The sequence below is a fragment of the Panthera tigris genome, chromosome X (assembly GCF_018350195.1).
Source record: "Panthera tigris isolate Pti1 chromosome X, P.tigris_Pti1_mat1.1, whole genome shotgun sequence".
Classification (NCBI taxonomy): Eukaryota; Metazoa; Chordata; class Mammalia; order Carnivora; family Felidae; genus Panthera; species Panthera tigris.
Window position 1 is genome coordinate 114,534,389 of NC_056677.1, and position 121,896 is coordinate 114,656,284.

A 121,896-nucleotide genomic window follows, 5' to 3' on the forward strand; every position below is an offset into this window, starting at 1 on the left:
GAGAGAGTGACACATTGCAAGTGGGAGAGGGGCAGAGAGAGGGGGGAGACAGAGAGAATCCCAAGCAGGCTCCACACCATCAGCACAGAGCCCAATGTGGGGCTCGAACTCATGAACCGTGAGACCACGACCCGAGCCGAAATCAAGAGTCAGACACTTAACCGACTGAGCCACCCAGGAGCCCTAGAAAAAAAAAAAGTCAGTTTTTCTTTATTTAAGTAATCTCTACACCCAACATGGGGCTTGAACTCACGATTCCGAGATCAAGAGTCACATGCTCTTCTGACTGAGCCAGCCAGGCGCCCCTGAATGAAGAAACTTTTTGAACACAACATTTTATCCTAGTTCTAGTCAGATCTCTCCATCTCTGTCTCTCAGGGAATTATGAAGCAAGGCTCAAGGTAAACATCTATTTTTCCCAATTTTCTTAGCATCGTTTATTAAACAGTCCCCAATTTCCCCACATGCCATGCTACATCCAATAACACAGCAAATTCCATATGTGTAATACTTTGTTTCTGGTTTCTCTTCTCTGTTCTATTGTATCTGGCTACCATGAGGCTAATTCTCACTGTTTTATTTATTACCGCATTATGACGAACCTGAAGGTCAACATTTAACTCAAAATACCTCTGGTATCTTTCGGGTGTCGCTAATAAAGGAGAGGAAAGGAGGGTTCAACATATAATTGATACTATACTAAACTGAAAAAAATACACGACTAAATTTAAGGTTGAATATTTTTAATGTGGAATTAACACAAGTACATTTACATTGTAAGTACATTTACAATGTAATTAAGTTTTGAAGACTTAAAGGGAAATTGCTGCTATGTTTTATAGTAACACACATTTATAGCCCAATAAAATTAATACAGTGCATTTCCATGTACAAATACATATACAAATGTAGCATTCGTTGTACAGTGATTAAGACATTAAAAGACTATAACTGTATGTTTGAAACTACAGAACTCAGTATCGTCTTAAAGGATTAAAATTGCTAGTTTAATACCATAAAAATGAAGACGTTTTGTGCAGAGGGGCATCATCAATCAAAAATTTTATCTCCTAGCTGTGTCTTCTAACCACAGGGTCAGCACTCAAGAGAAACGTACTTTAGTCTCATTTTGTTGTTGTTATTGTCGTAGAAGCATTAAGCAAAACATCACATTTATGGACATTTTCATGAGCGAGTTATAAATCAATCATCATAAATTCGGCAAATTGGACATTCGAAGACTTATAATTTGCAGGTACCTTTGAATAAAATACAATCGGTTTGTCATACAAACTGTTACATCAAATGATACCACTGGCATTAACTATGATCTTAACATGACACATAAACCTACTTAAAAGATACATTTATGTCTAATATAGTTATCGTGGTGTTTATCATAAAACCATAATCAAAAACCATGCGCCTAATGTGCCAACTTGACAGGAAAACTCACAGCCCGTGATTCAAAAGGCAGCAATTTCAAACCATTGTCTTCAGTGGTCCATAAAAGAAAATACTCCAAGCATAAATTCAACACCGCATGCAAAAGCTGGCCCTGGGCTTTAAAGCAAGTGGTCACGCTTTTTACATATTTAGAAGAAAGACATCTCTACACGGATCACCAAAAAAAACAAAAACAAAAACAAAACAAAACAAAACAAAAACCCTAGGAAGAGACACAATATAACTTAAGAACACCTTTACCAGAACTGCTTTTTCTACAAAACGCAAAAGCAAGTGAAGACACTGGAAACGTAGAGCTTTGTAACAGGAACACCTCTTGTGCAAATAGGAGTCTTTCACTTAAAGCTGTGACACGTGTATCCAAGTTTCAATGCGTAAAATGTAAACTTCAACACATCCTAACTACAGGATTTTTGGCTTTGGATCTTTCCAGAGCCGTAAGACAGCTCTGTCAACCCTAATACCAGTCAAAGTGCAAAAGAGGTCCTTCAGAACACATCCCTTTGGTACGTTAGAGTCCCACAGATAACAGAAGTAAATAATGAAATAAAACCATCAGCCCACAAAGGGGTTTACACTCTCTGGTTATCTCTCTTCTCTCTTTGGAATTTCGTTTTGTTTTGTTACTGAAAGGTTACCCCGAACATTACAGGGAAAGCGTTTTGCCTGGAAATGTTCCGAGTGACTGATCTCTGGGTTTTAGATGGAGTCCGAATGCTTGTCGTGGAAAACCCTACTTGGAAGTGAAGTAACCTGCACTTGTCACCTGAGGGGGGGGGGTGGGGCGGAAGGTGTGAAGATGGTTCTTGCAAGAATGAGACAAACTGCGAATGACGAAGTCCTTCTCAGTCCTGAGGAAATTCTGTGAATGTCACGGGCAGCACAGATCATCCTGACTCTTGTGCTACGTATCTGTAACGCTTTTAAGAAATATAATCTAGTTCACACCTCCAAAGGAAATCTTACTTCGAAAAGTCTATTCATTCTCCTTTCATTCAAGGGGAACTTAGTTTCCTTGTGTTACTCAGAGCAGCGGCTACAAAATAATGAAGAATGATCAACGTGAGGATTCAAAAGGTGCATCCTAAATCCAAAGGTGACGTCTCTTGCTTATTTTACTACGAAAGGTGTTATTCTGGTACAAGATTATTTCTTGAAGCCATCTAGTTTATGAATGGCATAACTTTACTGGCAGCAAAATAAAAAGAATTCACATCTCCTACAACTGGATTTCATAAATATTATATGAGCTATGCTTGTGTGCATGTAGATAACAGGAAACATGTTAAGCACGTAAGTATCAAAGAGATGTTCACCCTGTATTTGCCAGATTCCAAATAAGATAGCCTCGTATCTATCTTTAAACCTAAGTGCTGCCGACAGTTGCCTGTGTGGTCAACTGTAATTTCCTAACCCACTAACTGGCACAGATTCAATTTTTGTAGGCCACAATACACTATTTTGCTCCATGCAGTGTAATGAGGGTAGATCTCAATCCAGACCACTTGATATTATAGCATTCAACAAAAATCTACCAATGAGTATCAATGTGTCAAAGGACTTAAGTCATAAATGCACGTGATGGGAAAGGCACGCATGCTCTCAAAAGGTCTGAAGTCAGAACTTTCTAGAGAATAGGGACCAAGGGGACCTAGAGCCTTGATCCAGTAGCATACCGCGTTGAGAGCAGTAAATGCTTTAAGTGCTGGTGATCTATCAATACATTACATTTCTACCCTCCCAATGGCATGAAACAAAGAAAAGGCTATTGGAAAACTATACTTACGGTAGACAATTAAAAGAACTAGAAAAGATAATGCGGTTTTTGCCAACTAAAGTGTACACGTTAACAAACATAGAGTAAGCCCTTTGCCGTCTGGAAAACAAGCACTGGCCCAAAGCCAGTGTAAGCTGTTCGGCCACGTGCTTTCCAGAGGGTAGTGACACACACTGAATCTACGGTGATTGGTTACAGTAATGGAATCACTTCAAATTAAAGCTAATCGAATATGTAATTTTACATGTCCCACAGTTCAGTTAGCTGAAATGTAATGTAATTAACTTTGTCCCGAATTAAGTATGAGGACAATCTGGCTCTACATTTAAAATGATGATACAAGTGATGGAAAACCTACCAAGTCTTCCTGTATTATATATATGGAAGCTAGATGAACATACTTGGTGTTTTCAGTTTTGAATCTTGGAGACCGGAGCACAAGAAACGCCATTATTTTCCAATACACACATGGCTTTATTGGTTTTTGAACTGCTTCATAAAACATGATTTATATATGTTACTTTCAACAGCTTCTCTAGCATGTACTTTCAGGGGCTCCTGTATTTCTTCTCTCATGAATCATTTATTTTATTGTTTTGAGAGGTGGGGAGAGGGAGAGAGAATCCTAAGCAGGCTCGATCTCATGAACTGGGAGATCGTGACCTGAGCCGAAATCAAGAGTCGGACGCTTAACCGACTGAGCGACCCAGGCGCCCCTGTCGTCAATCATTTAAATAAGCATAAAGCAGTTAGCAGAAAGCTGGCCATGTTGATTTTCAAACTTTTCAATGTAGCAGATGGAATCAGTGAAATCTGGGGGGGACATGTGATTCGGTACAACTATCTGGCTTCTGAAAGTGTTGGCTTTTAGTATCTTAGATTTTATCTAACAGATACAAATTTTTAAAGTTGTATGTGCAACTTTCAATTCAGCATGTGCAAGGTTTCTGTTTGATACTCTTCGTTTATAGTTAGTGCTTCTTCTGCCTCGTATAATGCAAGAAAGAAAGAAACTGTTAACTACTTGCAGTTATGAAGATATTGTCCTGTGCTTTCAGATTTCAGAAGCTTTTACTCTGGGTTTTATGTTCAGGTCTATGATCCAACTCAAACCGCTTTTTGTATACGGTATGAGATGTACGGATGAAGGTTCATTTCTTCTCCGATACGGATACCCAGTTGCTCAAGCACCACTTGTTAAAACAACCTGCCTTTCCCCATCCGGCTGGCTCGGTACCTTGATTGAACATTTTTCGATTATGTGCATGTGGATCCATGTTAGAAATCTCTGTATCTTTCTACACTTACATCAATACCACATCGCATTTGTTACTATAACCTTATAGTAAGTCCTGAAATCAGATATGTAAGTCCTCCAGATTTTTGAGATTCTTTTGTTCTGGATTTTTTGCCTTTCCATATGCATTTTTTTTTTATTTGAAAGAGAGAGAACATGAGTGGGGGAGAGAGGCGGGGGGGAGGGAGAGGGAGAGAAAATGAATCTTAACCAGTCTCCACGCTCAGTGTGGAGCCTGATGCAGGGCTCGATCTTCGACCATGACATCATGACCTGAGACAAAATCAAGAATCAGACGCTTAACTGACCGAGCCACCCAGGCACCCATCCATATGCATTTTAGAATAAACCTGCATTTTTTTAATACTCAGATTTTGAGTGCGTGAACTCTATAGGTCAATTGGGTGACGATGGATTTTTTTAAAGTTTATTTTGACAGAGTGAGAAAGCAAAAGTAGAATAGGGACAGAGAGAAAGAGAGGGAGAGAGAGAGGGAGAGGGAGAGAGGGAGGGAGGGAGGGAGGGAGGGAGGGAGGGAGGGAGGGAGAGAGGGAGGGAGAGAGGGAGAGAGGGAGGGAGAGACAAAGGGAGGGAGAGGGAGAGGGAGAGGGAGAGGGAGAGGGAGAGGGAGAGGGAGAGGGAGAGGGAGAGGGAGAGGGAGAGGGAGAGGGAGAGGGAGAGAATCCCAAGTAGGCTCTGCACTGTCAGAACCCCAATGAGGGCTTGAACTCATGAACTGTGAGATGGTGACCTGAGCCAAAACTAAGAGTTGGACACTTAACTGATTGAGCCATGCAGGTGCCCCAGGGGACAACGGATTTCTTAACAACACTGTGATTTCCAATCCTTAAACATGGTATCTCTCCCTCCCCCTTATTAAGTTCTCTTATATATATCTCAGCAGTGATTCGTGGTTGTCAGTATAGAAGGCTTAGACATCTGTTGTTAGATTTATCCCTATTTATTTTACATTTTATATGACTAATGTAAATGGTATTGTTTTTTGAAATCAGTTTTTTCAATTCTCTGTGGCTAGGATCGAGAATTACAGTTTATTTTGTATAATGATTTTGTACACTATGGCCTTATAAAATGTTATTACTTCTACTAGGGTCTTTTTGTGTAGAGGTTCCTTATGGTTTTGTACAAATACGTGATCTGCTCGGCATGACGGTGCTGCCTCTTCCCTTCATTTTGTTCTCTCTTTATCTTGAGTTATGAAAATGGCTATAATAGAAATGGTGAGAGTGAATATCCTTGGCTTGTTCCCAATCTCAGGGCGAAGGCTTCCAATATTTCACCATTAAGTGTGATGTTAGTTGTGGTTCTTCATGAGTGTACATGATCAGATTGAGGAAATTCCCTTTATTCGTCTGGTGAGAGTTTTTATCACGGATGAATATGGACTCTTGTCAGCTATTTAAAGGATGACATAATTTCCCCCTCTGTTACGTTCACATGGTGAATTGCGGTGATTTTTAAGTTTGTAACACAAGTATCTGAACATCCAATTTGAAATAGTTCCAATTTCTCTCGTGCTTTCTTTTTTGTCCCACGTGTTCTTTGGAGGTGCGTTGCTTACCACCCAGAGATCCACGGACATCCATTTCTAATGCTTTTTAAGACTTTATATGATTACAGTCTTTTGAAATTTACTGGGACTTATTTTAATGACCCAGCATATGATCTATCTTGGTGAATGTTCCATGTACACTTAAAAATAATGGTGTATTCTACAGTCGTTGGGTGCAGGTTTTAAATAAATGTCAACTAGTTCAGATATGTCAGACTCTTCTGATTACTAATTATGTAAATCATTCAATAATTATCTAAATAATTCAACAACCAGTGAGGAAAAACTCTAAAAGGTGACCCAGATTTAGGGTACCTAAAAAAGCAAACAAGAAGTGACCTTTATTTATTTAATCTCTATACCCAACCTCTATACCATTTAATCTCTATACCATCTAATCTCTATACCCAACGTGGGGCTTGAACTCACGACCTTGAGCTCAAGAGTCGCATGCTCTTCTAATTGAGCCAATACAGAATTCCAATACAAGTCCAAACCTAGGAATTCAAAGGAAATATGTGCATATGATAAGAATGTTCACAAAAAGTCTGTGTTTTCGTGGGGTTTTTTTGGTGATACCTTTCGATAGATAGCTCAGTATTACTTAGGGGGAAAATGTAAAAGAATACTGGTTTATTTTCAAATACAGAAGTTTTATGTATTAAGTGTAGGGTTAATAGAAGGGAATATTAGGTCAGCACTCATTACTTTATGCTACCTTCATATATGACGTCTTGGACACAGACACGAGTGTGTGTGTGTATGTGGCTGAAAGCTAATGTAAGGAAACAACGTACTCAGAACTGACTAAAACACACTGGTAAAGCGTTCTTGGACAGTATAAGGCTGGTACTTTAAAAGCACATCATCAGTATTTAGTTCTGAAGGATCTCTTACAAGACACCTTGGTATCTGAGACTCTCTTCCATACCAGTCAACCTCGCAGGGAAAAGTGTAACATGTTTTAAAAATCTTTCTTTGTTATTTTAAAGCTACGAAAGGAAAAAAAAATAAAATAAAATCCTAGCCAACATAATATGCTTGCAGCTCTATTTCTAAGTGCAGAGAAGTTCTTGCCTATGTCGATTGCATCCTTGGTGGAGCTTTAAAACTGTTAGCCTTTAAACAAACAGTATACAGTCTGTTCATATTATACCTGTAACTTTGGCATTCCGAAACCCATAGTCACCAATTAAAATCTGCGAAGTATTCCCGGGAATCAGACCTTCTTTTCTTCTGTTTAGATTTTTCACCAACCTGAATGATAAATGAATTAGTAGCCAACAGTGGTAATATACGGTAACGACAACAACAAAAAACACATGTAATCCAATGACCTTCATGACACTGTCCTTGAGTCCTTTGAGTGACCTACAAGGGACTTAGGTTACTAGCAAAAATGCTGATTACTTTAATGATCCGTCATTACTTTTCACCCTGGCCTGTACTCGTCCACCTTTAGAGTCAAAGTACACACTCCATGTAGCCTTTCAGCTAACGTCATGGGCACAGTGAAGACAACAATCATTTCACAGCAAAGTTCCAAAAGATTTATGGAGTTTCGTTCACTCAGTCCTCTCCCAAACAAGATTTCCTTCCTGCTTTGGACTCTCTATAATTACACAGTATATTCGGCAGAACCATCTTGGCAATCGGTGCTAAGTGAAGTCAAATGCATTAGAGTAGAATGGTAGGACTAAAAAGTCAATATGTGAATTGACAAAGAGAAGGTGACTGTGTCGTAAAGTAGCAAAGCATGGTTCCTGGCACACACTGGTAGGCATTCATTAAAAATGAGATGAGTCAATGAGTGACTTCAACGACCAAATGTAGTGGGATCTGTAGCCATTACAAAGCCAGGTCTCTCAGTTGAAATGTCTGAGCCAAGGGTAAACCACAAAAGAGCATGCAGACTCATAGCATTTCATTCTTTCAGAGCATGTTTCACTCACCAAAGGTTAACATTCCTTTCAGTGAGCTATAGAGGCATAGCTGAAGCAATGAAAATGAGATACTGATAAGAAATGTGATATTTCTGCTTCTTGGGACTGTATAACAAAGATACAAGTAAAGCGGAACATTTGATTAGATATGCATGTGCCCCCGGCAAAGGTCATCGTAAGCACGGAGAACCCACTCACCATTGACCTTCGGCATCTTCATGGAGAAACCGAAAGACATCTCCATTTCTGATCAGGAGGTCTTCTGGGCCCCTCTTCCTGCCATCTGCTAGGGCTTTGTAATTGCCTGGAGACTATAAGGTTGTTTTGAAAGATCACATTACAAACTTGACTGTAAAACGGCCTGGGTAACTGCATGCTCTATGACATAAAGAATTCACCCTTCAGTGGGAATAGTGGTGGCTACAGCAGCCCAGCGGGGATGAGCAAACACGGAACCGTTTGTGATGGGGGAAGAAAAAGCGGAACATGGGCTTACGGAGCCTGAAGAATTCATTTTTGTTTGCAAAAAAGAGAAGTAGAGCACGAACTACACAGAAGATAACAGAGCACGATGACTTTAACTTCTACGAATTATAAGCACAAACCCACGGGGCACCTGGGTGGCTCCGTTGGTTAGGCGTCTGACTCTTGATTTCGGCTCAGGTCGCGATGTCACGGTTTCGTGAGCTCAGGCCCCGCATCGGGCTCTGGGCTGTGAGCCCAGAGCCTGCTTGGGATTCTCTCTGTTCCTCTTTCTCTGCCCCTCCCCCCGCCTCTCTCTCAAAATAAATAAACTTTAAAAAAAAAAAAAAGCATAAACCCAGAAAAAAACCCAGTGTGAAACTAATTTTTCAATACGGTTACTTGTAAACTGCTCCCATGGAAAATTTATCTAGACACACACAAAAGGCAGCAGCCCTAAGCAAAGACTAACACCCTCAAAAGGATTTCTGGGATTTGTATCATTTTGCACAGGTAAAAGTAATGAACACAGACATTCTGGGTCCAATAAAAGCACATTAAACCATACTGCTGTGCTTTACTTGGCCTTAATCTTTTGACAGCTATCATGTGAGCTTGATTCATTAAGAAGCTAAATAAATTATCCAAGGCCCACTGACTGCACTTTGCTACAACGTAGAGAGAGACGAAATAATTTTCAAGTCCAGAAGTATTCTTTTTTGAAAGATTTTATTTTTAAGTAATCTCGGGGTGCCCGGGTGGCTCAGGTGGTTAAGCGCCCGACTCTCGATTTCAGCTCAGGTCATGATCTCGTGGTTCGTGGCATCGAGCCTCACGTCAGCGCAGAGCCTGCTTGGGGTTCTGTCTCTCCTCTCTCTCTCTGCTCCTCCCTCGGCTCGTGCTTGCTCTCTCAAAATAAATACATAAATAAATAAACTTACAAAGAAAAAAAAGAATTTATTTTCAAGTAATCTCTACACCCAGTGCGGAGCTTGAACTCACAACCCCAAGATCAAGAGTCGCGTGCTCCACCGTCGGAGCGTACCAGGCGCCCCAAGTCCAAAGGTGCCCTGAGATGAGGCATTTTCCAGCACAGCAGCTCACCCATCGAAGACGGGCATTTAAAACGAGTACCGTAACTAAAAATCTTTTAAATGAAAGAGTTACGTGGTATCGATTCTTTGCACATGCCAAGGAATTAACCTGAAAACAATATCCACATCACTCGGGCCAAACATCTTTTGAGCAGTACTTTTCATCAGCCTAACAGAGCGGCTCATTGCAACCCATTTTACTTTTTGCTCTCTCGTACGTTCTCCTTAGCAGCGCAACTCAGGGAATAACGGCGAGGAGACAGAGCTCACAGGGTCTTCTCCATCCCCATCCCGTGATGAAAGTCACGCTGCCTACACGCTTCGTTTTCTGCCGCCGTGGCTGGGAAAACGCTTACTCAGCACCTTGATAGCTCCCGACGAGCCCTTCACAGAGCATCTGCAGAAAACATCTAAACCCGAACTGGCTTCCTCTGAATTTTTGCTCACGTCTGAACTCTCTCTCCCGTCCTCAGATAGTATTTAATTAAGAAAACTCCCGTCCAAATATGTATTACGGCCACTGTTTCATTCAGAGAAAGACTACTGTTACTTTTTTTTGAAGGTTTGATTTATTTTTGAGAGAGAGTGAGGAAACACAGGGGAGACAGAGAAGGAGACAGAGGATCTGAAGCGGGCTCTGCACTGACAGGAGAGAGCCCGATGCGGGGCCCGGACCCACGAACGAGATCATGAGCTGGGCTGAAGTCAGATGCCTAGTCAACTGGGCCACCCAGACGCCCCTAATTCTGTTACCTTCTTAAAGAAAGCATTCCAGGGTCGGCGCTACGCAGCTCTGTGACTATCCACACCACTAACCCCCTTAGCCCAACACGAGAACGGCCCAACTGCGTTTGCTGCTCTGAAGGGCACCGAGGAGAGGTCCGCTCCACAGGAGTGTTCCCACCCTCCAAGCTGCTGACCTCGGAAAACTGTAGACAGAACCCTAAACAGTCCTAACTGCCCCTCTCCTAATAATCGGCTCGGATCCTAACCACAGCACACACTATTTCTTCCAGAAGTTACTTTTACTCTAAAACAAACTTTCAGTCTTATGGGGTGCTCCCTTGCTCCGTCAGGCCGATGTGGCACCACTGACACATGTTTTGGCCACCCACAAAAATGTGCTCCCCAGATGTTATCAAAGAGTTTCATACGCGTAAAGTTTATTCCCTAGGTTTTCCAATCTGGAATCGAAACTGATCGTTAAAGTAGACGTGACTCTCTCCTGTGCTCTCTGATTTTATCTCCGCCGCTGCGATTGAAGACAGGGGTGAAGTTCAACGAGAGAGAAAACTGGTCCATGCACAGAGACGCGGAATTGACAGACCACATGTCCCATCTGACATCTTGCTGGCGCTCAGCAAGAGCGCCACAGGGAGCTCAAACCCATTCTACCAGCAGAGAGGAGTGCTTACTACTGAATGTTCATGGTAAGACTGGTTTCAAATCTTTTGGCTACGAAATATACCTAACGGCCTCGAGGATCCGGACGGAAGACTGCCCCCACGTGCCTCACTATTGCATCAGTAAAACTGCCCCAACCGTTTTTCTTTATTTATTTACTTGCATATGTCATTACTGACCATTAGGGGCCTTTCTTCTTCTTCATTGTCATCGTAAGAAGAATAGAAATAGTTGCTTGACCACTCCTCAGGGTCTTCAGAAATTTCTGCACGTGATGACATCTGGGTCCAAACTAGAAGAAAAACATGGGGGGGGGGGGTGCAGTTCCTTAATGGTGCTGGTCTAACACAGGGAGTGAAGTAAAACTAAGGCTATAACCGTCAATGGCCCAGAACAGTATCCTTATATAATAACACCTCCAATTAGATTGTACTAGTTTAGAATTTCTGATATTTCAGAAAGGGCCTGGAATGTCACATACTTCTGTTACTTCCTAGGATGGTTGCAAGTTGGAGTTGATGGGAGAATTATTAAAACTAATAAGTTAAATAACATTCCGGAGAATATTGACCCTTTCAATATAGAGAATATTATAGAGAAGAGAATATAATCCCTTCCAAAGTTGTTTTCTATGGAATTGCTACTGGTCCTACTCAAACAGCACTTACAACATCCTACCTAATAATATTATTACCTTTGACCTGTCTTACTTCCTTATTAGGCAAAGACCGTGGGTCGTACATTGTATATCCGTAAGAGTCCTGCGTGTAAGAGGTGCTTAATTCATAAAATATATCAGGGGCTCCTGGGTGGTGCAGTTGGTTAAGTGTCTGACTTCGGCTCAGGTCATGATCTCACGGTTCGTGAGTTCGAGCCCCGCGTCAGGCTCTGTGCTGACAGCTCGGAGCCCGGAGCGTGCTTCCGATTCTGCGTCTCCCTCTCTCTCTGCCCCTCCCCTACTTGTGCTCTCTCTCTCTGTCTCCCTTTCTCTCAAAAATAAATACACATTAGAAAAAATTAAAAAAAAAAAAAAAGAAGAAGAAGAACCACATAGAGAACGTGTTAAATCACACATGGCTGGGTCTCACTCCCAGAGTTTCTGACTAAGAAGGTCTGGGGCAGACCCAGAGAGTCTGTCTTCCTTAAAAGTTCCCACGTGATGCTGATGCTACTGGTCCAGGCACAGCTCTGACACCCAAGCTGCAGGGCCCGCCAGCATTATCTTGCACGCGGAAAACAAAAGGACCTTATGAAAATGGGTTAATTTTGCTTTCTCTATACTAAGGTAGCGGACAGGAAGATTTTCCGAATTAACAACGGGAGGAAACACTGTGCACAGCCATGAGTCTTACCTTCCTACGGCCACTATGCATACCTGTGTTCGCTTCGGCCTGAACCAGTGGGACGGTCTCCCGGACGTCCACCACAGTGCTGCTGTGTTCTGATTCAGTCTCCTCGGCACCCATAAAGGATCCGTGTTGCCTTCTGAGACAGTAAGTGTGTAAAAACAAGTGAGCTTTTATATGCTTTAAGAGTAACAAGAAATTAAACATGGAATTTTCCCACTGATCTCGTGCGTTAGGAACATGCTTTAAGAATCATTCAAACCCAGCTGACTGCCCCCTGAATTTCAGCCCGTGGAATGATAGTAATATCAGAAAAGCTGATCCAAGCCAGCAGGATCTCTCTTTAACACAGAAGGAAAAAGGTACTCCCTTCAGGGCCCACGACAGGTATATTGTTTAAAATTCTTATCATGTGCTGTATTATATGATTGAAATTTGCTGAGAGGTAGATCTTTTGTTTTAAATAATTTTTTTAAAGTTTATGTATTTATTTTGAGAGAGAGAGAGAGAGATTGATTGAGAATCCCCAGCAGGCTCCATGCCGCCAGCACAGAGCCTGACGACACGGGGCTCGAACTCAAGAACCGTGAGATCGTGACCTGAGCCGAAATCAAGAGCAAGATGCTTAACCGACTGAGCCACCCAGGCGCCCCTGCTAAGAGGTGGACTTTAATGCTCTCATGACACACACAAAAGGATGGTTGGGATTAATATTTCACAACGTGTATGTATATCAAGCCAAGTTTTAAATATATATCGTTTTTAATTGTCGACTATAATTCAATACAGTTGGGAAAATGTAAACAAAAAAGTCCCATAAAAGGAGGACTTTATTGGCTCTTGTAACTGAAAGTCTAAGGATTAACACTGGACACATACGGATCCAGGAGCTTAAATAATGTCATCAGGAATCTTTCTATTTCAGCATGGCTCTTCCTCTGTGCAGCAGTGACTGCCGGTCCTTCGTTACTCTTACAACTCTCTTTCTCCAATCAGATTGAAGGTGACCAAAACTATTTTGAACAGAAAGCCACGAGTGCAGCCATTGTTTGCCAACACGCTACTCCCTCCAGGATATACTGAGGACAAAGCATCTGTAATCATGTTTAAAAATTAGCCCAGGGGCGTCTGCGTGCCTCCGTCAGTTAAGCATCTCACTCTTAATCTCGGCTCGGGTCGTGATCTCATGATCGTGGGATCAAGCCCTGCGTCGGCCTCTGTGCCGGATGTGGAACCAGCTTGAGAGTCTCCCTCTCTTCCTCTTCGTCTTCCCCTCCTGTGCTCGTGTGCGCACACACATTCTCTCAATAAACAAACAGGTAGATAGATAGATGAACATCCTCTCAATAAAGAGGTAGATAGATAGATGGAAAGAAAGAATAAAATAAAATAAAAATTAGCCCAAACTCTGGGGTGCCTGGGTGGCTCAGTCGGGTAAGCGTCTGACTTAGGCTCAGGTCATGATCTCACAGTTGGTGAGTTCGAACCCCACGTCGGGCTCTGTGCTGATAGCTCAGAGCCTGGAGCCTGCTTCGGATTCTGTGTGTGTGTCTCTCTCTCTCTCTGCTCCTCCCCTACTCATGCTTTCAATCTCTCTCTCCTTCAAAAATAAAGAAACATTTAAAAAAATTAGCCCAAACTCTCATATTATTTTTAACATCCAGAGAAACAATAGGATAATATTAAGGATCATTAGGCTCCACGTATAAGGATAGAGCTGAGAAGATGATGTATTTATGGAATTTGATGAGTTACTCCTAAAAGAGAGGGTAGTTTTTCTCAGAGATACTTTATAATAACATTGTCTCGTGGACATACAGAAAACAGAAGACTGCAGGAGTGATAATTTCTTAAAGAATAATCACTTACGCATCAATCTGCTGAGTAGGAAGCTGATCCTGTTGTGTTAACTGATTGTGTTGCTTTCGTTTTTTAACTGTGAAAGAAAACAAAGCTTATGGGAGCACCATTCACAAGCCGCACTTCTTCCATGAATCATGCACACGCATGCACGTACGTGTACACACACACACACACACACACACACACACACACACACACACCATTCCCATTAGAATTAACCTTCACAGACCGGAAATGACCAGGGGGAAAGGCCGGTCTGGATGTGAAATATGGAAAAGGACTGAACTACGTAGTATTTTATCAAGAAATTCAAGTTTATAACTGTAACCATCACCATGTGAACATTGCTTGAGGTCCCTGGCAGAGTTCACTCATGGGAAGGACTTAGAGTTAACACGGTTAGTTTGCTGTGTTACTTCTCAAGCAGTGGAGTTCACTTGCCAGTGTAAAGTTCATTCACCAAGAGAGTTCAAACAACCCCTTGAACCTTGGTCTTCTACTAATTAGTTTAACAAACCCTTTCACTATAAATAGTATAAAGTAAATATCAGCCCCATTCCCGGTACAAATTATCCCAAAACAGGAGTCAATGAGCTGTTACTGTACTTCTTGTTCTGAAGAATGCAAGCTTGAAATTACCTGTCATAAGTTCCTGTTGCTTCAACAAAATACTTCTTATTTCTTTCAACCATGTCATTTTCACATCGACATTCGGAGCCTAAAGATTTTCAAAAGGGAGGAGGAGAGGACAGGTTTCCTTTGAAAAAGAACGCTTCACAACAAAACAAATGTAACTAAGTATATCACACATGATCTACATCCCAAACCACCAAATTCAAACTCTACTATCTGATTCTTAAAACTTCTAAGAAGCAAGTAGGTAGCCATCAGATGAGATGAAATCGTCAAAACCCTTTTGAAACTGCCCTTAAAAAATAATGCTCAGGTAAAAAAACAATAATGCTCAGAGAAAAAGCACAATACAATCTAAATTATTTTTCCTTTGTAGGAGGGTCCTTTTAAAAATATAAACATTGACGGGAACCCTCTTGCCCTATTGGTGGGAATGCAAACTGGTGCAGCCGCTCTGGAAAACAGTGTGGAGGTTCCTCAAAAAATTAAAAACAGAACTACCCTAGGACCCAGCAATAGCACTGCTAAGAATTTACCCAAGGGATCCAGGAGTGCTGATGCAGAGGGGCACTTGGACCCCAATGTTTATAGCAGCACTTTCAACAACGGCCAAATAATGGAAAGAGCCTAAATGTCCATCAACCGATGAATAGGTAAAAAAGTTGTGGTTTATATATACAATGGAATACTACGTGGCAATGAGAAAGAATGAAATAATGGCCTTTTGTCGCAACGTGGATGGGACTGGAGAGTGTGATGCTAAGTGAAATAAGTCATACAGAGAAGGACAGATACCATATGCTTTCGCTCTTATGTGGATCCTGAGAAACTGAACAGAAGACCGTGGGGGAGGGAAAGGGGAAAAATAGTTTCAAACAGAGAGGGAGGGAGGCAAACCATAAGAGACTCTTAAATACAGAGAACAAACTAAGGGTAGATGGGGGGGTGGGGGAGGTGGGAAATTGGTAATGGGCATTGAAGAGGGCACTTGTTGGGATGAGCACTGGGTTTGTATGGAAGCGATGAATCATGGGAATCTACCCCCAAAACCAAGAGTGCCCTGTACACACTGTATGTTAGCCCATTTGACAATAAATTATATTTATTAAATAAATAAAATTATATTTATACATACGTGTATATGTATATGTATGTATATGTATATATACACGTATATATAAACATTTTTATGTTTAATTTTGGTAAAAATGAAACAAGTTCTCCTGATTCTGAAAAGACAATCTACTGTAATCTTGATAACTTACAAGTTTGTAAAAGGACAGCAAGAAGTCTTATATGTAAATCAAACTCAGAAAATGTATTTTTATGAATTCTTATCACCTAATATAGAACTAAAACGAAGAAAAACCACTGAGCAATTTCAACAAATAACAGCACATTCACAGGTCACAAGTCATATACAAATACTTATCACGATGACAACATCCTCTTGAAATGTTCTCATTCGTCTCCCCTTCCCTGAAACAGGTTGGACCTTATAGTGCATCACGCCAGGGCTTTAAGCGTATGTTTATTTTTTTCATCATGATAAGGGTACTCTGAAGCAAATTTTTGAGAGACAGTGACCAAATCTGAACTGTCATATCACTGTATCTCACAAATGAGAATACCAAGCCCAAGAAAAACTCATACCCATTCGAAATCTGTAACTCTAGATGCTTGACGGGGACAGAGAAGCCCTGCCAAGTTCTTGGTTATCAGCTCCGGTTGATAAGTATCCTTGTAGTTGTAAAACCTCAAAGCCCTAGAGGGCCACCCGGGTGGTTCAGTCGGCTAAGCGTCCAACTCTTGACCTTGGCTCAGGTCACAGTGCCACAGTTTGTGAGCTCGAGCCCCACGTCGGGCATCTGCACTGATGGCAAGGAGCCTGCTTGGGATTCTGTCTCTCCTTCTCTCTGCCCCTCCCTTGCTTGTGCTCTCTCTCTCTCACAATAAATAAACAAACTTAAAAAAATTCATTTAAAAACTCAAAGCCCGAGAAAGCACCATAGACCCATCTCAAGTTAAAGAAAACATGTGCTACTGAAAAAATGCTTGGTTACACCACAAAAAAATATGAAATAATATTTAAGCGACCTAAGTGAGAGGAATGAGAACTTTTATAATGGAACCAAAATTATTTTTGTTCGTTGCAGGTTATGGCTTCTAGAATAATTCTTAAAGGACCAACCTGGACAATATAAACTTCTTCCTTGCCAGCATACCAGATTTCAAACTTGCGGTTATCTCCTTTTACATATTCAGTGATGCCAACTTCATCCATCTAGAATATGTTAGTCAAAATTGTCATGAGGGTTTTATTTGGAATATGAAATTACATTAAAACTACACTCGTCATACTCTAAATGAAACAGAATTTCTCACTTGGCAAAATACACATTTTATATTCAAGAATATGAAATGATAAATACAACCACAGACCTGAGTATTTAAGTGTTTTCACTGAGCCATGCGCTTACAGTCTAGATTACATACTCCATTCCAGTGCTGGAAACAAATGTTACAAATCTGAACCTCCAACTAGTCCCCATAAGATCGAATCCCATTACAATTAACTGCACACTATGAAAACAAATTATTGTGTCAAACGCAGAACTAAAAGTAATTAAACATCAATAAAAAAGCTCATCCCAAAGTAATTTAAATGGTTACTTTTAATAATCCTTTGTCAGATAAATTCATCTGACAGATTATTACTTATCTCTATGGAAGCCTTATAAGTGATAAACAACCAATTTATGGGGTGGGGGAAAACCAGCTAGGTACACAAGGGTCCCCTCTATTCCACCAACCTCTCAGCCTCTCTGGAAAACAAATTATCTGTCATAGCAGAGTGAGATCTTCCCGTAGCCAGTGAAATTGTTTTTTTAATGTTTATATACTTAGTTTTGAGAGAGCGAGAGAGAGAGCACGAGCAGGGTAGGGGCAGAGAGAGAGAGACAGAGGATCCCAAGCAGGCTCCATATGGTCAGTGCAGAGACACGGGGCTCGAACTCATGAATCGTGAGATCATGATCTGATCGAAATCAATTAACCAAGAGAGCCACCCAGTCGCCCCAACCAGTGAAGTTTTTGTATGCAATATCCCTTCATTACCACAATTTTTTCTTCCCTGTATGATTGTGCAAAGCACAAACTTTTCAATTTTCTTTCATCCTGTGCTAATAGCTTGGTTAATTCTATTTTGTGCCATTTCACTCCCTCACACACACATTCTCTTTTAGTTCTCTTCTGCCTTCTGTTTTTGTTCAATTCCCGTCTAATTATCTAAAGGAATATCTCATTCTTTGTTCCATTTATAAGTACCCCAAACAGCGCTGATTAGAGTTGCTAAGCATTAAAAGCACCCCTAGTGAGATCACCATATCAAGGGAAAGAAAAGGGGGGCACCTGGGTGGCTTAGTTGGTTAAGCATCCGACTTCAGCTCAGGTCATGATCTCATGGTTTATGAGTGAATTCGAGCCCCATTCTCTCTCTCCCTCTCTCTCTGCCTCTCCCTTGTTTGTGCATGTGCACTCTCTCTCTCTCTCTCTTTCTCAAAATAAACATACACTGAAAAAAGGGAAAGAAAGGGGATTATGCTTAGAAATGAGATGCATACATACAAGAGTCTCTGATGTCTACCCTGAATGTGGTCCCATGTTACTTCCAGGGTCTCCAAAAATACTTTTTAAGGTTCTTTTTTTAAAGTTTATTTATTTATTTTGAGAGAAAGAAAGAGAATCTCAAGCAGGCTCCATGCCGTCAGTGCTGAGCCTGGTGCGGGTCTTGATCTCACAAACCATGAGATCATGATCTGAGCGGAAATCAAGAGTTGGGATGCTTAACCAACTGAGCCACCCAGGCGCCCCTTCTTTTGAGAGAGAGAGACAGAGAGAGACAGAGAGCGAGCGAGCATGTGCACAAGCAGAGGTGAGGGGCAGAGGGAGAGATACTTAAGCACTGAGTGTGGAGCCGGATGCAGCTCGATCTCACAACCCTGGGATCATGACCTGAGCCGTAATCAAGAGTTGGATGCCACCCAGGCACCCCTCCAAAAATATCTTCATATTCCGACTCAACCGCCCCAACTAAACGTACTTTGGCTGAAACATCAGGATTTAAGATAAATAATAACCTCATGTTCAATCCCTATTTAAATTGATTGCATTTCAACACATACTTTTAATCGCTCAAGATGGATCACACCTGGGCTTTGGAGTCTGAGAGGCCCGGGTTGGAATTTCATCTCGTATTATTAAGAGCTATGTGTTCTGATGGAAGTTGCTTAACCTTTCTGAATGGCAGTTTCCTCAACTCTAAAACGGAAAGAATACCTTCTTCACAGGGTAGATTAAAGGATTAAATAGCATGCATTAAATGCTTAGATCATATAATGAGCTTTTTAAAGTATGAGTTTGCTTTGTAAACTTTCCCTTGTTTGAATTACAGTAGTTTTGTTATTTTTCACTTCATACCTATAGCATATGTAGCATTATAGATTAAAGGAGCTTTTTTTGATTTGCCCTGGTAATCTAACCATGATGTCGAGCAGACAATCTTGTTCTGAGTTCCAAACAATTCACTTACAAATGATCTACTGGAATGCAAAGGTTTTACTGAAAGGTTGTCAGATGTTATTAAATGTTACGATACCATGAAGTGTTTACTATACTGTGAAATTTACTCAGTTTTAGAATCTAGAGGCAGTTAAAGGTCTAACTATATGCATACAGTTATATAGTACTCTATAGTACATATTATATATAATAACAAGCCTGATTCTATAGTTACATCCGAATTGTGGTCTCTGCTGTATCTATTATGTTTGCATTCATATTCCTGGTAGCTATGAACATAAATCCTTTATTATAAAGCATTTTATCTGAAGACATCTCAGTATGTCAAGTAGCGAGGGCTCCAACTTGTAACCTAATTTTTTGTCATCAAGGTAACGTAAAGATGTCAAATCTTTACATTGTTAAAAGTCATCCAGTGGGTCAAGAACTCGGCAATGATCACCAACAACTACCAAGCTGAAGACATTTATATTTATGGAATAGAATGTATTTACTTCTTGGGTTAGTATAATTTAAAATATTGAGGGCCATCTGGGTGGCTCAGTTAGTTAACCATCCGATTCTTGATATCGGCTCAGGTTGCGATCTCACGGTAGCAGGATCGAGCCCCGCGTGGGGCTCTGCAGTGAGCCTGGAGCGTGCTCGGGATTCTCTCTCTCCATCTCTTTCTGTCCCTGACTCACTCGCGCTCTGTCTCTCAAAATTAAATAAGACAGACATTTGTTTTTAAAAAAATTATTTTATTTTTTAATGTTTATTGACTTTTGAGAGAGAGAGAGTGTGTGTGTGCGCACAAGCAGAGGAGGGGCAGAGAGAGGAGGACAGATAATCCAAATCGGGCTCTGTGCTGACAGCAGACAGCCCGACGTGGGGCTCGAACTCACAAACCGTGAGATCACGCCCTGAGCTGAAGTCGGACACTGAACTGACTGAACCACCCAGGTACCTCAATAAAATAAACATTAAAAAAAATTGATCTTGAATCACATTAACAAAAAATGTAGCTAAAATGTAAGTGCTATGAGGCAGGTACAAGAAAGATACTGGGTATAAAACGGTAACATGGCTGTATCTTTTTTTTTTTTTTAATGTTTATTTATTTTTGAGACAGAGAGAGACAGAGCATGAATGGGGGAGGGTCAGAGAGAGAGGGAGACACAGAATCCGAAGCAGGCTCCAGGCTCCGAGCCGTCAGCACAGAGCCCGATGCGGGGCTCGAACCCACGAACCGTGAGATCGTGACCCGAGCCGAAGTCGGACGCCCAACCGACTGAGCCGCCCAGGCGCCCCAACATGGCTGTATCTTAAAAACAGTTTCTGAGACCAAAAAGGAGAAGAAAGAAAAAAGAGAATTATAGCGGATTACAATTTATGCAAATTAAACTGGATGCACACAGAACATCAACACACATTTAACAAAAACACGCAAACTGAAGGATATACGTCAAATAAATGAGAATGGTTGCTACAGGGGTAGAGAGGAAATTAAGTGTGGAGAATAGGGAACGAAGGAAGGAATGAAAGAATGAACGAACCAAAAAACAAGGCCTTCCAGCATGGTGCGGTGATTAACAGCATGGACTCTGGAACCATCTACCTGGGTTTGAACCCGTGCTGCGCGGCTTACTAGCTATGTGCCCTTAACCAAATCAGTCGCCTCTCTGGAACTTGGCTTTCCCACCTTCAAAATGGGGCTCATCATAGTTCCTACTTCATCTAAAGTTGCCATCTGGGTTCAGTGAGTTAACAGTGCCATTTATAAACACTTAGATCAGCTTCTGGCAAATAGTAAGCACTCCATGCAGGGTTATTAAATTAAAAAAAAAAATTAGGTGACGATAATAAATGCAGGGACTGAGGAATCTGGAGAACTCGAACCTCTCCGTCTGGCTGTGACCTGAGGGCCCTTCCTTTGTACAGAAGCGGCCGGCTTAAAATATAGCATGCGATCGTTAGGCCACGGGATTCTAGCTTGATAGGATGAACTCAAGACAACGGTCCGTGAACCCCAATCGTTACGTCACACACCGACTAGTACTGCTAGCGATGATTTAATCCCAGAATCTCACAATAGGAAAGCAAGAAGAAGTAAACAGAGTGAGGCTTAGGAAACAGCCAAACTCGGGGCGCCTGGGTGGCTCAATCAGTTAAGAGTCTGGCTTTGCTTCAGGTCACGATCTCAGTTCGTAGGTTTGAGCCCCACGCCGGGCTCTGTGCTGACAGTGCGGAGCCTGCTTGCGACTCTCTCTCTCTCTCCCTGCCCCTCCCCGATTTGTGCTTTCTCTCTCTCTCTCTCCAAATAAATAAACAGACATTAAAAGAAAGAAAGAAAGAAAGAAAGAAAGAAAGAAAGAAAGAAAGAAAGAAAGAAAGAAAGAAAAAGGAACTAGCCCAATTTCCATCTTTGTCTGTCAGTGCGATCACCATTTTCCTGGTACTCCTGGCCTAAATCTTTGCAGGCAGCACTGAATAATCTTTTTTATTAAAAATATTAGACATTATCGGGAAACCAAAGAAAAAGGAGACTGATTTTTTTTTTCCCTTCAAATGGCAGGTATTATTTCTTTCCTGTATCTATCTAGTAAGTCACCAAGCCCGGCGGTCTCCTTCCACTGAAATGTTTCTTGCATCTAGCCGACCCTGTTTCCATGGTAACCATTATAGTTTGAATTCTCATGACTTGGTTCCCGCATACCAGTCCCTCCTCACTCTAATGTACTTCAGAAACATTCTGTTGCCCACCACAGTGACAAATTCAAGTTAAAAAAAAAAAAAAATCGATACAAATCAGAAATACAACATTAGGTACTGGCTAGGTCACTCTACAAATAAAAAGCTAACCAAATGCATTTGGGTCCAACACGCCTATGGAGATAAAGTCTCATCCCCAGAAATAGGCACAGAGACAGCAAGAGATCTAAACCCCGGCTGAGGTCAACCATAAAATCTTGGTGCTCGATCGATGTTTGTTGGAGACATAAAAGAACAACGGAGATCTGGGGGACGTGGAGGCGGGCTGCTGATGTCAAAAGGGCAACTCGGTGCATTTGCTGTAAAAGCAGCCGGAGTTAAGGAAACTTGTGGCGCTGCTGAGGGTTCAGAGCAAAGCAGGGGAAACTCGACAGTAGGAAGAGGCCCGAATCGGGTCGTAACTCTGGGTAGGAACTTTGTTACCAACAGCCTGGGACTGTCGGCCTTGTGGGGAGAATCAAAAGCAGGGCCTGCTTATCTGGGAGACTCCAGACACAAAACACCTCGGGACACATCGCTTATCCTCTGTCCCTGCTGCTGAAAACGTCGTCAATTTTCAAATGGCTGACAACGAGGAAAGAACATGCTCATAAAAAATGACTCAAGTCAGGGTGGTTGGGGAGGCGAGGCAATAGTTTTCTCCATGTTATATTGCCTCTACAATTTTTTTGAGATTTTATTTTTAAGTAATCTCTACACCCAACGTGGGGCTCGAACGTACAACCCCGAGGTCAAGAGTCACATGCTCCACCGTCTGAGCCAGCCAGGCGCCCCTGCTTGTACAATTTAAAACTTGAGGGGCGCCTGGGTGGCTCAGTTACGTGACCGACTAAGACGGTGCTGACAGCTCAGAGCCTGGAGCCTGCTTCAAATTCTGTGTCCCTCTCTCTCTCTCTTGCCCCTCCTCCGCTCATGCTCGCTTGCTCTCTCTCTCTCTCTCTCTGCCTCAAAAATAAATAAACATTAGAAACAAAAAAAAAAAAGACCTCTACTGAAGATTTTGAGGGTTGGGGGAGGACAAAACGGGCAAAGGGAGTTCAAGGGTACAAGTTGCTAGTCAGAAAATAAGTAAGTCCCGGAGATGTCACGTACAGCCTGGTGACTGTGGTTAATAATACTCTACTGCACACGTGAAAGTTGCTAAGACAGAAGATGTTAAAAGTTCTTACCGTAAGAAAAAACTTACAACGGTGTGGTAATGGATGTTACCTAGGCTTATCGCGATCATTTTGCAACACACACAAATATCACATCATTGTGTTTTACACCCGAAGCCGATATAACGTTATACGTCAATAATGCCTCAATAGAAAGATTTCATTTGAAAAAAGGGGATGTGAGGGACACCTGGGGTAGCTCACTTGGTCGAGCGTCTGACTCTTGATCTTGGCTCGGGTCATGATCCCAGGGTTGCGGGATCGAGCCCCATGTTGGGCTCCACGCTGAGCGTGGGAACCTGCTTGAGATTCTCTCTCCCTCTCCCTGTCTCTGTCTCTCTGTTCCCCTCCCCTGCTCGCATTCACGCTCAAATAAAAAACAATAAATCAATCAATAAATAAGTAGATAAATAAATAAAGGGATATGCATGTATAAAACCCACTCATTTCACTTGAAAAGGTGCACAAGCTTTTTTACATATGAAATAATATTACGTTACACAATTTAAATTGTCTTACTTTCAAACAGTGCTTAAAGCTGTACGATGGGTATCTGTCAGACCCTTCTCCGCTTTCAACGCGCCTCTTACAAAAGACAATGGCTTTTTCATACAAGAACAGATGCCGCTGCATTGGTTTGAATCTAGCAAAATCCTTCATTTTTGTAGCACCTTTCTTGTGTCCAGTCCAAACACTGAATGCTCCCTGCATTACCATCTTGCCCAGTTCATTTAAGTTTCCCTGTGAAGGAAAATCAACACTCATCAGTACAAGGTGGAGCTACATTCGGGCCTCTGACATCAACGTTGTACTGTGTAGCTTGAGCTACTAAATTCCTGCAACACAATTTGCACGGTCTTTAAAATGTCATTCATCACAACTTTACGTGAAAACACGCCATGTGTCACACGGGGACATAATTAGGGCGGGGACAAGAGACAGAAGAAAGCTCCTTTTCCCTGGCTTCCTGTCTCCATGTGGATGTATTCGGGGTAGGCCCACCCCCCACCCCACCCCCCGCCCATCTTCTCCTCAATCCTGATTGGCGATTGACATCTACCGGTCCAGGGATCCCCACTAGGCAGAGCTAAGTCTAAAGACTTGATTTTTTTTCTTCCGTATCTATCTGGGACTATGCGAGCAGCAGTTCCGGGGCAATACATCTCCTTAGAAGACCGAAACATTCCTTCAAACAAGATCTCCCATTCTTCGGCTCTTTTTTATTACTCAGTTGGTTCCGGGTGGCGACGAAGAAAGAGATCTTAACTTGCTTACCCACAAAACTGCGACAATCGTTACAATTTACTTACAATATAGCCATTTATTGCGATCTGATGCATGGAGTCATTAACTGACTTCAGTAAATCCAGCATCGTGTCCAGAGCCTCCTTTAATTGTTCAATCCCTTGGCAGCCGTTGCTATATTTCAGCAGCTCCTGTGATTAGAAGTCAAAAATTAATATTGGGCAGATATTAATAGCGGGAGAAAATGAATACATTTCTGGCTAACATGCTTTCAAGGAGGAGTCCACAGATAATGTCATTTTGTGAGTAATACCTTTCATTTGCTATCCGTCCCATGAGTACTATATTTGAAAAACCGTGTCAAAATTTGGGAAGAAATGGAATAGTGACTAAACGGCATCGAGTAAAGGGCACTCACTGCTCTTGAAGCTGCAGAAAAACAGCTATTAGGACCCACTAGAGATTTATGTTTAAAGTAATCACACTTTTCTGGCCTTCGACATACAACAATTTGTCTTATTCATTTTGCCTAGACCACAGAACACCGTGAAAACATACTGTCAAATAAGCTCGGTGCTTACACTTAACATTTTTGTAACCTGAATTTCAACGTGACACGAGGGGTGAGCCTCCTCCAATTTTCATCAAGAAGGCTCCTACGAAATACTGTCTCAAACTCTACGAGATGTGTGTTTAGTTCTTCTCAACCATAGTAAAAAGATTGGGGCGCCTGGGTGGCTCAGTCAGTTAAGCGTCCGACTTGGGCTCAGGTCATGATCTCACGGTCCGTGAGTTCGAGCCCCGCGTCGGGCTCTGTGCCGACAGCTCAGAGCCTGGAGCCTGCTTCGGATTCTGTCTCCCTCTCTCTCTCTGCCTCTCCCCTGCTCGCTTGCTCTTGTGGTCGCTCGCGCTCTGTCTCGAAAATAAACATTAGGGGCACCTGGATGGCTCAGTCAGTTAAGTATCCAACCCTTGATCTCGGCTTGGGTCATGATCTCAGAGTTCATGGGTTTAAGCCCCGCATGGGGCTCTGGGCTGACAGTTCAGAGCCTGGAGCCTGCTTCACATTTTTTGTCTCCCTCTCTCTCTGCCCCTCCCCCGCTCATGCTCTGTCTGTCTCTTTCTCTCTCTCTCTCAAATCAATAAACATTAAAAAAACTGTTTTTAAATAGTAAAAGTTCGGCATTACACATACATCAACGTAACTGGTATGGATAATTAACTCGCTACAAAGACTCCAGACAGCCTCAGATTACATCTATGCGCCGGGCACTTTAAGGGCCACAGTGAACCCAGGCCCTGAGCCTACCTATTCCTGGTGCTTCCTAGTCACCTGCTTCCTTTTTAATGGCTTTGATACATTTGACCCACAGAAGGAAGGAAGGAAGGAAGGAAGGAAGGAAGGAAGGAAGGAAGGAAGGAAGGAAGGAAAGAAAAAGAAAGAAAGAAAGAAAGAAAGAAAGAAAGAAAGAAAGAAAGAAAGAAAGAAAGAAAGGCTTTATGTAATTACCTTTAACAGTAACTGATACTTAGTGATTCGTTGCACGGGTTTGAGCAAATAGGAATCCAGACCAAGCCTGTGTTTTAATTTTCTTTGACATTCCTGTCATTAAAATATAATTATCAATGAATTTAAGACATGCACCCATGAAAATACCAAGCATTCACTGATTAGACCCAATGCATGCAGGTTTCTTACATCTCAAGGGAAATTTACCAGGAAAACCACTGTTACATATGGTGTGGAAATTATAAGCAGCGGTATACGTAAAAAAACCACTGTAAATGTTGCCTTAAGGATTTGAGAGGTATAAAATGCCAAGATTTCAAATACTAATAAGTTTTTACCTAAAATTTGCATTGATGTGGAATGCCTAACAGATGAGAAAGCAATGAATGACCATAGATGAACATGATTAAACATGAAACATGACTAAAAAACGTACGTAAGAAAATTTTTAAAGGGCTCAGCTGCACAGGTCAAGGCCAAGAAAAGAAACAGGTTGTGCTGAATATAAATCAAACTGGGTATGAGGAGAGGTTTTTTGAACACCACAAGAAAAATGGAGACCTCATCAACTGGTGCTATATTTCATCTGATTATTGGCTCACTGCCACTATAAATATGAGGGTCATGCCTTTGGGTCCTGGGAACATTGTAGGGTCCCTAACTAGGGCGAGATGGGGCTGATTTGGATGAAATGTACATGCAAGCAGTACAGAACACAGAGAGAGTAGGAGAGGCTATATATGTGTAAGATCTGGGACCTGCCTCTGAATATAGATAAAAACCAACATACAATCTAATTCACACAGTTAGCGGCTTATGGTTAAAGATGATGGACCAATACATCCATTTAGCTCCCCTTACTCATGAAACCCAACTGAAATGATTAAAAAGTAATTTTTACAAGGCAAAACCCAAAGTTACAAAGATGGGAGAGGAAAAACACATCAACCAAATACGGAAACTGAACGCCAAAGTGATAACGTTAGACAACTGTGCACGCTAGAGAAACGTGACTCTCAAGTTGGCAGAGTTTTCGGAAAAGCCAAGGAACAAGTCAGTTTATGTTATAGAACACCTTCTCCCTGCTTCCACAAAGACTCCAGAATTACAGACATCAAGGACCTCTGAAAGGGGGGAAAGGAAGGTCAGGTTTCAAAAAATGTGGTTGTTAAAAGTCTGCTTAAGAAGTAAGTAGAGGGGCACCCGGGTGGCTCAGTCGGTTAAGCGTCCGCCGCCTGATTTCTGCTCGGGTCATGATCTCACAGTTCGTGGGTTTGAGCCCTGCTTCAGGCTGTGCACTGACAGTGCGGCTCCTGCTGGGGATTCTCTCTTTACCCGTCCCCTGCTTGCTCGTATTCTCTCAAAAATCAATAAACTTAAAAAAAAAAAAAAAAGTACATCGAGATACTGGGGTGCTTTAGTGACTCAGTCAGCTAAGCGTCCAAGCCTTGATTTGGGGCTCAGGTCATGATCCCAGATTCATGGGATCAAGCCTGGCATTGGGCTCTAGGCCAAGCATGGAGTCTCCTTAAGATTCTCTCTCACCTTCTACCCCTCCCCCTGCTCGCACATGCTCTAAAAAAAAAAAAAAAAAAGCAAATAAATAAATAAATAAATCTATACCTTTAAAAAAAAAAAGTAGACACTAACACACATTGGTGCGAGAGTGCAGTGATCAGGACATCACACACTGCTGGCCGCGATGGAAAATGGTGCAGCAACTTGGGAAAACAATCCAACAGTTCTTCAAAAAGCTAGAGAGAGTTACCAAATGACCCAGAAATTTCATACCCAGGTACATGGCCAAGAGAAATGAAAACATATGTCCACAGAAAAACTTGTACATAAGAGGTGGAAAAGAACCAAATTACCATCAACTGATGAATGGGTACATTGAATGTGGAATACCCATATAGTGGAAAGAAGAACTCCTATCTGCTACCACATGGATGAACTCTGAAAACATCATGCCAAGTGAAATCAGCAAAACACAAAAGATCACATATTTTATGATTCCATTTATATGAAATGTTTAGAACAGGCAAATCTAGAAAGACAGAAAGTAGCTTACCGATCACAGAAGGCTGTTGGATGGGGCGGGGGGGGGGGGGGGCGGGGAACGGGAAGTAATTACTAAAAAGGTATGGGTGGGTTTTTTTTGTTTTTTTTGTTTTTGGAGTCATGAAATTGTTCTTAAACTGATTGCAGTGATGGTTGCCCAACATTGTGGACATAGTAAGACTACTTAATTACACATTTGAAAAGGCTGAATTTTATGGAATTTTAATTACACCTCAATGAAGTGGTTACCCCCAAAATTAAATGAGCAGAAAAGTTAAAAAAAAAAAAAAAGGAGAGAAGGCTCAGAGAACCATGCCACCTTGCACAACTAGGTGGATGCCTGTCCCATCGCATAGCAGGAGAATGGATGTTTACCTGAAAAAAGTAAAATGGAAGGCCTATGAACTAGGGAATATCTGATCCAGTTGAAGACAGAGTACCATATTGAAAGCAAAGAGATTACTTGAATATTTATGTACCAAATTAAATACTCTCAGCGTTTTCACCTAAGTTGGCTACCAGAATACTGGCAACCAGGTCCTTATTCACCAGGTAGTAGACTTAGGAATCTAACCAGCCTGAGAAAGATACAGGTGTGGGGATCCCCTCAAGGAAACACCTTGACACAAATCACTCAATAGTGAGGACCATGGTCAATAAATCCACATATGTGCAGGAAAATTCCAGCGAGCTTTGTATTCTAGTGCTTACTCTCAAGGTAAGTGGCCAAACAAGTGTCACCAGACATTTGTGGGAAGTATCGAATATGAGAGACAGGAACAAAATGAAGAAAAAGAAAAAACAAAAGCAATCTGAAGACAGCAGAAATTATGCAAGGAGAAGAAAACTAGTTTTAAAAGGAAAATCTATTCTTATTACCCTCATAAAGATAAGTGAAGATACTGAATTCATGAAATGAAAACAGGGTTCTATTGAAAGGAACATTGAGGGAACAAAAAAGGGTAGAGGCTCTACAAAATTAAAAATATAATGGCAGACACAAAACTCTCAATAAAAGGACTGAAAGACAAATCCCAAAAAATAGAGCAAGACAGCCAGAAAATAAAAAGAAAAGATCAGAGAATTAGAGGAATGGTCGAGAATGTCCAACATCTGTACAACAAAAATTCCAGAAAGACAGAATGGAAAAATTGTGCAGAGAAAATCAAAGAAAAAAATCCAAGTAAATTTGGACAAGAGGTTCCAAATTCAAAGGGATCGCCACAAGACTAACATAACAGATGAAAATAGTGCCAATGTCATGGCACTATTTGTGAAATTTCAGAACTCTAAATACAATATGTTCCCATAAGCTTTCAGAGAGAAGACAAAAATAGGTTACACACGAAGGATGGAAAATCAAAATGGGGGGGCACCTGATATCTCAGTCGGTTAAGCATCTGACTCTTGATTTCAGTTCAGGTCATGATATCATAGTCATGAGATTGAGCTCTGCATGGGGCAAGGAGCCCACTTAAGATTCTCTCTCTCCCTCTCCCTCTGCTGCTAGCCCACTTGTGCTCACTTGTGTGTGTGCATGCTCTCTCTCTCTCTCTCAAGAAAATAAATAAATAAAAATAGCATCAGATTTCTTAACAGCAACACTGGAAGCCAGAAAACAGTGTAGCAAATACCTTTAAAATTCTGAGGAAAATTATTTTTTACTTACTGGGTATAGACTTCTATACCCAGCCAAGCTAGCAATTAAGTGTTAGGGTAGATACACTCAAGACATTTGTAGACATACAAGTTCTCAAAACTTTTACCTCCCAGTAGACATACAAGTTCTCAAAACTTTTACCTCCCAGGCACACTTTCTCAGTAAAACTGCTGGAGGATATGTTCTACAAAACAAGTGAGTGAAACAAGGAAAAAATATGGCACCTAGGAAACAGGAGAGCCTACGCAAGAGACCATGAACAGAATCCCAAAAGTTATATTCTACAAGATCCCAGGTTGACAGCTGTGCAACAGGTCTAGTGAGCCTTGATGAGCAGATCAAACAAGTCCAGGAGAGATTAATTCAAAATGAAATTCAGAGAAAAAAGAATATGTTTAAATGTACTAAGAAGAAATTTATGTAACTCTCTTAACTCGGAGAGTCTATGGGTAGGTAGAATAGGGAAAAGTATCTAAAAAACTAAGGAAGTAAAAAAGACAATTGCAGGGGTAAAAAAGGGATGGAAATGCAACCATCTTATACCGGAGGATTCGTCTGAACATAGGAATTACCTAGTCTTACTAATTTACCACTGTATCGATATAACTAAACTTATAACCATATTGGATGTTTTGGAGGAAAAGAAGTATGTGTATGTATCTGGTGGTGAGGCAGGGGCAGTGAAAGAGGGCTAAAGTAGCGATATAAATGTTATTCGGAAACATGGAAGTAAATATCAAAGGAAGCAGCTGAAAGAACCGAGAGTGGTTGCCTCTGGGAAGCAGCATACAGATTTGTGCGCGTGTGCGCACGCGTGTGCACATACACATTGTGTGGCAGGGTCAAATTGTTCTTTGATCTATCTGTATTATATACAACTCACAGTAGGAATGGATTCATAAATAAGAACTATCCCAGTGTCTTCCGGAAAGAGTATATCCAATACCTGAATAATTACTATACCTGGAAAAAGGCGCATTCTGAATACTTCTTCCAAATTGCCTCTGATCTGGGTTTATTCTGACAGTATTTTGCATACATCTGAAAATCATCTTTCTGTGATAAAAAGCACATTCAAACGTATTATCAATCTGTGAACATGTACTGTTCTTATCAAGAAAGGCTGAGCTAGAATGAGTAGAGCCAAGCATTACACGTGGCCTAAAGGGCCTGCCACACTGGCAGTAAGTCAGGATCCCTCTCTGGAATCCAAGAAAAACATGCCCACCAGACTGGGCAGAGGAACACATAATTATCTCGGGAATTTCACCACCTCCACTTACCAAGTTGGAGAGCTAGGGAAAAGCCTTCTCCGACTGAACTATACAAATAGATGAATTTGTTCACAGCTGTAAGCCAAGAGGGTACCAAGGAACACGCCGTCTCCATGCCACCAGCCTCTCAGTTCCCTAGTGAATGAACTTGTGGCTAACTTCCAAGTCCCTTGGCTTGTCACTGGGATATCATCATTGCACCATGACCCCGCTGGGTGTGTGACCATGCTGTTCTCTCCCCCTGGAATCGTCTTTCCTGGACCCCCATCTAATGGGCTACCTCCTAGTCACTCTCTAACTCCCACCTCATGAGTCATCTCTTCTGGAAAGCCATCCTTCATACCTCCAATCTATGTCAGATGCCCCTCTTCTTGGCTCTTACAGGATCTTTCGTATATTCCCGATACAGCACAACTCACACTGTATACAATGATTTTCCCCCTGTTCTTCTCTGTGAATATAGTCTTGGTCAAATATAAAATCTCCAACGAGCAGCACAGACATTAAGTACTATATGAGCCCGAAGGAAAAAGACTGGTGTTGCTTAGGGAAGTCAGGGAAGAATCTGGCTACCACTTAAATATGTTTAAAGTCCAAATATATTGAGAAAGGTAAGGACAAACAGTTTTTTCTTAACCATATCATATTCTGAGTCCATTAACGCTTTCTGGGATAAGACAGCTCTTTGGAAGCTTTCAACGATCACCATTATCAAATTGACTCTCAAATCAAGATGGAACTGATTTTTCAGGAAGAGGAGGAAGTAGATAAGTAGATAAGCAGAGAATATTCTAAGGAAGATTCTAATGGAGGAGAGTATGATTACAAAGCTTGGGAAGTCCATTGTGCTAAGTATTCTCTTGGGATGTGGAGAAATGAGCCTCCCTGAATGATCTCATAGAATAAAAAGAACAGACAGCCCTCTGTTTTGCAAAGTCCCCATGACAGATGCCCTGCCCTGGTGTCTGAAAGCCAGACTACGTTTGATTCTAAGACTTTACGTGCATTAGAGGGGAATACCAAGGCATCTCTTAGGCTAAAAATTAACCAATCCAAGAATGGTTGAGCTAAGATGATTCCTACTCTCACATCTTCATAGCCAGGCTGGTCCCTGGACTCCTGGGATCACCCAGAGGTCAGTGGGCACAAGCTGAGCCATTGAAGCGTCTGATTCCATCAGTCTCTGTAACAAAACTGGGTTTACCATTAAATACTTGCTGGAGTGATGGGTCTCCTCCCAAAACATAAAGACATAAAAAACAATACCTATACAAATCCGGTCTCTATACAACGAGCTGCTATTTTAGTGGCCCACATTTATATATTTTTAAATAATAATTAACAAACCCTTTCGAGGAAACAAGGTCCCACTCTCTCTGGAGCGTCAACGCAATTTTCCAGACTGCTCAAGAAAATGCTGTGAAAATGTCAGAGAAAAAAAAAACAAACCACGATATAATTTTACATCAAATACAGTAAATTAGTCAACAGCCCTTTAAATAATACGATGCAAAAGAAACATTCAATTCGGCAATTACATACTCGTTATGGAATTCATAGATCTCTGCCATATTTCCAAAGAGGACATCCTTTTTATTTCTCAGGAGAGGTGGCATAAGATCAAACATCTCAGGATTATCCATCTCCGCTCTGTAGCCCTACCCAAAATAAATACATTTGTTCATTTAAAACACGTTCACGTTAACACTCGGTTGGGCCACCAAAGGGTATAGCTACAGCAGGAATGTGTACGGCAGGACTCCTGGGTGAAAGCTGTTTGTAATTCCAACAATCAAATCTTCCAGTACCCGAAGTTACCCATTTACAAAAAACTGTTGTTCTCAGAAAGCCAGACAAGGAAATCATCGTTGCCCGCTCAGCGCGTAGAACAAAGTGACTCTCTTGGCCTTCAGGGTAGCTGATGGTATAGGAAACAAACTAGAAATCAAGCAGGAAAAACTGTATTACAGGTCATTAACCTCTCCTTAAGCTGCCAGTAAGTGTGTGGGTTTTTAGACCAAATTAATATTATGACATGTGTATCAAATGAATGGTTTTCTTTTACCTTTAACTCTTTCCAGCACCATTTCTACACAGCACAATTCTCACTACTGAGGGAGAACCCGAATACGCACATTTAACGCATGGGCAGCCTCAAACAATGGGAGAAACACCTACTGCTGGCATGTGACAAGGAAGGAAAGGGACAGAGAAGACCGTCCTCAGTACTTCCTAATGAACGTAGCAGGGAGAGCACTGGGGCGAAGGTGCGAAAATAGAATTTGAGTCACTTACCAACAAAACAGTAAACAGCTCGTGAACATAGACCCTCTCTGTCTGTATCAGCTCATTTAGGACGTGGCTAAAGCGAAAAGACAATATTTATCAGTTATTTTGTTGCCTTGGAATTATAATCTTTCAATCGTTATCATCATAAATTGTCTAAGGTAAAAATTGTTAACACCTAGGAACTACCAATGGTTTTGGCTTTATCATCAAAATATGGAGTGAATCATACAGTCTCTAGAATAAATATCGCCCACAAGACGCTTTAAAATATATTGAAAACAGGGGCGGGCACCCGGGTGGCTCAGTTGGTTAAGCTTCCAACTTCAGCTCAAGTAATGATCTCATAGTTCGGGAGTTCGAGCCCCGCATCGGGCTCGGTGCTGACCGTTCGGAGCCTGGAGCCTGGAGCCTGCTTCGGATAGTCTCCGTCTGTCTCTGCCCGTCCGTCCATCTCTCTCTCTCTCTCTCTCTCTCTCTCTCTCTCCCCCCCGCCCAAATAAATAAACATTAAAAAAATTAAAAAATAAAAATAAAATATATTTAAAACAAAGGAAAGGGGACTCAGGACTTATTTTTCAAAATGAAAAAAAAAGCCCACTTTATTTCTATCTCACTAAGCTTAAGAGTCAATTTATTAAAAACTCAAAAATCTATTCCTAAAACTTTGGTTTATTTTGTTGTGGGGGGTAGGGAAAAAGACAGTTTCTCTTTCTCCCTCTCCAAAAACATAATGATATTAACATTTAATGCCCGATTTTCCCCTTTCCCAGTAATGTTCTGAAATTTTCCAAGACCTGAAATGGATTTATTTTACTGGTTTTCCTAAATGTAGATCATATTTAAACCTTAGTAATTTTGATCTCTTTAAAATAAAATACATTCTTCTTCCAATGTGATTTCTAATTGACACGTTTTTCTTTTAAGAGAGGGAGAGGGAGAGAGACAGACAGACAGAGAATCCTAAGCAGGCTCTACGCTCAGCAAGGAGTCCAACACAGGGCTTGACCCCAAAACCCTGGGATCATGACCTGAGCCGAAATTAAGAGCCGGACGCTCAACTGACTGAGCCACTCAGGCAACTCAATACCATATTTAAAATCCATTTCCTGGGGCCCCTGGGCGGCTCAGTTGGTTGAGCGTCCAACTTCAGCTCAGGTCATGACCTCCTGGTCCGGGAGTTCGAGCCCCGCGTCGGGCTCTGTACAGACAGCTCAGAGCCCGGAGCCTGCTTCAGAATCTGTGTCTCCCTCTCTCACTGCTCCTCCTCCGCTCATGCTTCGTCTCTCTCTCTCACTTTCTCTCTCAAAAATAACTAAACATTAACAAAATAAAAAATAAATAATAAATAAAATTCATTTCCTCACTCTCCAATACAGGTAACACATTTAACTTCTACCTTTGCCTTTCTTTTATTTTTACATTTATAAGCATTAACATTATTTATCTGAATATGTATCGCCACACAACTCTAGGATATAAAATGTTAAAGGTGAATCTTCTTCTTTTGTTTTAATTTTTTTAACGTTTATTTATTTTTGGGAGAGAGAGAGAGAGAGAGAGAGAGAGACAGAGCACAAGGTGGGGAGGGGCACAGAGAGGGCGAGACACGGAATCAGAAGCAGGCTCCAGGCTCTAAGCTGTCCGCACAGAGCCCGATGCGGGGCTCGAACTCACAAACCGCGAGATCGTGATCTGAGCCAAAGTCGGATGCTCCAACCCACTGAGCCGCCCAGGCACCCCCCCGAAAGGTGAATATTCTTATGTCTAAAATAGTAACGTTATAAAAGTGAGCACGCTATTTTTAACATCTCTAAAATAACACTGTATGTCTAAATAATCCTTGTAGTTTTTGAAACAGCGACTGTCCCATTCCCTGTCATCTCTTTTACAATAGAGGAGATGAAGAATCTAGAAAACTCTGGCTAATTTTCAAGTCACACAAACAGAGCACATTCGCCTTGACCACTGAATCAGAGATTCCTACTGGTAGATGTGTATAGAAGTGTATGTCAATAAAGAAACGATACTTCTGTAAAATATCCAAGCTATTGTCATTGTCCAGACTGGAGGATTGACCAGAATTTCTCTGCTCCCGACAATCATGCACCACTTCGATCTGAAATGATGAAAATGAGACTTAAATTAGCATCTATGTACGTATAGTTCCTCTTGAAGGAAATCTAGTTCAAACTAAGTTTTCTCTAGGTCCTAACTGTGTACATAACTTGAAAAATAACACTAGGATTTTTTTTTTCAGATTTAAAATGCTAATTAGAGTTTATTGTACACATTAAATAACGTTTTATTTGGCACTTTGGGGAAGTGAGGTTAATGTATAAAACGTTGAATTTCCAGATAACTCGTTTATCTACTGAAGAAAAAACCCAGCTTTTTAACCTTAATGATTTTTAATGGAAGCCTTTCTAGGAAATATGACATGAATCCTGGAGTCCTTTAAACACAACATCATTGACTCTCTTTCCAATGATCCAGTGGTATCATCAGGAACATGAATGATGTGATAAAATCCAAGGGTTAACACTCTGGGGCTAATAACACGTGGGTAACTATTCTTTCTTAAAATGGCCGTAACTTGTTTATTTCTGCCTCTGCTCTCTGCCACATGTCAGCTTTTGCTACAGGTGATTTCTCTGATCCTAAACCACGATCTTATTTCGAAGATTCTACAGTCCTCGAAGAATATCCGATGGAAAAAAAGACAGTCTCTTTAACAAATGGTGCTGGGAGAACTGGACAGCAACATGCAGAAGAATGAGACTAGACCACTGTCTTCCACCATTCACAAAAATAAACTCAAAATGGACGAAGGACCTGAATGGGAGACAGGAAACCATCAAAACCCTAGAGGAGAAAGCAGGAAAAAACCTCTCTGACCTCAGCCGCAGCAATTTCTTACTTGACACATCTCCAAAGGCAAGGGAATGAAAAGCAAAAATGAACTATTGGGACCTCATCAAGATCAAAAGCTTCTGCACTGCAAAGGAAACAATCAACAAAACTAAAAGGCAACCGACGGAATGGGAAAAGATATTTGCAAATGACATATCAGATAAAGGGCTAGTATCCAAAATCTATCAAGAGCTCACCAAACTCCACACCCGAAAAACAAATAATCCAGTGAAGAGATGGGCAGAAGACATGAATAGACACTTCTCTAAAGAAGACATCCCGATGGCCAACAGGCACATGAAAAGATGCTCTACGTCGTTCCTCATCAGGGAAATACAAATCAAAACCACACTGAGATACCACCTCACGCCAGTCAGAGTGGCTAAAATGAACACATCAGGAGACTCTAGATGCTGGCGAGGATGTGGAGAAACGGGAACCCTCTTGCCCTGTTGGTGGGAGTGCAAACTGGGGCAGCCACTCTGGAAAACAGTGTGGAGGCTCCTCAAAAAATTAAAAACAGATCTACCCTACGACCCAGCAATAGCACTGCTAGGAATTTACACAAGGGATCCAGGAGTGCTGATGCAGAGGGGCACTTGTACCCCAATGTTTATAGCAGCACTTTCAACAATAGCCAAATTAGGGAAAGAGCCTAAATGTCCATCACCTGATGAATGGATAAAGAAATTGTGGTTTATATACACAATGGAATACTACGTGGCAATGAGAAAGAATGAAATCTGGCTTTTGTAGCAACGTGGATGGGACTGGAGAGTGTTATGCTGAGTGAAATAAGTCCTACAGAGAAAGACAGATACCATATGTTTTCACTCTTATGTGGATCCTGAGAAACCTAACAGGAGACCATGGGCGAGGGGAAGGAAAAAAAAAAAAAACATTAGAGAGGGAGGGAGGCAAACTACAGAAACTGAGAATAAACTGAGGGTTGATGGGGGCTGGGAGGAAGGGGAAAGTGGGTGATGGGCATGGAGGAGGGCGCCTGTGGGGATGAGCACTGGGTGTTGTATGGAGACCGATTTGACAATAAGCTTCTTATTAAAAAAATCAATAAAAGTAATGTTAGTTTCAAATTAAAAAAAAAAAGACTCTACAGTCCTTGGACTGGCCCAGTGAGTCAACTACAGGAGCTCTGGGATGGCTATTTGTTCTTCAGAAGCATTAGAAGCATCTTCCAGGGATGCTGGCTGTACGGGACTTTTGAGCTTGCAAAAATCTCTGAACTCCACGTACACGTAGCACTAGAACCCAAAAATGAAGTACAAGATCTAGCGGCTAAAAAGCATTTCCACAAAATATGACAAATCCATGTGGAAAGGAACAAACATGTATCGACTACTTCCTATATATTCCTATCTATTGTGCATATATTGTATCCATTCCCCGCCCCCAGCAATTTACCAAGCTACGGCACACTTATCCTCATTTTACATGCGGGAAAACTGAGCCTCAGAGCTATAGCAACAGGGCCAAGGTCACATACCTGGTAAGCGATGAAAGAGTCAAGCCTGTGATGTGTCATCATTATGCTCCCTCTTCAAGACTATGGTTTGATTTACTCTATCTGAATGTATTAACTGTTACCATTTTCATACACTGAGACTGAAAATACCACGTACGTCACTCATCAGATAGGTAAGCATCATTTACTCCGAACAGGTTTCTGTTCCAAGGCTGGAAAGTTTTGAAACGTAACTTTATACCTTTAAATGCCTAAGGATTGTGCAAAATGGCTAGAATTGGAAGAAGGTGTGCCTTCTGGAACTGGGTCCACCAGCTAGAAATCTCACGAAGAAAATGTACAGAGCCACAGCCTCCTATTTATTCCCTGAGACATGCAAATAAAAAGATCCACATAGAGGAATGTTAAGGTGTCATGAGAGGAACGTGGAACCGTAAGACACGTAAGATGATGGAATTTGGCATTCGGTCCGTTTTCTTTCTTGAAAACACAAGCCGTGACCGCGCATCGTGATAACCAGGCATGGTATATCAGTATAGGCCATTCTCTAGCCTAATAATGGTATTGGACACTTAGAACACTACCGTATGCCACGCATTACTGGAAATACTTCCCAAATATTATCTCATTTTTACACTAACTCTATGATGAGGGTGTTCTATCATCCCCATTTTATAGATAAGGAAACGGGAGTACGAGAGAATTTACCCGAGGTCACACAGCCGGTGATTGTCGGAGTTGGGATGAAAACCCAGGTAGTCTCTACAATTGCTCAATAATCCGTATCACTGCTATACTGCCTCTCGGAGATAGATGTTCTTGTCCTTACTGACCATCAAGAAGACACAAGGAAAATGTAGGGCCCTACAGTTATGACGAGGCTACTCTCTGCAGGTACCAGAATATCATGGGTAACTGAGAAGGAATCTTGTCTCTATCAAGAAATGAACAGATGTGTGTTTTTTGAGCCCCGAGTATGGACCATTAGAACCTGTCCTCTGTCCGTGTTCCATACTTATAGGAATGTAATCAATTATGAAAGAAATCTTTTGTAGAAAGGTGCAATACTTATTTAAGTTTATTGAAGTGGTGTGGGGGAAAGAAAAGCTGGGACTTATAGATGCTTTACAGAAACTAGTTCTGAACTTGAGCCAAGACTTAAGAAACCGCTCACACATCTGGGGAGATGTCAGTACCGCAATTAGACACAATGCATCAGTAGCAGCTTTTTCTTTCAGATTAAAGAGGCTTTTGAGCACACAATATTGGTTTAGTGGATTAAAAATATGGTTTAAGCCTCCACACCGATTCTGCAACTACAGCAATAAAGCCAATGTTGAATTAATTAATGATATTTACTTTTAAGTTGCTCTGATTTTGTCTCCAACTCTTCTTCCCTGGTAGAAAAATATGAAAGAAGAATTTCAGACCAGAATGAAAATCAACACTTTTAATTAAAATACACGAATGTTTATTCAGCAATTAGAGACACGGGACTATTCCAACTTATTTATACGAGTACTTTTAAATCACGCTACACGAAACAGGTGACTGGTCAGATTTATCTGTAGGATTTCGACTTCTTATTCAGCATCATCTTGCTATGTGCTCACCCATTCTCTGACTCATCAAGCATTCCCCTGATTGCCAAGTGACCACGAAGAGTTAGTAACATTTATTTGGCACTTACTGCATATGCCAGGTACTGTTCTAAGCCCTACACGGCCATTTTGTTCTTTAATCCTCCAATCGACCCTACCCGAAAGGGATGATTTCTATCCCCACTTTGTAGATAAGTATGGTTAGTGTCTTGTCCAGGAAGCAGAGGTGGTATTCAAATGTGCATAGTCCGCCGTCAGAATATCCGTTTCTAACAGCTACATAAAACAACAATTCCGAAGCACGGTAAGATGCTAAAACAACACAACTTTGTCAAAATCCGAGCTTTAATCTTTCTGCTCTTCCTGTTTAATCTCTCCTCTGTCCTCTTTTTAAACACGTTGAAAGGAAAGTCATCTGTATTTTTTTTTAAGTTCATTTCTTCGTTTTTAGTAATCTCGACACCCACCGTGGGGCTCAAACTTACGAGCAGAGATCAAGGGTCGTATGCTCTTCTAACTGAGCCAGCCAGGCTCCCCCCTCCTTTTCTTTCTGTTCTGTTTATGATGGGTAAGCCCCTATATTATTTAAAGCAAGGAGTCCAAACGTCCCTACAGAGCCCAGGGCATGGTTCAAGTGCAAGACTAGGTTGTTATTTGCAGCTAAAAAGGCTGCCACCCACTCAGGCTTCATGGATCTCTTCTCTCTATGGAATATACTTTTTGTCCTTTCCTCCTCGGCAGAAACCACTGCAAGGCAACCTCGGGGAAAGGCCGCGCTGTTTTGTTCTCCAAATTTTATACTTCGCTTTCATTATTTAAAAATATATTTTAGGGGCGTCTGGCTGGCTCAGCTAGTAGAGCATGTGACTTGTGATCTCATGGTTGTGTGTTCAAGCCCCATGTTGAGCAGGGAGCCTACTTAAAATATATACAGACGTAGAATGACTGTGCTGTATGCCTGAAACTAAAGTAACATTGTGTGTCAACTATACTCAAATAAAAAAAATTTTTTTAAATATGTATTTTTTATATACAAGTTTTACATTTATAACATCAGCTATATCAATATATAAGTTAGACGTAGTGGCACTTACCACATAAAATCAATTTCTCCATGAACACTGATGTCTACCATTTAAAAGACACCTGATCCACAGAGATCCGAACTTATTTATAAAGGTAACTTAGGGAGCCTCTCTAATTAGCTTTACTAATTGATTCCTTGCAACTGCACTAAGAGATGAAAAAGGAATAGACACAAAACTCATGAGGAATGCATCTTTTTTTCTGAAAAGCAAGGTAGACAAGTTCATTCTCGCAACAACGTAAACGTACGGTAATACCTTGGCTCGCGAGCATGATTCGTTCCAGAAACATGCTTGTCACCCAAAGCATTCATCTCTCAGAGCGAATGTCAAGAACCACTGGCTCAGCTGTCACGCCGAGGTCGGCGTCACGTACTCCTCGTAACGGAGGACATCGCTCGTGCATGAAGGTAAAATTTACGGGAAATGTTTGCTCGTCCGGCAGAACACTCGCGGACTAAGTCACTCGCGATCCGAGGTTTTACTGTATCCCTAAAATTATGGAGCACCTAGGGTACGTGCTAGGTTCTGTGTTTGGTGCTGGGGATGCAAAGGTGAACTGAGCACGGTCCCTGTCCTTACAGAGTTTACAGGCTGACAAGAGAGACAGAAAAGAGGCAATTACACAAAAGCTGTGAAGACCCAAAGTGGGGGGTTGTTAGCCCACAGCATGAACACCTAAGCGAACTGGGCGCGGGGTGGGGGGGTGGGGGGGTAAGAGAGGCAGGAAAGAAAAGCTTACCTGAAGAGAATGGACTAGAGACAGGAAATCTGCTAGAAGAAGAGGAGCTAGCAAAGGGGAAAGGGAGAGGGAAGGGACTAGCATCCCAGAGAGAGAAGAGTATTGTAAAATCCAACAGGCAAGACAGGTAGGGGCATCTGGGGAGGCAGGGAGACAGCTGCGGTTGTCAAGGCAACAGATGTTAGCTGGGATTAAGGACGCGGCAGTGAGGGCTAACAGTGGGGTTGGAAAGAAGGTTTGCATGTGGAATCTGACTTGCCTACAGGAAATTCAAGGAGGCAAATTGTAAATGCCACGTCCGAAGCATATGAGAAAGGTGTAGACTAGAGCTACAGGTTTTGCAGCTCAAACCACATGTCCCCCCTCACAGTGTTCTTCGCTAACTTGTACCCCTTGTAGTAAATCGTTAATTCAACAAACACTCATCGCATCCTCCTAGGTGCCAGCACTGCGCTAGGTATGGGATCCTGTCTGACGCAAATTAATAAAAATAAACAAAATCAACCCCCCCAAAAAAACCAGTTTGACGCACTGTATGAAAAACGAACACAATTTGATTGGACCAAATCTTGTATGTTTGGCGTAGCAATGCCTGCAATGTAAATAATGCTTTGATTTCATTTCGAAACCATGATAAACAATGGGTAAAATCACTTATCCATCCATATCATTTATTCGGTAAGCTGCCTTCTTCCTCATAAATACATGAGGCGGTCTTAAGCTGAAGCCGATCTAAGCTGCTCCCAACAGATAGCTGTACTGCGGATGACACCCGAGTCGCTAAAATGAAAGAAACCTTGATTTAACATGGCCGATTGGTTTCCCTGGTTTCTTTTTACGAGCGGTCATTCGATGAAATGGGAGTTTAGAGGCATCGTCTACTTTTCATACAGTCGTTTTCCCAGGTAAGTTGAACGCTAAGAGAATAATGGATGCGTGTTATGAAAAACGGGAGAAAGTTAATTGCAGGCAACATTCAAGAATAAATTGCTGCTGACTTTAGACGTCAAACTGGTTTTTCACGTGTGCACAAACTCAGAAAATGGACCGAAGTAATAAAGATGGGTACCTTTTGAAAAAAGTTTACATGCTTGAAAGAAAGAGTATCCAACTCCCACTGCAGGACAAAAAAAAAAAAAAAAAAGTGTAATGGCATTAAATGAGAATATCAGAAAGAAAAAATAAATAAAACAGAATGGAACAGATTGTCTCGTTGCAACCCTTTGAAGGCAGCAGGCGTTATTGTTCCCATTTTACATACAAGGAAACCGAGGCTGAAGAACGTTCAGTGAACGGCCCGAGGTCACACAGCCAGGAAACAGAGCCAGAAGTCTAACTGAGGTCTGTCTTCTGCTAAGGAATATCAACGTATTCTATTTTTATTCTCCTAGCGGTAGATGCTTATGCCCTTATTGGTTTTTGGGGGGGGTTTTTTGTTTTGTTCTGTTTTTTTGCCCAGTATCTTCTTAGTCGACATTATTCATTTGTGAGTATATTTTTATATTTAATAACCATTAGCTACACAGCTTTCATCGTCTTAGCTTAGTTACATGCCTACATCACCTCTTTCTCAGATGGTCCATGCTGGGACTGCCCTGGGTTTTTATACTCCTTCAAGCTTTCTCTGCATTTCAAAGCATTTCGTACATATATTAATGAAATCTGTGATCCTCTCAGATTAGACAGACCGAATTTAGTCCCATGTTCACCCATTCAACTAACTTAGGGCCCCAAAGGCCAAATTATTCTCCCCAGAGGTCGCGCAAGGGCAGCTTTGGGCAATCGAATCATCTCACTTCCAGATTAGTTCAACACCACCGTCACGATAATTATTTTATCCCACAGAATGCAGAAAGGAAACGGATATTACATGGTTAAAACTCGTCTACAAATATTACAACAAGAGAATGGACTCTAACAGTTCGTTTCTAGCAGAATCATTCTATTTATCTGCACTTACAAAAGGCAATCCACTCTGTTATCTGAGCCATTCACTTACTAGAAGCGAATAAGAACCAAGTAATAGTTTATCCATTTAAGTAGTAACTATGTGTGAGCGCGTGCACACGCTTGCGTGTGTAGACCAGATCCATATCCTTTCCTCCACCTGCTCAAGAAAGGGGTGAGTTTGATGCTGGTAAAATGTTCATGCTCATTGCAAGGTTGGACTATACAGTCCACATTTTCATCAGTCCCTACTACGCTGCATTCCTATGCTTTACTGTCGTATGATCCTCTCAGCCGTGACTCCTGCCCTGTGCATCAGAGTTTAAACGTGACCAAAGATGCTGACATAAAATCTCCATCCATCAGGACTGAAGAACGAACTCAGTGTTTACATCAAGAGTAACAAACGACAGCAGGAAAGGAAGAGATTTAAAACGTGAATGCAAGATACTTTACCATGTTTCGGTGACAAAAAGGGTACTCCGGATCTGATCAAACTGTCAGAAGCAGGTACCACAAACTGGATTGGCTTCACACGCTTGTCCGTCAGGTTCCTGAACCCAGCTTGTTGGTTCTCAAATATACTCCGAATGTTTTCAAGCTTGAGTTGCACTGTCTGCATTTGCACCTACAGGTCGCGTAAGAATTCTATGAAGTATTTTCTGGACTGGGCTCATTACAAATCTTATTACATTTCTCAGACTCAGTCAAAAAATTAATTTAGAGTTTAAAATGTAACTAGAAAAAATGAGGAAAGTAACAGAAAACAGATGAATGCAATGTCTTTACACGGTTATAAAACCCGAAGCTCTCAACCAAAACAACTTGAAAAAGAAATTTACTGGGGCTCCTGGGTGGCTCAGTCGGTTGAACACCCGACTCTTGATCTCAGCTCAGGTCATGATCTCATGGTTCGTGAGTTCGAGCTTGGGATTCTCTCTCTCTGTTTCTCTCTCTGCCCCTCTCCCGCTCTCTCTCTCAAAGTAAGTAAACAGACTTTAATTTTTTTTTTTTAACGTTTATTTATTTTTCAGACAGAGGGAGACAGAGCATGAACGGGGGAGGGGCAGAGACAGAGGGAGACACAGAATCGGAAGCAGGCTCCAGGCTCTGAGCCATCAGCCCAGAGCCCGACGCGGGGCTCGAACTCATGGACCGCGAGATCGTGACCTGAGCCGAAGTCGGACGCTTAACCGACTGAGCGACCCAGGCGCCCCATAAGTAAACAAACTTTAAAAAATTATTTAAAAAAAAGTATAATAAAACAAAGAAATTTCTCAAGCAGTCATGAAATCGGTCACTGCATAAAGTGCTTTACCCTTCATGGCTGGAACAAAGCAACGGCTGGAAAAGAAGGCATGTTTAAGCACAAGAAAGCCACCAAGGTAAGCACTGTCTTAGAAGTTTGTTATGTTGTAGCCCGCGGGACATTCTATAGCTCTCTGTGTTGTAAAAAGCTCCTCCTTGACTCTCCTCGATGATCTGAGGCAGTTAGTTTCGCTTGGTGGCTTCCAGAAAAATCACTTGGTTATTGCTATAGGCACATTTCTGATTTTCTGGGGCACCCCCTAAGATGTGCAGCTAAGCACGGTTTTAGATAAAGTTCCAATTAAGAGTCAACTACGCAGGGGCGCCTGGGTGGTGGCTCAGTCAGTTAAGCGTCCGACTCTTGATCTCAGCTCAGGTCATGATCTCACAGCTCGTGAGATTGAGTCCTACGCTGGGCTCTGCGCTGACGGCACGGAGCCTGCTTGGGATTTCTCTCCCTTTTTCTCTGCCCCTCTCCTGCTCGTGCTCACTGGCTGTCTCTCAAAAGTAAACAGTTAAGCTTTAAGAAGTTAAAAAAATTTTCTTTTAATTAAAAAAAGATAAAAAAAAAGGGGGGTCGACTATACAGTTTGGCCACAAATAGCATCACAAAAGCTCTGAGCTACAGTGTGGTGAGAGGGCTTCACGACATCTCCAACAGGGGGGCACCGAGCTAATCCACAGGTCTCTGCCTCATTAATACCAACATCTGTTGGCACCCCCTCCCCAAGAAGCTGAGTAGGAGAGCCAGATCTGTGTCCACAGAGCACCGGTGGTGGTCCCGGCAGCAGAAAGACAAGACATTTGCCGTAGAATGCTCTCAACACGGACCCAGTGTTCCCCTAGGACAGCATTGGCCCCATCTCCAAGGATGCACAAAACAATGGCACGTGAGAGCTCCTCACTCCTCATCACACAGCCAAGCATAAGCCTTTGGATTCTTTCCTTTTTTTTTTTAAGTTTGTTTGTTTATTTATTTAAAGTAATCTCTGCGCCCAACATGGGGCTCAAACTCGTGACCCCAAGATCAAGAGTCACACGCTCTTCTGACCGAGCCAGCCAGGCTCCCCCAGCCTTTGGATTCTTTGATGCTTACCCGTGGGACTAATATCACCCCTCCTCCTTCAGAGAGCCGAGTAACTACAATTTGAATAAAGTTAGCTTTATTCAAATGAAGTTCAAGTGAACTTGACTGGAATCATAGTTTTTAAAAAATGCGTTTATTTGGCGAAAAAAAAAAATCACGACAGCCTCCTACCTTAAGCTCGGGTGATAAAATTACATCAAATTCATACTGTAGGGTATCAGGATCGTAATTGATAAAGGGCAGAGCCATTTCAAGAAAATTTTCAATGTCTTGGAGGGCTTTCTGAGCATCTTCTTTAGACTGAAACTTCTCTACTTCCTGGTTAGCTAGAAGGCATTCTCCTTCATCACAGCACTGACGAGCCTGGCGAGCAAATCACACACGCACGCACACACACAAAACCATGAATGAATAAACAGAAATATGTTCGCCTTTTAGGAGTGTTTAGCAGCCTCTGTGAATCAGAGCTGCTTCCAGAGCTGTTAAAAAATAAAGATACCTGGGTGCAGCCCCCAGAAATTCTGATTCAGTAGCTCTGGGCCCTAAGCCAGGCGTTCATAGCTCTGCAGAGCTCCACAGGTATTTCTGATGCACGCATAGCCAAGGCTGAGAAGCACGGTATTTTCTTTCACAACAAGGAATTCATTCTGCAGCGAGAGTCTGACCATTCTCTCAGCGCTAACACGTCAGCTGCGTGCTATTTTCCCCAAATCAGTAAGTGAAATATGAAACACCTCGCAAAATACATAGTGTCCTATAAATGTGTAGTGACCTGCCAAGGACAAGGATGAAAGTTTCCTTGCCAAAGAAGGAGGGGGGACAGGTTAAACTGTTCACGCTCAGATGCGATGTCTGTAAATGATATCCCTCGTTTACATTCCGCTTCCGAGGCCAGATCTTCCTTTCGCTGCCTCTTTCTGAAAGGGGTCAGACCCACAAGCCAGGGAGGAGTATTTTCCAGTCCCTGTTTAATTTCTTATTGCGGTAACTATGAAATGTGGAAGGAGTTTCTGGCGTTAGCAAACTGCCTCTAGGGCTGTGAAAAAGTGTTCCGACTGCAAATTATCACCAGAGGAGAGGATGCAGAGATGTACCCAAAATAGAAAGGAAGCCATCGCGACCGTGATCTCAATGTTCACACCAGAACCCGCAATGCTTACGATACTAGACCTGCCAGGAATACTGCAGAGGTACATGGATTAAGCAAACATCATCAAATTCAATCCTTCCACCTCTTGCACATTCAACTCCGAGGCTATACCAGACCCTCACCCTAGAACGCAAAAGCAAAAACAAACGGTCTTCTTATTAAGAAATGTATCAGGTCTCACGACACTACCTGCTGCAGGAGTTTATGCATTTTGAAGATCCTGCTGAGCTGTATCCGTTTGGCTTTAATCTCATTAACCAAAATATCAGAAAGGTAACGGAGTTCATTGCACCTCTGGCAGATCAAATCAAGTGCATAATGGTGATTTGAAGCAAGTCTGTGTCCGTGTAATATCACAAAGCGGGCCTTTGCTAACAGATCCTAATTTTAAGAAAGAAGAAAATAAACACCGTATGATCGCTGTTCAAATAGAGGAGGGGGCAAAAAGAAAGCAACTGAGAAGCAAATTGGCTTAAGCAGGGCGGACGGAGTGCCAAAAATATGATTGCATGTCATACTTCTGCAGGCTGTCAGAAAGCTCGGGGTTACAAGTAATTAGCTACGGCAGTGACGTCATCAGAAGCCCACGTGTTTCTGGTCACAGAAACAGAAAATGAACCAGCCTGCTCAGAGTGTGGACGAGATTTGCTTCTCCCGGTATGTACAGATTTAGAACAGAACTGCACATATCAGATGAGGGACACACCAGCCAAACGAAAGCGAACGGATTTCATGCCGTCTCAGCTCTGGAAATCTCGTTAGAGTCAGCACCTGCCCGCCTCCTTGACATCCTGAAGTGAACACCACAGGGCTCTCAAGTCCAAAGGGATCTTGGCGGCCTTGCCTCCACTCTACCAACTACTGGCATCCCGCCCCCCCGCACCCTGGTCCCCCACTTGCTCCCGACCTAGCAACTGAAAAAGCAGGAGGTCAGGAAATATTTGGCGAGGTAAAATAAGGAGAACTGAAGCCCGGAACGATGAAGTGACTGGCCTACCTAGCTGGGGGGAAACACAGGATTATAACAGGGAGTTATTTTTTTAACGGGTACGGCTTCAGTTTTGCAAGATAAAAAAAGTTCTGGCAATCTGTGGCACCACAATGTGACTACACTTAACACTACCGAACCGTGTACTTAAAAATGGTTAAGATGGGGGCGGGGGCGCCCAGGCGGCTCAGTTGGTTAACTGTCCGGCTCTCGGTTTGGGCTCAGGTCATGCTCTCGCAGTTCATGGGTTCGAGCCCCGCGTGGGGCTCTGCGCTGGCAGCTCAGAGCCTGGAGCCTGCTTCGGATTCTGTGTCTCCCTCTCTCTCTCCCCCTCCCCGACTTGTGTTCTCTCTCTCTCTCTCTCTCTCTCTCTCAAAAATAAATAAACATTTAAAAAAAACTAAAAAAACACAAAAAACAAAAACCAGTGGCCTTGCTCTCTCATACAAGACAGAAGAGCAAAGCTAGTTTGTTAACTGTTAAAGCCATGAGTCCAAGCTTTAAGACCAGCAAAGTGATCATCGTTTTGAGTACTTATTCTACAACCACATTTCCCGGGTATTGTGCTAAGTGTTTTATCTACAACATCGAAAACAGTCCTCCCCTAATCATTCCGCAAAGTAGGCCACTTTAGCCCCAATTTATAGATGAAGACGTTGAGGCTTAGAACATTTAATCACTTTGCCCAGGGTCATGCAGCTAGTAAGACGAAGCAGATTTATCTGTCTGAATCCATATTTGGTTCAACTGCAGATACCACATGATGGGTATTTAAGAAATTATGCTCTTGTACATTTCTATTGTTTCCAAGTAGCATTCCTGAGAGACATTTTGCTGGCTTCTTCAGAATGCTTTATGCTTCTGTTCCTATCGGTGGGCCTGAAACCGCTCACACGGTGACCTCAGAGACTGCCCGTTGCAACTACATGACGCATCGGCAGGGTCACCTCTGGCCCACGTTGATTGGAAAAGAATACAGACCAGTGTTATTAAACCCATTACGCAGACTGTTACCAGGAAAAGTGAACCGGGAGGGCTCATGCTCCTGAACCCTCACAATGAACTATTACAATAGCGACCGTCTGAGATGTCCTCTTACCTGAGAATTTTCATCTAAGTTTTCCAACTTTTTAATTTTTTGTTTTACTTGACCTAGGTTCCCGGTGACGTCTGCCAGCTCTGCTTGTTGGTTTAACAGAAGTTCGACTTCACTCACGAGCTGCAAATAGGAAAAAACCAAGGCTTTAAGCATACAAATTATTAAGCATTTTTCCTTTGATCATTTTCATAGGCAGTGCTAGTAAATAAGAACAGCGATATGGAAAAATCGCACATGTGGCAAACACTTCTGTCATTTTATTCCCAGGAATCGATATAATCTATTAACACCCAACCTACTAGATATCAGTGGATACTCATGATCTGTAAATATCTCTATGTACTTGCATATATACTCCCTAGCGCTATGGTGAGTGGTCCCAGGAAAGAAGGTTCCCCCAGTAGTAATTAGCAGCATACTTGGAACCCAGATCTTGGTCTTTCCTATCATATCCCAGAAAAAGAAACCAAGGCTCCTCAGGAAAATGGCTGGTTCCACGGCTAAAGCAGAGGAGGTACAAGATAGGCTTGGAACATCTCTTTATGCCAGAAAGTAAAGCAGTGATAACCCGAAAAAAGTCTGGATGTGTCACAAGGGCACAGTAGCCAGTCAGAAACACCAAAATAGTTAAGAACAGTAAAGAATCACAAACCATGAAGAACTTCTGATGAGCAGGAAGATATTTGCATGACCTTAAATTTTCTCCCCACACGTTTCCTACTAGTTACAAGTGGGGGAAAGTCATTAGTGGAGAAACTCCACGGAAGCCTGACTGGGTAATCGAAATGCACATCAACGATGAGGGGCAGGTGGACTTCATTAACTCCCTCGGCTGGGGAGGAGAGAAAGATCGGGAAGGGCCAAGAACAATACCCTCGGCAGAACACATCGCTCATAGAGTATTCCTGCTGGTCATACAATGGTTAATCTAATCATAAGAAAATGTCAGACAGGGGTGCCTGGGTGGTTCAGTGGGTTAAGCGTCCGACTTCAGCTCAGGTCACGATCTCACAGTTCGTGGGATCGAGCCCCATGTCGGGCTTCTGTGCTGTGAGTGAAAAGCCTGCCTGGGATTCTCTAGCTCTCTCTCTGCTCCTACACACAGCCCCCTCTCTCAATAAATAAATGAACTTTAAAAAAAAAGAGAGAGAATGTCAGACAAATGGAAAATGAGGAACATTTTATATTAAAAAGCACTGTGTTCTTCCGAAATGTCAGTGTCATAAGAGACAAAGAAAGGCTATGGAAATGTTTGTTCTAGATTAAAGGTGACTAGACAGGACAACTTATCCAACACCCAACCCTCTAAGACTGACTCCTGTACTGGAGGGGGGGAAATGATATACATGGCATTATTGAGCCAATTGATAAAACTGGAATACCAATGGTAGGTGATATAAAAGGAATGCGTTATTGTTAAATGTCCTAAATTCGATAACTGTCCTGTGATTATGCAAGAGAATATTCCTATCCTGTAGATTCAAAAATATCTCAAGTTTGAGAATATTCAAATTTTCTGTACATCTGAATTTACGAATAAGACCTTTTTTAAGTGAAGTTCCTAAATACACAGAACCTATCGACAAATCACCATGAGATACAGATCACGTCAGTGAGGTTACGATCCGAGGAAAAGAACAATACCGATTAGAGGCAACAAGGATTTGAAGGAACAGAATGTAACTCCAGGTCAAGAATGCAGTATGGATGCAAACTAACACCGGAGTGGAGGGACAACGGGGCACATTCAGGAAGAGTGTTGTTCTTACATGGATTCGGTTGGGGAGGAGGGAAAGATCTGGAAGGACCAAGAGCAACTTGGCCTATTCTTTCTTTAAGGAAGATTTCACAGAGAGCATGGCATTCCAAAATCTGTTTGAGTCACAGGAGGGAAAGGTCTGGCAATCCCGAGCCCTGTGTCCAGAATGCGGCACCCAAACCCAATTCTGCTCACACAGATGAAATACCAAGTCAGTAAGAAAGTCATGGCTAGAAAACAAGCCAGCCACATGTGAGAGAGAAAAGAGGTGAGTTTTCTTCGGATCTCCTGGAAAAGTACTATGAAAGAGACTATGTCTCTTGACCAAGTGTGATGTATTTTCCAGAAGCATCCAACTAGAATGTACTTTTAGCCTTTCAAATAATGCTTGACCAAGTGTGATGTATTTTCCAGAAGCATCCAACTAGAATGTACTTCTAGCCTTTCAAATAATGCATAATTGAACACGATTTCGCTTCACCCATCAGGCTTTTCATAGAAATAAATTACTGGATCAGAAAAAAAATGTTTTGGGGTGCCTGGGTGGAAGAGTCGGTTAAGCATCTGACTTCGGCTCAGGTCATGATCTCACGGTTCGTGGGTTCGAGCCCCACGTCGGGCTCTGAGAGCCCTCTCCCTTTCTCTCTGCCCCTCCCCCACCCATTCATTTTCTCTCTCTCTCTCTCTCTCTCTCCCTCTCTCAAAAATAAATAAACATTAAAAAAAAAAGAACAATGTTTTTGTTAGGTCGTATTAAATACGGTCAGTGTAAGTATATGGTATTAAAACAACAACAACAACAACAACAACAAGGAAGTGGGTATTATTTCCTTGGAAACCTAGTCCATAGCCTGAAAGCATTTTATATGTAAAATAAGTTTCAAAAATAAACATCAGGGTGGACAGCAACTGAGTCCTCCTTACAAGTTCAGTGCTTTGTCCTAGGAGATTAGTAAGCAAGAAAGACATCTTGGCAGGGTTCGCTCACATTTGCTCCCTTTCCATCCCTCTCTGGGTGTCAGTGGGCATCTGAGACTGTACTTCTCGTGATCAAGGAGTAAGAGCCGCTGGCAATAATGAAAAACCCCGTATAAAGGAAGGTTTTAACTGACCTCTTGAAAATCCCGCTCAAACTTCCATAGTTGCAGATACTGCTCCATTTTTAGTTGGTGTTTTTCCCAAAATCCATCAAAAGCTATTTCCATATCATGTACTTGAGTCAGCAATCTTAACAAAGAAAAGTCGTTAGAATTCCTTCACCCCAGCGACTTGTTCTGTAGGGAAGTACATAAATCTGGTCCGGACATTAAGAATTATAAGGAGGGGCCCCTGAGTGGCTCAGTCAGTTGAGCGTCCGACTTCGGCTCAGGCCACGATCTCGCGGTTCGTGAGTTCGAGCCCCATGCTTGGCTCTGTGCTGACAGTTCAGAGTTTGGAGCCTGCTTCGGAGTCTGCGTGTGTGTGTGTGTGTGTGTGTGTGTGTGTGTGTGTGTGTGTGTGTGTGTGTCTGCCCCTCCCCCGCTTGCGCGCGCTCTCTCTCACTCTCTCTCAAAAATAAATAATTAAAAAAAAATTTTTTTAAAAGAATTATAAAGAAAGTCAGGGCACCTGGGTGGCTCAGTTAAGTGTCTGACTTCAGCTCAGGTCGTGATCTCAGGGTTCGTGAGTTCAAGCCCCACATCAGGCTCTCTGCTGTCACCACAGACCCCACTTTGCATCCTATGTCCCCGTCTCTCTCTGCCCTTCCCCCACTCATGTGTGCCTGCACACGTGCGCTCGCGCACTCTCTCTCTCTCAAAACTAAACATTAAAAAAAAAGAATTGTAAGCAAAGTCAGAGACCATGACTCTTGGTCCACGAAGAGCCCATCAATGTCCACAGAACCTCTCCTACAAGCAAACTGATGTCTGTGAGACGAGGGAAGTTGTTTTCAGATTCCCAAAGGTCCAGAAATACTTGCACACTTAAGAGACTGAAGCAAAATTAGAATTCCCGTTCGAAAGTGTAAGATCAGTAATTCCAAACCAAAAGGAGAGTACTCACTTATTAACGGTTTGCCAGTCACCATTGATTTGTGGCCGACGTTCAAGTCTTGAACTGACGACATCTTCAATGCTAGGCACTTCCAGACTTGTGAGGAGGATTCTTCCTTCTTTGGTCACAGCTGTAATATCATCCTGGAAAAAGGCACAGTGGGATGAATTAGCCTGCTAGCAACCCATCCCGCATGACTTCACGACAAGGAAGCGTACAGCTAGAGCACGCTATAGAAGAGAAACAGCAGTTCTAGAACGGCCTCTACTGAATCCGAAACCCGTGAGGATTTCCAAGAAGCCTCTGCCTACTGAGACGGGTGTTGCGATCGCTATTTTTATAAGATCTTTATAGGCAGCAGTCCCTTGTGGTCCAGATGTAGTCTCCTTCTCTTACTGGTAGAAAGTTCTAACTCATTCTACTCTACTAATATTTTTAACGTGCTCTAATAAAGCAGTCGTAGCGTCATGAAGTCTACCACATTGGAGAGCATGCAGTTAACATAATATTTAATGCACATTCAGGGATAGGGAGATTGTTATCAACCGCCGCCTGCCATATTATGTTACGTCACATTTGGGTTCATTAATTCCTCACAGAGCATACGCTGCTTTCTATTCAGAAGGTCTTAACCTTGGTGGGTAGATTCTTCGGGCATCTAAGAGTGAGCTATGACTCCCTTCAGGAAATCCAAGGGTCCTCTGAACTGTTAGGCAAAAATGTGGGTGTCCTGTATTTGTCCGGGAACAGGTTCTAAGCCACCGCCAATATAAATAAGAACATAAGCACTGAGAGCTAATATTTCCGGGGCGCCTGGGTGGCTCCGTCAGTGAAGCGTCCGACTTCGGCTCAGGTCATGATCTCACTGCCCGTAAGTTCGAGCCCCGCGTCGGGCTCTGTGCTGACAGCTCAGAGCCTGGGGCCTGCTTCAGATTCTGTCCCCGTCTCTCTGCCCCTCCCCTGTTCATGTTCTGTCTCTGTCTGTCTCTCTCTCAAATATAAAATAAAACATTAAAATTTTTTTTAAAAAAAAGAGCTAATATTGGGGCGCCTGGGTGGCTCAGCCGGTTAGGCGTCCGACTTCGGCTCAGGTCACGATCTCACGGTCCGTGGGTTCGAGCCCCGCATCGGGCTCTGTGCTGACAGCTCAGAGCCTGGAGCCTGTTTCCGATTCTGTGTCTCCCTCTCTCTCTGACTCTCCCCTGTTCGTGCTCTGTCTCTCCCTGTCTCAACTCAGAGGGAGGGGGCAAACTGCCCGATCACACAGCTTATGAGGGTCAGAGCTTTCTCTCCTGGAACAGTTTTACTTTGAGATTATGATTCACGAGTTCAGTCTCTCTCCTCTTCATCTACAAATGTCCCCTCAAAAAGCAATTCAAACTAAAATACGAGCGTCGTCTCTACACAGAGCTCGTATCCGAGCGCCGCCTCCCCACCCCCCCCCACCCCCCGCCCCAGAAGGACATGAGTGATAGAGCCTGGTGCTTCTTGAGATCATTCTTCAACTTTTGGGAGAACGTGCATCTCAAAGTACTTGGTGATTGTCTGAACTGTGACTCAGAATCCTTCACAACCCAACACTCCAGACAACTGGGTAGGAGGGGAAAGTCAACTTGCCATCTAAGGTCTATGGTAGAAAACAACAAAAGCTAGTACTCTGGGGATGCCTGGCTGGCTCAGTCGGTGGAGCGCGTGACGCCTGGTCTCAGGGTCGTGAGCTCAAGCCCCGTGCTGGGTGTGGAGCCTACTTTAAAAAAAGGAAAAAAAAAAACCTAGTACTCTGTGTAAAAGAAAGCTTGTGATCAATTTAACAATGTTTGCATTGGTCGCAGGCCCCCTGACTCCTCATCTGGTTCTCCTTCTCCACTTCACGTCGCACCTGGGGTGGGCGTAAAACTAGATCACCCATCTGCCTTCTGATTCTCCAGCTTTCCAAATGAGCGGGCCTTTTGAAAAGATAAAGAATCCGTGATAACAAAGAGGACTGTAGACTTCTTCTTCTGGGGCAGCATGGACTCTTCTATTAACAAATAAAGAACTTCTCAAGAGAATGCACCAGTTACAAGGGGGCCACTTACGTTCAACAGATCCGGGCCATTTTCCCCTTGTGGGTCCCCCACCCACCAATCAGTGTGAAATGCACGCGCGCCGTAAAAGAAAGGCCATGGGTCATGGTTGTTTGTTGACGCTTTCAGACATACCTTTAACATGTGATACCTCTCGGCACGAAGCGCAAGGATTTCTTCTATTGAAGGAATATCATCTGGCAGTTCTGTCTCCGCCAGTTCAGTTCCAAAGGACTGTAACATCTGAGCCATTTCCTTCACTGTGAGAGCAAAATTTTCTATAGCCTGCAAAGACCCAGTGATCCTTTTAATTCCATGGAAACTGCCAGCACATCAATACCTAGATCAGTAACTATACTCACTTTCATCTAGGTATGACAACAAGCACATATACTATGACCTCTCTTCTGCTAAGGAAAGTTGGCATTGCCCTTGGCAATCAACGCTACCTTTGTAGCTAAGCCTCTACGAAACTGACGTGAGGTTAAAGAGTCTTCTTGAATGTCTTTGATCTAAACTTCTGTACTCATCTCTTGAACGCCAATGAGAACAATGTCTCTGTTTTAAAGTTTCTTTCTTTTTTTCTAGTAATCTCTACACCCAGCGTGGGGCTCGAACTCACGACCCCAAGACTCGAGAGTCGCGTGCTCCTTCGACGGAGCCAGCCAGGCGCCCCTGAAAACAATTTCTTAAAGATGCCGTGGACTGAGTCATTTGCTTTCTGACTTTGTTTAGGTCTATCCCATTAGACCCTGCAAATGTAAAATTACTTGATACTAACTTTACTTTGGAAGAGAACATCAAAGCCACCGGACATTTATTATAACTTATGAGCAAGCATTAGCATTCCAACAAAGCAATGCACGAGGGTGATGGGGGAACAAACTGGCCACAACAATTCATTCAGGCACAAGACTTGAAATTGTGATCGCGAAGGTTCGGTCGCCCTCAAATGTCAAGTCGCGTTGCGCTGTTGATTGTTTCCAAAATCAACTGCTCGGGAAAAGAAAAGTGGGGGGGGGGGGAGCAACCCGTAGAGACCTTATAAACCCTCTGCTTACCACGCAGCTCGAGGTGATCTGCTCTTTTGTTTGCAGTTTTAGAGGTTATGAAAGGCTAGACGCTACTAATTTTGGCGATACACTTTCGTATGAACAAAAAGAACTGTTGAGTGACAAAGATGAGGAAAACAGGATCCTGATTGAATGAGAAATCATTTCCTTCAGAAGGGTTCCCTTATCGCTGGGATCTGGGACAAAGATTCTTCTAGTATAAACTCACATCTGCGAGGCACAGGGTCTTTGCCTATTTGCCAATGTCTAGAACCGAAGGAAACTCTACTGTAATCCTAACTGCCTCAGAAGCATCGCTAGGATGACATGAATCGTATTACTTAGCATGTTTCGAGGGCTCGTCATCTGTTAGGCACTGTGCCACGCAATTTACATCTGTTATCTCATTTAATCTTCCCAAAATCCCTATGACGTAAAGTAGTATTATTCCCATTGTATAGTTGGGAAAACTGAGAGCCAGAGAGGCTATATAGCGTGCACAAGGTTACACAGCTAAAAATCAGCAGTGCTGAGGTCTGAACCCAAAACGCTTTGTTTCTCCAAGTTACTACACGGCCACCGGAGGCAGTGGACAGAGCATGATCGCCTTACTCCCTAGGCCTCTCCTTCAACTGCCATCCTCAGTGCCTCTTCATCATTTCTAGATATTTCCTAGGGAAGAAAATCAAGATGTTGAATTATATGTGTTTGAAAAACAGGAGCCGCAGCAAGCTGTCTTTCCCAAAGAGGAGCACAATGCCGGAACTAGATTTTAAAGGGTAATATGAACTACAGGCTCTACGGTAAGAGCAAAGGCAACATACATTTCTGAAGATGATCCATTCACTGTTGGAGTACTGCAAGGTGCCGCCTAACTCAGGGGTTAACTGCTTGTCATCAATGTATGTCAGCAAATCACTAACTGAGCTCAGCATAACCACCTATATAAATAAGCAAGAGAGATACTGTTAACTGCCCTTCGCGGCATCCCTCCATTCAACTGTACAATGAACTTCAGCATTTCCTTAGCACAAAGTTACCTTTTGCAAATGGTTCTAACAGTTCTCTCCTGTACACCCTCCCCCGCCCACGTCCGTCTGCACTACGTTCTTCGGTAATAACAGTTTTCACATACGAAACATTTCTCTGTAAAGCAAAGTTAATCTCCATAGAAACCCAAATCGCTGGTTCTCCTTGATCTAAAATTTTGCATTATTAATGGCCAACCTTCCGAAAGAATGTTATGCCTGCAATGGAGGAAAAGGGCTTTCTGTAGTAAGTTATAACTTATCAGGAGGGGCTGATCTTCGCAAAAGTACCATAATTTACGAGGACTCTATCCCTAACCCTAAATAAACGTATAAAAATATATTTGAAAAAAAAGATCATGGTACTATGAACTAGCTCAGGATGCTAAGTTCATGGGAGTTCAAATACGTAAAACACACGCTCATTTTTTCCCTAAAAATAAAACGTCCTGATTTTATACACACACGCACACGTGCATATACACACACATAAATAACGTAGGTGACATAGATCTCATTCAACAGGGATTGCTTTGTTACAAATTGACGAAACTCTTCCTTTATTTTAACAATAGAAACAGAAGACTTTGGGGGATTTCAAGTTTGTAGTTTGGGAAGACAAATTCTATTTCTTTTCTTTCAGATGCTTTGTGAGCACGGGTAAAGCATCAACAGCATGGTACAAAGTCCTCACAAGAATTAAAGAGACAAAACATTTAAACAATATACTCTTACTGGTAACTTCAGCATGAAATCCTCCTGACTAAATCGAAATCCAATGTCTGTGAAAGTCCTTTGAAGAAAACTGCTGGGACGTAGGACCAACACCAAGTGCAAGTTCCCAGGAAAAGAAACCTACGGAAAGGAGAAACGCAGGAAAGGAAGAACAAATCGTCAAAACGTGCACTTGACTGAGCACGTATCAGAAAATACATAATTAAAGGAAACCGTTTTTAAAGCAATAAAAGCCACTAGAAGGACAAAACTTTAAAAATGGATATTGATACAATCTAAAAACTTGGAAACAGAAACAGAACTAATGTAAGGTCATCAGATCAGACCCTTGCAATGTTCATGGCGGGGAATTTTCTCATACAAAAGTAGATCCCAAGTTAAGAACAACTATACTTTTTTACAAAATAAATCTAGGTTTTTATTTTATTTATTACTTTTTAAGTTTATTTCTATTTTAGTCATCCCTACACCCAACATGGGTCTTGAATTCACAACCCCGAGATCAAGAGTCACACGCCCTATCGACTGAACCAGCCAGGCACCCCACGAACCATACCCTAAAACTTCATTTAAAAAAAAAAAATGTTTTTAATGTTTACTTTTGAGGGGGAGGGGGACAGAGAGAGAGAGGAGACACAGAATCCAAAGCAGGATCCAGGCTCCGAAGTGTCAGCAGAGAGCCCGATGCAGGGCTCGAACCCATGAACCGTGAGATCGTGACCTGAGCCAAAGTCAGAGGCTTAACCGACTGAGCCACCCAGGTGCCCCTGAAATGTCATTTTAAAGTTAGTCATTTGTATTTGAATTGCATTTATTCCCTGTGAAACGGAATTAGAACGCAGGTTCCTAGGATAACCCCGAAAGTCAAAGGGAGCTTAAACATTATATACATGCACTAAGCAATGGAAGAAACCTGTGTTATGGAATCCTATTTTTATTTTCATCCAAGCAACATTCACGGAGTCTCTTCTACATGTCCATTCCATGTACCTAAGCGAACGACTGTCGCGCACTGTTAGCAGTCGGTGTCCCCAAATTAGTAAAATGTAGTCCCTACCCAGTTTGCAAGAAAATCAGTCTAATAGTGCAGTTCATTAGTAATCGTTAACTCTATAGCACAAGTTGATAAGTGAAACAAAGGAAGAAGAATAATCTGCAACAGATGGTCAAAACGGTCTGTTTGAAGCCTAAGAAAAGGAATTACTTAGATCAGAATGTCATTCTGGTGCACCAATGTTTCCCCCGTTTCCAGAATACGGACATGTAGGTGGTCAAGAAATAGTTGCTGAAAGAAAGACAAGGAGGGTGGGCGCCTGGGTGGCTCAGTCAGTTGAGCATCTGACTCTTGATTTTCGCTCAGGTCATGATCTCACAGTTCACGGGATCGAGCCCCGCATCAGGGTGTTCGGTGACAGCATAGAGCCTGCTTGGGATTCTCTCCTTCCCTCTCTGCCCCTTACCCACTTGTGCTCTATCTTAAAATAAATAAACATTTTTTAAAAAGATAAGGAGGGGACTATGGAAAATTAGTGAGAGACAGAACAGTATGGCCCAACGTTAATAATGAACTACCATATATCAAATGCTTACTCTATGCCAAGTATTTTGCCAACATTATCATAGTTCCTCTTCATAATAATCGTGTGAGGTAGTTAAGCTAGCGTCTTTTACAAATAAAGCAAGCGGGGGCGCCTGGGTGGCTCAGTTGGTTGAGCGTCCAACTTCAGCTCAGGTCATGATCTCACGGTTGGTGAGTTCAATCCCCACATTGGGCTCTGTGCTGATAGCTATCAGCACAGAGCCTGCTTCAGATTCTCTGTCTCCGTCTCTCTTTTTCCCTCTCCTGCTTGCTCTTTCTCAAAAATAAATAAACATTAAAAAAAAGAAAGAAAGAAAGAAAGAAACTGAGGCTCAGAGAGTTTAACTTGCCCTGGCTGGTGAAGTCTTAATCTATGCCTGCATCAGTGCTCTTTTTTTTTTTTTAATGTTTATTTTTGAGAGAGAGAGAGAGAGAGAGGCAAAGAGAGAGGGAGACAGAGAATCTGAAGTGGGCTCCTCACTGACAGAGGCACAGCCCAATATGGGGCTCCAACTCCCCAACCGCGAGATCATGACCTGAGCCGAAGTCGGACGCTTAACCCACTGAGCCACCCGGGTGCCCCGTAAGTCGGGGCTCTTAATCACTGTACGCTTCCCTATCTCTTCGAGACGTCCCGGTCAGGAAAGCTAGAGGAAAATGATGCTCGAGAGTGTAGCAACGGGAGATGGTGCTAGAAAGACAGGTAGATGCCAGATCAGGAAAGACCTTGGCTTTTTCGTGGAGGCAAGGGGAGGCTCTAAGAGGTTTTAGGCAGCGGAGCAACACGATCAGCATTTTAGAGGGATCACTTCAGCTTTAGGAAAGGACTAGATTTGGACAAGAGTGGAGGCAGACAGACGAGCTAGGAGGTGGGTATTAACAAAAAGAGGAACTTTCACTCAGGTTTAAGACCTAGACTCTTGGGAAATACACATTTGAAACTGGGGATATTTTAAATTCAGTTTGAGGGGTGGCTGGCTAGCTTAGTCGGTGGAGCGTGAGACACCTGACGTCGGGGTTGTGAGTTTGAGCCCCACGCTGGGTGTAGAGGTTACTTAAAAATAAAATCCGTAAATACAACTTGAGACGGTGATAAAGCATCAACAGTTAAGTGGCCATGAGAACCAGAGCAAGGGAAGAGGACCGAGTGGGAGACTCACAAATTAGTGAAAGAAAAGAGGTCAAAATGAAATCAATAAATTAATCAATGATCATAAACAGACACAAATCGGGCTGGCTGTCCAACTCTGAACTCCCCCAGGTGGCCGTGCCTCTGCTACCCTCTCCCTTCAGGAGAGACTTCTTCCCCTCTCTCAGGTACTAAGTGGTTATGTCCCCCAAAGTTTGTGCTGAAACCCAGCCCTCAATGTGAGGCTGGTAGGAGGAGAGGCCTTTGGGAGGTGCCTGGGTGATGAGAATGGAGCCATCATAAGGGGACTAGTGCCCTCATCAAAGAGACCCCAGAGAGACCCCTCACCCCTCCTGGAGCCTGCTTCAGATTCTGTGTCTCCCTCTCTCTGCCACCCTCCCCCGCTCCCACCGTGTCTCTCTCAAAAATAAAGATTTAAAAAAAGAACTGTGATCTTCCTACATGACCTTGCCCTCCTAACACACAGCGATTAGTAGTGGGATGAAGTCCTGCCCTGGGATTTTTCACACCAGTGTGGAGGGAAGAACACTTTGAGGGTGCAATTCCAGAGCTGCTGGTCGCCGTGAACCTGCTGGAGAAAACTTACTTCAAAGCACGCAGCTAACATGCGTATAGAACTAGAAGCAGAGACAGAGTCCCAACGATGCTATATACCACACCCTCTATGATGTACATAGTGTGTATTTTATGTTCAACATGGTACGTACTTCCTATAGTTATCGTAAGAATTAAATTAAATAATGAACACAGAGGAACTTTGTTAAGCCCTAAAAAAAAGAAGATAGGCTTTAATTTTTACCTTGCATTCTTAGATCTAAAGACAAGTAGGCTTAGGTAGAAAACTTCCAGGATATTGATAAAGTCTTGCTTTTTTTTTTTAATTTGTTTAAATTCAAGTTAGTTAACATACATTGTCGTATTGGGTTAAGTTTTTTTATTGACTTAGGGAGAGAGAGAGAGAGAGCGTGCGTGTGCAGGGGAGGGGCAGAGAGAATCCCAATTCTCCCTCGATGCAGGGCTCGATCCCACGACCTTGGGATTCCAACCTGAACGGAAATCAAGAGTTGGATGCTTAACCGCCTGAGCCACCCAGGGGCTCTGATAAAGGCTTGCTTAAAGGGGAGACTCTGACAGAGCCTTGGGAAAACTCTGGACCTATTTTTAAATTTTTTTTTGATGTTTATTATTTTTGAGAGAGAGAGAGAGAGACACACACAGAGCGCGAGCGGGCCAAGGGCAGAGAGGGAGACACAGACTCCAAAGCAGGCTCCAGGCTCCGAGCTGTCAGCACAGAGCCCGACGCGGGGCTTGAACTCACAGACCGAGAGATCATGACCTGAGCTGAAGTTAGTTGCTTAACCAACCGAGTCACCCAGGTGCCCCTCTGGGCCTATTTTTAGATAGAAAGCATAGATTCTACTTCGATGCCATTTGCTTTAGGAGTTAAGCCTCTCCTTCTTCTTCACACGGGTAAGTTCCCAAAACCATTATACTTTCCTGCCTTGACCCAGCTGCCTTTCCACTTTTTTTTTTTTTTCTTTCAAATGGAACTGAAAGCACCCGACCTCTGTCAACACTTATGGCAAAATGTGTTTTGTTCTTTCATGGACCCTAGGTTGATCTGGTCTCATCATCTTTTCCTCTCGGACTTTCCTTAACACCATAGTCTCTGGTATCACATAGGAAATCTCTAGGTGGCCCTAAGCCTGACCAACTTAAAGCCTGGCAACTCTCTGCCTGGGGTAAAGGCCCCGGTCTCTAGCCTGCCACCCCCGGGAGAGCAAGGTTGTCCCAGCACCTAGGTCCAAGGTCCATCACACGGCAGGGAACAAAGGAGAGAGGAGAGAAAAAGCAGAATCACAGTCTATAGAATCCACAGGGAAGCGAATTCGGGCAGGGTTTGGGGGTGCTCCGCTGCTTAAAAGTCAGGGATGTTATGTAGCTATTATTTTTAACATTTTAACCATCTCATTTAACTGTCTCGTTTACTTATTTATTTCTTCTATTTATTTATTTAAGTGATCTCTTACACCCAACACGGGCCTTGAACTCACGGCCCCGAGATCGAGAGTCGCACGCTCTTCTGACTGAGCCAGCCAGGCGCCCCCGTTTACGGAATCAGTCATTGTCTATATTTGACAAAGTGGTTTGCCCCAAACATGGACACCTGGAAAAAAAAATCCTTCTAAAGAGAATTCTACATTCTAATCATATCATGCTTAAGGAAAACTTCCTGATTATTCGGCCATACGTTGTCCTTCCTTAATTCTTTCAAAATGTTTAGGGATTCACTTGTGGCCAAAAGCCCACAAAAAGTAGCATTTTTAAAGAAAAAATTTTATCAAGGATGAAAACTTCAGTTATTGCCTGCATACTTGCATTTACAGTGTTTTTCATGAAGGGATAGGTAGAGAATCTTTATTTCGCGACCACACAGATCGTCCTGGAACACACGGGCTCCGTTAAACTAATAGCTACTCTCAAATTTAAAAGCCATTTAGAGGAATAAATCCATCTGACTGGTCGGTTATTTATTTATTTTTTTTAGAAAACGAAATCACACAGTTCAGACCACGTATACGGTTTGTATCCCTCCCACCCATTGAATCCCCTGTGCCAATCGGATAGACTGGAGTTTTTGATCCCGGTCCCATTTACTTTCCCAACCTAAAAAGGTGCTTGCCATATTTGTCTAGTTACAGCAAATCCATAGCCTCGCATGAGTGACTCCGTTTCATAACTCTCTCGAGCAAACACTTACATACGTGCAGCACAAAGAATTCAGAAAATGAGATTGTACAGCCTTGTAGGGTAACAGACGGTAGCTACCCTTGCCCCGAGCACAGTAGAACTTATAGAGGGATCCAATCACTGTGTTGCACACCTGAAACTAACATAACACTGTGCGTCAACTATATTTGAACACAAACATTTTTAAACTTTTTCTAAAAGTTTATTTACTTATTTTGAGAGGAGGGGAAGGGGCAGAGAGAGAAGGAGAGAGAGGATCCCAAGCAGGCTCCCCGCTGTCAGCATAGAGGCCAATGCAAGGGCTCGAACTCACACGCCATGAGATCATGCCCTGAACCAAAACCAAGAGTCAGACACTTAACCGACTGAGCCACCCAGGCGCCCCAAAACTTTTTTTTTTAATTTTTTTTTTAACCTTTATTTATTTTTGAGACAGAGAGAGACAGAGCATGAACGGGGGAGGGGCAGAGAGAGAGGGAGACACAGAACTGGAAGCAGGCTCCAGGCTCTGAGCCATCAGCCCAGAGCCCGACGCGGGGCTCGAACTCACGGTCCGTGAGATCGTGACCTGAGCTGAAGTCGGACGCTCAACCGACTGAGCCACCCAGGCGCCCCGCCCCAAAACTTTTTAAAATACACACACACACACACACACACACACACACACACACACACATTTATGTATGTTTGGGACCTCTGAAGGCCTTATGGTAAGGGAAAGGAGACTGACTAGCTGGCCATGGGTGAGAATGTCGCTTTTTACTGAAAGCCTTTTACAAGAATCACGATCACCATGAGCATAATTACGATATTGTGCTGAGTGCATACATTAGATTCTATTTTTATCCTTATTTCACAACTGGAGAACTTGCCTGTGGTAGGCTGAATAATCACTCCCCAAAGATGCCCACATCTTAAGCCCTGGAACTTGTAAATATATTACCTTATAAATCAAAAGGGACTTTATAAACATGAGGAAGTTAAGGATCTTGAGATGGGGAGATAATCCTGGACCCTTGCAGTGGGAACAATGTAATCACAAAGATCCTCACTAGATGAAGAGGGAGGCAGGAGAGTCAGAGAAGATGTGACATGAGAAGCCCAGGGCAGGGACGCAGGGCCGAGAGCCAAGGAAGGTGGGCGGTTCTAGAACCTGGAAAAGCCAAGGAAGTGGATTCTCCTCCAGTTTCCAGAAGGAACGCTGCCCTACGAACACCTTTGTTTTAGCCCAGTGAGACTCATTTTGGACTTCTGATCCCAGAACTGTTAACCGAATACATTTGTGTTGTTTCGAGCTGCTAAGTTTGTGGTAAGTTGTTACAGCAGCAAAAGGGAAGTAATACACTGAGGTTGTGGGAGGTTAGCAATTTTCCAAAAACTTCTCGCTTGTAAGTGGCCGAATGAAAACCCAGATTCACCTGGGGCACCTGGGTGGCTCAGTGGGTTAAGCGTCTGACTTCGGCTCAGGTCACGATCTCACGGTCCGTGGGTTCGAGCCCCGCGTCGGGCTCTGTGCTGACAGCTCAGAGCCTGGAGCCTGCTTCGGATTCTGTGTCCCCCTCTCTCTCTGCCCCTTCCCTGTTCACACTCTGTCTCTCTCTGTCTCTCAAAAATAAACAAACATTAGAAATTTTAAAAAATTAAAAAAAAAAAAAAACACATTCCCCTGACTCTTAAACAGGCTATGATTGAAAAATAAAAAGAGTATTTTCATTTCAGCTTTCCTTCCTCTGGAGAAATTCCTAATGGACAGAAAAAGGAGCAACAGGAGGAATTTGGGGAAGCGTGGCAACGATGGTACAAGGATCGGGTTCAAGGTCAAGAGTCTAAACCTGAAACCCAAAACAAAGGTGACCAATGTGAATGCCTACCACGTGTTAGGGGAAGAATGGAAACATGTGAAGTAGGCAGGGTTTCATCAAAACACAGCCTGAAGGGGGCGCCTGGGTGGCGCAGTCGGTTAAGCGTCCGACTTCAGCCAGGTCACGATCTCACGGTCCGTGAGTTCGAGCCCCGCGTCAGGCTCTGGGCTGATGGCTCAGAGCCTGGAGCCTGTTTCCGATTCTGTGTCTCCCTCTCTCTCTGTCCCTCCCCCGTTCATGCTCTGTCTCTCTCTGTCCCAAAAATAAATAAACGTTGAAAAAAAAAAAAAAACACAGCCTGAAGGAGGTGGAAAATGGCAACTCACACTCTTCCCAGATGGTGAGTAGTCACCGGAAATGGTGGGGATTATGGTGAACTGGAGAGCATGGTGGGGGGGGGGGCACCACTAGTCAGTTTCAGCTAAATGTCAGGTGGAAAGGTGGGCTTTGCCAAATCTTCAATTTCTCAAAAGAAGCCAGAAATCCAGAGTTGTGTGAACCATCAGGATTTTTAAAGATGGGAAACAAGTTCAAAGTTTGTTGAAACACTGTATGACCTAAACAGAACACATCTTTGGACTACCAGTTTGTGACCTGTGACCTAAAGCTTCATGTCATCTGAACATGGGTAGGTATCAATATATGCTCCTCTCTCTGTGATTGCTGGCTAGGAGAATCTCGACGGGACAGAGCACTCGAGAAATTTTAACCAGAAAGGCCATATGGATTCAAGATCAGGTTGCAGATGTTTGACTATGAGCATACACATAGGGAGAGAGAGTGCTTTTTCTCTATACGGTATGCACACATTTGCCTAAAAGTTTCAAGATAATCCATTTTAAAACTATTGTTTAGGGGCGCCTGGGTGGCTCAGTCGGTTAAGCGGTCGACTTCTGCTCAGGTCACGATCTCGCGGTCCGTGAGTTCAAGCCCCGCATCAGGCTCTGTGCTGACAGCTCGGAGCCTGGAGCCTGTTTCAGATTCTGTGTCTCCCTCTCTCTGACCCTCCCCTGTTCACGCTCTGTCTCTCCGTCTCAAAAATAAATAAAACGTTAAAAAAAATTAAAAACAAAAACTATTGTTTATTTTTTGTTTATTTTATTTTCAGACAGAGAGCGAGCACGCACAAGCGGGGGAGGGGCAGAGAGCGAGAGAATCCCGAGGAGGCTGCACACTGTCAGTGCAGAGCCCGACTGTGGGGCTCAAACTCAGAAACCACAAGATCACGACCGGAGCTCAAATCAAGAGTCGGATGTTTCACTGAGCCCCCCCCAGGTGCCCCAAAACTAGTGTTTAAATGAACAAACAGCATATCACCTATCATAACTAGTATCAGACGCACATATCTTACAGCAAAGATAACCCAAGACCATTGAGCTTTTCCATTTCTGTTTGGGGATACTACATTTCTAAATTCTTTGGTATGCTGCTTTAAGAATCCCTAATCTTTATGGTTATATAAACATGAAAAAGCACAATTTCTATTTTCTCCACAAACCCCAGATTGTAAAACTATAAATCGTGTTTGAGAGCCTGTCAAAAGAGCAAAGGGATGTGGCCAAAGGTCAGCCTTATTTTATTTTGTTTTTATTTTTACTAAAAAAAAAAAAAAAAAAAAAAAGCCAGCATGGGAGAGGAAACAGCATTGCTTTTAGCTTCTTGCGGGCATTTTTTTTTTTTTTTTTTTGGAGTTTCAACATGTGACTGCTTAAAGGCACCTCCGTAGAATGAACATTTCTCCAGTCACTATGCGCGACACGCCCCCCTCCCCCCCCCCCCCCCCGCCCCCGCAGCAGATCTCTCTGGTTCTTCCGGTTAATGGGCACAGAATTAGCTCGCTCTCTCTCTCACCTTTCCTTCCTAGAGAAGATCTACTCCCTTCTCCTCACGCCTACCCTCAAATTCCACAGCTACGTAGCCTTATAGCAGTAAGGACAGCAAGAACAACAAAAGGCATACACTTGGACGCATCATCTCACTCCTGAAGTCTGGAAATTAACCTCGCCTAAATCCTTTGTGTAGTACCAAAGAGAGGCAATTCATACACCCTGTATACACTTGTCTGTGATTCTGTAGTTATTTCTTTTAAAATGTTCAGGGGCGCCCGGGGGGCTCAGTCGGTTAAGTATCTGATTCTTGATTGTGGCTCAGGTCATGAACTCACGGTTTGTGGGCTCGAGCCCCGTGTAGGGCTCCACGATGACAGTGCAGAGCCTGCTTGGGATTCTCTCTCTCTCTCTCTCTCTCTCTCTCCTCTCTCCTCTCTCCTCTCTCTCTCTTGCTCTTCCCTCTGCCCCTACCCCCCTGGTGCTTGCTCTCTTTCTCCCTCTCTTAAATAAACTTGGGGGAAAAAATGTTTAAAGTGCGTTATACATCGCAGAAGTTTGGTTACGTTACGATAAAACAACTTCTATTCCTACAGACTTTCTCCGTTTTTTAATCTCTAAGGCAAAGGAACGCAGTAACACTAAGACGAAACCTTTGACTGAAAGCCTATTACAGATGTGTGAGGCTTGGTACACACATTACCTAGTGAACCCCCATAACACTGCAGTCGAGTAGCTTTTACGGCCTTTTTCAGATGCACAAACCGAAGCACAGAGCAGTGCAGTAACTTGTCCAGGGTTCAGCCGGTGAGCAGGGGCACCCAGGCCTACCTGAATCCTCAGGGAGAGCTCTTTCTAAGACACAGAACACTTTTCAGTGTTACACAGGCTGAATGCACACTGACACTTGCTGCCTGGCGTTCAGGAATCACTTGACCCGAACATCTAACAGAGTGGGACAAATATTAATGGTCAAAAGAAACTGGGGGAAAGAATCTGGCATCATGGAGCCCATTGAACAGAGACTGCTCTAATCCAATAGCCTAACAGAATAGAACGCTCAGGCGTGGCCATGTGATTGACCTTGATACGGTCCGAACTACCTCTTCAGAATACACCGAGGACAATTTCATGACTTCAGGTACAGAGCAGAATTTCCAGCGTCGTGAACGAATTCCACACTGTTCTCCCAGACCGCGCCCTTACAGAGTACAGAAAGTAGGAGTGACTCTGCAGACCTCCAAGTAACTTGCCACATGACCTCAGGGGCAGAAGAGTCGTGGGGCACGGTCCTTCCTTGACATCTGTCCTTCTTGTCACTTATCTGTTATCATGCCCTCCCTCCCACTTGGCCACAGTCATTGCAATTTCCACCAAGTAACCCATTCAATCTTCTCTCTGGACTTTAAATCCACTGTCCCATCCTCTCAGGTGCTACTTGTATCACAGTCTCCAAAATCAGCCCAACTCCAGAGATCCTGCAAGGTCAAACCGCTGTGCCACCGGTGAGTTTCACATTTTTTGCCCTGGTCAAGCCAACCCATGTAAACAGAACAAATGCGACTTCCACTAGAGTTCTGGGCTTCCGACTTAATCCAATAAATTGCATTTCAAGACATTGATCCCTAGGGGCCACTTGAAAGAATTCATTTAAGAGAAGAATGGAGGAGAGAAACAAAGAAAGGTAATAGAAACCTATGTTCTTGCTTAAGGTCCAAACCAATATTCATTTCCTTCATGAAGCCATCCACCTGGAAGTTCTTTGGTAAGAGTTAGTTATGAACATGTCCTCCCTTCGCGAAATAGGTTGAGAGCTCTTTCAGTGCAACAGTCACGCCATAGTTACCTTGGCGAAACCTATATTGTGTGTAACGCAGTAGTCTATTGGCCTACTACTAGGTATATGTATTCAATGAGTGCGCGTGTCCTGAATTCACTTGTGTGTCTATTAACGTAGGTGCGTATACACGAAACTAAATTTGTCGCCGACAAAATATCTGTGTACATAAAGGAATCGGGAACTTTCCGGAAGCTTAAGCCAGTTACTTTTGATAACAAAAGTACCGATGCCAGCTGCCCCCAATGCCACGAAGCACGTACAAAGGCATTTCTTGCACACTACAAATTGTCGGGTCTGAAACTATTTATTCCCAAAGTACAAAATCATGTGTAGAGCTAAAGATACACAATTTTGTCAAAATAGAAAGATTCATAACCTAAACTATAATTTAAACTACATCATTCTGTGCTAAGACCTTGAGTAGAAAATAAAGCATTTACTCACCCATTGAAGTTAACACTCCTTCAACCACAATAAAACTCTTACTGGTTTAGTTTCCTTATCTTACTTTTGATTCCAGATGTCATTTTTTTTTCCTAAGGCTGATTTTTACTTTCTCATGTTTGTGTGTTGTCTTGATTTTTTTCAACGAGCAAGGACTGTATTTTAAATCCTAACATCGATAACATTAACTTTTCAAAGAAAAAGAGTGGCATTTAAAACCTTGTTGATGACCAGATATTAAATTAGTTAGTGTTATTTCACACACCCCCAAAATACATCTAAACGTCACTTTAGAAATTTGCTGGGAATTTAGTACACAAGTGAACCAATGAAGGGAAAAATTTACTTAGAAAAGTGTTTGAAACCTATTGAATGGAGAGATTTCTAAATTCTAGTCTATAATAAAAATCAAGTCACTTCTTTCCCTTAAAAAAAAAAAAGTTGTCAACAGGCTAGAATTCTGCATCTTTAAAGTTTGAATTTGGAAGACAATTGCAATCAGAAAGATTTCAAGTCATCAGACTTTTAAAATTTTTCACTGGAACAGTAAGTAACACCCAGGAAGGGCTGCCTTTTCAAACGCTGATGAAGTCAGCTCCAGACCTGTCCATGATATCACACTCTACTTGACCATGGTGAAAGGATGCATCCTTTTGTTAGATATTATCTTAACTCGCGATTTAAAGCTACTCTGCCAAACGATTCAAAACTGCTCACATGGCCTTCGACAAATAACACGCCTGACGATGTTTCCTCATAAACTTGATCACATTTAGATTTTGAAATTGCATTCAACCTCCTTGACTCCTTTATGTTTCCCTATGTCAAGATCACAGTGATCGCATCAATGCAATTCATGCAAACACAAGTCTCCATTCTCTCTCCATCTGTCCTTTAAAAGCCTCATTCGGCAGCAGTTTGTGCTATAGCACCATGCCGCAGCATCCCTGCACTTGAACTTGGGAATATAGGCTTTCCAGGACCGCAGGCAGAGCCCTTACCGCATTCCTTCTGAACCTCATCTTGCCTCTCGGGGGAGTTGCCTCTGCCATCTCGCCTATACACAATAACACTCTTCTTTTCCAGTTGTCAGTGCAACACAGATGAAATATGAGCTGCTTCTTGGGTAGTATTTAAAAACGGCAGCCAAAAATCTCTATCAAACAAAGCTACCGTAGCTGCTTCCATTACCAGCGTGGCAGCACAGCAAAAACACCCACTCTTCCTGATTAGTCAGCTGACGAGCCTTCCCGGCTGCTCATTGTAATTCAGAGTTGACACATTCCCCCAATTACTTAGCCAGATTGAACCTCATGGATTAGCTCCTGCCGGACCGCTGAAGATGAGGCATGTCCTGAGAGTGGAGAAAGGGGGAAAAAAAAATGACTCTCTCCTAGGGGCTTGATGGGACTGGCTTTCTCCTCTACGCAGTTTGATTTTTAAGGTGGAATGCTGAGAATCTCTGTGAAGGTAGTATTAACGGATACCCTTATTCTTGTCCTACCCTGATCCGTAACTGAAAATTCACTCCAGGTTTGTTGTTGTTGTTGTTGTTGTTGTTGTTATGGTTAAATGCTATTCTGAGTTTAAGCCTTGTGACAGGTTACCGGTTGGTGGAATGTTGTCTTGATGATAATCTAGAAAGAACACACAAACTTTCTAATAATGGATAGGCTTCTCTCCCAGACTGACATTTCCCCCAATTGTACAAACTGAAAATAATCTTGTTTCCCATCATTAAAAAGTATAACCTGACTGCAGTTTATTTTGGAATTTACAAATTAAGGTCTTCAAATTGAGTTGTGTAATTATTTCATAGATGTTTAAGGTAACATACCAAAGACAGTTACACCTTATCTTTTCAGTGGCAATTTTCGCCAGAAATCCTTTTTGCTGAATCCAACTTTTGCTCTCGAAATTAGCTTGTATTCAGTATTTATCTTTAATGCAAACAGTGCCCAATGGCTACTAATGGTCGGGATGTAATTAACGTGCTGGGTTTTTAAAAAATGTTTACTTATTTATTTTTGACAGGGACACTTGGGTGCCTCAGTGCGACTTTGGCTCAAGTCATGATCTCACAGTTCGTGAGTTCGAGCCCCGCGTCAGGCTCTGTGCTGACAGCTCAGAGCCCGGAGCCTGCTTCAGATTCTGTGTCTCCCTCTCTCTCTGTCCCTCCCCCACTCACGCTCTATCTGTGTCTCTCTCTCTCTCTCAAAAATAAACATTAAAAAAAATATTTTTGAGAGAGAGAGAGAGAGAGAGAGAGGGAGGGAGGGGCAGAGACAGGGAGACACAAAATCCCAAGCAGGCTCTGTGCTGTCAGTGCAGACCCCGACGTGGGGCTCGATCTCACAAATCATGAGATCACAACCTGAGCCTAAATCAAGAGCTGGAAGCTTAACCGACTGAGCCACCCAAGCACCCCTGTAATGAATGTGCTCTTGAGTATGGGTGTAGAAACTATACCACAAGCAGAAACATTTAACCTGTTAAAAAGAAACAACACCTAAGGTAATCTATAGCTGGTTATACGTCTTCATCACCTGGGCTCCCAATCTTGCCCAGCGCCATCACTTTGGCAGTAAAGAGAATGAAGGAACCCTGCGTGCCAAGGTCTGTGCTGAACAGGGTTCACACTTCCCCACTGAAAGATCGTCCCTAGAAAAGCAGAAAGGGGAGCTACACCTCCCAAGAAACAAGTCATTTCTGCTCCGTTGACTTGCAACCAACAGCATGAAGACCAAATCTGATATTTCTCTTTTAGAAAAAAAAAAAACAAAAAACAAAAAACAACCCTCTGTTCCAAGTGGCCTATTTGATTAATAAAAATAAAACCTTAAAAAACTGATGCTATGTGCCCAACGGTCACTCAACGAAAATTAATTTAATCAAGCAGATTGTTTTGGCCAAAAGAAAAAAGCTGGGCTGGGTAATAAAAAGTGTTTTATTGTAACAAGTGCTATATTAAGTAGAAAAGAATTGTAAACTGAAATCTCGTCAACAAGCGCAAGGACAGATCCTAAAAGGCCAGAGCAAGGTCAACAGCTTTGACTTGACTTTGCCCCATTGACACGGCTCAATAGTATACACCAGGCAGATTTATGCTCTCCGAAGGAATTTTACCTTTCAAAAAAAACCCAAAAAACAAAAAACACTTAAGGGGCACCTGGGTGGCTCTGTCGGTTAAGTGTCCGACTTCGGCTCATGTCATGATCTCACAGTTCATGGGTTCAAGCCCGGAGTGGGGCTCTGTGCTGTCAGCTCGGAGCCTGGAACCTACTTCGGATTCTGTGTCTCCTTCTGTCTCTGCCCCTCCCCCCCCCCCCCGTCGCGCTGTCTCTCTGTCTCTCAAAAATACACATTAAAAAAATTAAACATTTTTTTTTTTTTTGGTCTATCCACAAGTCATCTGGAAAATGATAGAAAGCAGCAGGTGGAAAGTGCAACAACTGAAGTTCATGACAATTCAATTCTTGCTCCGCCTCTTTTAGTTACTTAGATATTTGACCTTGGATTTCACACAAAACCTTTCCTGAGTGTGTATATCGACGTAATTCCCTCAGCTATGAGACAATTATAATGATACCTGCCTGCAGTACTTAGGAAACAGAATGACCATTACTTAACAAATGTGAACACTTGAAAAAGCAAAAATATATTACATGAAGTCAAGGCTTTGCTATTTTATTTCAGTCACATGTATGAATTTGGTATTCTTCTCTCCATTGCTTATAGTTAAACACTTCTGTTAAAGAAACAAACAAAAAAAAACCCACTTGGCTGATTGGCTCAAGATGAAGAATCATTCAAGCTGGGTATGAACAGAATCTCATGCATTTTACCATGTGAGTGCCGGTAGATTTCTTACGCTCTTTGGCTAGGCTAGCGCAGGAAAAGGTACACCGGTCAAGAAGTCCAACAACTTAGATCTCTGGCTTGCCTTCGCCACTAAATCAACTTCCTCCGGTGAGAGTGGCCTCCCATGTCAGTGGGGAGACGAAGATTTCTGATGATGGATGATGCTGGACTCTCAAAGAAAAGAATGTATTGGGGGCGCCTGGGGGGCTCAGTCGGCTGGAGCATCCGACTCCGGCTCAGGTCACGATGTCGCGGTTCGTGGGATCCAGCCCCGTGTTGGGCTCTGTGCTCCGAGCGTGGAGCCTGCTTGGGATTCTGGGTCTCCCTCTGCCTCTGCCCCTCCCCCACTCATGCTCGGTCTCTCAATAATAAACATTAAATACACACACACACACACACACACACACACACACACACACACACACACACACACACACATTGATTCCCAGCTACTCTGGTCTGATAGAGGAAGTTAACCGCATGGTACTTCTACAGACAGCCCCAATCTTGCCAGCTAGGTAGTCTACGGGTCCCACACTGCCCTCCTCTTCTATGAAGAAGGGTCTGACAATGCCACCGCATCCACGTGAGCCTAGTAATGTGAAAGATCACCCAGGCTGTGAGCAGGACTGCAGCTCTCATGTTTTTCTCTTAGGGAAACTGTTTTCTCCATCCGGGTCTTGGGAAGCTAGGGGCTAGAATCCAACAGGGGAGCTAAGTTCTATTACTGTTGAGTCACTGCCCTACTCTATCCCAGGGGAGGAAATGTCTAGAAAGACACACATCAAAATGTTAAAAAGTGGGAGCACCTGGGTGGCTCAGCAGGTTAAGGATCTGACTCTTGAATATCGGCTCAGGCTGTGATCTCAAGGTGGTGAGCTCAAGCCCCGAGTCGGGCTCGCCGTTGTCAGCACAGAGCCCACTTCAGATCTTCTGTCCCCTTCTCTCTCTGCCCCTCTCCCGCTCGTGCTCGCTCTCAAAAATGAATAAAACATTTAAAAAAAAAAGTATCTGCAGAATGCATTGGTACTTACTGAGGTTTTTTTTTTTTAATTTTTTAATGTTTATTTATTTTTGAGAGAGAGAGAGAGACAGAGACAGAGACAGAGTGCAAGCGGCGGAGGGGCAGAGAAAGAAGGAGACACAGAATCTGAAGCAGGCTCCAGGCTCCGAGCTGTCAGCACAGAGCCCAACGTGGGGCTCAAACTCACAAACTGTGAGATCACGACCTGAGCCACAGTCAGACGCTCAACCGAGCCAACCAGGCGCCCCAGTACTTACTGAGATTTTCTGAAGAGAAATTTTGAGAGAAGACCATGTATCCAATCTTCGATCAAGAATAATGGTAAACCGGGAGTCAGATCCATTTTGCCTGCAAGATAAGAAGAAATCATGTTTTGCTTAGTAACTACCCAAATTTGCTAGGTATGTCCCTAATTCTGACTGTTTCATTTACATTTGCTGTCTCAGCTAAAGATAAATTTATTTGGATTGGGAAAGCTATCACAAAGCGCTACATGGGAAAACCAGTTTAATTCCGTGTTCCACCACTCAATATTGAAAATTTCTTTTTCGGCACTAAAGTCATTCTTTTTTTTGTTTTGTTTCAGGTTTATTTTGAAAGAGAGAGAGAACGTACTATCAAGCACAGAGCCCAGTGCAAGGCTCAATCCCACAAACCTTGAGATTATGACCTGAGCCAAAATCAAGAGTCAGATGCTTAATCGACTAAGCCACCCAGGTGCCCCTAATGTCATTCTTTTAAATAGTCAAGGGATAGCATAATGCAAATAGGTCACTAGGATAAATTTGGCATAGTGCAATCCTGGGTGTGGGAAAAGTTTATAGACAGCTGTCCTTCATTACACAGATTTAACTTTTCATGGCAATCCATCAAGAGCCCATGATCCATCCATCCATCCATCCATCCATTCACTCACTCAGAAAAACACTGTTAAATACAGGTTTCTATCCTGTCTGTGCCTTTAGAGGAGGAAGTTTAACGAATGTTTTATTTGCCCTAAAAAGACCACTTTTAGGCTTTAAGGGGTGCACTATAAATTTAGTTTTCTGTGATTTTGACTTTTCGTTCATGAGGCTCTTCATATTTTTACCATTGTAGACTTGTGCCCTCTTAGTCTTCAGGGTTAATAAGTGGAAAATGTTTCCTTTAAAAATCTGTTTTTGGGGGAAAGTGGGTGATGGGCATGGAGGAGGGCACCTGTTGGGACGAGCACTGGGTGTTGTATGGAAACCAACTTGACAATAAATTTCACATTTAAATAAACAAACAAACAAACAAACAAAATCTGTTTTGGGGGCATCTGGGTGGCTCAGTCGGTTAAGTGTCTGACTCGACTTCAGCTCGGGTCATAATCTCACGGTTCATGAGTTCAAGCCCCGCATCCAGCTTTGTGCTGACAGCACTGAACCTGCTTGGGATTCTCTCTCTCTCTCTCTCTCTCTCTCTCTCTCTTTCTCTCAAAGTACATAAATAAACTTTTAGAAAAATAAATAAAAATTTGTTTTCAACCTAAATACAATCTTTCAGGAAGCTTTGGAAACTTACCCTCACTCTTGGCTAGGAAGATTTCCTTTTAGACAAATCGAAGGCTTTAAGTTTGATCATCGTTTTCAACGTATGCTTTTCTTCACGAGGACAATTATTTCTAGACTCCCAATTTTGTTTTCCTAGATCCTCGGTACAATTTTTTTTTTACCAATTTAGGTGGCTGTCCGCTTCCCCTTACATGTTTTCTTTCTTATCTCCTCTGAAGGTGAGTCTTATAATCCACTTACAATAATAATTACAGCCACACTACAAAGGCATTTTCCTGTTATATTCAAATGGGCACCTGATACATAACAAATTGAAAAAAATGTAACGAAACGCCATACCTTGCAATAGATGTCAAGTAAGTCAACACTTTCGCTATCACTTCTTCTGGTATACATCTGAAATTACAATTTTCTGGAAAAGTAATGATCCAAGCATTATCCTTTCCCCGGCCACCTAAGACAGTATGAAAAAAAAAAAATCAGCCGAATTAACAATTCATGTGACAACAATAAGGAAGAGGTTTCGAAAGGGGCGGTTAGAAGACAGTTTGGGGCCAATGTAACTTATACAAGGATGATGGTCTCCGCATAAATCAAAATGGCAACACGCTCCAAAGTTTAAGAAGCAGCCAAGTAGTTCTACATGAAAACAATGCAAGAAAGAAGAGGGAGCAAGAGAGAAGGCAAAAGGAGTGATTAGAGTCCGAAGAAATTTTCATAGAATGCCTATAATAAGTGTAGTTGAAACCACAGCTGAGCCCTCATATTGGACAGCCAAGAGTATTGGGGAATAACTGTTTCCATACCAGTGCTAAGGGCCTAAATCCCAACTGGTGACTGACAGCCTGACAGGAAATGGAAACCTTGATAGAGTCAACCACTTACAGCTATGGTGGGCCTGAAAGAACACAGGATATAAACTACAGGAAATAAGCAACGTTCAAATGGATTTGTGGAAGAAACAACATAAGCAGTAACGGCGACAATGGTATAGAACTCTTACTGATGAATGCAAAGAAACAGCAAAGACCATAAATTCTTTGTGAGTTAAAATTCAGTGCGCACCCTACCCCAGAGCCCTCCCCATAGCTCGGAAACTATGGAACATTCAGAATGAAAGCCATCTAAGTGCAGGGATGAGCCTTACACATGTTTAAGGTCCTACTCTACAGCCTGCCCAACAGCTGGGCACAGAGTAGGTGCTCAATAAATACTCAGTGCTAAGTGGAAGTTGAAGGATTCTTTTAGGAGGAAAGTTATAGGGTGGCCTTCGAAGTTAGCTTGCTAATGGAAATTTTTTGAGAAGTTTAGTTGTAATTCTTATTTGGCTGAATTCAAGTGAATAAAGATATCAGGATATAAAAAAAATTCAATGCGCAATAAAAATATGACAAGGGCAAGGCTCCTGGCTGGCCCAGTTGGAAGAGCATGCGATTCTTGACCTCAGGGTTGTGAGTTCAACCCTCACGTTGGGTGTAGAGATTACTTAAAAAAATAAATAAACTTTTAAAAAACTATGATGATGGCAAAGGAGAGAAAATGGAGTAAAAATACTTAATGCAAAAGAAAGCAAAAATGGAGCGAAAAAAACCAAAGAACTAATGGGACGAGTAGAAAACGAATAGTAAAATAGTAGATTTAAACCCAGCTATATGAATAATCACATTAAATGAAAATAATCTTGACATCCCAGTTCAAAGTTAGAGATGATCAAGTTGGATTAAAAAAAAAATCAAGACCCAATTATACACTACCTACAAGAAACACACTTTATTTTTAATTTAATTTCTTTTTTTTGGAGTTTACTTATTTATTTTGAGAGAGAGAGAGAGAGAGAGAGCAGGGGAGAGACAGAGACAGAGACAGAGAGAGACAGAGACAGAGAGAATTCCAAGCCGGCTCCACGCTGTCAGCACAGAGCCTGAGTCAGGGCTCAGTCTCACAGTTCGTGAGATCATGACCTAAACTGAAATCAAGAGTCAGATGCTTAACCGACTGAACCACCCAGGCGCCCCTCAAATGATTTTCTTAATATCTAGTAATATTCCTGACTCCGAAATCTATTTTGTCTAAAATTAGATGGCTTTATTGGGTCCCTCACACTCAGCATGGAGCCCACTTGGGATTCTCTCTCTCTCCCTGTCTCTGCTCTTCCTCCGTTCTTTTGTGCACACTCTTTCAAAATAAACAAACAGACTTTAAAAAGAAAAGAAAATCATTTGATAATCAAACAGTGGTAAATTCATCAAAAGAACATAATAATCCTAAATGTGTATGTCCCTGATAACAGAGCTTCAAAATACATAAAACAAAAACTAATACAGCTACAAGGAGAAACCGACAAATCCACAACTTGAGCCAAAAAATTTCACCACCCCTCTCTCAACAACTGACAGAACAACTAGACAGGAAATTTGCAAGGATACAGTATACTTAAACAACAATCTTTTTTTTTAATGCTTATTTATTTTTGATAGAGCGTGTGAGCAGGGAAGGGGCAGAGAGAGAGAGAGGGAGAGAGAGGATCCAAAACCAGCCCTGCGCTGACAGCAGCGAGCCCTATGTGGGGCTCGAACTCCTAAACCGTGAGATCACGGCCTGAGCCAAAGTCGGCTGTTTAACTGACTGAGCCATCTAGGCTCCCCCCTCCATGTTTATTTTTGAGAAAGAGAGAGAGAGAGACAGAGACAGAGAGAGATCATGACCTGAGCTGAAATCAAGAGTCAGACGCTTAACCAACTGAGCCACACAGATGCCCCAGAATATTATTCAGTCTTTAAAAAGGGAGGAAATTCTGACATATACTGACATATACAACTTGGATGGACCTTGAGGCTATCATGCCAAGTGAAAGAAGCCAGCCACAAAAAAGACAAATCCTGTATGATTCCACTTATATGAGGAACCTAGAGTAGTCAAATACCCAGAGACAGAAAGCAAAATGGTGGTAGCCAGGGGCTGGGGGGAGAAGGGGACAGGGAGTTATTTTTTAGTGGGTACAGAGGTTCGGTTTTCCAAGATCAAGAGTTCTGGTGATGGACTGCGGGGATGGCTGCACAACGACGTGAATATACTTAATGCCACCAAACTATACATTTAAAAACGGTTAATGGGGCGCCCAGGTAGCTTAGTCGGTTAAGCGTCCGACGTCAGCTCAGATCATGATATCACGGTTCGTGAGTTCAAGCCCCACATTGGTCTCTCTGTTGTCAGCACAGAGTCTGCTTCGGATCCTCTCTATCCGTCTCTCTCTCGGCCCCTCCCTGCTCATGCACGCTCTCTCTCTCTCTCTCTCAAAAAATACATATTTAATAAAAAAGGGTTAAGATGGCGCTCTCGGGTCCTCACTTCCAAGATAACCAAGAAGAGAAGGAATAAGGGTCATGACACAAAGGGCCACGGCCACATGCAGCCTATTTGCTGTAGCAACTGCACTCATTGCATGCCCAAGGACAAGGCCATTAAGAAGTTCGTTATTCCAGGGGCACCTGGGTGGCTCAGTCAGTTGAGCTTCCGAATTCGGCTCAGGTCACGATCTCACGGTCTGTGAGTTCGAGCCCCGTGTTGTCGGGCTCTGTACCGACAGCTCAGAGCCTGGAGCCTGTTTCAGATTCTGTGTCTCCCCTCTCTCTCTGACCCTCCCCCGTTCATGCTCTGTCTCAAAAATAAATAAACATTAAAAAAAATAAATAAGTTTGTTATTCGGGGTGGGGGGGTGAGGGGGTCCTGGATGGCTCAGTCAGAAGAGCAGGTGACTCTTATCTCGGGGTGATGAGTTTGAGCCCCACGTGGGGTGTAGAGAATAGTTAAATAAAACTTAAAAAAAAAAAGTTAATTATTCAAGAGGTACCTGGCTGGCTCACTCAGTAGAACATGTGACTCTTGATTTCAGAGTCATGAGTTCAAGCCCCATATCGGACTCCATGCTGGGCATGAAGCCTACTTTTAAGAAAATGAATACAATCTTAAAAAAAGGAAGAAGAAGAAGAATTTTGGTATTCAGACCACAGTAGAGGCCACTGCCATCAGGGACATTTCCCAAGGTAGTGTCTTCAATGCCTATGTGCTTCCCAAGCCGTGTATGAGACTACATTACTACGCAAGGTAGTCCGGAATCGCTCTCGTGAAGCCCCGAAGGACCGAACACCCCCACCCCGATCTAGACCCGTGGGTGCTGCCCCACGACCTCGACCAAAACCCATGTCAGGAGCTAAGACCTTGAGGACCGAAGAAAAACTGTTCTCTGGAAAAAGATAAAATGGGAGATTATACTTTCTTTGAATGTTTCCTTCTTTTGAGAGAGGGAGCGAGAGAGAGCAGGAGAAGGGTAGAGAGAGGGAAAGAATCCCAAGCAGGCTCCATGCCGTCAGCACAGAGCCTGACACGGGGCTCGACCTCACAAACTGTGAGATTATGGTATCAGTGGAAACCAAGAGTCACATGCTTAACCCACTGAGCCAGCCAGGCGCCCCAAATGGAGATTATACTTTTTAAAAAATGGTTAAGGGGGTGCCTGGGTGGCTCGGTCGGTTAAGCGTCCGACTTCGGCTCAGGTCATGATCTCACAGTCCGTGAGTTCGAGCCCCGCGTCGGGCTCTGTGCTGACAGCTCAGAGCCTGGAGCCTGTTTTGGATACTGTGTCTCCCTCTCTCTCTGCTCCTCCCCTGTTCATGCTCTGTCTCTCTCTGTCTCAAAAATAAATAAACGTTAAAAAAAAATTTAAAAAAATGGTTAAGGCGGTCAATTTTACGTTATGAGTATTTTATCACAATTTTTCAAAACTACGTACAAATGCATATGCATACACCAAGGCATAGAACATATATGTGAAAAGTAAAACTTCCTCGTAAATGGAACTCTAAAAAAAATAACTTAGTACAAGCTGCTTAATTAGGGTCACTTGATGGCATTTGTAAGAAACATTTAAATAATCAGAGGGGTGCCTGGGTGGCTCCGTCGGTTAAGCGTCCGGCTCTGGCTCAGGTCATGATCTCACGGCTCGGTTCGTGAGTTCGAGCCCCGCGTCAGGCTCTGGGCTGACAGCTCAGAGCCTGGAACCTGCTTCAATTCTGTGTCTCCCTCTCTCTGCTCCTCTCCCACTCGCAGTCTGTCTCTCTCTCTCTAAAATAAGTAAACATTAAAAATTTTTTTTTAAATAATCAGAGCTATGGCAGAAGAGAAAATCTCCAGGAAGTCACCTCAGTTACCACCCTCTCTCTCAGAATTCTGCTTGCACCTATCACAGATTTCCAAAGGCGTGTCTGAAAGGCAAACGTACGAGGGTAGCAAGATTGTTTTCGTCACGAATCGAAACACACTTAAAACCTCTATTCTGTAAACGTCTATTTGTTTAGCAACCATGTGCATAATGCATAAACGTTCATTAAAATAGTGCCTCTCAGCAAGCAACTCTCGATCTCAGGGTCATGTTGAGCCCCACGTCGTGTGCAGAGATTCCTTAAATACATAAAAAGTTAAAAAAAAAAAAAAAACAAACAAACAGTGCTTCCCAAACTCCGCGTGCACCTATGTGTGCGGCTACTTATATAATAAACGGGTGACCACACTGGTTTTGCTAAGAAATTCGTTCATTTGGGACGCCTAGGTGGCTCACCCGGTTGGGCATCCAACTGTTGATTTTGGCTCAGGTCACGATCTCACAGTTCGGGGGTTCGGGCCCCACGCTGGGCTCTGCACTGACAACGAGGAGCCTGCTTGGGATTCTCTCTCTGCCCCTCCCCCGCTCGCTCTCGGTCTCTCAAAATAAATGAATTAATTAAAAAAAAAAAAAACTACACGCGTTAGAGAGTGAGGAAATACATAATTTACAAAAAGAAATTCATGCACTGTTCTAGTCTAAACATACGAAAAGTCTGCTTACCGGACAAGAAGGCGATATCTTGCATTAAGAAATGACTGATGTCCTTCACACAGAGCAGCAGCTGGCTTTCTATGACAAACGAGAAAGGGAGAGAGATGACACGCGTGTTGGAGCTCGGCCGGAAGCATCCGCACGATTTCTCATCATGCCCAAAAGAACCCCGGGGGTCCCGCACACACACCGCTGCCCTTCCCCCTCTACTCCTCTGGGCTACACCGCGAGGAAATCGCACTCTTGAAAATATCGCTGGGGAAGCGGGACCAGTGTCCCGGTTCTCAGAGTCTATACCTAGGGCATAAGCTACTCTCCCTCACCAGAAAGCCAGGGGCCAAGGTCCCAGCTCCAGGACGTCCCGATTTGTTTAAAGGGTAGGCTGTCACACAGAGACACCGTAGCGGACGGTCTTCTACTTCTGATAATGATAATCCCTTTCATTCTGCAAAGCTTATTAGCGATTACAGAGCACTTCTCGCATCTTTCAGCTTATTGGCGTTCAGGAAACGGTAACATATGAACTTGCCTTTGATTATTAGAGGCGGAACGACATCCAGGCATTGCTAAGTGGGTTTTAGTTGCCCCAGATCTTCAGTGCTAATTTCTCATGTCCCTTTCCAGTGAACTCTACAGGAGCCAAAAATCAAAGCCTACTACCTGCCTCTGGTCCATGGGCAGGGATAACTTTTTAAAGGAAACAGGTCATGAAACAGGGCTATTTTGGATGGCTGGTTTTAATGCCTGTGGCTCCACATCCCCTACAGAAGCCACGTTTTCCACGGCTCTCGGACACAAAGCGCCTTCAAAGACCGAGTAGATGGTGGTGTCAGGCTGATGGCACATTAGAAAGGAATTAGAAACCCAAGTTCTCGGTGGGTCCACCCTAGACAGCGTAATGGGTATCGGTCATGGAATGACCCACCCTCACATAAATCCTCCCGATGTAAAACATAAAAAAAAAAAAAAATTCAGTGACGTATCATTTTCATAAAACGCGTGCCATTAAAAATCTGCAATCTCTCAGGACATAACAGTCAATTCCCCAAAACGTCTTGTCATTAAAAAAGTAGATTCCTGCTACGTCCCAGGCCCAGGCCCGTGCATTTCCATCTGTGAGCCTTCACATCCAGACTGCTGAACAGTTATTTGTTTAATGCTACAAGTTTCCTCACATCAAAGAATGTGTTTGTGGGGCCCCTGAGTGGCTCGGTCGGTTAAACGCCCGACTCTTGACTTTAGCTCAGGTCATAACCTCACGGTTCATGGGTTCGAGCCCCACAGCACGGAGCCTGCTTGGGATTCTCTCTCTTCCTCTCTGTCTGTCCCTCCCTCCTCCACTCCAAATAAATAAATAAACCTAAAATTTTTTTATTTTGTTTTAATATTTATTCACCTTTGAGAGACTGAGACAGAGCATGAGTGGGGGCGGGGCAGAGAGAGGGAGAGACACAGAATCCGAAGCAGGCTCCGGGCTCCACGCTGTCGGCACAGAGCCCAATATGGGGCTCAAACCCACGAGCCGTGAGATCATGACCTGAGCTGAAACCAGATGCTTAACCGACTGAGCCACCCAGGCGTCCCTAGTCTACAATTCTTTAATCCGTTCATGTAGTAAGAGGCACCAGGGTGTAAAATAAAATTAGGCCAAGAGCTGCGAGTGGAAGGACGCAGGCCTAGCGCGGGCCAGGCCACGGAGCAGCGCTGCGACCCTGAGCAAGTTACTCCAGACCACCGGCCTCACTGTCCCGGTTTCAGAAAACAAATGCTTTCTCGGTCCCCTTCCATTCTAGGAGATCCAAGAGCAGGTAAAATCCATAGTTACAAGAAAAACTGATGTTTCTATAGTAAAATATCACCCCCCAATTGTGCCATAAAAGGAACATCTCCACACTAATGAAAAAGGGGGAAATAATGGGTGAAAGGGAACACGTCACTACTCTAAGAAATGATCACGTTCTGGATCGGAAATAGACTGAAGGGAGAGGAGCCAGAAGACACAGGGTTATCACTGAGCAGCCACAAAAGATAAGGGGAGACGGCTGCTGACAACAGAGAGAGAGAGAGAGAGAGAGAGGGAGAGGGAGAGGAAGAGAGAGAGATCTGAGACAAAAAGCACACATTTGTCTTACTTGGGACTGGTTGCTAAACCGAAAACCAGCTGGTTACGAACACCGTAAACCCCCCCCGACGGAGCAGCCCTTCACTAAGAGCTCTGCGGGACGACGATGCACTTGAACCGTCTAACACAACCAGACACAACCTAAAAGCAAAAGACAGGTAAAGTGCTTGCCAATTCATTCATTCCATACATAGGACTAGGAAGCAAACGAGGACAAGTTTTTACTGCCTTGACCATAAATTATGAACCGATCATGAACGTTTCTTTTATAAAAGACAGTTGTGCAGGGGCGCCTGACTGGCTCAGTCGGCAGAACATGCAACTCTTGGTCTTGGGGTGGTGAGTGTGAGCCCCGTGTTGGACATAGAGATCACACACACACACACACACACACACACACACACACACACACACACAAAGGTTTGTGCAAATGAGGAGACGAGCTCAGAATTCCAATCTGAAGAATTTAGGGGCACCTACCTGACTGATTCTGTTAGCAGAGCACGCAACTGTTGATCTCAGGGTTGTGAGTTCAAATCCCACAGTGGGCATGGAGTGCACTTTAAATTTTTTTTCAGTGTTTGTTTATTTTTCAGAGACAGAGAGAGACAGAGCGTGAGCAAGGGAGGGGCAGAGACGGGGGGAGACACAGAATCCGAAGCAGACTCCGGGCTCCGAGCCGTCGGCGCAGAGCCCGACTCGGGGCTCGAACCCACGAACCGTGAGATCGTGACCTGAGCCAAAGTCGACCGACTGAGCCACCCAGGCGCCCCGCATGGAGCCTACTTTAAAAAAAGTAACAAAAAGTATCATTTTTAAAGACCGATGTTGCATGCATTCGCTTTTTTAAACAAACATTTATCCAGTCCCTACTAGGTGTTACACACTGTTAAGTGTGGATAGACGTTCTGGGTGAAAGTAAAGGTTCACGTTCACATTAGTTTGTGAAATCGTGAGTCTGAAGCAAACCGCAACATCCCCCAGCACAGACACATACGCACCATGCAACTCCTTGGGCTATGTCTGCAGTATGCGTGCTATTTGATCACGTACTTTCGGTTTGTTGGTTGGCTGATCTCGCAGCTCGTGAGTTCGAGCCCCACGTCGGGCTCTGTGCTGACGGCTCAGAGCCTGGAGCCTGCTTCTGTGTCTCCCTTTCTTCCCGCCCCTCCCCCTGCTCATGCTCAGCCTCTCTTCCTCTCAAAAATAAACATATATCAAAAAAAGTTGTTTTAATAAAGAAATAAAATAAATAAAAAATACAAGTCAGAATGCTCTGTAGATGAAATGACTGCCATGGGAGGTAGACAGAGCAGCCCTCCCCGTCACAAATAGTGTTTGAACACAGGCCGAGCTGCTCTGTGGGAAGCAGGCTGGCGAGGACAACCAAGCACGCAGCTGGCTTGGAATAAATGCTCTCTCTCTCGTGTCCTACTTCTTCAAGAGTCCATGCCTCCATGATGTGAGTATGTATTTCCATTCCAAGGAACCACAACTCCACTGGGTTTATCAACCCCTAGAGGGAAAATGGTAGTTTAGAAAGTTAGGTAACTTGGTACCTACGAGCATTCTCATTTTTTTTTTTTAAGATTTGTAAAAAAAAATTTTAACTAATCTCTAACAGAAAACCATGGAGGAGGGAAAGGGGGGGAAAATTACAAATAGAGAGGGAGGGAGGCAAACCATAAGAGACTCTTAAAAACTGAGAATAATCTGAGGGTTGATGGGGGTGGGAGGGAGGGGAAAGCGGGTGATGGGCATGGAGGAGGGCACCCGTTGGGATGAGCACTGGCTGTTGTATGGAAGCCAATTGGACAATAAATTATATTTAAAAAAAAAAAATTTTTAAGTAATCTCTACACCCAGGGCATCTGGTTGGCTCCGTGGGTAGAGCACGTGACTCTCGATCTCAAGGTTGTGAGTTCAAGCCTCACGTTGGGCACGAAACCTACTTTAAAACAAAAATAAGTAATGTCTACACCCAACGTGGGGTTTGAACTCACAGTCCTGAGATCAAGAGTCGCACGCTCCACTGACGGAGCCAGTCAGGCGCCCTATAAGCATTCTCATTTTATAGAAAGCGTTTTTACTCTACATCCTGCTGTGTAACAGCAATAATTCCAACCCTTGAGCTTTATTTCACAGTGACGCTCTCTCCCAGGGACGTTTATCCTTTCTCCGGGGTTTCTGTCCCTAGACGATAGAAGAAAACGGAGTTCTGAACCGTGCTGCACACACACGCCATTCTGTCCGGGCGCGAAAGAACCACGGCAAACAAACTGCTTCAAAGGCCAAACACCACTAATATCCTCAAGTTTTCCTAAAAATAAAAAGCAAAAACGGAGCTCAGATTAAAACAGAAGGGAAAACAACAGAACCGTCAACTGGAGGGATCCAGTCTCTTCCATGGCCACCGCCAGGATGAAAACAGACGGGAAAACTGTAGCATATGATTAGCAGTACACGTCATTTGCCGAGCACCTACTATCTGCCAGGCACAGCACAGAGCATTTTGGATGCATTTTCTCTGGTCTCAACAACAATCTCCCAAGATGGGTATTGAAACCCTCACCTTCCAGATGAGGAAACAGGCTCGGAGAGGCTCCCGTTCACGCTTATTCATTCAAGAAATTCACACTGAACAACTACGAGGCAGCAAGCACTGCTCAGACCTGTGGTAGAATCCAGTAGATTTAGCAGAAGCTTTTACAGCCCTATCTATTCGGTCCCCTAGCCTTCTTCAGACAGACGGTCTAAAATCTGCCCTCGGAAGAAAATCCACAATTAGCTCTAAAGCAAATTACTAACTAGGGAGGTCTCCATCACCTGCCATTTCCTTCCAGGAAGTTTCATTCCAAACTATACCAAGATTGTTTACCAACAATCTTTTGCAAGAAACACCATTATTTTTCCAGCCTGAAATTCTTAACAATGATGCTTACTTTTAGCCATCATCTCTTTGAAAGTTCCCTATTGCTGATGTGCAGAACTCAGATAAAATTAGGTCTTGAGTCCTAAATCCTGTCGCCAGGCACATGGGATTCTAGGGGTGTAATTTTTTCTCTTTCGATATGAGAGGCAGATCCACTATCCATCTGTAAACAGCAATGACTTAGCACATGCAACACGCTGAACTTGTGTTATGCTTTAAAAAGTAGAATCAGGGGCGCCTGGGTGGCTCAGTCAAATAAGCGTCCGACTTGGGCTCAGATCATGATCTCACAGTTTGAGAGTTCGAGCCCCGCATCGGGCTCTGTGCTGATAGCTCGGAGCCTGGAGCCTGTTTCCGATTCTGTGTCTCCCTCTCTCTCTGCCCCTCCCCCACTCACACTCTGTCTGTATCTCTCAAAAATTGATAAATGTTAAAAAAAATTTTTTTTAAGTAGTATCAACAAAAGGGTCATTCTGAAACCATCACAAAATGGGGGCACCCGGGTAGCTCAGTCGGTTGAGCATCTGACTTCAGCTCAGGTCATGATCTCGTGGTTCACAAGTTTGAGCCCCACGTCGGGCTCTATGCTGACAACTCAGAGCCTGGAGCCTGCTTCGGATTCTGTGTCTCCCCCTCTCTCTGCCCCTCCCCCACTCATGCTCGTGCTCTCTCTCTCTCTCTCTCTCAAAATATAAACATTAAAAAAATTTTTTAAAGCTTAAAAATTAACAGAAGATACAACATATAAACAACAGGCCATAATATATAGTGCAGTATGTGCTATAATAGAAATATACAATATAGGATGTAAGGGGTGAGAATTATTACATCTAAATTGAGGAAGTGAGAAAAAAGGACAGTTTCAGAGATGATGTAACATCTGAGCTGGGCCCTGAAAACTGATCAGGGTTCAAATACGTGGACGGTGAACGGAGGACATTCCAGGTAAAAGAAACAAGGGGCCTGTGCAGGAGCAGGTGAAGGTATGGGAGACTCCGTGTGGCCTGATATGGTTTGAGTTTAGAGTACGGGATAGTCTAGCCAAAGCCAGAAAGCATGACTAGAAGCAAAAAACGGAGAACTCTGCATGCCTCCAGAGAACAGGCTTCTGAGATGCCTCTGATCCAGGATCACTGACTTAGCATGAAGATATTTTCCAGGCAGGCAACTCCTGCAACATGACAACAGGGCTGTAGAGACTGGTGGATTCCATGATCGGTTAGCTACCCACTTCTGGTGTAACCTCAGGCAATTCACAGAAGGTTCCCGGAACTCGGGTAATTTCTAAGCACCTACACAACAAAGCGTGCAGGAAGGAAAAGGAAAGTGTGTGTTCCAAACTCCAGAAAAAACTTGATTTGAGTACTATTGTAAAATGCTCTTTTTTATTTTCCAATGTTAACATTTCTGAAATCTGGAGATACCTTAGATTCACCATCACATTTTATTCAGTTTTTCATTCTTCCATCCAAAACGCTATGTTATTAAGTACCTCAGAACAAATCGATTGCAATCATAACAAGGAAAAACAGGAAATTAAAAAGTACATTCCCAATCTCTTTGTGGTTGAGATATATACACATACATAAACATGTATACACACACACACATGTAGACACACATACACACGTCATTAGGTTTCACAACTGTCATTTGATTTGTATTTTTCTAAACAGGCTCCATACCCAACACGTGGCTTGAACTCACGACCCAGAGATCAAGAGTCACGGGCTCTACCAACTGAGCCAGCCAGGTGCCCCCACAGCTGTCATTTTAGATGTACCAGAGAGGTACATGTTACAACTGAGGAAACCAAACTGACACAACATTATCAACTGATTTTTGACAAGGACAAGACAATTCAATGAGGAAAGAATAGTCTTTGCAACAAATGGTGATGGGACAACAGGATGTCCACATTCAAATGAATAACGTTGGGGAAAAAAATAAAACTGGACCCTAGCTTACACCATATACAAAAATTAACGCAAAGGAATCAAACATTGAAACAGAAGACCTACGGGTGCCTGGGTGGCTCAGTCAGTTAAACGTCTGACTGTTGATCTTGGCTCAGGTCATGATCTCATGGCTTGTGAGATTGAGCCACCTGTTGAGCTCTGTGCTGACAGCACAGAGCCTGCTTGGGATTCTCTCTCTCCCTCTCTGCCCTTCCCCCACAGTCACTCACGCTCTCTCTCTCTCAAAACATTTTTTTAGTTTATTTATTTTGAGAGAGAGAGAGCTGACAGCACGGAGCCCAATGCAGGACTCAAACTCACAAACTGTGGGATCATAACCTGAGCCAAAACCAAGAGTCGGACACTTAACCAACTGAGCCACCCAGGCACCCCAATAAATAAACATTAAAAAAAAAAGAAACATAAGATCTAAAAACAATAAAACTTTTAAAATATAGGAATAAATCTTCGGGACCTTGCATTAAGCAAAACCTTCATATACATGACATCAAAAGCACAAGCAACAAAAGAAAAAATAGTTAATTTGACTTTGTCAAAATTTAAGCTCTTGTGCTTCAAAGGACACCAACAAGAAAGTGAAAACAATCCACAGAAAGGGGGAATATATTTGCAAATCATTTATCTGTTAAGGAATATGCATCTGGAATGCATAAACACTTACTGATCAATAATAAAAAGGCAAGGGGGCACGTGGGTGGCTCAGCTGGTTGAGCGTCTATCTGACTCTTGATTTCAGCTCAGGTCATGATCCCATGGCTGTGGGATCAAGCCCCACATCAGGCTCTGTGCTGACAATGCAGAGCCTGTTTGGTATTCTCTCTCTCCCTCTCTGTGCTCCTTCCCCCCTCTACTCGCACTCTCTCTCTCACAATAAATAAACATTTTTTGAAAAAGAAAGAAAGCTAAATAGAGAATTACCATATGGCCCACAATTCTAGTTCTAAGCATATACCTCCCCCAAAATGAAAACAGGGGTGCCTGGTTGGCTCAGTGGATGGAGTCTGTGACTCCTGATGTCGGGGCTATAAATTCGAGCCTCACGTTGGGTGTAGAGTTCATCTAAAGATAAATTCTTAAAAAAATGAAAATGTACATCCACACAAAAACATGCACAGAAATGTTAATAGCATTATTCCCAATAACCAAAAGGTAGAAACGATGCAAACGTCCATCAACTGAAGAATAAACTAAAGGTAGCACATCCATACAATGGAGCATTCGTTGGCAATAAAGTAATGAAGGGCTGATACATGCTACGACATGGATGGGTCTGGAAAATATTCTGCTAAGTGAAGGAAGCCACAGGTTTTATTATTCCATTTATATGAAATATCCAGAATAGGCATACGGAGAGAGACACCAAGCAGATTCGTGGTTGCTTAGGGCTAGGGAAATGGAGGAGTTGAGGGCATGTTGGCAGAAGGGTAGAGTTTCTTTTAGGAAGGATGAAATGTTGGGGCACCTGGGTGGTTCAGTGGGTTGAGGGTCCGACTCTTGATTTACGCTCAGGTCATGATCTCACAGTTCGTGGGCTTGAGCCCCGCGTAGGGGTCTGTGCCGACAGTGAGGAACCTTCTTGGGATTCTCTGTCTCCATCTCTCTCTCCCCCTCTTTGCTCCTCCCCCACTCATCCTCTCTCTCTGAAAATAACTAAACTTTAAAAAATTTTTTTAAAAAAAGAAATGATGAAATGTCTTAAAATTGATTGCAACAATGGTGCCACGATCCTGTAAATGTGCTAAAACAGTGAATCTTATACCTCAAATGAGCAAATTGTATGATAAGTGAATTATATCTCCATAAAACTTACCAAAAAAAAAAAGAAAAAAAGAAAGAAATGAAGGGCAGAATTAGTGTTTGTAAGAAAAAAGTTCCTCGCTGGGGCGCCTGGGTGGCGCAGTCGGTTAAGCGTCCGACTTCAGCCGGGTCACGATCTCGCGGTCCGTGAGTTCGAGCCCCGCGTCAGGCTCTGGGCTGATGGCTCGGAGCCTGGAGCCTGTTTCCGATTCTGTATCTCCCTCTCTCTCTGCCCCTCCCCCGTTCATGCTCTGTCTCTCTCTGTCCCAAAAATAAATAAAAAACGTTGAAAAAAAAAATTAAAAAAAAAAAAAAAAAAGAAAAAAGTTCCTCGGAGCCAAGGATGCACCTTTTCTACTTCTCCTTCCTTGGGAAGTTAATCACGAAAAACCAACAGAAGTAAGCTCAACTTTTGGAAATAAATGTTAAGGAAAAAAAAAAAAGATGAAGGTTGTGCATAATGATTCAGCACAATGACATCACAGAAGCAATAGGTTAAAATGGTGGTTTTATTCTGGATTTTATCTTGGGTGATGTATACACATAAAATTCTGATTTTTGGGGGGGTCGCCTGGGTGGCTCTGTCGGTTCAGCGTCTGACTTTGGCTCAGGTCATGATCTCACGGTTCGTGAGTTCGGGCCCCGCGTCGGGCTCCGGGCTGACAGCTCGGAGCCTGGAGCCTGCTTCCCATTCTGTGTCTCCCTCTCTCTCGGCCCCTAACCCGCTCGCATTCTGTCTCTGTCTCTCTCAAAGATAAATAAACATTAAAACATTTTTTAAAAATTCTGATTTTTTTTCCCACAATTTCACACAAATAAATATTTCTTAGAGACGTCATATAGCACAGTACTTGGGAGCACACGCTTCAGGGACAGATTGCCTGGATTCCAATTTCGCCCTCAGCCCTTGCAAGTTGCAGGACCTTGGACCCTAGACGACCTGCTAAAGCAGCCTGCGTCTCAGTTTCCTTTACTGGTCAGATGGGGACGGTGATAGGACCTATTTCACAGGGCTGCTATCATGAGCAAACTTGTTGGTACACACGAAGACCTGGAACACTGCCCACTGCAATGGCAAGTGCTCAATAAATGTGAAATTGTTAAAGAATAAAGAAAAGTCACACTGTAACGTTAAAGGTTTAGCATACCAGTGAGCAATCGGGCGGCAGATAAACATGTACTTGTTTATTTTGAGAGAGACAGAGATAGTGTGTGAGTCGGGGAGGGGCGCACAGAGAGAGAAGACCCGAGAATCCCAAGCCGGCTCCACGGCACCAGCACAGGGCCGGATGCGGGGCTCGAACCCCCGCGCTGTGAGATCGTGACCTGAGCCGAAACCAAGAAGATGCTTAACCAACGGAGCCACCCAGGCGCCCCTACTTCCATCTTTTGGTTCATCTGCAAACGGGGGAACAGGTTGTGGTTCCTTGTCCGTATCTCAGGTCTTGTATACAAGGAAAACTCTTAGAAGATCTCCTCTTTGACCATAAAACTTGAACTTTCAAATGTATGGCTGAGCTGGAAAAACAAGGAAATCCTCAGAGGCCAAAACCATTACGGGGGTGCAGATCCTGAGAGACGGGCCAACTGAGAAGAGCAGTTGCCCTATTGGCACCTGCCAAATCCCAGGTGACTTAGAACTTGGTTTTCATGGTCACGCACTAGTAAAGATTCAAAGCCTCCGGCACTGGGAATCGGATCAGAGAAAATACAGAACACAAGCAGCCCAAAGCATAAAAGACTGATCATTTAGGCTACATTAAATTTAAATTTTTCTTTCGTCAAAAGACATCATAAAGAAAATGACGAGATAAGCCACAAACCACGTGCAGGTGTTTGCGAAACGGTGACAAATAGACTCAAGGATATGTGAAAGATGTATGAAAGTCCTTAAGAAAAAAAGACAAATCACCCCATAGAATAGTGAAAAAAGATAACACAAACGGGCATTTCACAAAGATGACGACACGTTTGAAAAGGTCCTTGGGGCGCCTGGGTGGCTCAGTCGGTTGAGCATCCGCCTTCAGCTCAGGTCATGATCTCACGGTTTGTGAGTTCGAGCCCCATGTCGGGCTCTGTGCTGACAGCTCAGAGCTTGGAGCCTGTTTCCGATTCTGTGTCTCCCTCTCTCTCTGCCCCTCCCCTGCTTGTACTCTATTTCTCTCTCTCCCTCAAAATAAATAAACATTAAAAAAAAAATTAAAAAAAAAAAAGGTCCTTGATTGCATTTGCACTGTGGGAAATGCAAATTTCAAGGACAATAAGATCATCTCTTCTACCAACCACTTAAGCAACAATTTTTAAAAACCAACATTAGCAAGCACCTGTACATACAACAACATAACCACAGGTATGCTTTGGTTTTGGCCTTGGCTGTTACTACAGATTTCTTTTTCCACGGAGCATCCACTTCGAAAGAACCACCTTAAAAATTGTTTTAGTGATAACAGTAAGAAAATATATCAGGTAGAGTTTCTACCCTGCTAGAGCTGAAGGATAAATACGGCGATTAACACAGTCTAAAATGGAAAATTAATCAGTTAGATGTGGCAACAAAGATCAAAGGAACTCTGAGGTCCCTTTAAAGACACATATAACGTCAGAGGTGCCCGGGTGGCTCAGTGGGTTTAGCCTCCGACTTCGGCTCAGGTCATGATCTCGTGGTTCACAGGTTCGAGCTCTGCGTTGGGCTCTGTGCTGACAGCTCAGAGCCTGGAGCCTGCTTCGGATTCTGGGTCTCCCTCTCTCTCTGTCCCTTCCCAGCTCGTGTTCTGTCTCTCTCTCAGAAATAAACAAACATTAATGAAAATAAAATAAAATAAAATAAAATAAAGACACATATAACGTCAAATCACACATTGAGAAGCGTGGCCTGAGTACCTACTATGCATTCAACACCATTTTACCACGTGCTTACAGTGCACATGACAATGAATAGGTTCCAATTCAGGGAAGAAAATCCACAGGTCTGGCTGTTCTCAGGTGCTCAACCTTTTAATTGTGCTTTGAAGGCAGGACCCGTGGGACGGTTTTACCCCAGCAGCACCGAGTGGAACTCTAGGGGAAGATGGGAAATGGGAGGAAGAAATGAGAGGATGGAAGGAAAGAACAGGAAACACAAAACAGGAATCCACATTGCGACCCAACGTTACATACATGCCTCTCATTTATCGATCAGCCACATGAACCGCTCACGTATTCCTTTCGACAAACCATCGTCAGACTCCCATCTCATGCCAGGCTCTGTGCAGTGCTGGAGACACTGAAAGCGCTTAAAACCTTGACCTGGACCCCACAAGGCTCTTCGTCCAGGAGCAGGAGGCAGTAACAGCCCAGAGTGCGGAGTTAAAACAGCACTGAGCCCAGGATGCTGGGAGCACAGCGACAAAAGGACATCCAGCACTAAACCCACAAAACAGATAATGTAGAAACACAAAACAAGAACAAAGAAATAGTTTCATGGCCTAACCTATGCCGAATACCTCCTGGGACTCACTGGCAGCATCGAAGTTTCAGATCATGGCCGCACCTTACTCTAAGGTGACCTGCTTCCAACGAGGAGAGCGGCGAGCTTCCTCACCTTTCCACGGATCACACACGTTTGCGGGTGCCGCAAATGAAGGGGAAGCAGGCCTTTCCGCAACTTCTGCAAACACCGGTGTTTGTGGGTTTGCGCACAGGTACGTAGCGCTCAGATAGGAAAATTTTTAGTATTGCCATCAGCCGTGTGGCGAGCCTGGAAAGTTCACTCCTCCGTCTTTAAGATCACTTGTAAAGTCAATACGCAATATGAAGAGGCTCACAGGGACAGGAAAAGGTAAAACCTGAAGTGTGGAGCCTTTTCTTACTCTTCACCCCAGCTCTGAAGCTCTTGGGTGACTTGAACATGTGTCTTCAGATGTGCCCCGGGGCGCCTGGGTGGCTCCATCAGTTGAGCGTCGACTCTCGCGTTTGACTCAGGTTACGAGAGTTCGAGCTCCGTGCCACCCTCGTGCAGCCTGCCTGGGATTCTCCCTCTCTTCCTCTCTCTCTCTCTCTCTCTCTCTCTGCCCCTCCCCCATTGTGCTCTCTCCCTCAAAATAAATTTTTTAAAAACTTGTAATAATTTTAATTTGCAGCCCCTTAGTCAACCACGGTCAAAAAAACAAAAAACAATGATAAAATAACATAAATTTACAGTCCCCCCCCCCACACACACACAATTGATTAAATCTTTACTGATGCCAGAACTCTGGTAAAAGTACTTTTATTTTGCTTATGTTTTATTTTTTTATTTTGAGAGAGATGGGGGGGGCGGGGGAGGGACAGAGAGAATCCCAAGCAGGCTCTGCGCTGTCAGCGCAGAGCCTGACGCAGGGCTCGAACCCACGAACCGTTGAGATCATGACTTGAGCCAAAATCAAGAATTGGACGCTTAACCAAATGAGTCACCCAGGCGCCCAAGTAAAAGTGCTTTTAAAAATGTATCCCCGGGGCACCTGGGTGGCTCAGTCGGTTAAGCGTCCGACTTCGGCTCAGGTCACGATCTCACGGTCTGTGAGTTCGAGCCCCGCGTCGGGCTCTGTGCTGACAGCTCAGAGCCTGGAGCCTGCTTCCGATTCTGTGTCTCCCTCTCTCTCTGCCCCTCCCCCACTCATGCTCTGTCTCTCTCTGTCACAAAAATGAATAAACATTAAAAAAAATTTTTTTAATGTATCCCCATCATCTTCAAAACTATACAACTGTTGGGGCGCCTGGGTGGCTCAGTCGGTTAAGCGTCCCACTTCAGCTCAGGTCACGATCTCGCGGTCCGTGAGTTCGAGCCCCGCGTCGGGCTCTGTGCTAGCAGCTCGGAGCCTGGAGCCTGTTTCAGATTCTGTGTCTCCCTCTCTCTCTGACCCGCCCCCGTTCATGCTCTGTCTCTCCCTCTCTCAAAAATAAATAAACGTTAAAAAAAAAATTAAAAAAAAAAAACAAACTATACAACTGTTATGAAAATAAATGTCTTCGAAGGGCATTCTGGCTCACTCAGTAGAGTGACCTTGATATTGGGTTGTAACTTTGAGCCCTGTACTGGGTGTAGAGATTACTTTAAAATCTTTGAAAAAAAATAATAAAATCTTTGAAAATAAATGTCTTTGAGAATTAGCTTCCTTGGGTGCTTCTGAAAGCACAGTTAAAAAAAACAAAAATAGGGGCGCCTGGGTGGCTCAGTCGGTTGAGCGTCCGACTTTGGCTCAGGTCATGATCTCATGGCTTGTGAGTTCGAGCCCCGCGTCGGGCTCTGTGCTGATGGCTCAGAGCCTGGAGCCTGTTTCGGATTCCGCGTCTCCCTCTCTCTGCCCCTCCCCTGTTCACACTCTGTCTCTGTCTCTCCCCAAAATAAATAAACATTAAAAAAAAATTCTTAATAAAAAAAAACAAAAACAAAAGCAAAAAAACAAGCCTCTTCGGGATGCCTGGGTGGTTCAGTGGGTCGAGCATCGGACTTCAGCTCAGGTCATAATCTCACAGTCTGTGAGTTCGAGCCCTGCGTCGGGCTCTGTGCGGACAGCTCAGAGCCTGGAGCCTGCTGCGGATTCTCTGCCTCTCTTTCTGTCTGCCCCTCCCCTGCTTGTGCTCTGTCTCTCTTTCTCTCTCTCAAAAATAAACGTTAAAAAAATTTTTAAAAACCCTCTTCATCACACAATTTTAAATGTTCCTACTCATTCCGTAACAAAAGAAATTTGGGGAAAAGCCATGTAAATCAAAGGGGCATCATTTTATTCGTCCAAATCATCGCAATTCAGTGCCCACAGTACAGATGAGCAGGGACATGTCTGAACATGAGCTTAAAGACAAAATCAACATTCACCTTAGCCTCTTCTTAAATCTTTATTATAACTTCAGGCCTTTCGAGAGCAGCTATTTAAAGAACGAGCTATAAAAGTACACAAGATGGACCCACTAATGTCAGAACTCACGATATCCACGCAGCCACACAACTACCTGCCGCATCTCCTATTCCGTGCCCATCCACCTCTTCTCGGGTTCAGAAAACCTAATTTTGAAATACCCAGCATCTGCAATGGTAAATCCAATGAAAACGACTTACTTTATTTCGCTTAGAAGGCATGCGCAAGACACACGTCGTCTGTTTGTGGTCCCTGGAATGTGTTAACTAAGGAAGCAACCGTGACCCTCTTTTGTAAACTGTCAAGTGCAAAACGGCAATAAAAACCAGGGCTGGCTGCTGCATTTTGCTGTGATTAGTCACATCATCTGGCTTGTAACGTTACTTTTAAGTGTTATCCACGAGTCTAAGGATATCTCATCACACCATTTCGGTTCGGTCGGTCGTTCGTTTGTTTATCAACATTTATTTTTGAGAGACACAGAGAGAGCGAGCGAGTTTGAGCGGGGAAGGAGCAGAGAGAGAGGGAGACCCAGAATCCGAAACAGGCTCTGGGCTCCAAGCTGTCAGCCCGTGAGATCATGACCTGAGAGCCAAAGTCAGACCTCCACTGAGGCACCCGGACGTCCCCCATTTCAGTTTCAATAGAGGAAATGCTATTTAAAATCATCCCCTGTGGTTTTTCTGATCAGACTATACATTAAACAGCTAATGCTTCAACTTAACTGCGGGCCGCGAGTGCAAATGAAGGCTTGAGAGACAGAAAACCCAGTGTCCCCGAATGAGAACTCTCCTGGCTGACATCACCAGCAGACGACCCAACCAAAGTAGATTTGGAAAGGCAACTCAACCACTGCCAGGCCAGACTTTCTGGCCACGAAGTTATTTAAAATTAATATTCTAGTAGCATCTACAAGCTTTCTTCTGCCTACAGGCTTTACAAAGAAGAGTCATTAGCAACTTACTAAAAATGAAATCAGTATATAATTATATATAATATATGTGAAATACATATACAACATATATACACATATACATACACATATTTTATGTGTGTGTATGTGTGTGTAACTTGATTTTAAATCTTATTTCCAGTGAGAAAATGTTGTCATGGAACGGTTTTGGGGGATGGGAAGTGATAACTTGATTTTTTAAGGTTCAAACTTCTAGGGGCACCAGGGTGGCTCAGTCAGTGAAGCATCCGACTCTTGACTGCGGCTCCGGTCACGATCTCGTGGTTCGTGGGTTTGAGCCCCGAGTCGGGTTCTGCGCTGACAGCTCAGAGCCTGGGGCTTGCTTTGGATTCTGTGTCTCCCTCTCTCTCTGCTCTTTCCCCACTTGTGCTCTGTCTCTCTCTCTCTCAAAAATATATAAACATTCAAAAAAAAATAAAGTTCAAACTTCTACTTCTAAGAGATCATTTGAATAACAATAAATTCATAACAGTGACACTGAAATTATATCTTCAAGCCATTGGCCGTATACATCCATAAACACATATCAGACAAATGAGGATCGGTTTCTTCAATAATGTCTATATTAGAATCTCTTGTTGAAAAAAAAGAAAAAATCTCCTGTTCATCTTAACTAATTTCCTAAGTAGCTGGAGGTGGTCTCAGTATGAAATTGGTCCCGTCTAGATCAAGGAAATACAGAAAGATTCAATAAAATTTGATCTACTTCTTCAGACAGAAGCAGTGTGGATAACTGGGTAAAGAATGTATCATTCTCAAGTACGCACAGCTTCTCCCTGGGTTTATTTCAACCCCGGGCCCACTAAGACAAAACGGGACAAATGCTTTTTTTGTGCTGAAAAAATGGAGTAGCCTTTGTGCTCTACGGAAGGAAAACGCTCGAGTAACACAGCAGAATGATTTCAAAGCATGTATTTTGTTTCTTGAAAATTATGAAATCCGGCTCTTGGTTTCGGCTCAGGTCATGGTCTCATGGTTTGTGGGTTCGAGTCTTGCATCAGGCTCCACGTTGCCAGTGCAGAGCCTGCTTGGGATTCTCTCTCTCTCCCCTCTCTCTCTGCCCCTCAGGTGCGCTCGCTCGCTCTCTCTCTCTCGCTCTCTCTCTCTCAAAGATGAATAAACGTAAAAAAGTTTCCACAATGAAATCATTTAAAAATAAACACATACACGTGTAAGCCGCAGATCAACACATGGGGTATGATCCCACTTCGGTAAAACACCTGGATACGGCTGGATTCTTAAATTGTCGTCCTCACCGGTTAGAAATAAGCTCCCTGAGGGCAGGGATTTGTGTCTGTCTTGTTCAGCGAAACGTGCCAACAGTGTCTAGCACGTAGAAGGTGATCAATAAATATTTACTGAACTATCTATGCCCACAGAAAATTCCCTACGGCCAAACTGTTAGCGTTTTCCTCCAGAGAGTAGGACTGGGCTAGGCAGAAGGGTGACTTTCAACTCATTAGTTTATGGGCATTTGCGGTTTAGATGTTCGACAAACATCATATAGACGTGATTTAAGCACACAAGAAACTGGAAAAATAAAAGACACTTCCTCCCTGCACGCAAACAAACAAACACACGACACACACAGGAAAAAAAGGAGTATCTAAGGCGCTAGGCAAGGAGGTGAGAGCTACACAGAAGAAACCGTGAAGAGAAAGCAATGAAAGGGCCAAAAAGTACCTGAGGAAAATGAGGTACAGCAGGTGGGAAGGGACGACCTCTACCCCAGGGCTTGGTGTCCCAGATTGCCGGGCCTCGCCCATGTCTGCAGTAGGTTTAATTAGGAGCACGGCTCTGGGGGCGCCCGGGGGGGCTCAGTCGGTTGGGCGTCCGACTCTTGGTTTTCTTGGCTTCGGCTCAGGTCACCATCTCACAGTTCATGGGTTCGAGCCCCACGTCAGGCTCCGCGCTGACAATGCAAGCCTGCTTGGGATTCTCTCTCACTCTCAATCTCTCTCTCTCTCTCTCTCTCTCTCTCTCTCTGCCCTTCCCCCCAAAAAATAAATAAATAAATAAACTTAAAAAAAAATAAGAGCATAGCTATGGAAAGGTTTTCCTCCCTCCCCCCTTCAGATTAAAAGCCACCCAATGGAGACAGCAGGTTTTCCTAACTACAGGCAGGTACATTTTGAGAGGGACTGAACCATTTCATAAAGAACTCCGTATGTGGTGATTTACTGGAAGGAAAACTAGGGATAAATAACTGTTTTTTTCCTCCTTAAAGCAACAGCAGGGCTGACCTAAGCTTACCCGTCTAGGCTTTGCAATCTATTTTCCTAAAAGACCTCTCCAGCCAGCCGCAGGGATGCGGATGGCACATTTGACTGACAAAAGGTCTTGCCCTGGAAAGGTCTTTGCAGATTCCTGGTCAATATAGTATCAAAACACGTGCCTCTCATTTTCTCTAGATTATCCCACCCCGCTCCCACACAGACTTGCACAACAAAGGCTGAATCACGACCACTGAGGCAATGGAGTTAGTGACTATTTCGCTGTTTGTGTCTTTGCTTGTGCTTTTGTTTTTCCTTGGAAAAATTCTTGTGGATATTTTTTTTCTTTTTTCTTTTTTTGCCTCTTAAGCTTTCGGCAGGGGCTCGAGAATAATTCCCACAAGGGGAATGAGTTCGTATATGGTAACCTTCCTAAACTCATGAAAAACGACAGACAAATAACCATCCAAAATGAACACTGACTGACGGGCCAGAATGCATCATAGTTCCTAATTTCCAAATACTTTAAATGTGACTACCCCAAATTTAAGGAAACCTCATAAAAATTAAGTTCAGGCATTCCTTAAGTTGATCCACAAATTCAACGCAAAATTCCTAGCAAAATCCCGGCTAGTTTTTTTTTTATGCAGAAATTGACAAGCTGGTCCTAAAATATGGAAATGCAAGGGTCCAAGAATAGCCAAAACAATCTTGAAACAGAAGAACGAAGTTGAAAAATTCACGCTTTCTGATTTCAAATTTTCGTACACAGCTGCCATAACCAAGACAGCGATACAGGTATGACAGACTTGTGGATAGATCAGTGGAATTAAACTGAGAGTCCAGAAATAAACACTTACATTATGGTCATTTTAAACCAGGGTACTCAGACGTTTCGGCGGGAACGAATATTCTTTCAACAAACGATGCTAGGAACGCCTAGATACATGTGCACGCAAAACAACGAACTTGGACCCCTAACTCACATAATGCACAACAATCAACTCAAAAAGGATCAGACCTAAATGTAAGGGCTAAAACTCTAAAACTCAGGGGCGTCTGGGTGGCTCAGTTGGTTAAGCTTCCAACTCTTGGTTTCGGCTCAGGTCGTGATCTCACAGTTCATGAGATCGAGCCCCGTGACAGGCTCTGCACTCGTAGCCTGGAGCCTGCTTGAGACTCTCTCTCTCTGTTTCTGTACTTCCCCTGCTTGTGCACGCTTGTGTGCATTCTCTCTCTCTCTCCAAATAAATAAGTAAATAAATAAACATTTAAAAAAAACCCTAAAACACATATGAAAACATAGGTGTGATTTTGTGATCTTGGATTAGGCCAGGTTTTCTCTTTTTTTTAACGTTTATTTTGAGAAAGAGCAGGAACACACATGGGTGTAAGCGGGGGAGGGGCAGAGCGAGGGAGAGCGAGTATCCCAAGCAGGCTCCTCGCTCGGCGCAAACTCACGGGTTCAAACTCATGACCGCGAGATCATGCCCTGAGCCGATATCAAGATATCAAGAGTCGGCTGCTTCACTCAACTGAGCCACCCAGGTGCCCCAGGCCAGCTTTTCTCATATGGGACACCAAAGGCAGACGATGCCAGAGAAAAAATAGGCCAAGAAGTACATTAAAAGGTGCTTAAACAATTACCTAGTCATCAGGGAAATGCGAACCAAAACACAGTGAGCTATCACCTCACACCAGTCGGGATGGGCGTCACCAAAAAGAGAATAACTGCTGGGGAGGATGCGGAGAAAAAGACGCTCTTCGTGGGCTACGGGGTGGGAATGTAAATTGGTGCAGCCGCTCTGAAAAACAATATGGAGGTTCCTCAAAAAATTAAAGACGGAACTACTGGAAGATCCAGCAATCCCACTTCTGGGTAGCTACCCAAAGAAGACAAAAGACTAACTCAAAAAACCACCTGCCCCCCACCCTGCCCATATTCATTGCAACATTATTCAGGATAGCCAAGATATGGAAGCAATGAAGTGTCCATCCATAGATGAATGGATGAAGAAAACTGGTGTGTGTGCGTGTGTGTGCGTGTGTGTATGTGTGTGTGTGTGTGTGTGTGTATAATGGAATAAATTCAGCCATAAAAAGGAAATGTTGCCTTTTGTAACAACATGGATGGACCTTGAGGGCATTATGGATGATCTCACTTACATGCAGAATCTTTAAAAAAAAAAAAAAAAAAAAGCAAGCTCAAAGATACAGAGAACAGACTGGTGGTTGTGGGGTGTGGGGGCGGGGCGGGGGGGAGGGAGGTAGTGCCTGGTTTAACAAGGGTCAACATGTACAAACTTCCAGTTGCAAAATAAGTCAGTCCGGGGGACCTAATGTACAGCATTAATAATTCTGTATTGCATATTTGAAAGTTGCTAAGAAAGTAAATTTTTAAAGTTCTCATTATAATAAATATATTTTGTAAACTATGCATGGTGACAGATGTCACCTAGAGTGAATGTGATCATTTTGCAGTATATGCAAACATCGAATGCTGTAGATCTGAAACGTTTGACATAAAAAATATGTATTATTTAAAAAAGGGGGACACCTGGGTGGCTCAGTCGGCTGAGCGTCTGACTTTGGTCCAGGTGGTGATCTCACGGTTTGTGGGTTCAAGCCCCCAATCGAGCTCACTGTTGTCAGCATGGAGCCCGCTTCGGGTCCTCTGTCCCCACCCTTCTGCCCCTCCCCCACAGCGCCCTGGCGCTACCTTGGCAGTGTGGAGACTGCTAGGGATTCCCTCTCTCTCTCTGCCCCTCCCTTGCTCATGCTGTCTTTGTCTCTCTCAAGATAAATAAACTTAAAAAAAATTGTTTTAAAGAGAGAAATGAAAACATACATCCACACAAAAACTTGTCTAAGAACGTCCACAGCAATATTACTCACGGTGGCCAAAAAGGTTTAAACAACTCAAATGTCCATCAACCGAATACATGCTGATACATGCTACAACATGGATGAACCTTTAAACGCTATGCTAACCGCAGCCAGCCCCAAGACATCACATATTATATGACTCTATTTATCTGAAATGCCCGGGATAGACACATCTAGAAAGGTAGAAAGCACTGTATAATATCGGCCATCAGGGGTTGGCGGGATGAGCGGTGGGCAGGTTTGTTTCCGGGGTGACAGGGATATTCTGAACTTCTGGTAATGACTGTACAACTCTGTGATTATCCTAAAAACCACTGAAATGTACACTTTAAATGGGTTAATTGCATGGTATGTGAATTATATCTCAACAAAGCAGTTTAAAAAAAACCTTGAGGGCCGCCTGGGTGGCTCAGTCAGTTAAGTCTCTGACTTCGGCTCAGGTCACGATCTCATGGTTGTGAGTTCGAGCCCCGCGTCGGGCTCTGGGCTGACGGCTCAGAGCCTGGAGGCTGCTTCGGATTCTGTGTCTCCTGCTCTATCTCTGCCCCTCCCCCCACAAAATATAAACAAACATTAACAAAATTTTTTCAAAAACCTCTTTTCTCCTCCTCCTTGCTTTCCCTTTTCAAAATAATGCAAAAAACAAAATGATGCAAAAAATTATCCGAAAAGAGAGTAGATGTATCTCCATACGGGTGCTAGCACATAATTTTCAAGAGACAGAATACACATATGTAAATTTTAAGTACTGCGATAAAACCCAGCATCTGCAGGGTTAACAGCCAACATAACCTCTTCATGACAGAGATGAGAATATCATTACTAAATATTTGAAAGTCAGAGAGAAGATAATCTATTTTTAAGAGTAAATTTCAGTATATTAAAACGTCACTATACTTGCTATCTGGGGTACCTTGGAAAACCACAACTCGACTATTTGATAAGCCCCAAACTTAATTGTGAGTGTACCATGGTCCTTCTTTCCAATATGCCATCACCTTTTGGTTTTTCCATTAAGATATAATTTTTTTTAGAAAATTATACCATGGGGGGGGGGCGCCTGGGTGGCTTAGTCAGTTCAGCATCCAGACTCTCGATTTCAGCTCAGGTCATGATCCCACGGTCATGGGATCTGAGCGTGGAGCCCACTTGGGATTCATTCTCTCTCTATCTCTCTCTCCCACCCCTCCCCCTCTCTGCCCCTCCCGTCCCACACTATCTCTATCTGCCCCTCTCCTCCACACGCATGCGCTCTCTCTCTCTCTCTCTCTAATAAAAAAAAAATTTTTAAGTGCAATGGTTTAAAAAAAAAAAAAAAAAGAAAATTATACCAGGTATTGAAAACGATAGGAGATAAATGAATAAGGTTCTCAACTGGAAAGCAATAACAGCTGCTTAATATTTCGACTGAAGGAAGAATAAGATGGGAAAGGATTCATCTCCGGCATGAATTTAAACCATAAAAGAGTAAACTAGAGAATTTGTAAAAAGAAAAAAAAAGGGAGGGGGTTGTGTAATAAACTACCGATCTCGTGTCCCCAGTGAAGTAGGATCAGTTACCGTTAAAGCTGTAGCTTGTCTCATTGGACAGCTCTGAGCACAGACCTCTTCTCCACCCCCAGGCATAGATTACACCGGTTCCAGACTATGAGCAAAGGAACACGATGAGTCCAAGGGACCCGGGAGCCAATCCGACAGCACGAACGTTTGAGCAACAAATCCCAGCAACGCTTTGTCTTTTTGGAGCAGTGCTTCCACTCTGCGCCCTCGTTCCTCCTCAAGAACATTTTGCTTTGGGACACGAACAACGGTCTCTCGTGACTGACCTCTTCTCCATCTACGCTCACGCATCCAGGCTTTAAACACCACCTAGAAGCCTGATGGCGCCCAAACCTACATCCCCGTCCGAGGCCCCTTCCTCGAATGCCAGGTCCCCACGTCCCATCGCCTACTTGACACCTCCACGAGGACAGCACGTAGGCGCCTCCGAGTTAACAGGTGCCAAACCAGACCCCCGCCCTCTCGATTCTTCTCACAGACCCGCTCCCCCTGCACACATGTCCGTCTCGACCGATGACAACCCCTCCTCTTTCTCTCGGACCGTGTAACCGAGGCATTTTGGCAAACGCTTTTTGGCTCCACCTTCAAGAGATCCAGAACCTGAGCACTGCTCACCACCTCTGTCACCATCACCAATCCTAATGGTCTCCTCTTTTTTTTTTTTTTTTTGCAGTTTATTCATTTATTTTTCTGTCTCTCTCTCACACACACACACACACACACGAATGCAAAACACAGTGCTTCAGCCACACGCGTCCCTGTCCTGTGGCTTGAACTTGTCAGTATTCTCTTGTGTCAGGGCCTTTTAACACCCACGGTCCCCTCTGCCTGGAACACCCCCCGAGTCGTAAGGTGTTTGTTCCACATCACCTTCCTAGTGCTGGAGTCGCCAGCTGGTCAGATCCTTACGTGTGTCATACACATACAACGTGGGGATGCTTTGGGTGAAAACTAAGTAGGAGAAAGTGCTGTGACATTGGCCTCTTGCCAGGAGCGAGCTGCCTCCGGGACAAGACCTTGGCGAGCTGCCTCCGGGACAAGACCTTGGCGGCAACAGAGAGGGGAGACTCACCTTGACCGCAGCCAGATCGGGGGCATCTCGCCCTCCGGGGCTGACCCGCTTCCGCCCTGGGGCAGGTGAGGGGCAGTTCTGTCACCCCCAGAGGGTGCCTGTTACAGAAGACGCTGTAACAGGGATGTTTGCTTTCCTTGGGGGGGGGGGCGACGTCTAAGACTGAGGTGCCTCCTGGGGCCCGAGAAATGCAATGGAAAAAAGAAACCTTGACTTTCTGACAGATCTTGAACAAACGCATTCGTCTGTTTTCCAAGAAACTAAAATATTACTACCCCATGTGACAGGAGAACACGGGCTTTTCCGGATAACTTACTTAACATCACCAACCCTCCAAAACACCACCAGCAACGAGAAAAACAGAAAATAAAAGGCTTTTATGCAATCAGAACTGACAGCACAGAGTCCAAGTGTGAAAGTTCACATACATTCATGGAAGTAGACTCCCCGTGGCCCCACTCATAATCTACTCACTCCTATTTTGCAGACAATTCTAACGGGTTTCGAAACGTGCATGCCTGCTCAGAGCAGCACGTTAGAAGAAGCCAATGGCAGAGGAACCAGAGGACTAGACACGGGCTGCCGGTTGGTAGAAAGTTGTGGGGGTTTGTTAAATGGTTTTATTCTTTATTTTTGAGAGAAAGACAGAGACAGAGACAGCACACGCGGGGGGGAGAGGCAGAGAGAGAGGGAGACACAGAATCCGAAGCAGGCTCCGGGCTCCGAGCTGGCAGCACAGAACCCCACGCGGGGCTCGAACTCACAAACCACCCCAGAAACAGTTTAAAACGACAGCAGTAGGGGCGTCTGGGTGGCTCGGGGGGTTGAGCATTCACCTTCGGCTCAGGTCACGATCTGGCGGTTTGTGACTTTGAGCTCCCGCTTGGGCTGTCTGTCGTGGGCAGGGAGCCGACTTCAGATCCTCTGTCACCTCTCTCTCTCTCTCTCTCTCTCTCTCGGCCCCTCCCCTGCTGGCTTTCTCTCCCTCAAGTATAAATAAAACATTTTTAAAAAATAACAGCAGCAAAAAATGAGACCTAACAGACAGGGGATATATGAAAAGATTAGAAAAGCAGGCATTACAAATTAAGAGGCAGAACTATCTGTACCCAACCCCCCAGACTTTAGGAGCCCCTGAGACAACACTGTATACAGCACTTTAAAGTAACTAATGCTATTATAAGGATAATCTTAAGTCATCAAAAAAAAAAAAAAAAAAAAGATGCAGTTATTACCAGGTTCAGGAGTTAGGAGACTAAATCATCTTTCCGAAAGGCTTTCCACCCAAAATGTGACAGATTTGGGGACAACGGGGGGAGGGGGATGTATCAAGCACCAAAAGGGCTAAACCTCATTTACCCAGAAACACTCAGTCATGTGGAACACGTGTTGATTTTGTAAGGGCGTAGCTCCGGAAGATGTGTGGATGACAACACAAGTTAATTACTCAGTATGCGACATGTACGCCCTCACAAAATAAACCTTCCAGTGAGCAGGTGCTCACAACTACTTATCTGAGTTATCCGACTGTATAGTTTGCATTCTTTTGTCCTGTAAGGAATGTAAAACATTACTTTCTTTTTTCCTCTTTCTTTCCATCCTCGGGTAAGGAAGGTGTGGCGGGGGGGGGGGCAGCATTTATTTGAGGACAAGTTCAAAAGATAATTTTATAATAAACTATGGGCTATTTTTTTTCATTTGAGAGAGAGAGAAGGAGAGAGCACTGGAGGCGGGGGGGGGGGGGGGGGAGGGGAGAGGGAGAGGGGGAGAGAGAGAGAGAGAGAGAGAGAGAGACAGACAGACAGACAGACAGACTCTCTTAGGCAGGCTCCACCCTCAGAGCAGCGCCCAACACAAGCCTCGACCCCACAACCCCGGGATCATGACCTGAGCTGAAATCAAGAGTCAGATGCTCAACCGACGGGGCCACCCAGGCACCCCAAGTGTGGGCTACTTCTGTGCTAGACTTCCTGAGTTATCGAGATAACCCGTGTAAGCGGTTAAGCACCTGACTCTTGATTTAGGCTCAGGTCATGATCTCACGGGTTCCTGGGATCTAGCTCCGCATCCGGCTCCGTGCAGACGGTGCGGACCCTGCTTGGGATGGTCTCTCCTATTTCTCTGTTCCTCCCCCTACTTGTGTGTTCTCTCTCTCTCTCAAAATAAATACATAAATTAAACAAACAAACAAACAAAAAGATTTGCTTCTTCCCAGCTCAAGACCTACTGGCCAGCTCTCTCTGAATGTTCCACAGAAACCACACCCCCAAAACTGAACCCAAAACGTGCTCTTCCTCCTCCACCCAGTCACCCTAAGCAGAAATCCGGAATTAATGGGTCTCCTTCCCTGTCCCTCAAACCTCACGACCAGTCACCGAGTCAAATCACTTGTACCCTCTCAATCCTCCAAGCTTGCCCCAGGTCCCAGAACGGACTCAGTCCAGGACTTAGTGCACGCTTACTCGGCTTTCTACAAATGCCTTCTAACTGGCCGCCCTACCTCAGGGCTTCCTCTCTACTGCGTTGTCCACACACTGTGTCCTCCACACAAATGCCAGGGTGAGATCTGTAAAAACAAGAAGCCCCACCATGCGCTGCCACCGTTGATCACCGTGCACACCACGCACTGTGCAGTCCTAGCGAGGGCATCGTTCACGGTGCAGTAAATGTGAATGGAGCCCCTAAGGGTTGTGCAGTGCACAACCTGTACAACCATATGCAGCAACCTTGCTGTATTCCTCTCCATGGGCTCCCCCATTGCCCTACAAATGAAGTAAAGCCCTTTAGTATGCATTACAAGGCTCTGCCTGATCCAGTCCCGGCCTACCTCTCCAAATTTCTCTCTCCTGTACTTTCCACACTTTGCACTCCAATCATTAAAAAACAAACCAGTTCCCCAAACCTACTATGCTGCCCCTTTTCTGCTTATTTTTGCAAATCTTAGTTCCTTTGCCTAGAATACCGTTCTCCCTACCTATCCCCACCACTCTATCCCCCGCCCCCAGTGCACTTGCAAACTGTCCACCCTGAAGACTCAAATAGAGGCAACCATTCCCTCTCTGGCTGGCCCCCAGCAGGTACTGCACAAGCACGTGTAATTTAGCTTATTACACGGTACCATGCTCCTGGTAGTGAGCAGTTTATAAACGATCATTAGTGAAACCATCTTTCAGGAAGTTCTGCCCCACAATGAAAATCACTGTAAACACATTTTTTAAATACATTAGCATTCTTAAAATATATGAAATACACATGAAATCCTTTTTCACGCATAACATTCTGGTACCATGGCCTGTGTTCTAACAGCACGGGTACGCACCACTTCCGGGACACTTTGTTGATCCACAAGGTGAAAGGCATTCCTGCCAAAAATGCTGAAAGGTAGAAAACTACCGCAAGCCCCTGGAAAGACAGCACAGCAACTGGTATTATTTAGGTGCCGTGCTCTGTCATGATGCCAAGGCCACAGGGACCTGCCCACGGGCAGGAGCCTTCCACAATACCGGAAGATGAAACTTCACAATACAGAAATAAGGGAAATCACCAGCGGTAGAAATGTCAGCTTGGATTTCACAGCAGCGCTAACTTAATATTTGCGTCCGTCACCACATTGCCCCCTAATGATTTATTCCATAGAGAAATCACTACTGACCGCCTCAAAACCCAAACGGACAAGACCAACAAGTTCTGTGTTCCGAAGGTGCACAGATGGCCGCCCCGACCTACTCTGGTCTAATAAGTAAAGGGGTTTGTGTGGCGGCCTCCTCTGGACTCGCGGATGACCCTGAATAAGGAGGAATCTTTGGAACGTGTGTTGTGACCCCCTGATGCGCAGAAAATTGCCAACTCTTTTTTTTTTCCGGATGCCCAAACTCCCACTGCAAGGCTGAGCACCTGCTGAACCAAAACCACAACCTGGGCGGACCGCGGTGCCTCGCAGATCTGTCCCGAAAGCCTCGGCTGAACTTAAGGTCCCAGAGTTGCACCCCGTCCCCGGGGTGTCCCCACGCCCCGGTCTGCACGGTCCCGCGGGGAACCCGGCACCTCCGACTGGGTGAACGCGCACGCGCCCCGCGGCTGGCAAGTGGCCAAGGCCACGTTACGCCGCTCACGCCCCTTTTCCAAAACGCGGCGGCGGCACCGAAAGTTGTGTGAGTCGGGGGGCGATTTTGTCTGTCCGTCCTGTCACACACCAAAACTTCGGCCATCGGAGTGAGGACCACCAGGAGGCAGGAGGCTCGCGGGCCGGCTGGAGACATGCACCGCGCCGGGGGGGGAGGGGGGGCGGGAGGGAAGCCCCGGCGGCGGCCGCACCGTCTCTCTACCCCTCCTCCAACTGCGGCCCGCGGATCCCAGCGTCTTTTTGGACTAGGTTTCCCCTGCACGTGTTACTCGCCACCCCCCCTACACCCCCCCCCCACTTTCCCGGCATTCAGGGACCAGCAGAAGGGAAGCGCGGCCCGGGGGAGGCCTGTCTCGGGTCCGCGGGATGCGGACCGGGAAGAAGCCGTCCGGCCCCACCTCTCCCGTGACACGCGGCAGCGGAGACCTCCCCGCACCGCCCGGCCGCCCGCAGCGCCGCGCCCGGCCCGGGGAACAACGGGCGCCCCCCGCAGTGGGGAAGGGTGCGCGGGCTGCGAGCTCAAAGTGTGCGCGCCGGCCGGCCGGCCGGCCGCGCCGGGGAGGGAGCGGGGAGCCGAGGCGGCCGGGCGGCGGGCGCGGGGAGGGAACTCACCTGCCACGAAGACCGCAGGCAGGAGGCAGAGGTAGCTCTTGCCGTACTTCTCGGATATCCTCACGCGCTGCAGGGCCACGGCCGTGTCCACCTGCCCAGGGACGGCCCGGGCGGCCGGCACGATCGTGCCGCCGTCCCGGTTCGGGGGCAGGCCCGGGGTCCCGCCGCACAGCGCGCGGGGCCGGGGCGCCGAGCCCAGGCGCGCGGACCGGGCCGGCGGCGTGGACGCGCCCGGGTGGGGCGCGGAGCCGGCCGCCGCCACCCCCGCCTCGGAGTCCGGGCCGGGACCCCCGAATTCCGCCACGCGTCCGCCCTGGAGCATCCGGGCAGCACCGGAGGGGGCCCACCACCGGCTCCGCAGCCCGGGCGCGCGCGCGCGCGTGCGTCCCCGGAGCCCGGGAACTTGCTCGGAGTTTGGGGCCCCGGCGCGCTGCCTCGGACGGCTGCCGCAGCGAGAGCGACCGCTCCGGGGAGCGCACACACGCCCCCTCCCAGCCGCGCGGAGGAAGAAGAGTGGAGGCGGAGGAGGCGGAGGAGGGACTCAAGGAGCCCGCGGGGAGGACCCCTGCAGAGACGCCTATTGTCAGGGGCGGGAAGGCCGGGCCGGGCGAGCACGCGTGGTGGGAGGGGACGGCCGGCCTCGCACTCCCCTGGCAACTCCTGCAGGTCTCGACGGTGCCGCAGCATCCCCGCCCGCAGCGGCCAGGCGGGGATCCGCCGCGCGGGGGCGTCGCTCAGCGAGCGCACGGGCGGGTGGCCCCAGCGGGACCGCAGTCCCAGCCGGCGCCCAGAGACTGGCCCTGGATGGTCTGAAAAGGGTCTGTGCTGCAGCCGGAAGATGCCCTCCCCGCCCCCAACGCAAACACACACACCAGTCGGATCTCTTGGGGATGCTAAGCCCCTTGCCTTCCGGATCCCCGATTCTCGAAAGGCCGGGGTCCTAGGAAGCACGCGGTACAGACACCTGGGCTGCCGTCCCTCAGCGACTTGGGGATCTTCACAGGTCTTAGAGCACAGGAGTATAGAGGCCACAAGAAAACCGAAAGGCGAGAGGAGGCGACCCTCCTGAAGAAGCCAAGTGGGAAATGGGGCAGAGGAGAGATGGGGTTCCGCAGCGCCTGCAATGAGCAGGACCCGCGGGAGCCCTCCCCAGGAACCCGCGGCCTGCTGAGGAGAGGCCAGGGAATGCCAGCATAAACACGGCACAAGTCTGAAACCGACTCAATGCCACCGGGATTCGCCCCCAATTTTGCTTCAGTGCTAGAAGTCTTTGTGGGAATTGCAAGGGCCAGTTCTCTCTTTAATCCTTATCCTTTTTCAAAGGTTTCTGTCCGGAAGAGTGGTCTGATGTTATACAGGCCAGTCCTTCCAGGTGGATCTTGTAAACACTCTGTGGGGAGCCCCTGATTTATACCCGAGGAAAGTGGGTGCGGGCAAGTACAAAAGTAAGGGGGGAAAACGCGCTCCCGCACACGCTCACACACCTCTCCCTCTGGCCAGGGTAAGCGCTCTCTGAATGTGTTAAGTCAACAGGCAGACTGTTTTCCAGCCCTTCTCTGGAATATGTGCTGAGGGCAGAGGAGGAAAGGTTTATAATTGTCCCCTCCGTTGTGGAGAAGATGGTATTAAGAATTCCACCAGCGCTACACTTGTTGATCTTTAACGATTTTATTTTAAGTTAAAAACTGGGGCACCTGGGTGGCTCAGTCCAGTTAAGCGGCTGACTCCCGATCTCAGCTGAGGTCATGATCTCAAGGTCAGGTCATGATCTCAGGTTCCTTAGATCCAGCCCTGGGTTGGGCTCTGTGCTGACAGTGTGGAGCCTACTTGGGATTCTCTCTCTCTCTCTCTCTCTCTCTCTCTCTCTCTCTCTCTCTCTCTCTCTCTCTCTCTCTCTCTCTCAAAAAGAAAGATAAAGAAGTAAGAACAGCAGTCCATAAAGGTACTGGATGACTAGGAGGCTATCTTTATAATCATGGGGTAGAGAAGGCTTTACTTAGCATAATAAAAAAAAAAAAGTATGTGATTGATCCACAAATGGAAAGATGCCCTGCTGTATTGTCTAGTGAAAAAAGATGCAAAACAGTATTTATGGTTTGATCTCCCTTTTCATTTTTTTAGCCCACTTCTTAAACACTACACATATGTATGTGCATAGAAAATGGTCGAGAAGGATACAGACTGCCAACAGTGGTGATCTCTGGAGGGTGAAATTGGGAGTCACTTGGTTAAGGGGGAGCTCTTGCTTTTTGCTCTATAAGCAATTATGGCAGGGGTGTGTGGATGGCTCAATCAAGCATCTCTTGGTCTTGGGGTTGTGAGTTCAAGCCCCATGTTGAGTGCAGAGATTAAAAATAAAATCTTGGGGGGCGCCTGGGTGGCTCAGTCAGTTAAGTGTCCTACTTCTGCTCAGGTAATGATCTCCCTGTACGTGGGTTCGAGCCCCACATCAGGCTCTCTGCTGTCACTGCAGAGCCTGCTTCCGATCCTCTGTCCCCCTCTCTCTCCGTCCCTGCCCTCTCAAAAATAAACATTTTTTTAAAAATCAAAAATAAAAACAGAAATTCTGATACATGCCACTACATGGATGAATTTTGAAAGCAATATGCTTAAGTAAAAGAAGCCAGGCACAAAAGACCACATATTTTATGATCCTGTTGACATGAGGTGTCCGGAATAAGCAAGTGTATAGAGACAGAAGGTAGAATAGTGGTTGCCAGGGAATGGGGAGGATGGAAGGATTGGAGGTAACAGATAAGAGTATTGGAGTTCCTGTTTACGGTAACAAAATGTTCTAAAATTATGCTGATGGCTGTTCAACTCTGTAGATACACTAGCAGTCATGAAATTGGGTGTAGTTTAAACAGATGAAATGTATGGTATTTTAATTTTATCTTAATAAAGCTGTCACATAATATCCTTAATATGTAAAGAGTCTTTATAAATTAATAAGAAATGGAAATGGTCAGAAAATAGGAACAGATAAAAGGAGAACTTTTTTTAATGTTTTTTTTTAATTACTTTTGAGAGAAAGAGAACACACAAGCGTATGAGTGGGGGGGGGGGGAGGAAGAGAGAGGGGGTGAGAGAGAATCCCAACCAGGCTGTCAGCATAGAGCCCCACAGGGGCTTGATCCCAGGAACTGTGAGATCACAACCTGAGCCTAAATCAAGAGTTGGACGCTCAACTGACTGAGCCACCCAGGTGCCCCGCTCAAAAACATTTAAAAAATCTAATATATACATATGTGTGTATCTATGTAAATGTTTACCTTCAATGATAATAAAATAAACTTTAAAAATCCCAAGATATCATTTTTCACTCACCAAATTGGCAAAGACTTTTAATACTCAACTTTAAGTTGGTACAACCTTTCTGGAAAGCAACTTGGCAATCAGTATTGAGAACCTTAAAATGTACATATCCTCTGACTCAGCAAGTCTCCTTCGAGGAATTTCCCCTACAGAAATAATCAGATATTTTGGCAAAGATTTATATACAGGGATGTTCTCTACAACATTATTCCCTATAGCCCCAAATTGGAAGCAACCTAGATGTCAGAGAATAGCAGGACTAATAAGTTATGATACATTTTTAAAATGGATTATTAAGCAGTTAATAAAAATGACATTCCTTTGTAGCAATGGAACTGTTCCGCATCCTGATTGTATCAATGTCAATATACTGGTTGTGATATTGTACTATACTTTTGCAAGGTGATGTCATTGGGGGAAATTGCATAAAGGGTATATGATACCTCTCTGTATTCTTTCTTACAACTGCTTCCACATCTACAATTATCTTCAAATAAAAAAATCTCATTTTTAAACAATATGCGGTATAATCTGAAGTACATGCCATCTATAAGCACTGAAAACATGTTGGAAGAAACATTGAGTAGATAGATTGATCGATCGGTCGATTGACAGGCAGGTGATAGATAGATAGATACACAGGCAAATTGATAGGAGAACGAGAAGACTGGACTTACACAAGCTCCTTCTGTGTCGTCCATAGGATGGCTAATTATGCCATCACTAAAAATTATTATCTCCTCTGTAAAGCACGCTCTCTGAGCCAGATACCTTCTCTCACGTCCCTTTGTCCTGCCTCCCACACACTGATTCTCATCGTGTGTTGTAACTGCTTGTAGGTCGGCCATCTGGATCAGTTCTGAGGTCCTCGAGGACAGGAGAAATGTCTTATTAAGCACTGTCTTCCGGGGCCTGGCATAGAGCAGGCACTCAAAATGTGGGTTACTCAAATGGGTGGATAAAGCAATTGTGGCTGAACAGTCGTTTAATTTTGCTGTGGACCCTTATTCGAAAGAACACTAACCTCAGGGGTTCTCAGAGCTGAAGAAGAAAATGCATAGCTATGACTCAATCTTCCCCAGTTTGTATAGCACGCTCACATCCCCTACACTGAGTTGTTCTACAGAAAGGTCGTTGGGGCCCTTGACACAGGCCTTACAATCTAACTAACATCTTTGGAAATAAGGTCCTTTGTGAGTTTGTTGATGCCCTTGGATGAAAGTTAAGGACTGTAACAAATGAAAGCTAGACTTGTAACAAATTCCTTCCTCTACTAACAGTGATAGGAAAACATTTCATCCCATTTACCGGAATCCGTAAATCCCATCCCGCCTAGGTAGATCAGAAGGGATTTGAGTAACAGGAAATATTTTATTATAGTAAATTAGACACAGGTTTTGAGAAACCAGAATGTCTAAAATGCTGAAAGAAGAAGGGGAACAATAACATTAACAGGTATCCTTATTTGCCCCTTATCACCTTTGATTTTGAGAAGGTTCTGCAGAATTCGGGAAGTCTATTGACATGTGACAGGGTAACCAAATGAAAACTCATTTGGAGAATAGACATAATAGCAACGTCACAATTTGTCTGGATTAAATATGTTTCTAGTACATAAAGGGCTGTCTTGAGTTTCACAATGTGCTAGGTTCTTTGACATTTTTGCCTGCCTAGTATTTATGTATTTCAATATTCCTATAGAGAATCTTCCCTGTCTCGCTCTATTTTTTTTAAAGTGTATTTATTTAAGTAATCTCTACACCCAGTGTGGGGTGGGAAGTCACGACCCTGAGATCAAGAGTCACATGCTCTATAGACTGAGTCAGTCAGGTGCCTGTCCCTGTCCCACTCTAAATCCATGTGCTACAGACAAGATTGTCAGTAACACACACACACACACACACACACACACACACACACACACACACGCCCTTAAGGAAGTAACTCAGGTCTACTAAATCAATGTATTCTGTCCCTTGACCACTGTGATAGGCTGAAACCAATGAGAACCATCCAGGGCTTTTGGGAACCCATGAACAGGAAAATAACTCTTAGCTGGGATTGTTAGTTACAGGGGTGAGGTAAGCCTTGGGGCTGCAAAGACAGCTTGCCGGGGAATGAAATCAATGTGACAAAAGCAGTTATTGGAACATCTGAATCCAGCCTTGCCTGAAGAAATATCCACCCCCTGGATTTTTCAGTTACATAGATCAATACATTCTTCTGTGCTTAAACCTGTTTGCAATTGGGTTTCTATCATTTGCAACCAAAAGAACCCCAACTAATTATGAGGAATGCAACACATACTCTCATTTAATTCTAGATTGGCACCATGAAACCTTCTAGATGCGTGTATTTAACATGCATGTATTTAACATGCTTGTATTTAAATACAGAGGAGCCTGTTTGACACCCTGGGCTAAGTCAGTTCAAAGAGATTAATTAGTTGATCGAGCTCAATCCTTGACATTGACTTTAAGTTCACCCCTTCACAGGAAATTCCACAGAAATCTTTTCATTTGTTACTATTTTTAAAATTTTTGATTAGATGCCATTCTAAAAGCCAAACTTTGGTTTCCGAAGAAAGCATCGTTTCAGAGGCAGATATTTATATTTCTGTTGTTCGTTAAGTGAAGTGCCTGTTTCTAACTTAGTTCTGATGGCCCAATGCTTTTTTTCTTTTCAGCTTTGGGGTATATTTGACAAATAAGCCAAATGCTTTAAGAGTATTTCCAACGGAATTATACTTGTAGTGCAGCAAAGAATTGCTCCTGTAAATATTGGCAGTCCTTTTATGAAATGCTATGGTACTTTCTCAAGCAATGAGAATATATTGGAAACGGACAAAATTCGAGTCACAAGTAGAAATGTGAAATCATTACTTCCCAGCTCTTTAATTTCTAACTAGGACTGCCTCTTTCCACATTAGCCAAGATTAATTTCAGCCTAAACAATGAAATAGAAACGGATTGTTTTCTGCTGAATTTCTGTACTGCACAAATATTTATTAGTATTTCTTTATTTACTTATTAAGGTGAACTGGAACTCAAAACTGGCATCTGAAAAGATGATCAAGTTAGACAGCCTGATTTTAAGAAAACCACTTTCAGGGCCCCTGGGTGGCTCAGTTGGTTAAGCGTCCAACTTTGGCTCAGGTCATGATCTCACGGTTCACAGATCGAGCCCCGTGTCTCCCTCTCTCTCTGCCCCTCCCCTACTCGTGCACCTGCGCTCTCTCTCTCTCTCTCAAAATAAATATACATACATACATATATAAAATCTGGCAACGATGACCAATGAAAAATATAAAACATGTCATTGACTTCATATAATGCCAAATGTAATGATCCAAGCCTACAAGATTAGCAGGTCACCGTCTTTTTTTCTTTTTTGTTTTTCAAGATTTTATTTCTAAGTCATCTCTACACCCAACGTGGGGCTCGAAGTCACAACCCCGAGATCAAGAATCATACACCTCTACCAGCTGAGCCAGCCAGGCACCCCAGCAGGTTACCATCTTAATCTGACATAACTGGAGTTGCTGTTACTAACAATAAGAAAATTAATCAACCTACCATCTCCATTGTCACACTCCATCTTTTTTTTGCAGTAGGCTCCATGCCTAACATGGGATTTGAACCCGTGACCCTGAGATCAGGAGTCGCACGCTCCACCGACCAAGCCAGCCAGGGGCCCCTCACACCTCACCTTGATGTTCCTCTTCATCTGTCATCTCATTTGGTCCTTCCAACAAACCTGTAAGGAAGACTCAGTTTATTTATACCCAGTTTCCAGCCCAAGAAACTGAGGCTTTGAGAGACTGAGAGTCGCCTAAGCTCATGTATTTTAGTCTGTAGCATAACTAGAACTAGACTATATCTGTTGAGTAAGTCTTAGCATTTCTTAAGTGGAAACGATCATGCAAATGAATCGTGAGTTTTTTTAAACATTTTTATTTATTTTTGAGAGACAGAGAGAGACAGAGTGTGAGTGGGGGAGAGGCAGAGAGAGAGGGAGACACAGAATCCGAAGCAGGCTCCGGGTTCCGAGCTGTCAGCACACAGCCCGACGCGGGGCTCGAACTCACGAACCACGAGATCATGACCTGAGCCAAAGTCGGACGCTTAACCGACTGAGCCACCCAGGCACCCCCTTATTATTTAATTTAAAAATGATCTGATTGGGGCACCTGGCTGGCTCAGTTGGTGGAGCATGTGACTCTTTTTTTTTTTTTTTTTTTAATTTTTTTTTTTCCTTAATGTTTTTATTTATTTTTGAGACAGAGAGAGACAGAGCATGAGCAGGGAAGGGGCAGAGAGAGAGGGAGACACAGAATCGGAAGCAGGCTCCAGGCTCTGAGCCATCAGCACAGAGCCTGATGCGGAGCTTGAACTCACAGACTGTGAGATCATGACCTGAGCCGAAGTTGGACGCTCAACCGACTGAGCCACCCAGGCGCCCCAGCATGTGACTCTTGATCTCAGGGTTGTGAGTTCCAGCCCCATGTTGGGTGTAGAGATTACTTAAAAAAAAAAAAATAAGATCTTAAAAAAAAAAAAGGCTCATGGAATAGGAACGATGATTTTTAGCATATTCACAGGGATGTTCAACCAGCACAATAATTTACTTTTATGTTATTATTATTATTTTTTAGTCAACACTACTCCCAACGCGGGGCTTGAACTCATGACCTGGGAATCAAGAGTCCCATAGCTCTATTGACCGAGCCAGCTGGGCACCCCATAATAGTTTAATCTGAGAACATTTCATCACTCCAAAGAGAAACCCAAACCCTTTGTAGTCATCACTTCCCAAGCCTCCCATCACCTCCGGCCCCAAACAACTATTCATCTTCTTTCTGTCTCTATGGGTTTTCCTAGTCTGGGTGTTTTTATATAAGTGGAATCATACGATATTTGGTCCTTCGTGACTGCCTTCTTTCACTTAGCGTAATGTTTTCAAGATTCATCCACATTACAGGATATGTCCGTGGGGCCCGTGGGTGGTTCAGTTGGTTAAGCATCTGACTCTTGGTCTCGGCTCAGAGTCATGAGTTCAAGCCCCACTCTGGGCATGGAATCTACTTCAAAAAATAATATGTCAGTACTTTATTCCTGTTTTTTAAATATTCTTTTAAGTTTATTTATTTATTTAAGTAATCCTACATCCAGCATGGGGCTCAAACTCAGGATCCTAAGATCAAGAGTTGTATGCTCTTGTGGCTGGGCCAGCCAGGCACGCCAATACTTTGTTCCTTTTATAATGAATATTTGCTCATCTACTCATCAGTGGATGGATACTGTGCTGTTTTAATGCATAAATATTGAAATCTGGATATGTTTGAACTAACAAAATAGTTTTTCTCCTTAGAACACTGTCATTTAAAAAAATCTAATCTTGAGATGTTCACAGAGAAGTATATCCTGCCTTAAAATTTCAGACCAGAGATATACCCATCGTCAAAGTGTTTCGATAACCTGTCTCCTCTGTGTAAACCCTTCCGAGGTCTCTTATTGTCATTGAAATGACCGATTCTGGGTTGTTCGTGAAGCTGAGCATGTTTTTCTGTTCCCTTATCATCTATCCGTTCTCAGAATCTGCTTGTACTCTTGGTCAGTTTCCAGAGGTCTCTTAGGATGGGGTGGAGGAAACTTAGAACGGGGTGCAAGTGTTAAAAGGGTTGAGGGTAGGGGCGCCTGGGTGGCTTAGTCAGTTGAGCGTCTGACTCGAATTGGGCTCAGGTCATGATCCCAGGGTTGTGGGATCAAGCCCTGCATTGGGCTCTGCACCAAGCATGGAGCCTGCTTGGGATGCTCTCGCTCTCACTCTCTGCCTCTCTCTCCCCCCATTCTTTCTCAAAACAAAAAAGGGGGTTCCAGGGACGGAAGTTATGATGGGGGGACTATGAGAGGATAAAGGATGGGGGCCTGGGGTTCTTAAGCTCCGTTCTTAGCTCTTCCCTTTGAACTTGACCACCTCCTGTTCCCTGATTTAGGTCCCCTCTTTGTCCCTCCCTGCTTTTCACCCAGGTCAGATCTCCTTCTTAGTATCCTAACCCTCCTCCTCTGTGATAATCTATTCTACTCAGGACCTTCTTTTTTCATCCTAGCTGGAGGCACTCAACCCAGTAGGACAGAACGGCCTCATCCGAGCCTCCCCTGGGAGGAACAGCACGTTATAACATAGCAAAGAAGATAACCACATCTTGATTTTGAGGGCGCCTGGGTGGCTCAGTCAGTTAAGCGTCCGACTCTTGGGGAGCCTGGGTGGCTCAGTCGGTTGAGCGTCCGGCTTCGGCTCAGGTCATGATCTCACAGTTTCTGGGTTCGAGCCCTGCATCGGGCTCTGTGCTGACGGCTCAGAGCCCGGAGCCTGCTTCAGGTTCTGTGTCTCCCTCTCTCTCTCTGCCCCTCCCCCGCTCTCTCTCTCATAATAAACTTAAAAAAAAAAAAAAGATAACCATCTCTTGATTTTTAATAAAACACTGACGTTTTGGTGTGACTTGCAAAACCCTTGCTGCTGGGACCCAGTTCCACCCCCACTAACAGGCTGTGGAGCCAGAGGCCTCGGGCGGCAACCACAGCTGGGACGGTCTGTAGCCTTGAGCTGGATCTCAGCCACCAGTTCTGCCTCTGTTTCTACCCGTTTCTATTGCACACCCCTCCTGGGCCGCTGTGGTTCTTAGGATGCTAAGGACAGTCCTTTCCCCACCTCCTTCCCAATGTTTAACCAAGGCGATTTCATGCAAAATTAGCCTGAGCGGTTTCAGAGTGCAGGTGAAACGCACTATTTATTTCTCTTCTGTTCTAAGAGGCCGCAGTATTTTTGTTTATCAACTTATAAATCCACAAAGGTGAAGAGAATGGGAAAGGGCTTCCGAGAGGAGAAGAGATTCCAATACGGTTTGCAAAAGTCAAAAGTTGGGGCGCCTGGGGGGCTCAGTCGGTGAAGCGTCCGACTCTTGATTTCGGCTCAGGTGACGCTCTCGCGGTTTGTGGGTTCAGGCCCCGCGTCGGGCCCTGCGCTGACAGTGCGGACCCTGCTTGGGATTCTTTCTCTCTCTCTCTCCCTCTCTCTCTGCCCCTCCCTAACTTGAACTGTCTCTGTCTCTCTCAAAATAAATAAAGTTAAATATATATATACAAGAAGTCAAAAGTTGATAAAGACATCCCATAAACTTGGACCTCATTTTTTATTTTTTTAAATTTTTTTTATTAAAAAATTTGTTTATTTATCCATTGAGAGACAGAGAGGGGGGGAGGGAGAGAGGGAGTGCAAGCGGGAGAGGGGCAGAGAGAGAGAGAGAGAGGAGAGAGAGAGAATCCCCAGTAGGCTCTGCACTGTCAGCTCGCAGCCCGATGCGGGGCTCAGACCCATGAACTCTGAGATCATGACCCAAGCCGAGATCAAGGCTTGGATACTTAACTGACTGAGCCACCCAGGTGCCCCTCATTTTTATTTTTTTTTAAGTTTATTTATTTTTAAGAGAGAGAGAGAGAGAACGAACAAGTGTGGGAGGGGCAGAGAGCGAGAGCGATAGAGAGAGAATCTGAAGCAGACTCCAGGCTCTGAGCTGTCAGTGCAGAGCCCGATGCCGGGCTTGAACCCACAAACTGTGAGATCATGACCTGAGCTGAAGTCGGATGCCTAACCGACTGAACCACCCAGGCGCCCCATTGGGCCTCGTTTTTAAATCTGAGCCCGCTGGCAAGAATCAATAAATGTTGAGGCAAATTACGGTGATGGTTGCTTTTATATGTCAGTTTGGCCAGGCGATTGCCATTCAATCAAACACTAATGTGGACGCTGCCGTGGGGTATTTTGTAGAAGTGGTTAAAGCAGCTGCGATCAGCTGGCTTCAAGCCAAGCAAATTGTCCTAGAAAATCGCATGGCCTTATCCAATCCATTGAAAGGCAAAACAGGTTTCCCTGAGGAAGGAGAAATCGGCCTCAAGTCTGTAGCTTTAGCGCCTGCCTGAGGGTTTCCAACCTGCAGGCTGGCTCCGTTCCTCTCAAACCTGCCTGGATGGGCCCCACGATTGTGGATGTCTAAGCCAATGCCTTGGAATAAACCTCTGATTCAGTCTGTCTCTGTCTCCAGGTCTCTTTTTACCTGTACAAAGATAGGTAATTTATAGATGTATCACACACACACACATCCTACTGGTTTGTTTCTCTGGTACAACTCTGGCTGATAAAACTCACCGAGTGGAAGGGCGCCCGGGTGGCTCAGCTGGTTGAGCGTCCAACTTCAGTTCAGGTCATGATCTCACGGTTTGTGAGTTCGAGCCCCGCATCGGGCCTGTGCCGACAGCTCAGAACCTGGAGCCTGCCTCGGATTGTGGGTCTCCCTCGCCTGCTCGTGCCCTCTCTCTCAAAATAAACATTAAAAAAAATTTTTTTTAAGTCACCAAGTGCAAAGAGAGACAGAGACAAACAGCGAGAACGATCTGACCACCCCCCTAGCTCGCTGGACTCCTTCCTTGCTGTCCCTTTGACGAAACATGCTGTTCTCTTCTCAGAGCCTGTGACTCCGGGGGGCTGCCTCCCCCTGCAAAGGCTGAGCTGGCTTGCCCCCACACTGCATTCAGGTCTCTGCTCAAATGTCCCCTCTTGCAGACACACCTTCCCAGACCACTCTAATTTAAAACAGACACCCCCAGGGGCGCCCGGGTGGCTCAGTCACTTAAGCGTCCGACTCTTGATTCAGGCTCGGGTCAGGATCTCACCAGCTGGGTGCTATCAGCCCGGAGCCTGCTTGGGACTCTCTCTCCCCCCGTCGCTCTCTGCCCCTCCCCCGCTCATGTGCACGTGCTCTCTCTCTCTCTCTCTCTCTCTCTCTCAATGAATAAACTTAAAAACATAAAACAGACCCCCCCCCCCATTCCCACATGCTGTATTTGCGGATTTATTAGTTTGCTGTCTGATGCTTCCACCGGCAGGGAGGCGCCAGGACGGGGACCCTTTGTGCCCGGTTCACTGTTGTGTCACCATCACCTAACTCAGTGCCTGGTCCTTTGTTTGAAGAGCTGATATATGGATGGGAAAATGAAAAACTCGGTGGAACAGAGAACTTTAAAAACAACATTAATTTCCAAAACCACGAAGTGTTGAGACAGCGAAAGAGCCAAGTCTTTATCCGAATCTACGAACAATAGGGGCGCCTGGGTGGCTCGGTTGGTGAAGGGTCCGACTTCAGCTCAGGTCGTGATCTCGTGGCTTGCGAGCTCGAGC

At 44.1% G+C, this 121,896-nt stretch overlaps 1 protein-coding gene and 1 pseudogene across 1 annotated transcript; one reads left to right on the forward strand and one right to left on the reverse strand.

Moving 5' to 3' along the window:
* Window positions 1-9,388: 9,388 nt before the first annotated feature.
* MCF2 (MCF.2 cell line derived transforming sequence) lies at window positions 9,389-109,432 on the reverse strand. Its single transcript, XM_042974927.1, is given in 30 exon segments — window positions 9,389-9,428; window positions 11,197-11,309; window positions 12,393-12,502; window positions 14,233-14,260; window positions 14,262-14,299; window positions 14,866-14,944; window positions 17,051-17,143; window positions 23,868-24,089; window positions 24,659-24,784; window positions 26,104-26,196; window positions 30,788-30,880; window positions 32,446-32,515; window positions 32,641-32,756; window positions 33,394-33,460; window positions 35,415-35,503; window positions 39,140-39,177; window positions 42,278-42,325; window positions 43,612-43,783; window positions 45,722-45,913; window positions 46,890-47,081; window positions 48,788-48,907; window positions 51,659-51,773; window positions 52,590-52,723; window positions 54,782-54,931; window positions 56,523-56,639; window positions 57,462-57,581; window positions 74,056-74,146; window positions 75,673-75,787; window positions 81,215-81,283; window positions 109,348-109,432. Coding segments are annotated over 28 exon segments (2,964 nt in total). The 5' UTR covers window positions 81,240-81,283; window positions 109,348-109,432; the 3' UTR covers window positions 9,389-9,428; window positions 11,197-11,198.
* LOC102971971 lies at window positions 75,908-79,590 on the forward strand (annotated as a pseudogene).
* Window positions 109,433-121,896: the final 12,464 nt, after the last annotated feature.